This window comes from Notolepis coatsorum, assembly GCF_963971535.1.
Source record: "Notolepis coatsorum genome assembly, chromosome: 15".
NCBI classification, from domain to species: Eukaryota; Metazoa; Chordata; class Actinopteri; order Aulopiformes; family Paralepididae; genus Notolepis; species Notolepis coatsorum.
This window is the reverse complement of record NC_140179.1, coordinates 51,718,495-51,862,673: the sequence shown is the minus strand read 5'-3', so window position 1 is coordinate 51,862,673 and position 144,179 is coordinate 51,718,495. Positions and strand designations below refer to the sequence as shown.

General features: G+C 42.3%; 3 protein-coding genes, 1 long non-coding RNA gene and 1 pseudogene across 8 annotated transcripts in view; 2 read left to right on the top strand and 3 right to left on the bottom strand.

Moving 5' to 3' along the window:
• The window catches only part of LOC311242050 (thyroxine 5-deiodinase-like), a 5,380-nt pseudogene extending 1,088 nt beyond the window's left edge, over positions 1-4,292 (top strand). The window contains exons 2-3 of the transcript in view: positions 2,651-3,404; positions 4,280-4,292. The product of the transcript in view is annotated as a thyroxine 5-deiodinase-like (transcript). The remainder of the gene's footprint in view (positions 1-2,650; positions 3,405-4,279) is intronic.
• Positions 4,293-28,622: 24,330 nt separating this feature from the next.
• LOC311241844 (uncharacterized protein) lies at positions 28,623-60,426 on the bottom strand. The gene is made up of 3 exons (XM_084330777.1): positions 60,188-60,426; positions 36,172-36,357; positions 28,623-30,168 (listed from the first exon to the last, which is right to left on the bottom strand). Exons 1-3 carry the CDS (start codon positions 60,375-60,377, stop codon positions 29,066-29,068), a joined length of 1,479 nt encoding a protein of 492 aa, XP_084186903.1. The 5' UTR covers positions 60,378-60,426; the 3' UTR covers positions 28,623-29,065.
• A 761-nt stretch (positions 60,427-61,187) lies between these two features.
• On the top strand, positions 61,188-132,553 carry cep55l (centrosomal protein 55 like). 4 transcript variants are annotated; one of them, XM_084330665.1, is made up of 12 exons: positions 61,188-61,284; positions 68,495-68,697; positions 71,593-71,700; positions 75,672-75,806; positions 87,452-87,505; positions 97,759-97,891; positions 111,938-112,065; positions 113,150-113,418; positions 121,185-121,263; positions 122,379-122,486; positions 127,219-127,305; positions 132,427-132,553. In XM_084330665.1, the coding sequence occupies exons 2-12, from the start codon at positions 68,500-68,502 to the stop codon at positions 132,451-132,453; spliced, it is 1,326 nt and encodes a 441-aa protein (XP_084186791.1). In that variant the 5' UTR covers positions 61,188-61,284; positions 68,495-68,499; the 3' UTR covers positions 132,454-132,553. The 4 variants fall into 4 exon arrangements, with proteins under 4 accessions (XP_084186791.1, XP_084186792.1, XP_084186789.1 ...); XM_084330666.1 differs by lacking the exon at positions 127,219-127,305; XM_084330663.1 differs by lacking the exon at positions 132,427-132,553 and having other exon boundaries at positions 127,219-131,042.
• Positions 92,562-93,477, bottom strand: LOC311241762. The gene is made up of 4 exons (XR_014620572.1): positions 93,336-93,477; positions 93,102-93,220; positions 92,770-92,982; positions 92,562-92,664 (listed from the first exon to the last, which is right to left on the bottom strand). It is a non-coding gene; the product is annotated as an uncharacterized lncRNA (long non-coding RNA).
• A 5,767-nt stretch (positions 132,554-138,320) lies between the features above and the next one.
• Positions 138,321-144,179, bottom strand: part of rbp4 (retinol binding protein 4, plasma) — an 8,551-nt gene continuing 2,692 nt past the window's right edge. The window contains exons 3-6 of the mRNA XM_084330060.1: positions 143,240-143,376; positions 142,113-142,219; positions 139,654-139,866; positions 138,321-138,933 (exon numbers count right to left, since the gene is read on the bottom strand). Of these exons, the coding sequence (XP_084186186.1) occupies positions 138,914-138,933; positions 139,654-139,866; positions 142,113-142,219; positions 143,240-143,376 (477 nt within the window). The 3' untranslated portion in view covers positions 138,321-138,913. The remainder of the gene's footprint in view (positions 138,934-139,653; positions 139,867-142,112; positions 142,220-143,239; positions 143,377-144,179) is intronic.

Genomic DNA, 144,179 nt, shown 5'->3' with positions numbered 1-144,179 from the left:
AGGTCTGTTATGTTAAGCTAAGAAATCTGCTAAGAAGCATATTATTTATAATTATTTTATTTCATTGGGTTTTTAGCCCTAGTTGCACTTTTGTTGCACTTTGTGTTTATTTCATGTTTTTAACAGTGCATGAAAGATTGTGTATTACTGCAAAAAATAATAAGAATTTAATAAATCATAGTGGTTAAAAAATTTGGGTCGCGACTTAATGACTAAGGAAAATGTTGGGTCCCGAGGCTAGACCAGTTGAGAACCACTGGACTAAACAACACATAGACTGAAGCCTGCATTTCTCAAACAAGATGCCCAAGGTGAGTGTCCACAACGGCTAGCTAGCTGTCCGCGCGGGGAAATTGTGAAGGTGTGGGTGATGCCTGTGCACCGCCGGCCAACGGGAGAGGGTCTATGAATTGTTGAATAGATACACAAATGTTCTAGAATGTTCTATTATGACATCATACTGTGACATCACAAATGCTGTGACATCACAAATGTTCTAGAATGTTCTGCCATGCATTCCTTATGACCAACATTTCTTGTTTAAAGTCGAACTTTCCAAAAAGTTATAGCAACTCGAGTTGGACCAAGCCGGGCGTTTTTTTCTTTTTTAATCCACTTTTTCTCCCATTTCTTTGTTATTTTTCTGGAACTGGTGCTGGATGTTATACGGCCAGTTTATTTACATGGTCCTGAGTGAGGTCAACAAGTTTGTCGATAGATGTGTGTGTCTTCTCCAGTGCTGTGTTTTTGACATTCGTCTCCTCCAGTGCACCATCTACCATCTTTTCCCTTTTTTGTGATTTTACCTGTCCGGGTAACCCACTGGTCCCAGGAAATTATGTTTCCCTTGGTTGATGGATCAATAGTTGTAGGGAAGGTTTTGCCTTGGCATTGAATGCACCTTCTGTACATGCATTCCATATCACTTGAGCTGCAGACAATGGACTCAACTATTTCAGTTGTGGATGGTGTGGCAACAATCCGAAGCTGGTGAAGCTTCTTGATTTTGAATTGGAAATTCTCGTGGATTTTGCAGGCACAGGTTTCTCTTTGGGAAACGTTTGGTCTCACGGTCCAAAAGGGCTTCAGTCTGCAGAACTGAGCCCTTGAGAGTTTGTAGCGAGGATGCTGAGTGAACATTTTTACATGTAGTCTCTCCATAGTGTCAGTCAGTGCCCTCTTCCTGAACACTTGTCCTTTCTTGCGGACTTCCCCTGTTTTGCCATTGATGACAGTTGAGTTGTCATCCTGGTGCAAGAAACGACTCACAACATGTCCCATCAATCGTCTCTGGCTGTTGTTGGGCAGGGTCTTGGGCTCTCTCCGGTGGGTGGCTCTCTTCTCAATGGTGCCTATCAAAGGTGCTGGTCCTTTTTTGTTTTTTCTTGTAGCCTTCTAAGCTGCTTCGTTAGGTTAGAGTATTTTCGGGACTGGATTTCCAGTTGATCTTTTGTCGCCCTCAGTTTTGACCTCAGTGAGGTTATAGTTGCCTTCCTTTTTCTTCCTGCTTTGGGGGTGGAGGTCTGCTCTGGTGTTGGGCAGTTCAAAGGTGGCTCGGGAGGGCTTGGTACTACCTGGACATCCTGCATCCTCCTTTTTCTTCTTGCTTGGGGGGTGGACGTCTGCTCTGGTGTTGGGCAGTGTGATGGCAGTTCTGGAGGGCTTGGTGGTACCGGTAGGCCTCCATCTTGCTCCGGTACCTGTGCGGCATCTGGCTCATTGATGGAGGGAGGGGTCAAATCCAAGATGGCATTCAGTGTTTTCTTTTTAGCATAATGCCTGTTCGAATTTTAATGACAAAGTTATGTGATGTGTTACCAAATTCTCATTGCCGAAAGAGAAGTTCTCATTACCGAAACACCCATTAATTAAAATGTTGCGGTATATGAGAGGAGTTAGCATTTTTAGCTAACAATGGAGAAGCCATGATGACATCGGCAAAAAAAATTCATGGCACATGTTAGGAATGTATTAACCTTTGTATTGATCAAATATTGATGATAAAAACTTTTCAAACAAGTAATACTTCCTGTTTCAGCAATGAGAATCAATTTTGTCGTGTACAAGGGCTGAAGCGGGAAGTTAGAACTTTTAAGTGTTAACCATTGAGGTGACTTCACTTACCTTGTAGCCATCTTCTAGCTTGTCTTCTTTGTGATGCATCATGAGACAATACAACTTTATTTAAAAAATACTGTAGTCTTAACAGGAAGGTGAAAACTGTTGCGGAGAATGAGAACTGCATCCATGGACATTATGTTTTCCACAAAAAAAATCATTAATTTGTAAATTTAATTGTATAATTCATCAGAATTTCCTTGATGACACAAATAAATAAACAATATTAATAAAGTTTTAGAGAAACATTTTGAGTTTATTAAATATAAAATTAAGTCAATGGTCCATAGAAATCAATGTGGACGCATTGCGCTAATGAGAATTTAATCACAAAATTTACTAAAATATTAAAATTATTAATTGTTATGAGTAAACAACTCATTGTACAAGAAAGAGCAAATTTTTATCTGTAATATTATGGTTTTGTTTACTTGAATAAATGCTAACCTTTATTTAGAAAAGATCACGGCCATGGTAAATCATTGATTTCATGAGAATGACCCACTGACTACAATTGTCTCATCATCACCAGGCCAGTCTCATCCCTCACCAGGCTGGGAGCGAGATGCGCGGTGTCCAAATGGTGCGGGCTCTGCTGCTGCTGCCGCGCTTCTTCTGGACGGCACTCATGCTGTGGCTCATGGATTTCCTGTGGATTAGGAAAAAGGGCTGCTAAAAATGGGCAAGCAGGAGGACAGTCCTGACGATCCGCCGCTGTGCGTGTCCGACGCCAACAAAATGTTTACCCTGGAGTCTCTCCGGTCCGTGTGGTATGGTCAAACAATAGACTTTTTCAAATCCGCGCACCTCGGGTACACGGCACCCAACACCGAGGTGATCCTCCTCCAGGCGCAGAGGAGGGTTTGGATTCTAGACTATATGAAAGGGAGAAGACCACTCATCCTGAACTTTGGTAGTTACTCCTGACCGCCGTTCATTGCGAGCTTAGCTGCATTTCACGGCGTCGCCAGCCAGTACGCGGACATCGCAGACTCTTTACTTGTATATATTGAAGAGGCGCATCCGACGGACGGGTGGGTGACCTCGGACGCTCCTCATCAGATCCGCAAACACCGCTGTTTGGAGGACAGACTGAAAGCCGCTCAGCTGTGGCTCTCAGAAGTGCCTGGGAGCAACGTTGTGGTGGATAATATGGACAACGACGCGTTGGAGGCGTATGGAGCCTATTCAGAGAGGCTTTACATTTTGAGGGACAAGAGGGTGGTGTATCAAGGGGGCAGGGGTCCAGAGTTCTACCGAATCTCCGAGCTTCGAGACTGGCTCGAGCAATTAAACAGGAGCGAAGGGAAAAAGATAAAAGAAAAAAAAGAAAGGAAAACAAAGATGATTCAATGTTAAAAACGATTGAGTTGGACTGTTATATGTTGTTCTTGTCATATATTTTACTCTAGTGTTCTTGTGAAGTTCTGTTTTTAAAGGGTAAGACCAGGAAACCGATACTGATGTTCTGACACGTGAGTAGGATACTGTTGGCACGAGGTTGTCCTCAATGATCAATTGCCAAACCTTGTAAACGGTGGTATGTTTCATTGAACAAATGTTTTTTGTTTAATAAATGTGAGGTACACAACGATTGAATCACGTCTCTGCGATGGAACACAATGTGAAAGTTCTTCTTGTCTCTTGTTCTTCTTTAGTTGCAGTTATTTGCTTGCACTTCCACCATAAGCAATTCCACACTGCTAACCTGATCGATTGATTTAAATTCATTCATTCGTTCATTATTTATCAGTTGGTAATTTTCTTTTTGATTTTTTGATTTTGTTATATTTTGCTTCCTAAACATGTCTTCTATGAAACTAGTGACAATAAAACGTCAATAACACATATTTAGTTGTTTATTCTTTTCTTCATTTTGCCTTATTGCATCCATAAATGTGCACATATTTAATGGAGAAGTGCCTCATTTGCATATATAAACATAAAATTCAGAAAACTTGCAATATATTTTTTCTTAGTTTATATAACAAACTGGGAAAGTTTCATAGTGATATCTATTCAAATATCTTTGCCTCATTTGCATATTTAAACATACAATTTCAGAAAACTTGTAATACAAAAAAGTCTTGTCTTAATATAAGTAATCAACGGGGGAAGTTTCATTGTGATATCTTAAATCTTTTACCCTATTCACCTGTAGTGTCTCGCCGTAAGGAAAGTTGGCTGACCAAAAAAGACAAAATATCACAAATTCACAACTGCAGTAGCCTACTGTGCACAAGTGTGACAAAATCCCCAATGCAATATAGGCTTATGGAATCGAAATTGGTTTGCATGATCAATATATAATTGATTGAAACCTTTTAATTCTCAAATGGGACATTGAGGTTTTACCCTCATTTTCAATGCCTTCGAGATTACAAGTTCAAACAGTTAAGAATACATATAAAAGGGAAAAAAGATTAGCATGAATAGGACAAACACAGGTGAAAATAAAAAAATAAGCAAAGAAAGAGACATTTAAACGCTTACATATGAGGTGGGGAGGTTTGTGATCATGTTTTTAAATTGTCCATGTGACAGTGGAGTATTGATTTTTAGTGTGAGTTGAAGATCATTCCAGGACTTGCTCGTGCATCAAAACAAAAGACTCTTGGGTGTAAGCCATGTTTGAGCTGCAGGTTAAATAAGGTCCACAATTCCAATCTAGCATCATTGTGATATGGTGGTCATTTTCTATATGCATGATGTACAAGCAGAGCAACTCAGCCAGTGGCGTCGTTTCAGTAAAAGGCAAGTTATGGCGAGGAGGGAGGGGGGTGGGGGGGTGTGGGGGGGTGAAGGGGTGGTTTCCCTCCCTTGGTGGATTTTATTTGTCAAATCAGTTGTGCAATAGTCACTTTTGACATTTTATATGACATTTAGGTATGACACAGGACTACACAAGCATTTTTTGTATAGAAATGTGTCAACAGACTAAAGCAGGGAACCACAATATTTTGCATACGAATTATGCAGAATGTAATATCATAACTGTCTATTACTTTTCTTGCAATTGAGCCAATTTTCCTTAGGTACGGTTTTGAGGTGTGTGTTCAACAGAATGTATCAAAAACACATTCACAAAAAGTATGGGTTGGCCTCTGCATGCTACAGAAACTGCAAAGCAACTTAGAAATTAGATTAATGATTTCGGTAATGATAATAAGTATGCTAAGTGTTGCCAGACACAACTCGAGGCTTAAGAGCAAGCCTGTTGGTTATTCAAAGCAAACCACTTGGTGTGTCTGATTAGCCACAAACACCAAAGCAGTCAATTACATTTGTGTTATTTTACTTTCATCACAAAATTTAGGTAACACAACAAATTACATAATTATGAAAACCTCTAATTTACTGTCTAATTTACTTTGATTTCTCCAGCGCCTTCAACACCATCCAGCCGTCACTGCTAGCGGAGAAGCTCTCCGCGATGCAGCTGGAGCACGGCTTGGTGGCCTGGATCAAGGACTACCTCACTGAGAGGCCGCAGTACGTCAGACTAAAGGACAGTCAGTCTGACGTACTGGTGAGCAACACCGGCGCCCCCCAAGGAACTGTGCCGTCACCCTTCCTCTTCACCCTCTACACCTCAGACTTCTGCCGCAACTCAAGCGGGTGCCACCTGCAGAAGTTCTCAGACGACTCCTCCATCGTAAGCTACATCACCGACGATGATGAGGAGGAGTACAGAGCCCTAGTGGAGAGCTTCGTGGGGTGGAGCGACAGCAACCACCTCCAACTCAACACCAGTAAGACCAAGGAGCTGGTGGTGGACTTCCGGAGGGGCAAGAAGAGGCCCCCCCCCCCCCCGACTCCCATCACCATCCGAGGGGTGGATGTGGAGGTGGTGGACTCATATAAGTTCCTTGGGGTACACCTGAACAATAAACTGGACTGGTCGGATAACACAGAGGCCCTCTACAGGAAGGAACAGAGCAGGCTGTTCTTCCTGAGGAGACTCAGGTCCTTCAATGTGTGCAACAGACTGCTGACATATTTAACCTGTCCTTAGAACAGGCTGTCATCCCCACCTGCCTGAAGAAGTCCACTATTATCCCTGTACCCAAAAAATCCAAGCCTGCTTGCCTCAACGACTACCGCCCTGTAGCTCTCACCTCCATAGCCATGAAGTGCTTTGAGAAGCTAGTAAAGGGCTACATCTGCTCCTCCCTCCCCATCAACATGGACCCCCTGCAATTTGCATACCGCCCCAACAGGTCCACGGAGGACGCCATATCCCATGTGCTGCACACAGCAGCATCACACCTGGACAAGAGGCAGGGGAACTATGTGAGAATGCTATTCATCGACTACAGCTCGGCATTCAATACCATAGTCCCCTCCATACTCATAGCCAAGCTCAGGGACCTGGGCTTGGGCTATGACCTCTGCCAGTGGGTCTTGGACTTCCTGACTGGCAGACCCCAGGTGGTGAGAGCAGGCAACTGCACCTCCTCATCCATCACCCTCAACATAGGGGCCCCCCAGGGCTGTGTTCTGAGTCCCCTCCTCTACTCCCTGTACACACACGACTGTGTGGCTCAGCGGAGTAGCAATACAATCGTCAAATTTGCTGACGACACAGTGGTGGTGGGCCTGATCTCTGCCAACGACGAGAGGGCCTACCTGGAAGAGGTCAAGGTCCTGGCGGGATGGTGCCAGGAAAACAGCCTCTCCCTGAACGTCAGCAAAACAAAGGAGATGATCGTGGACTTCAGGAGGTCGGGGGTCAAGGACTACAGCCCCCTCAGCATCGACGGGGCACCGGTTGAGAGAGTCAACAGCTTCAAGTACCTCGGAGCCCACATATCCGAGGACTTGAAATGGACCATACACATTAACAGTGTGGTGAAGAAGGCACGACAACGCCTCTACTTCCTCAGGCGCCTAAGGAAGTTCCAAGTCAGCCAGAAGATCCTTAAGAACTTCTACTCATGTACAATAGAGAGCATCTTGACCGGCAACATCACCTCCTGGTTTGGGAATAGCACTGCAAAAGACCAAAGCAGACTACAAAGAGTGACACGTTCAGCCGAACGCACAATTGGAGGGGGGCTCCCCACTCTCCAGAACATTTACAACAAGCGTTGCAAGGGGAAGGCTAAGAGAATTATTAAGGACTCGAGCCACCCGAACAACTGCCTCTTTGAACTGCTGCCGTCAGGCAAGCGACACAGGAGTCTCAAGGCGAGCACAGAAAGACTCAGAAGTAGCTTCTATCCCCAGGCCATCAGGCTGCTAAACGAACAATGAATGAACACTACACAACAACAACCACCAAACACACATAGCACACACATCCACACGCACACACTCACTTTAAACAAACACACTGTAGCACCCACTACACACACTTTATAGCACACACCCACTTTAAACAAACACACTGTAGCACCCACTCCCCACACTTTATATTTATGGATGAAGGATTGCACTACAACTCGTACACCTTACTGTAAATTGTACCTAAAATTGTACCTCATCCCATTTCTGCTTTGCACTAGATAGTACTGTACATTAGTACACTGCATAGTATTGTGTATTGTATATTATATGGTAACTCAGAACATTGTACATATGTCTATACCGAACAACTGTGACCTCATTCTTCTTCTAAATTCATGCTATATTATGTTATTATGTTATTTGATACTATCTTGTCTAGCACAGTCTCTGGAGCGTAACAGTAAGAAGCATTTTGTATGAAAGTATTCTGTACTTCTGTATGACAACTATTAAAGAACTTGAACTTGCAGTCTTTTTACCAGTCTGTTGTGGCCAGCATCCTCTTCTATGCTGTGGCATGCTGGGGAGGCTACATCAACTCACGGGACACCAACAAGCTCAACAAGCTGGTGAGGAAGGCTAGCGCCGTGGTGGGAGTCAAGCTACCTAGACTTGAGGTGATGGCAGAGTGGGGGATGATAAGGAAGCTGGCTGCCATCATGGAGAACCCCTACCACCCCCTCTACGACGAGCTAGTCAAGATGAGAAGCTCGTTCAGCCACAGACTCATTCCCCCCCGACACTCAACTAACCGCCTCGGACAGTCCTTCATACCAGCGGCCATCAGGCTCCCACAACAGTGGGCAGCGACTAGCAGCCTCCACAACAGGGGGCAGCGACTGCTACCAGACATTGACCTGGGACTTATAGGAACCCAAGGAGGACAACCTACACTACCTTAGGCATACTGCACTTTATGTGGATACTGTGATACTGTGATACTGTGAATAATGTATATTTCAGTGGATACTGTGCAGGGGCGTCATTTTGGTATGGCAAGGTATGGCACTCGCCATACCTTGGCAAAAAAAAAAAAAAAAAGTAGATTTTCTTTTTTATTATTACAATTTTTTATGTTGATTTAGAATTTTAATGTCAGCATTATGAACGAGGCTTCGAATTATTCGGTACAGCCCTAGCATGTTTTGATATTGTCAATTATCTCACTTTTACTAGGTGACTTTTACTGTGACTAACTGAAATATGCCCAAAAAAAAAGGGAAAATGGACATAGACGTTTTTTAATCAGAGGGCAGCAGAGACAAGTGATACAGGGACACAGGTAAGGTCTTACAATGGCTTAGTGATTATAACAGTGCAGTTCAGCATTCAGTAACCCATACTTTTTGTGAATGTGTTTTTGATACTATATTCTGTTGAACACACACCTCAAAACCGTACCTAAGGAAAATTGGCTCAATTGCAAGAAAAATAATAGACAGTTATGATATTACATTCTGCATAATTTGTATGCAAAATATTGTGGTTGACACATTTCTATATTAAAAATGCTTGTGTAGTCCTGTGTCATACCTAAATGTCATACAAGTGAATTGTATAGAAACAACTCACCAAAAGTGACTATTGCACAACTGATTTGACAAAAAAAAAATCCACCTGGGGGGGGGGGGGGGGGGGGGAAACCCCCCCTTCACCCCCCCTGCCCCCTCCCTCCTCGACATACCTTGGTTTTTACTGAAATGACGCCACTGCGTGTAGTGTATCTTGTAGACCAGGCCCATTGCAAGTTGCTGTACTCTGTCATCTACTCTAAGCCATCCTAGGTTGTCAAAGTGGGCAGGGGTCAGGTGGGTTCTAGGAGTCAGGTCAAGCAGTAGTCTGACTAGTTTGTTTTGAGATGTTTGTCATTTGGTTTTTAGTGCCTTTGAGGTGCTTTGGTACCATGAGGTGCAAGCAGACCCGGCGCCATGGGCGGGCATTAGGGGGCCTGGCCCGCCCACTGAGTCAGCTGTGCCCACCCTGGTAATCAAAGTCGACTATCCAAATCCTTAGTCGGGGACAGCCCTAGTGGGCACTGATGTCAACAACAACACTACTGAAGCTAGCACGGCACTCTGTGAGAATTCGTTTTCTACCCTCAATAACGTCTTTACATAACATCGCCTTAGTATGCTTCATCGACGCAATTTAATTCAGTTGGCATTTGAGAAGGACTTAACAAAAAACTTCAGGAATGAGTGGAGAGGTGCAGTGTTTTAAGAAGATTTCACTCTGTCCCCAAACGCCGCTTGCCGCTCTACTAATGATGGTGAGTAGCCTGTTGATGAATTCTTTTTGCTTTTTTTATGCACCTTATTTTTGTCAGTTCAGTTCAGTTTATCAGTGAATTCAGAAGTGTTGAATAAATGGAGACTTTTCAAAGATATAGAATAGAATAGAAATGTATTATCCTGAGGGAAAATGTGACACTGCAAATCGCTCAACATTAAACATTTAGACAGAACAAGTCACGAATAAGAATAACAAAAAAAATAGCCTAAGAATAGAATAAAATGAAATAGAATAAAAATAGAATAAAAGATACAGTAAATAAATACAGTAAAAATATACTGAAGTCTACAGTAGGTGTAATATTGCACAGTGCTGTTTAAAAAGTAAGAGTCCAGGAAGATGGTAACTGTCACTCTGTGCTCAGTGATGCACAGTGATGCATTGTATAGTCTGATGGCTGTCGGAATGAAGGACTTCCTGTGCCGTTCAGTGCTGCATTTAGGTAGTGTGAGCCTATAACAGCCAAGTCTGTGTATAGTGGGTGGGAGGGGTTTTCCCTGATGGCCTGGAGCTTAGCAAGGTTCCTCCTCTCCGCCACCCTCGCTAGAGTCCAGCTCCACCCCAACCACGCTACTGGCCTTCCTGACTATCTTATCCAGCCTGTTTGTGTCCCCTGCTCTCAGTCCGCTGCCCCAGCAGGTCTGTTATATATATCCGTTCAGTCTGTTTTTGTATAAGTGAATGTTCTTAAGATAGAGAAATTAGATTTTTCAATTGCCTCTCTGCTGTTTAGTTCAGCACCGTGGGCAGCGCAAAGCAAGCCACAGTGCCGTTGTCCAAGCTGAAACGTATAAAAGGGAACCTGTGTTGAAAAACCATTGTGCCCCCCCCCCGAGAACATTTTATGCCCCCCCACTAATTTGTTTCTGCAGCCTGGTCTGGGTGCAAGCATAGTCGTAGTACCCTTGATTTGCTTGATTTGCATGACAGAAATGTTTTCATTTGAACCAATCATTTGATCCAATTCTTTAGCCAGTTTACACAATTGTTTTAATCCAGAATTCCTTTCCTTATGCAATAACATGATTTTTTCCTCCAATGCTTTAAATGTGGGCTTAGACTGCCTTTTGCCAAGTTCATTCTCCGTTTCAGTTTGATTGCCAGCTGCATCCATTTCAAAGTGTATTTCCTGATTCCCCACGTTACTCATCTTTAAATATCAAGCAATCGGCGGAGGCTTTATTTAGAATTACTAGTAGGATTTTGCCTGTATCCCGTTGCGTGAAGCCACTCCTTCCGCAACTTTATTTCATTCATGAATCAGTCTCACCGTAACTTCTTTGATGTTTCAATCCGCGTTGCGCTGTGGGCTGTTGTACCGTGGATGGAATCGGCAGAAATGGCAATGAATGGGGCGCTGTCCATTGACTCCTTCTGTGTCCATCAGTCTTCAAAACAATTTTGTTTGGAAGCTAGTTTTTCAACTTGTATAAGGGAAACCGAACAACAAAAAGATGCCAGTGAGGGAATATGGTACGAAGCTCTTTCCAACGTGTGGTGCTTGTTGATAGTAAATCAGGTCTTCTCGTTGAGTGCATTTAAAAGTTTTATTTTCGCTTGCAGAGTGGAAAAAGCAAAGCATAACATAAACTCTGTGTTTAAACTGTAACCTAAACAAATGACTAGTGAACAAAAATAAACCTGAAAAATAACTCAAAACAACTGAAAACAAACAAAACACGCACGGTTGAAAAACTGTGTGGCTTCCCTGTGACGGTTCCCCAATTCCCTCCTGCTGCGCACCTGTGACACACGTACAAATAGGCTGTGCCCGAGAACATCTGAGCCCCGCCTCCTATGCCCACTGCCCAGCTAATTAGTCAATAATCTCAAAATCCCTTCACAACAACACAGCACCTTCATACAATAAAGTAACCACGGAAAGATCATCAAATTGGCTACAACAGTCACCCACTGTAACAGAGAAGCTGTTGGCCTTGCTGAGTTTGTTATTTGATCCAAAGAGAATGGACTCTGTTTTACCCAGGCCAGGTGTAATGATAGTTTGTTATCAGCGAGCCAGGTGCAGATTCTGCCAAGTTCAGAGCTGAGGGCTTTTTCAACCTGCAACTTGTCCCTGTCAGAGACCAGCAGGGCTGAGTCGTCCGCGAACAGGAACAAGTTGCAGTCACAAGCTGATGACATGTCATTTGCATAAATTAGGAACAGTAACAGTCCTAGTATGCTTCCTTGTGGAACACCACCGCTCACTGGGAGGGGGGGTAGTGTACCGTTTACCTCCACCGTCTGTTCTCTCCCCTCCAGGTAGGATTGCATCCAGCTCACTGACTATCGAAACAAATTGCTTTTAGCTTGTCAATCAGAATGGAGTGACTGACGGTGTCGAAAGCCTTTTGTATTTGCCTGCGTCCACCTCTTGTTTGATGTGGTCGTTCAAATAGAGAAGGCATGCGTCAGTGGAATGGGATGTTCTGAAGCCAGATTGGAATTCGTAGATTAGCTTTTATTCCGCAAGGTACTTTTTGACCTGTTCATAGACTATTTTTTCCATGACTTTCGAGATGGAGGTAAGAATAGAAACAGGGCGGTAGTTGCCTGGGTCTAATTTGCTGCCTTTTTTGTGCAGGGGGGTCACTCTCGCAGTTTTGAAGTATTTGGGGATGTATCCCTGTTTTATGGAGAGGTTTACTATGTGGATGATGACTGGGGTGATGGCGGCTGCTGAGTCTCTGAGGAATTTGGAGGGGATATTGTCATGGCCAGTGGTACACTGTCCTGACTAACAGTACAACGTTCAAACGAAAGCGTCTGGATGTCATTTAGCCAAATCAGCCTGACTGTGAGTGAGAGTCTTTCATCTTTTACATATCTAGCTTTGGCATGGATTGATTGTTTAACTTTAGATCACTAGCATGGCTAACAAATGCAAATATATTGTAGTCTGTTGTTCTGACCAGGATTACGTTCCTTTTTGCCTCCTTGATGTGCGCGCAAACAGAGTCTGACATGGACAAAAAACCTATTCATACAGTCAGAAAATATGCTGTGATTATTCATGGCCACTAGAGAGAGAAACCTGTTGATTTTGGTGACAATATCACCAACTCTTGTTTCTGTCATCTACCCAATAAAATGTTGCTGTGAAAATAACAGCTGTGGGGAGATTGTTAGGCCTTGGCGGAGGTCTGCACTCTACGGAGTACATTATTCTAGTTAAAATTAGATATAGATTTTTTTTTAACTGAACAAACATGTTCCACAGATTAAGGGAAGTCGTATGAAATTGGTGAAAATAGAATAGAAGTACTTTATTGATCCAGAGGGAAAATCAGCACTACAGATCGCTCACAATAAACTAAATCAAAAATCACAAATAAGAATAAAAATACAGTATGGGACTGAGGGATATACATTATAAATATGTATACAATCTAAAATATACAGACCAAAATATACAGTAAATGTACAGTAATAAATGTAGAAAAAAAAATTAAAGTAAGTGTGAGAGTAAAAAGTCCAGGAAGATTATCAGAGTTTGAAAAGACACACCGAATGCCCCACCCCTCCGTGGGGCATGGAAGTGACGTCATGACCAGGGGCGGATTTAGGATTGTAGGAGATCCGGGGCTTAGCCCAGATGGGCCCCCCTTCCTTTTTTTTCTTTTTTTTGGGCAGGCAATGGGTGGTTTGGAGGGGGTCCGGCACAACCCCCTCCACGACAGATTTTTTTTGAATTTAATGAACCTGTACGTGCAATTTCCTGCAATATAGAGCCTTCAATCTTGACCAATAAAGCTGCTCTTTTCACTATAAAACTCAGTTAACCATAACATAGTTATGGTTAGATTTATATATTGGGGGGGGATATATCATATTTTTCATATAATCAAAAAGTGGTGGAGCAAGATCATACCTTTGCTCCCCCAAGTTCAATAGTGGGAGAGCAGAGATGCTCCGAATGCTCTTATGGCCAGGCGTCTATGATTCACTGATACAAAGTAAAATAGTGCAGTGCAATAAAATAGTTAGTCAAATAGAATAAAATAATGCAATAGTGCATTGCAATAAAATAGTTATCATCGTATTTTTTCGGGAGGCCGGTAAGGAGTGCATTACAGTAGTCGAGTTGGCTTGAGATAAAGGCATGGATCTGGTTTTCAGCGTCCTTTTGATTTATAAATGGCCGTACTTTAGCTATGTTTCTAAGGTGGAAGAATTAAGTTTTTGTCAACTTGTTGATTGTGATTTAAAGCTTAGGTCTGAGTCTACCATAACACCAAGACTTAACTCACTCAAATACAGTTAGCAGCTGGATAGACCACAGATGGAAATTAGCTTCTGCTAAATCTGGTGCAAACATATTTTCATGTAACAATGATGAATTGTAAAAAAAAAAAAAAAAAAAAAAAAAAAAAAAAAAATTATAAATAGATTCGGGGGGCTTTTCAGAATACATCCGGGGCTTGAGCCCAGGTAGCCACCCCCTAGCTCCGCCCCTGGTCATGACACGCTGTAATTCAAACTTCAGGAAATGAAAGTGCACAACGTTACTGCTCGACAAAAGCTTTTGACGGCTCGCCCTTTGTTTTTTTGTCAAAATATTCTTAGAAGTGTTCCCGTCCAGAAGTCTTTCCCTGTGAGTATATAATGTACGAGTAACGTTATATTGAATCGATGAATTACTTCTAGCTAACGCTAACAACGTTAACATTACAATGCGGTTTGGACAGGTGTCACAATAACACCATCACATTCAAACATCATCAGCATAACAACGTTACCGTATCTAGTTGGTGTTAGCTAAAGTAAGTTACATTTAGACATTGCTAGCGGACGGTAAACCTTTACCCACTTATCGCTAGGGATGGGTACCGAATTCGGTACTTTTGAGGTACCGAACCGAAACACGTCGGTACTACCGAGTATCGAATCAAGTGAGATACAAAAAAATAAAAATAAAAATAAAAAAAAAAAGGAAAAAATTACTTTTTTTTTCTCTTCATGTCAACACAATATATGCTTACCTAGGATTTGACTTGATTCAACAACAAAGCAGTCGGAGCAATGGCAATCAGTTAGTCACCACCAACCAAATTAAGGTCACTTTTATAATGCGATAAGTAGGGATGGGTACCTTTCACATTTGAACCGATACCGGTACCGGTACCTGTGAATCGATACCGGTACCCAACGGTACCTTTTTTCGGTACTTTAGTCTCAAGAAATTTAATTTACCTACCTCAGTCGTGAAAAAAAAAATCCAAACTTCAAATAACTACAATTTCGACAGTTTTCGGCTTGCCATTGCTCCGACTGCTTTGTTGTTGAATCAAGTCAAATCCTAGGTAAGCATATATTGTGTGTGTGAACGTTGACATGAAAAGAAAAAAGTAAAAAAATAAAATAATACTTTTTTTTTATTTTTTTTTAACTTAAATTTTTATTGAACACTTATAGACATACAACACAACTTATACAATAACATCAATAACACAAAAGTACAATGATGTGGGCCCCTTGAACTCGGCTGCGCTCATCTTCCCAGACCCCCGCAAGAGGAACCGCCCACCCTCCCCCCCTAGAAACCGGGCTCCCCCGCATCCCAGGTCCGTCCCACACGGGGTCCAGCACTCAGCGACACGGGCATCTTGAATCTGATTGGGCCCGACCCAGTAGAGGGGCAATACTCCCCCACCACCGAGCCAAGCCCGCTACCTCCCATGCCACCAAGCCCCCCACCCCACGCACAACCAACCCACAACCCACGGGATCCCACTCTCCCGGGTCAAACCGCATAAACGCTGACCCCCCACCCCGACCCCCCCCCCCCCCTCCTGAGTTGAGCCCATTGGCGCCCCCCATATCTTAGGCCGCTGCGCCCGTAGCCGGGCCCCCATCGACACGGGTCCCTTGCATCAATTGGGCCAGGCCCAGTAGAGGTAAGGATAGGGGACTCCCCCCCACGAGCCAAGCCCGCTATTCCCCATGCCCCCGAGAGCCCCACCCCACGCCCATCGGCCACCCAACACACAGGACCCCGCCGGGCAAAGCCCAGCCTCTCTGATCCCCCTGTGAGTGACCCCTCCCTCCCGCCCTCCTCCCAGAGAGATAGAACACCCACATATCCTGGTCCACCATGCACGGAGCCGAGCCCCCAGAGCCCCCACCCACCCCCGCCCGACCGCCAGGCCCCTGGCCCACTAGAGCCCCAAGCCCAGGTCCGCAGAAGGTCTAAGCACCACGCCTCAATGGCCCCCCGACCCCCCGCGATGCCAAGCCCGGTGCCCCCCCGGCCTCGGCACCTGACCGCCCAGGCACGACGGCCGAGGACCCCAGGAAACACACTGTACCTCCCATGTCACAGACATCACCGCACACGTTTATGAAAATAAAACTAACAATACAATAAGCGCACTCTTTCCCCGGTTGGCGGTTTGGAGGGGGATCAGCCCTCCTACTGGAGAAGCCCCCCCCCCAGAGACGAAGATACCCCCGCAGGAGGCTCTCCAAGCCTCTCTTCATGTCCAACATTTTGAATTTTTGTCCTTCATATTTGTCCATGTGCACATTTAAAACATATATACTTTACATAAATCGCTCCCAAGGTGTACGGGGGATCCATAAGTCTCCCCCTCTCCCCTGCTGGTAGGTGCAGAGTATTGGCTCTCTTATTGAGAGGGCTCTGCCTAGTGGCGAGGGGTGCCTGATGTCTTGGTCCCCCTTCATCTCACTATAATTGTCCAACATTCGTGTTGTCTATTGTGCTAGAACTCCTGGTCAAAGTTCTCTGTCTGCTTTTCCTCCTGTTCCGAGACCCCCACCTTCCAGTCCTCCTGTGATTCGAGTCCCATGTTCCATTGACTCTCCTTCATCCCAGTCCAATGTGTGTAAACCTCTGTGTGATTATAGTTCTCCATTCTCTGTGTGTAGCATGTTTACTCCTCCAATTATTCTATGTGTTGTATATTTACCCTCCTAATTATTTCCATCTGCAGTGATTATAGTGCGCATTCGTGTATGTGTTCCATTGGGCATTATTGTCTATAGTTGGGGTGGTTAATCCGTTCTTTATGTACTCCTCTCGTTTGCCTCCCCGTGTCTCACCTCGTCTCTTCCTTCACGTCTCCTTATCATTTCCTTCACCTCGAATCTCAAAAAGTTAATAGTAACCGCTCTCGGGGGGGCCTGCCAGCGGGCTGCTTCGGCGCAGGCGCCCCGTGGGCTCTCTGAATCTCCATCACCACATACAGGGCCATAGACTCCCTTTCCACTCCGTCCTCCAATCCCCATAACCGGGTATTATTTCTCTGCGGTCTCCCTTCCATGTCCGACAGCTTTTCCTTCATTTTTTCTTGTTGTAGAATTGCAATTGTCAGTACTTCGTGAATCTTCGTTTCCCATTCCTCCGCCTCTGCCGTTCTCCCTTCCAACACCGCCACGCTCTCACCCTGTTCCACCATCTTTTCATTGACCGCTTCGAGTCCCGCATCCATTTCTCCCCCGATATCCTCCTGCTCCGTCTTCAATTCCTCCCCCAGCCTCCCGACATCGGTCCTTATCGTGTCCGTAATTGTCTGCATATCCGCCAATATTGCGTCCGTCATTGTTTTCATATATGCCAATATCTCGGCCTGCATGCAGACCGCCCATCCTGGCACTTCCCTGTCGAGCGCGGCCGGCCCACCTCCTCCTTCCACCTGGTCCCTCTCTCCCTCGCGACGGGGATTTTGTATCTTCAAATTCTCCCTTCTCAGAGATCCCTCATTTTCTCTCTTCTTCTCATTCCTTGTTTCCTCCTTGTTCCTTGATTGCATCTCCATTTTTTATTTCTTTTCGGGTCTTTATTCATCAGTTTTTTTACTTATTTGACCAGGAGCTCCAGCACACGCGTGCTACCCGTTTCCTCTCGTACTGGAAGTCCTACTTTTTCTTTTTCATGTCAACGTTCACACGCACAATATATGCTTACCTAGGATTTGACTTGATTCAACAACAAAGCAGTTGGAGCAATGGCAAGCCGAAAACTGTCGAAATTGTAGTTATTTGAAGTTTGGATTTTTCTTTTCACGACTGAGGTAGGTAAATTAAATTTCTTGAGACTAAAGTACCGAAAAAAGGTACCGTTGGGTACCGGTATCGATTCACAGGTACCGGTTCAAATGTGAAAGGTACCCATCCCTACTTATAGCATTATAAAAGTGACCTTAATTTGGTTGGTGGTGACTAACTGAGCCTATAGATAAAAACGTTAATTTAAAGCAACACTCCCAATATTATTGGAATATCATTACAGTCTTCAGAGTCAGTGGCTCGTTATTTGTGATGCCCATAGGGGTTGCTCCGTGCTCCGTGGTCACTCTTAACACATTCCCTGCCACGCAATTTGAGCATCTTATACCACTCTCTGCCAGCACTGTAAGCCTATGGAGATGTTCACCTTCTTTGCAGGGCTATAACTTTTTAAATTGTATTGCTAAATTGACATTACTATGGCCCATTCAACATCGATTATCTATCGTTCAGGATGTAGGAACGTTTTACTTTTTCATTCATAGATTCATACGAAAATACCGTCTAGAATATAAACATGTTTTTATCGTTTTCTGCAGTAATTCCTAGAACGTGAGATATAGGCATAAACGCATATATAGATTATCAAATGCCGTTTGTTGGCGATACACGCTATATTAAAAATTTCAACTGTACATGATCCTAAACATTATGACTGATCATGCGCGGATGAACGGGGGGGGGGGGTCGTTTATAATTCCGTGATCGTCAGTAAATGCTTTATAGTAATTATAAACGACCCCCCCCCCCCGTTCATCCGCGCATGATCAGTCATAATGTTTAGGATCATGTACAGTTGAAATTTTTAATATAGCGTGTATCGCCAACAAACGGCATTTGATAATCTATATATGCGTTTATGCCTATATCATTACTATGGCCCATTCAACATCGATTATCTATCGTTCAGGATGTAGGAACGTTTAACTTTTTCATTCATAGATTCATACGAAAATACCGTCTAGAATATAAACATGTTTTTATCGTTTTCTGTAGTAATTCCTAGAACGTGAGATATAGGCATAAACGCATATATAGTAGTATGGGTGATATATTGATCAGAGCAGTTTGCATGGATAATAATAAACAAACACGCTGAAAATGACGTCAGCGTCCTCTTACCGTTCGACGATGAGACTGGAGGAAAAAGATCCAACTTATTTGACGGCGATCTCCTAAATCCATTTCCGGTTTGTATAATCATAATAAACGGCCAAATCGTATCGATTATTGCGTTATGGCAGCGATCGCTACACACGGACGTGTGTATACAGTCCCGCAACAATATGCGAGTGCCGAACACATTTCCCAGACGCACCGAGATCGACTCGTCCATTTCCGGTTTGGCAACTCGCCGATCATCCACCAGGCGGCAGTATTGAAGCGTTGCAAAGTTGTGCATGTTCCCACTGCATCAGACCAGACTCCGTGAGGGAATTATGAATAACATGGCGAAAAAATGAAATATGATCTCAATAACGTCGTACGCCGTGGATTGGCAGAATTCGCATGAACTTGAAAACATTGTAAGCAGTTTCCGGCGTGGGATGTGTTAAAGGTGACATGTACTGCTATTCCTAGCACTATTTGGGCAACTTTACACAATTCCTGTTAGTCTATTGAAGACATCTGTAAGGTTTTTTTTCCAAAAAAATGCATTGTTTTATATTTCTAATCAAGTACTCAAAACCATCATTTTCCAGCTTCAAGATTTCAGGCTGTTATGGCCTGGCTCCGCCCATAAGCACTTTGAGTGACAGTCAGCCCACACAGCGACTGGTAGACAGAGAGAGATAGAGAGAGAGAGAGGGGGTGGGAGAGAGAGAGAGAGAGAGAGAGAGAGAGAGAGAGGGGGGGGTGGGGAGAGAGAGAGAGAGAGCTTCTTCCAGAGCGAAACCCGACACCTCTGCACACACTCCGGAGCTTGCAGCTTTTGGGCCTCCCTTCCTCCCCTCTCCCGTGTGCCGCGCAGCACCCTTTGGATTGGACTGAATGAAAACGCATGGGGAAAAGAAAATCCGGAATCCACATTTTACTTGTATATGTGGCATGTAATCCGAGCCGAGTGCAGTCTTTGTGGTCCCTCAGAACAGCGTGGAATGTCTTTCGAGCACCCAGCGTTGGATCAATAAAAGCGATCGATATTTGGAATGGTGATCAGGAATTTGAATCTTTTTGGAGAACATCTGATCTGAGGTAAGGAATCTATTTTACCAGAACGTGTGCCCTATGTGTGTGTGGCTGTGCGTGTGTGTGCTGATCAAGAAATGAGATAATCGATTTTTCAGCCCGCTTCTATAGCGTGCATAAGTACACATATACTATTGATAATCTAGCGTTTATTTGAAAACTATTCATAAATAGGCCGAAAAATTACAACGTTTTTGTGTATTCCAGAATATTCCAGTAAAGGGCGTTTATCACAGAATCTTTATATTTTCCTGAAACTTTCAAAAAACGAGTGTTTTTCAAAATGGTATAAAACGGAAATGAACCGATTAAAAAACAATCCGTTTTTGACAATGTTGACTGCAAACAAGTCATTGATAAGCGACGGCCAGATTATACACATAGCCATAATTTAAGATGTAGTTTATGCATTCTCAAATATGAGAGCTCCATCATTGAAGTGGACGCTGGCATGCAACGAGGTTCTGGGGCACCCGACCTCCGGCACGGAAAGTGTTAACAGTGAATTGTATAATTTGAAATGCCCTTTTAACTCATTCAGCGCCAGAGGGCGCTGTGTACTGTGTAGTTGAAAGGCCAGCGTTCTAAAGTATAGGAATACGTGGCGGTGTTTTCAGGGCTATAACTATATTGTATATTATATCTATGGATACAATACTATTGCCCATTAAGGCCTCTGCATGCTACAGAAACTTAAGAGCAACTGCAACACAACATCGGCGCGATTTCAGCGCGGTTGTTTTAGAGGGTCTTGTAGACTGTGTTGCTTGGACGTTGCGTACATGTCCCTCAAATCTAACCTAAACAACCGTTGCGTTGATATTGCATAGCAGTGATTGGTTGGTTAGCGAATGGGGGCGGGGCTGTCATAGAATAATATTAGTCCCGCAGAGAATATCATCCTCCATTGTTGTTTCCAGCGTTGACGCTAAATAATTAGCGTCACATAGCTCGCCTTTTTCTGAAAACCCAAGCACATATTGTTACATAGCATACGCCTTCAGTTGATCATGACAAATCCTCTCTTACCTTGACGATTAAAAAGCCTCCATAATTTAGTAAATAAAGCTGTAGCCAGCCAGCTAGCATTGGGTCTATTCAAAATGCTATCCACATTAGCTACATAGCTAACCAAGTAAATACAATGGTATCCGTCCTGAGGTAACGTTAAATACAACGTTTGCTAGTCGAAATGACTGGACACACACAGGGACAAGTTAAACATCAATCAATTAATTTATTCCAATAGGTAGTTTGAGCTGCATGTGAGCCGAGGTCCTTTCCATTGGAAACTAATGATGTTAACGGTAACGTTAGCTCGAAAAGCACAGAAAGTTAAGCTGCTAGCAACAGACACTATAACACTTCCGGTCGGGGGTTTTCAAAATAAAAGAGCGACGTCTAAAATCACCGGAAATACGTTTATTTTGTACATATATCTAACGTTAACACGAACCTAAACTAACTTTAGTTAAACTAACTTTGCACGTCGATGTTGCAGAAGCATAAAGGCAGAGTGTCTAAAACACCGTTGCTTTGTCGATGTTGTGTTGCAGTTGCTTTGAAGTTTCTGTAGCATGCAGAGGCCTTTAGACATCGAGTATCTATCGTTCAATATGTGAAAAAGAAAGAATTTTTTCATCAATACATTCCCGTTTTATACCGTGGTGAATATAAGTATGGTTTTAGGGTAATTCATGGGAGGCTGGTAATAGCCCCCAACGTGTATTATTCTAAATGCATTGGCATCAAATGCATAGGATAGGTATTATGTTCCATCATGAATGCATGAAAGTCAGCTTGGCTGGTCGTTCATACTAACACAATTGGCAGTGTTAGGGGTGGAAAAGCTGATGGGTGGGTCCTGGGCGTTGTGGACAGCGACCCCTACAGTTCGGTCGGGGCGCCTGCACAGACCAACAGTAGGGGGGAGTGCGCAACAACCAGGAAGGGGGTTGGGAATTGGCATAACGACTAACAGTGGGATGGGAGAAAAATCGGAAAAAGGAGGGGGGGGAAAAGATAATAAAAAAAACATATATTTTTATTTAATAACTTTTTTTATGCTTTGATCGTCACCAACGGAATACGTTATGGACTAGCGTTACACACATACGCTCGGATCGCAATGAAGGCATGCTTTGATCAACGCAAGATTGAAATCATATAGCCCTTACCTTGACTAGGATGTGTCCCAAAAAGAATATTCCAATTATCTGATCGCAAGTCCCAGTATTGGTGTCGATCGTGTCGCCAACATAATCCGCCATACATCATCCATCTGGAGCATTTGACGCTCCTCAAGCCGATCGGGACAACCGCTCCCCTTGGCCGACATGGAAAAGTCCGCCCGGACCAATATAATCGACGCACAGCCCAAGACACAGAGTTTCAAAGGGTGCTCGATACCGCCGCCTGGTAGGATGCGGCCGGTATTGCACTTTTGGGATCTCAGACTCATTCCCTATGATAACACCAGGCTCCCTGGTTGGATAATGAATGGAAATATCGAGCGTCGGCGAGTTAACCCGAGATATCTCGGGTCTGGCCCCGAATGAGTTAAAATGAAAAATAGTGCTTGGAAAAGTACTTGAAAGTCCTTGAATTTAATTTTGCAATGTCCGTGGGAACCCTGGTACCCATTTCCACCTGGGAGCTTCCCAGTGCCACCAGTCTGACACGTTTGGCTGCCGAGCAGCTCCACTAGAGCAGTTGGTGCAGGGAACAAACGTAACTTTTTGACTTACCAGCCATTTGGCTGGTAGATTTTTAAAAGTACCAGCCGGGCAGATTTTTTACTAGCCAAAAATTATAAATAGCTTTTTAGTATATCGCCATGTGTTATTATTACATATAATACTCTCATATGCTATTTTCAATTAATATCATAAACAACATAAGGAATATTAGCATAATTTTGAGTGGACTGAAGGAATGAGTCAGTGTTAATAGTTTTAAATGCAAATAATTTATTGAAACATAGAAGTGGGGTCGGGACACACATTTTATTTCTATTTTTTTAACTGTTTTAACCATGTAGTGTAGCACTTTGGGATCCCAGTGAACAAAAAGTGCATTACAAATCCAATCTATTATTATTATTATTATTATTATTATTATGTGTGGCTGCCGCCCTGGCGGACATCTGTGCTCTACTGAGTGCACCTTTCTAGTCTAGAGAGAGAGCGCTGATTCCCCGTAGCTGAACAGGGTTGCATTTTGTCAACACAAGTTGGAACCCTGGAGGAAGCGATATAAGGAAACGAATTGCTCCGCTAATCGCTCATGTTGACCCCGCCCCCAAGTCGCTCTCCGCTCGCTCACCTTGAATCGAGCGCTCCCCGCGTCACATCGCTCGGCAGATATATTTTTTTTTGGAGCATGGTGTAAATTAGCTCAAACTACAACAGTCTACACCCCCTGGGCCCCTTAACAATTGTTTGTATTGAGCCGCATTGTAATTGTACCCATTCTGCAATGTTAAATAACGTTGTTTATCCATTCACTAGCTCTATTAAGCGATGATAGCTAGCCTAGCCACAATGCTATGGTCGCTGCCATTAACGTTAGCATGTAAGCTAACGACAACAACAATGGCGTCAAAACAGGATGTGAGTGACAAAGCCTGAACAAGATATCACAGGTTCACCCTTCTCATTGGTTGAAAATGGCCTTCATGTTTGTACATCGCCATCTGTTGCTTTGGCATTGTACTACATGTATATTACATCAGTGTTAAACCACTGTGAGCGGCCTGGAGGGTGTGGATTGGAGCGGAGGAGAAGCGGTAGATGCAGTGTATTTTGTTAGCCGCCAGGTGGCGGGCAGACCTTAAATTCTAATCGCCAAAGAATAAATCTACAAGCCAGTGGCGCTGGGCGTGTAACTATTTTGTACCCTGAGTTGGTGGTTTGCTTATTTGCTTGAAAGGACTCCTGCTGCCATTGGGCAAAGGTAGAGCATTATTTCTGTCTGTGTCTCTCTCTATATATATATATTCCATATGATCTCCGTTCATATAATTTATCTGGAACTCGGACATAAAATACAGAAATTACACGTACAGTAGATATCAATCATTGGAAAAAAATGTCTCAAGTACTCGTTAAGGAATGGAACGTGTAATCTATTTAGAGAAAATGTTGATTTCTTAACATCCCTAGATGGATAGTAAATAGACTGCCAGCTTGTTCAATTAGGGGTTCAGTGTCTTGCTCAAGGACACTTCTGTCGGGAAGCGCTGGAATTGAACCTGGGAACCTTCAGATTACCAGATGACCCCTCTACCTCCTGATCCACTGCTGCCCCCAAAATCCCTAAATGCGACTATGAAGTCGTCCAGTCTAACAGCTGATGATGTGTGTTTGTCGGTTCCAGAGGATCCTGTCTCTGGAGACGCTCAGAGAAAAGAACAACCAGCAACTGCTGGTGAAGGAACATGAGCTGGAGACCCTGAGAAAACAGCTGTCTGCCAAGGCAGGAGAGGTATACACTAGGGGTGCGGGGAAAATCTATACGTAGTAGTATCGCAATACTTTGCGTGGCGATACTGTATCGATACAGGGACGCCAAGTATCGATATTTAATTATTCATAAAAAAAATAAGGAAGTTGCATTGTTAATTTCATGTAATAGTACAGTAGTCCACACACACATGTGCATTCAGTTAAGTTGGAATATGACTGTAATACAAACAGTTCAGTTTGTCAGGTACATGCAACACAGATTACAGTGTTTACATCTGTCTGCTTGAGAAAATACCATGTTCTGCAATAAAAATTATTGAAGTGAGATGAACAGACTGAACTTTATTTTATGTTGACAGTTTTACTTTGCAGTAAAAAATAAATAAAAAATGGTTGACAAAAATTAATATCGCAATATATCAAGTATCGCGATAGTATCGTATCATGAGGTCTCTGGCGATTCCCACCCCTAGTACACACACACACACACACACACACAGTCAGCTAAGAGAGGAGAGGTACACACACACACACACACAGTCAGCTAAGAGAGGAGAGGTACACACACACACAGGGCACGAAATTAACATTTTGACAGATGGGAAAATTCTACCCGCCAAGCATATTTCTTACCGGCCAAAAAAAATACGCATTTTTGTGTCACATATAGGGATGCCCCGATCGATCGGCCACCGATCGTTATCGGCCGATAATCAGTATAAATATGCGACCGGCGAATTCCGATAATGAGTCATATTCGCCGATCGTGGAAACCGATAAAGCGGAGATCTCACTCGCTGTCTGTCTCAGACACACAGGACCTGCAAACTGCCGCTGCTCCCTAGCCCCGCCCGCACCCGTGTACAGTTTGTAAACACAGAGGACTGAGAGGCGGCTCCTCTGCTCGAGTCTATAGTGCATTCGACCTGAGCTAACGTTAGCTACCTAGCTATCGTTACTGTTTAAACAAAATTACCCAGTCAACTATTCACTTTTAGTAGGCATTGTCTAACGGTATTTAGCCGGCTAGCTACTGATAGCTCCTGATATCAACAAATGCTCCAGCAAGCAAGTCTAGTAGTCCATGTTGATACCTCCGTTAGCTTGCGTTAGCTGACGCTAGTTCACTGTTCAAAACGAAATGTCCCATTGAACTAAAAAGTTCTGTCTTAACGTCATCTATCCGGCTAGCAGTAGCTACAGATAGCTCCTGATATCAATGTCTTAGTTATAACATTGATTCAATGCGTATTCGAGCTGAGGGCTTGCTGAATGTGATATGACCAAAGCACAGTAACGTTACCAATAGGGTCCAGCTGCAGCACAGGAGAATCCTTTTTGGAGCTGGAGGCTACTAGAGTACACACAGACAGTGGAGCTGTTTGCAGATAGCGAGCATTTTGACTTGTTGCGTGGTGGCGATGTCTCGCAGATAATACAAGTACAAGTCTAATTATATAATATATATATTTTATAAAAAATATATATATAAAATAATTTTTAATTTCTTTTTAATCAAAAACGATCGGTATCGACCGATATGGCTCACGACGATCTGTGATCGGTATCGGTGGCAAAAAACGTGATCGGGGCATCCCTAGTCACATATATAAAAAAATGTCAGTACATTTCAAGTAGATAAGCTATTACGTTGAAGAATAGACACTTAAAGAGGCCAGAGTTAAATTTGTACTCTCTCTCTCTCTCTCTGAAGTGACTTCTCGCTATCTGCAAACAGCTCCACTGTCTGTGTGTATACTTAGTAGCCTCCAGATGCAGCCAGGATTCTCCGGCGCTGCAGCTGGACCCTATTGGTATACTGTGCTTTGGTCAAATCACATTCAGCATGCCCTCAGCTCGAATACGCATCGAATCAATGTTATAAGACATTGATATCAGGAGCTATCTGTAGCTACTGCTAGCCGGCTAGATGCTAACTGCCGGAGCCATCGATATTATGACTGGAGCTGCGCTTGGGGGCGGAAATGAGACCCGCACAGGATTTAAAAAAAAAAGAGTATCGATATGAACTACACGCCAGGTGACGGGCAGACCTCTCAGTGTCACTCGCCAAACCGAAAATCCGGGTGGCGGGCTCCAATTTCGTGCCCTGCACACACACACACAGTCTGCTAGAGGAGGAGAGAGGTATATACACACAGTCTGCTAGAGGAGGAGAGAGGTATATACACACAGTCTGCTAGAGGAGGAGAGAGGTATATACATGTCCATTGATGCGCAGAACACAGAGTCTGACGTATACAGCAAACAGGTCTATAGGGCTGTACACTACCGTTTTCCCCTCAAAATAATCAGAATGGATCTACCACTATTAACACTTTGAGTGCCAACGACGAGATTCCTCGTTTGTTCATGCCGACCGTTGAGTGCCAACGACGAGAGATCTCAGAACAGCGTGGAATCGGTGTTTCGACCACCCAGCGTTGGATCAATAAACGCGATCGATGTTTGGAATGGCGATCAGGAATTGGAATAATCTTTTTGGAGAACATCTGATCTGAGGTAAGGAATCTATCTTACCAGTCTTAGGATAATCAGTAGGGATGCCCCGATCACGTTTTTTGCCACCGATACCGATCACCGATCGTCGTGAGCCATATCGGCCGATACCGATCCGATATCGATCGTTTTTGATTAAAAAGAAATTAAAAATTATTTTATATAATTTTTTTTTTTATTTTTTTTTTATAAAATATATATATTATATAATTAGACTTGTAGTTGTATTATCTGCGAGACATCGCCACCACGCAACAAGTCAAAATGCTCGCTATCTGCAAACAGCTCCACTGTCTGTGTGTACTCTAGTAGCCCTAGCTCCAAAAAGGATTCTCCGGCGCTGCAGCGGGACCCTATTGGTAACGTTATACTTTGGTCATTTCACATTCAGCAAGCCCTCAGCTCGAATACGCATTCAATCAATGTTATAAGACATTGATATCAGGAGCTATCTGTAGCTACTGCTAGCCGGCTAGATGACGTTAAGACAACTATTTAGTTCAATCGGACATTTCGTTTTGAACCGTGAACTAAAGGCGCTCCCATAGTCCAGCAGACTGTACACAGAGCAGACCCCGCGGAGGTCCGCGCGGACTCTTTGAGCCTTCATAGTCGAGCGGACCTCCGCGGACCAATTTCCTACATGTCACGCGGCAGTTTACACAATTGTCCCCACGCTGTTCAACTTCAGTCATGTCGTCGTCATCCGATGTCAAAATAAAGAGTATGTTATCTCCGTTTCCAATATTTCGATAATAAAACGGGCAGTTTTACGCACTTGAATAACAGGTATATAGGCAGCGAGATGCAATGTACCGTATAGGCTTGAGGTGGACAGCGCGTGGTGCTGAAAAGACACGCATTGCATGAAATAAAAGCACCAGTTTTATTTCAAAATATTGGAAACGGAGATAACATTCTATGTTATCTCCGTTTCCAATATTTCGAAATAAAACTGGCAATTTTACACACTTCATTTAGAAAAGCCATTCAAACATCTCTCTTGGCACAGAGCGAGTGTTCAGAGTAAAATGCAGATCGGCGTCACATTAAATGCAGTTCGATGTCAACCAAAACGCCGAGCAGCGTTTTGTGTGACACCAAGTCAGCGGCGCGGATGTCCGCGCGTCAGAAAATAGGAGCTTCCCACCTGTGGGTCTGCTGTCCGCTGAGATCAAAGCTCAAGAGTCCGCGCGGACCTCCGCGGGGTCTGCTCTGTGTACAGTCTGCTGGACTATGGGAGCGCCTTAACGTCAGCTAACGCAAGCTAACGGAGATATCAACATGGGCTACTGGACTTCCTGGGGCATTTGTTGATATCCGGAGCTATCAGTAGCTAGCCGGCTAAATACCGTTAGACAATGCCTACTAAAAGTGAATAGTTGACTGGGTAATTTTGTTTAAACAGTAACGATAGCTAGGTAGCTAACGTTAGCTCAGGTCGAATGCACTATCTAGACTCAGCAGAGGAGGTCCGCCTCCGTGTTTACAAACTCTACACGGGTACGGGCGGGGCTAGGGAGGAGGAGCAGTGCGACTGAGACAAGCGAGTGAGATATCCACTTGATCAGTTTCCGCGATCGGCGAATATGACTAATTATCGGAATTCCCCGATCGCATATTTATACTCATTATCGGCCGATAACGATCGGTGGCCGATCGATCGGGGCATCCCTAATAATCAGAGCTTTTTTCACAGAGATATCAACGTGTGCCCTATGTGTGTGTGTGTGCATGTGCTGATCAGGAAATGGATACTTGATTTTTCAGCCCGCTTCTATAGCGTGCATAAGTACACATATACTATCGATAATCTAGCGCTTATTTGAAAACGATTCATAAATAGGCCGAAAAATTACAACGTTTTTTGTGTATTCCATAATATTCCAGTAAAGGGCGTTTATCACAGAATCTTTATATTTTCCTGAAATTTTCAAAAAAATAGTGTTTTTCAAAATGGTATAAAACGGAAATGAACCGATTAAAAAACAATCCGTTTCGACAATGTTGACTGCAAACAAGTCATTGATAAGCGACGGCCATATTATACACATAGCCATAATTTAAGATGTAGTTTATGCGTTCGCAAATATGAGAGCTCTATCATTGAAGTGGGTGTTGGCACGCAGCGTGGTTCTGGGGCACCCGACCTCCGGCACTCAAAGTGTTAATGGATCTACCACTATTAATGGATCTACCGGTATTAACGGATCTACCGGTATTATGTCCCCTGTGTGTTTTCTTTTCATGTGATTCCTCAGGTGGCCTTCTCGTGGGTAACTCTTGTCACAGACCGTGCAGCCGTAGACTCGCTTCCGCGTGTGAACGATCATGTGACGATTGAAGGCGCTGCGGTCGCTGAAGCTGCAGCCGCACTCGTAGCAGAGGTGGGGTTTCTCCCCCGTGTGCGTCCTGAGGTGGAGCTTCAGCGCTCCGCCCTTGATAAAGGTCTTCCCGCAGACGGAGCAGCCGTGCGGCCTCTCCCCTGTGTGGATCATCGTGTGGATCTTCAGGGAGCAATTCTGGGAGAACCTCTTGCCGCACACGTCGCAGCCGTAGGGTCTCTCCCGCGTGTGAACCCTCGCGTGGCCCACCAGACTGCTGCTGCGAACGAACGCCTTCCCGCAGACGGTGCAGACGTACGGTCTCTCTCCCGAGTGCACTCTCATGTGCTCTTTGAGGCTGTTGTTCGTGTTGAACATCCTGCCGCAGTGGCTGCAACAGAGGAGTTTCCCTGTGTGGATTCTCAGGTGAATGGTCAGGTGGCTTCTGGAGGAGAATCCTTTGCCGCAGAAAGTGCAAACGTAGGGTTTCTCCTTCGTGTGGATTCTCATGTGATCGGTCAGGTTGTCTTTGCGGTGGAATCCTTTGCTGCAGTGAGTGCAAACGTAAGGTTTCTCCTTCGTGTGGATCCTCAGGTGATGGGCCAGGTAGCCTCTGCGGGCGAATCCTTTGCCGCAGTGAGTGCAAACGTAGGGTTTCTCCTCCGTGTGGATTCTCAGGTGATTGGTCAGGCTGTCTTGTCCTTGTTCCCTCCACTCGTCATCGCTGCCACCGCCTTCTCTCTCCTCACCGTTGTTCTCTTCACCGTCGGCCATGGAACAGTCTGAAGAGAGGGGCTGGAGGTCACGGCTGCAGAGTTCTTCTCCGGTCTGAAGGGAGTCTGGACCCTGCTCCTCGTGGCTCGGACTGGGGCTCCAACACAGCCCAGGGACAACACGGTTGTCCTCATCGCAAACAGAGACATTGTCCCGTAGAGAGTCTGGATGCAGGGATGAAAAGAGGAACAATAAATCATCTTGAAACTTGACTTGGAAGTTTAATTTTTTTAATTAATATTATTATTATTATATTTAATTATTATACGTTTTTCAATTTAAACATTTCACCGAAAATGTACAGAAAATTTAACATAAACCCACAACACTCGTGCCCCCCCCCCCCCATCCCACCCTCCCCCACTGCCCAGCTCAACTACCCTCCCCACCCAATCCCAGGTCACCCACTGTGGAGGATGAAGACATTGGTCTCCTCCCTATGAGCTATTTCACCCAAACTCCCCCCAGTTGTATTCTCCCCCCCCCCCCTCTCTTGTGTATAAAGGGGATTCCCTTATGAAAATCTGTCTCTTCTTCCAGATTCCAACAGCTAGTTATTTGGTAAGAGCCATTCATCAAGCCATATATCTCTGAGTTATTTATATTTGATACTTTCATTCTGAGTTAATAAATTGTATTAACCGGATCCACCGACTGAGTAAGTTATTACGGCTTTGATCGGCCACATTCATTCACGATTGGCGCCCACAAACTTTTCGTGCCTATGCATTGATCGGCCACATTCATTCACACCACCTCCCCAAAACATGAAGAGAAAACAATATTGAGCAGGAAAGAATTACAAATAAATAATACTGTAGTACAACAAAGCAAAAATAAACAAGTAAAAGAAATTATATATATATAATATATATATATACAGTATAGGCGGAGGGGGGGTAGCTGTAGCTCAGGCCCACATCACTCCTCTGCAAGTATGCGTCTGTGCGTGGCCTGTAGGACTTCCTTAATAGTTGGGGAGACATGCTTCCACTTCAGCAATATTATTACCCAACACCCCCCCCCCCACCTCCAATGTACAGCCCCACCCAACCCCACCCCACCTACCCAACCTCCTCCAATGCACAGTTTCTATGTCAAATACACTCTTTTTCTGGATTTTTTTAGTATCACAAACAGTACTGTATTTGAAAATCTGGTATGTCATAAATGTATAGATGTAGCAGTACTGTCTATCTGTATGTCGTGTGTGTCATATGATGAATTGAAAATGGGGGACCCTGATGGAAACAAGACGAAAGTCTTTCTCAGGTCTGCATCCTCTTAACAATTGTATGTATTGAGCTGTACTGTACTATACCCATTCTGCAATCTGTTAATAAACTTTTCAATCAATCAATCAATCTACCAGTAGCAGACTGTGTGGGCTGACTGTCACTCAAAGTGCTTATGGGCGGAGCCAGGCCATAACAGCCTGAAATCTTGAAGCTGGAAAATTATGGTTTTGAGTACTTGATTAGAAATATAAAACAATGCATTTAAAAAAAAAAAAAAAAACTTACAGATGTCTTCAACAGACTAACAGGAATTGTGTAAAGTTGCCAAAATAGTGCTAGGAATAGCAGTACATAGCCCCTTTAAATCTTTTTTATTTAAATTTTTTTTACATGTTTTGGCCTTAAATAGTTTCAAAATATCAGTCATTTCTGAAAATAAGTTACAAAAGTAAAAAAAAATATGCGTTTTGGAAAATTGCTCTTTATTTGATTATCATAAAAAAGTGTTTTCTATACAGAGATATCGACATCGGTAAATATCGGTATCGGCCAGAACAGCAATATTAATATCGTTTATCGGTATCGGCCACAATTTTCACATCGGTGCATCACTAGTTACGTTAGCTGCTTACTTACGCTAACTAAGCTAAGCAGCTAACCCTGAGAGAGAACAGGAGAGAGGAGAGGGGACTGGGGAAGGAGGAGGGGGGGGCATTATCTTTTTCTGTGTCTGGGGACTGGGGGAGGGGCATTCTGTGTGTGTGTGTGCGTTTGAAAAGACCAGATGAAGTGAGGAGTATTATTATATTGATACTAGTATTTACTGAGGATGGACAGATAATGTTGATATTTAAACATAAAAAATACAATACATAATAAATGTATTCATGATCATCATGGAACATAAAACAATTGTAGGAACAGTTTGGGAGAGGGAGGGGTTTTAGGTTGTGTGTTGTGAGTTCCAAAAATGTTTACTTAGTTTAAAGCTCAATATATAAAAACGTGGCACTTTACAGTGAACAGGAGGTCTATTTGTATTAAAAACAATAAATAGTTTTTCATTTAAATGTCTGGAAGAGCTCAAAAATAAAAACGACAATTGATATTTCCGTTGCCTTTTTTGAGTTGATCTAAATGTGACTGATTGTGTTAAATGGGCATATAATATCGTATCGTTGTCCAAATAATCGATATTGTATCGTATCGTGATGAAACTGGTGATTCCCACCCCTACAGAGCAGTGCATCGCTCTTAACACTTTGAGTTTCTTTACAAAGTACAGTTCTAAATGACCTTATAATTTAACAGAGAAGTGCGTCGCTCACAACTCAACAACAGAGCAGTGCATCGCTCTTAACTTTGAGTTTCTTTACAAAGTTCAGTTTTGAATGACAACAGAGCAGTGCTCTTAAAATTACAGTGCATAGGAGGTAGTGAGATCAAATTTGCATAGAACCGACACATGAATTTGATAGAAAGTGTATAAAAGTATGTAGGGTAAGATTAGTGCAGGTGAAGTACAATTTGTGTCAGGATATCCCTGATGTTTCATTGAAATGCCTGAGCAAAGAGGTTTTAAGGTTTTAAAGGTGACATGCATTATAAATGTCTTTTTTCAGTGTCCAGCATAGAGCTGCCGCGGTTACCATATTACCGCGGTATCGCTGTTACATCACGCCCACCGCAGAGTTAAGCTGAATACCGCATCACTGCTGTTTTTTATAATAATAATAAGAAGAAGAAAGAGGGGGGGGTAACCGCCGGGCGCTACCACCCCTGCCCGCGACACCGAGTGAACGGCGCACGACCAGAGGGGAGACTTCGAATCCCCCCCGCCTCTCCCCGAGGGAGAGGGGAGTTGGGAACCGCGGCGGCGCGCGAGGGGCTGGAGCCACACCGTGCTCAGGTTTTATGGTTCTCGTTAAGTCGGGCTCGCCCGGTCTTCCCCGGCCGCGGCTCACCCATCCTTTCGGGGGGGGATCCGGAGTCGGGACACCGGTCGGGACAGAGCCCTGGGGACTACAGGTATTCACTCTTGGTCGACGGGAAGGGGAGAGAGGCGCGCGCCTCAGCTCCTCAACAGACCCGTCCACCGTCTACCTCGAGTGAGCCGTTGTACCTCACTGCAAGCGTCAATAAACAGTGTTCACTGTTCAGTAGCCTATGTTGTCTTGTGTTTCACTTTCAATAACGAATGCGTGCTTGCCGAATCCCAAACAATATTCATGCTGCAAAGTCATCCTCTAAATATAGACATTTAGACTAGAGGCAGGCTATATGCTATAAAGAATATAGAAAAAAAAAATGCATTCAATTTTTGTATTTTTTTTTTGTGGTTACCGCGGCGGTTTCAATAGCTTCGCAAATTTGTGCTGTAAGGAAAAAATCAATACCGCGGCAGCCCTAGTCCAGCATTGTATTATAGTAATAGGAGTTAGTATCAATGTGTTTGTGTCTCTAAATTCCATATTGCGGATTGCCGTCATTCAGGTCATTCATTTCCTGGTCCATTTTAAATCAGGTCGTTCTGATTTGACACGCATGGTGACGTCACGTGGCGCTGGGGAAGCGGATAGTGATCCGATTGGCTCTGTGGTTGGAGCCAATGCCCGCCCACAATCTACCTGGGCAGCCCTCAACATACAGCAGGCAGACCGCAGGAAAGAAGTGCAGTAACTTGCCTAACGTCCACGATGAGCAAAACACGCAGGACATGTGCTGTTCCTGGCTGTAAAGCGCGTAATACGTCTTTGCACACTTTTCCCCGAGGATGTCGTGCTTCGCCAGCAATGGACCAAGTTCATTTTTGGATTTTTGCAAAGACGAGGGACTTTATGCTTCCGTGATTTCCTGGCTGTTGCTAAAGAAGAAGGGACCTAGCCTGTAAGTCTTTGAGACCGAAAGAAAGCATCGAATCAGTAAGTACATACAGTACGTCGTAATTAGTTAATTAGCAGTAGGACCTCGTTCATTCATCCGTTTGTGTATTACGGTACTCTTCCATGTGTGTGCGCCAAGACAGTCTAACGTTAGTGCAAGCACTGTGTGTGTGTGCGCGCGTGTGTGTGTGTTTGTTAGACGGACTGAGAGAGCAAGCTAGCTTAGCTAACGTTCTTAGCTCTGTGCTTCGTTGTATATATGTAGACCTACTTGTGTGTATTGCGAATGAATGATTATGTTCCTAACTAACGTCGTTAGTACAAGTGCCGTGTGTGTGTGTGTGTTTGTTAGACGGACTGAGAGAGCAAGCTAGCTTAGCTAACGTTCTTAGCTCTGTGCTTCGTTGTATATATGTAGACCTACTTGTGTGTATTGCGAATTAATGATTATGTTCCTAACTAACGTCGTTAGTACAAGTGCCGTGTGCGTGTGTGTGTGTTAGACGGATTGGGAGAGCAATCTTATTCTTCCAGGAATTTGTTTTCCCAAAATCGTATGGCATGGGTACCTGCTTCGGTGTCATCCCTTTGTGGATTGTATTGTATCGAAAACGTATGCTTGAGCCATATTTGTTTGTGTATTAGGTTCACTTTGGCGTTAGTAGAGTAGTATGGCCAGAACTATTTGGTGGGTGGCTGTCACTCAAAGCATTCTGAAAGTATGGGCGGAGCCAAGCCAATAATAAGAAAATTATACTTTTGAGTACTCCATTAGAAATATAATTTTTTTTTTTTTTTTTTTTAAATAAAGCTTACAGATGTCTTCCATAGACTCACAGGAATTGTGTAAAGTTGCCCAAATAGTGCTAGGAATAGCAATGCAGGTCCCCTTTAAGCTGTCTTTTGAAGATGTCTAGCGAGTTGGCTTCCCTGATGTTTTGGGGTAGTTTGTTCCATAGTTTTGGGGCATAGTTGATAAAGGCTGCATTACCAATCCTCTTTTGACTGTTTCTGGGAGCCTCTAGTAGTCCAGCAGCTGATGATCGCAGTGTTCTTGCTGGCCTGTAATTTATTAGAGTGTTGGCGATGTAGCTAGGTCCCTGTCCATTTAGAGCTTTGTATGTAAGGAGAAGGACCTTAAAGGGGACATGTCTTGCTATTCCTTTCACTATTTGGGCAACTTTACACAATTCCTGAGTCTATGGAACACATCTGTAAAGTAAAAAAAAAAAAAAATCATTGTTTTGTATTTCAAATCAAGTACTGTAAGGCAGCATTTTTCCACTTCAAGATTTCAAGACGTTTTGGGCTGGGCTCCGCCCATAAGCGCTTTGAGTGCCCCTTTTCATGATATTTGATGCCTCTGATTGGCCCAATTTAGTTTAAATCTGTATGCATCTACAAATCATATTATACCAGGTAGCCAATTGACGGAAAATCCGTCACGACTCCGAATCAAATTGACGGAACTCCGAATCAAATTGACGGAAATCCATCTCAAGACGGAACGCTTTAATGCCCGCTAAGAGTGAAGAGAAGCCACTAGAGTTCAATATTAAACATCTAGCTAAGAGTGAAAAGAAGACACTACAGTTCAATATTAAACATCTAGCTAAGAGTGAGGAGAAGACACTACAGTTCAATATTAAACATCTAGCTAAGAGTGAGGAGAAGACACTACAGTTCAATATTAAACATATAGCTAGGAGTGAGGAGAAGCCACTACAGTTCACATCTCCCTGGGTGTTCCCATTTCAGGCAGAAGCCCAAAGACACCAAGGATCTGGGTCAAAGTTTCTAATTCTATCAAATATTTATTTGAATGTATTAAAAACTGCCAGACTATTTTGGAAAATCTGAGCGTGCGGGTTCTCGTTCACAATTCAAATGAATAAAAGCGGCAGTGGCCTGTTGGGATGTTAGATCCTATTTGAAAAACTGATTTTATATGTCTGCTCATTTTACCCTTGCTATTATTTTACTCACTTACTTTACGCCCCACTATCCGCTAGGTCAGGTGCATACTATAACCTTCCGATTCACATACCTGCTCTGTGTAACTTGATCTGTGGTTGCAGAATGATATCCAGCAGCTTGCGCTGGCGGTCGACCTCCTGCTTTGACCGTACGGCTTCCTCCTGGAACTGTGCCATCACTCTCTCCACCAGCACCATGATCTCCTCCGCCACCGCCATCAGCTGCTCCGTCACCACCGCCCTCTGCAGTGGCACTTCTGGAAAAAGGAACGTTGTCATTGAAATCATTAGCACATTATACTTTATTCAGGATAGCAGTCCGATTATTGAGTGTTGTTCATTAAATCTGCATTTTTTCATTAAGCCTTTTACATTAAATCACCCATAGAAGCCGTAATAAACCTGTCCCTGTTGTAAAACATTTTGGGCCTCACTAAGAATGACTCATGGAAATGTTCTTTAAATGATTTAGCATCAAATAATAAATAATAATAAATGTTCATAGAAAATCTTGCTGAATGTGCCCCATGTGCTCTGGAGACTCACAGCGATGGAACAGAGCCAGGCATATAGGCATTACACCCCTTCCTGACAGGGAGCGACGCGAGCGAGCGTGATTGCGAAAATGATTAAAATGTATTCGTTTCAATCAGACTATCCTGACCTACCGTGAGCGACAGCGAACTGAGCGGTGATGTCGTTCCCCCCTCAAATATTCGCTCGCCGTGTCTCTAGTTGAGCGATTACTTGGCAGAGTCACGCCCCTAAACACTTTTTATTGGTCAAGAATTGCAGGCTGCTTTGCCCCCGTTAACACACACACAGACACACTCGGACACGCGCCGCCTCATATCAGGACAGTGTCACGCGCGATTTCGTCTCCAGTTCGCTCGCTCGCTGCCTGTCAGGAACCAGTGTTAGGCCTTATGGCACTAGGTAACAAATAGCAACCAAACATATAGGCATTAGGCCTTATGGTACTAGGTAACAAATAGCAACCAAACGTATAGGCATTAGGCCTTATGGCACTAGGTAACAAATAGCAACCAAAACGTATAGGCATTAGGCCTTATGGCACTAGGTAACAAATAGCAACCAAATGTATAGGCATTAGGCCTTATGGCATTAGGTAACAAATAGCAACCAAATGTATAGACATTAGGCCTTATGGCACTAGGTAACAAATAGCAACCAAACATATAGGCATTAGGCCTTATGGCATTAGGTAACAAATAGCAACCAAATGTATAGACATTAGGCCTTATGGCACTAGGTAACAAATAGCAACCAAACGTATAGGCATTAGGCCTTATGGCATTAGGTAAGAAATAGCAACCAAATGTATAGGCATTAGGCCTTATGGCACTAGGTAACAAATAGCAACCAAACGTATAGGCATTAGACCTTATGGCACTAGGTAACAAATAGCAACCAAACGTATAGGCATTAGGCCTTATGGCATTAGGTAACAAATAGCAACCAAATGTATAGGCATTAGGCCTTATGGCACTAGGTAACAATAGCAACCAAACATAGGCATTAGGCCTTATGGCACTAGGTAACAAATAGCAACCAAACGTATAGGCATTAGGCCTTATGGCACTAGGTAACAAATAGCAACCAAACATATAGGCATTAGGCCTTATGGCACTAGGTAACAAATAGCAACCAAACGTAATGTATAGGCATTAGGCTTTATGGCACTAGGTAACAAATAGCAACCAAACGTATAGGCATTAGGCCTTATGGCACTAGGTAACAAATAGCAACCAAAACGTATAGGCATTAGGCCTTATGGCACTAGGTAACAAATAGCAACCAAATGTATAGGCATTAGGCCTTATGGCATTAGGTAACAAATAGCAACCAAATGTATAGACATTAGGCCTTATGGCACTAGGTAACAAATAGCAACCAAACATATAGGCATTAGGCCTTATGGCATTAGGTAACAAATAGCAACCAAATGTATAGACATTAGGCCTTATGGCACTAGGTAACAAATAGCAACCAAACGTATAGGCATTAGGCCTTATGGCATTAGGTAAGAAATAGCAACCAAATGTATAGGCATTAGGCCTTATGGCACTAGGTAACAAATAGCAACCAAACGTATAGGCATTAGACCTTATGGCACTAGGTAACAAATAGCAACCAAACGTATAGGCATTAGGCCTTATGGCATTAGGTAACAAATAGCAACCAAATGTATAGGCATTAGGCCTTATGGCACTAGGTAACAATAGCAACCAAACATAGGCATTAGGCCTTATGGCACTAGGTAACAAATAGCAACCAAACGTATAGGCATTAGGCCTTATGGCACTAGGTAACAAATAGCAACCAAACATATAGGCATTAGGCCTTATGGCACTAGGTAACAAATAGCAACCAAACGTAATGTATAGGCATTAGGCTTTATGGCACTAGGTAACAAATAGCAACCAAACGTATAGGCATTAGGCCTTATGGCACTAGGTAACAAATAGCAACCACATGTATAGGCATTAGGCCTTATGGCACTAGGGCATAAAATAAAATATTGTTTGTTTCCTGTTGGTTGTTAGTTAACCCATTCCCTGCCACCACTTTGATCATCTTATACCATTCTCTGCCAGTACTGTAAGTCTATGGAGATGTTCACCTTCTTTGCAGGGCTATAACTTTTTAAATTGTATTGCTAAATTGACATTACTATGGCTCATTCAACATCGATTATCTATCGTTCAGGATGTAGGAACGTTTTACTTTTTCATTCACACATTCATACGAAAATACCGTCTAGAGCATAAATATGTTTTCATCGTTTTCTGCAGTATTTCCTAGAACGTGAGATATAGACATAAATGCATATATTTAGTGATGCACCGATGTGAAAATTGTGGCCGATACCGATAACCGATATTAATATTGCTGTTCTGGCCGATACCGATATTTACCGATGTCGATATCTCTGTATAGAAAACACTTTTTTATGATAATCAAATAAAGAGCTATTTTCCAAAACGCATAATTTTTTTACTTTTGTAACTTATTTTCAGAAATGACTGATATTTTTAACAATTTAAGGCCAAAACATGTAAAAAGAAAAAAAAAGATTTTAATTTTTTTTTTTAATATCGGCCCTATCTTGATATCGGACCGATACCGATGTGTAAAAAAACTGCCATAGGGGGAGCTCCAGTAGCTCACCACGTACCGCGAGTGCTATTTCAGCGCCGTGAACAACCGTGCTCGTCACGGATCTGGGGCTGAGCGAGTTCGAATCCCGGACTGCAGCCGTGCCTTTCCCAGAGTGTCTTCCCCCCCATCTGAACCCTTTCAGCCTGCTTCTGTCGGTCGAACTTGACCAAGTATAAATGCGATAAACGTATAAAAGAGCCAGGGAAATGGCCAAAGTTAAAAAAAAAAAAAAAAAAAAAAAAAATGCCATATCGGCCGATATTATATCGGCGGCCGATATATCGTGCATCACTACATATATTAGATTATCAAATGCCGTTTGATACCGATCAACGCTATATTAAAAATGTCAACTGTACATGGTCCTAAACGTTATGACTGATCATGCGCGGGTGAACGGAGGTACTTTATAATTTCGTGACCGACGTTAAATGATTTATGTAGTATGGGTGATATATAGATCAGAGCAGTTTGTATCGAAAATGATAAACAAAAACGCTGAAACTCACGGCAGCTTCCTTGTAGCGTTGGGCGATGAGATTGGAGCAAACAGATCCCAGTTATGTGATGTGGATCGAGGCGATCGAGTTCCGGTTTGTATAATACTAATATACGCCCAAATCATGTGGATTATTGAGTTATGGCAACGATCTATATCCACGGTGTGCGTCTTGAGTCCCGGGACGATAAACAAGTGGCCGGACGGAATTAGGGGGCGGACCGAGCTGCAACAGGCATTTCCGGTTTGGCAACTCGCCGATCAGCCACCAGGTGGCAGTATTGAAGCGTTGCAGAGTTGTGCTGAGTCCTACAGCATCAGCCAAGACTCCGTGGGTGAAATATGAATACCATGGCGAAAATATGAAATATGAACTTGAAACACGTCGTACGCCGTTATTGACAGAATTCGCATGAACTTGAAACCCGTCGTTTGACGTTATTGGCGGAAAAAGGGTTAAGGCCATGGGTAGGTAGAGAATTTATTTTATTTTATTCTTTCCCTTTTTTACAATAAAGTTTCATAAAAATCTTAGTCAAACCTTTAGTATTATGGATATTAAACATGCTGGCAGAGTATATGCATTCATGTTGTCGTGAACATTTTAATTAAATAAAGAAATTCCCTATCCATAGTCGCCGTGGGAAAAAATAAAATAAAAAATAAAATAAATTCCCTACCTACCCATAACTGACAACCAACAGGAACCAATTTATTTTGTTAGGCCTTATGGCATTAGGTAACGCATATCATCAACCAAATGTATTAGGCCTTATGGCATTGGTAACACATAGCAACCAGGCATACTAATATCTACAGATATGTAAAAAGGATTATGTACAGGTATGTACAGGGACAGATGTGGATAGATAATAGGTAATGCATAGCAACCAGGCGTATAGGCATTAGGCCTTATGGCATTGGTAATGCATAGCAACCAGGTGTAACGCCACAATCTTTTCAAAATCGGAGATCAGAAGATCCCAGTTGGAAAATGGGAATTACAACCTCATTGCAATCCAGTCCCCAGCTGGGAAATAAACCATACTAGACGATGTAAAATATGTAATGTGTCTAAGGGAGAAGCATGTGACCCCAGAATCAGCTGGTGTTTGTGTGGCTGGTTCGGAGCACCACAAATATGTTTAATAACTGTTATTATTTGGCTACAACACAGGTATTGGTAGTAATCCAGCTTCAGTCGTCTTCTAAAGATCAAAACAATGTTGTTTACACTTTACAGTTATAGTGTATGCAGCGGCCATGTTGAAATGACTTGAGATAACTGCATCTCGGAAAAGCTGCAGGGGTCATTGAGAGACCAACCCTGGGTATTCCCCTACTTGGAATATCCACTTTCGAGGGCCGTTCCATTGCATTTTTCCTAGTAGGAGGTTGGATTTGTCCTAATTCCCACTTCATTTACATTTAGTAATTTAGCTGACGCTTTTATCCAAAGCGACTTACAAGTTCTGTACGACAAGTCATCAGGAAGGGCACAACTCTATCAGCTGAGTAACAATGTTCATCAAAGTGTTGAGTGCTACAGTGTAGGTTAGTTTATTAGGACAAGTGCATGACAGTAAGGTTAGATAGGGTTCGATTTTTTTCTTTTTTCTTTCAGATAATGGTTGAAGAAGTGCGTCCTTACTTAGTCGACGGCAAAAGATTGGACGGCTTTCTGCTGTCCTAACTGGGGTGGGTAGTTCATTCCACCATTGTGGGGCAAGGACTGAGAATAGGCAACTTCTCTTTGATGACCCTGCCAGAGCTCGGATAGGAGTAGGTCTAGGGCTGTCTTAAATACTTCGAAGCTTCGTTCGATGGGCATGGGATTCGAATATGAAAATAAAATTCGATTATTAAAAAAGAAAAAAAAATATATGATTTTTTTTTGGCAAAATCAACTCTGCCTCTCTTTGTTAACTACAACAAGCAATGCTGTTTGTTATTTAAGATGAGGTCGGACTCTGCACTGACAGATTTGTGTTCATTGTGCTGCTTTTATAAAGCCTCAAATGACGGCTTACAATATTTCATGAAAGCAAAGTGTTTCGTTTGTCTAAGATTTAAAAAGGTTTAAACTTTACAGCACTGACAACGTTGGACAAAGTGCTGTACAAGTCCCACAGGCACAGCATTAAAAAAAAGAATAAATAAATAAATAAAATAAATGTAATATATATTTTACTTCGAATTAAAATCGAATCTCGGCCCCGAAGCTTAGAATTCCAAAAAAAAATCTAAGGTCAGCCCTAAGTAGGTCTGAGGCGGCCAGAAGATGCAGAGCATAGGGGTCTTGGGCCAACATGGGCCAACATGGGCACTCTGTCCACCCTGATAAAACCTCAAAAACCTGGGGGTCTTTTTTTACTCTGAGCTAAAACTAGACAGACAAGTGCGAGCAGTGGCTCAGTCCTGCTTCCTCCAGCTGCGCACCATCGCAAAAATAAAAACATTCCTCTCCCCCAGCGACCTTCAAAGGGTCATCCTCACTCATATTTTCAAGACTGGATTACTGCAACGCCCTCTACTCTGGTGTCGCTAGGGCTGACCTTCGAAGCTTTTTTTGGCAATCGAAGCTTCGGGCCGAGCTTCGATTTTAATTCGAAGCAAAATATATATATATATATATATTAATTATAGTTTTTTTTTTATCTTATGTTGTGGGACTTGTACAGCACTTTGGTAAACTGTGTTGTTTTTAAATGTGCTCTATAAATAAAGTGGATTGGATTAATTAATTAAGGCTGTACAGTGCGACATATATGTTGCACGTGCGACACTGATGTCAGTCTGTGCGATGAAAGGATTGACTTCAATAGCACTGGTGCGATGGCCCGCGATGGCCCGCTATCCACTTGGTACTTGTAGTCTTGTGCGATTAAATACAATGTCCCTTCTGCGTAAGACTCCATATATCAAACACCAAATCCCATAATCCCTAGCGAACAATATCCCCGCGAGTTGCGAGCAGTGACTCATATCCGCTCGGCTCAGCTCACAACACAGCAGGTGAGCAGGACTCGTCTCAGCAGCGTTTGGAACGCGGACATTGAAACAGAGCTAGTGGATAGTGTTGTCGCGACCCAAAACAAATCCCTGCTGTTTTATTCGGCAACGGGTCAAATGCATATAACATGCTTTGCAATCCTCGCGTCATAAAGTCCGAAATGAACGTTAGCATGAGCTAACAACAAGCTGTTCATAGCCATATAGAGAGAACAGCAGACGGGCAGAGTGAGGAGGACGGGGCAGACATTCTCCCTTCTCTGTGTGTGTGTGTGCGTTTGGAAAGATCACATGAAGTCAGACGAGTATATTATATTGATAGTAAATGTACTGAGGGTGGACAGATAATGTTGATATTTAAACATAAAAAATACAACACAAAATAAATGTATTCATGATCATGCAACATAAAACGGTTGCGTGTTGTGAGTTCCAAAACATTTAACTTAAAGTTTAAAGCTCAATATATCAAAACGTGGCACTTTACAGTGAACAGGAGGTCTATGTGTATTAAAAACAATAGATTGTTTTTCCTTTAAAAGTCTGGAAGAGGTCAAAAATAAAAATGTCAAATGATATTTCCGTTGCCTTTTTTGAGTTGATCTAAATGTTACTGATTGTGTTAAATGGGCTTATGTTATGATATCGTATCATATCGTGGCATATATCAGCAAATATCGTATTGTTGTCCAAAGAATCTATATCGTATCGTATCGTGATGAAACTGGTGATTCCCACCCCTAGTAGAGTCCATACACCCAACACCAAATCCATAATTCCTTACACGTAACGTGTCTGGCTGTGTGACGTCAACTTGTCAGCATAAAATGACAGCCAAACATGGCACTGCAACTAAATAACACAAATACAATAGGCACATTTGTGACTGTTACAAATATAACACATTTTATACTTGTGCTACAAGATTTTGGCCTGTGCTACAAAACGATCAACCTCTGTAGCACCAGTGCTATGTGCAAAAAAAGTTAACGTACAGCCTAAGTAGCCCCTTTCGTGACTGTGATGCAGCCAACAAGGTTTCACTCGGCTGCGCTGCCTGGGTGCAGTGGGGCTGCTCTCACAGCCAACGACATGACATTACATAATTATGTTGCAACCTTCGTCTATCAAGCAAACAATTATATTATATTTAATTTATAATTATATCAGACAATGCACCTACAAAAGCAGATGATTACAATTAAATTAGCCAACTTGGTAACACATTAGTCATAGCAGCATAGGCATAGCCTTATTAATGCTTTGTGTGGCGTCGCCGTCGTGTACAACGATACTTACGTTTTTTAGGTGATTTGACAAAGTTGTTGTAGAGTTGTGATATGCCATTTTCTTCTGGCATATCTGGCACTCGGCTTTTTGGGCATTGTCTTTGCATATTTTAAAGTGTAACCACACGTCTGATGACTTCTTCGTCGACATGTCTGCTGCACATGTCCTTGTTGTTTTCAACACAGATAATCTCCACGTGCTTGTTGTAGAGAGGTGGAGTCGAGGTGCCGCTTACTTTCGTTTCATTGGAATGGAGGCGCAAGATTTGAGGTAAAAAATAATATATATATATATATATATATATATATATATATATTTTTTTTTTACTTCGATTTTTTTTTATGTTCGAAGCTTGTGCCATCGAACGAAGCTTCGAAGTATTTAACACAGCCCTAGGTGCAGACAAATATATTTCCGCCTCCAACTCGTCCAGAACGCAGCCGCCAGGCTCGTGACGGGCACCAAGATGAGGGACCACATCTCCCTAGTCCTTGTATCCCTACACTGGCTCCCGGTAAAACAACAAATACATTTCAAAATCCTCGTGTTCACATACAAAGCCATAAACGGTCTCGCCCCAGCCTACATAAAATAACTCCTGGTCCAATCAACCAACTCCAGCTCCCTCCGTTCTAAGTACAACCAAATCTGCCTAAAAATCCCCCACACAAGACTGGTGAGAAAGGGAAACCGGGCTTTCGCAGTCACAGCACCGACCCTCTGGAACAAGCTCCCACTCAACCTGAAATCTGCAAGCACTCTACGGACCTTTAAAGCCATGCTCAAAACCCACCTTTTCGCCATAAACAATCCATGAGCTCGTTTTTTGTATTGTTGTATGCGTGGTGTATTATGTCTGTTTTCTATCTGCTTGGTTGGACTGCCTGTATTTTTTCAGTTTTTTCGTATGGTTCCTGTCTTTTTTGTTTATCTTTTCTCTCCCGGGACACGCCCTGGGCCGATGTAACTATTGGTTGAGGGGCGCAATATAAATAAATGTATCATATCATATCATATTGTAGGGCTGGGCAATATGGCAAAAAATTATATCACGATAAGGATATGATAATGTTATATCACTCGATATCGATAATCATCGATATTGTTCTAAGTATTAAAAAGATTTTTTTTTAACAGATGTATGTCTATTTTGCAGCAATTCTTTGTCGTTGCCGCCATCTTTAGTGTTACAGGCCCTCACACTCCAGTTCTCAGGCTGCAGCTGGTTTGAAAGCGAAAGTAAACAGGCTTCTCTGCTGGCTGTGGCTCCACGGGAGTTGAATAGTTCTGGCTCTGCTAGTTTCTTTTCTATCTTTTGGTGCTTTTTTGATGGACAAACCACCACACATGTGCACCATGACTGGAGACTAGGTCTGCTAGCACACATAGCCTGCTACTGTGTACAGACGGTTTCAAACTATTTTAAATTAGAAAGCAAACAAAATAAATGGACAAGAGAAAAATAAATCTCAATTTGGTCAGTATTGTCATTTGGACAAGCAAAGCCATTACTTTAAGTTGCAGGCAAGAAAGACACGTCTGTCCACTGTCTCTGGTTTTAAAACTGCCCTGTTGCAGGTCACACACAAAAATAATATATATGTTTTTATTGATATTTCTTTTAATTATCGATCGATATAGATTAAAATTGTCGTTTTATCACCCAGCCCTACTACATTGTTTACAGTTCATCATTAAATCATATGGACAGGACAACTGATATCATCGACAATAACATAATTTAGATATGACTTTTTATTATGCATCAATTCAACTGAATAAGGGGGTGACCAGACCAGACCAGACCAGGGGGCAACTCGCTTTAAGGTTAGTAAAGAGCTTCATCCGAGAAGTGGGAGTCTGTATCCAGCTCTGGGAAGAAAAGCAGGAGACTCTTGTGAAATTAAGAGTGAGACGGAAAATTGCTTATACCAGTAAAGGTAGAGGAGGCCTATTTGATTGAGCAACAGATTAGCCAAGTTTTGGGTCTTAGAAACGTATTGACATTTTAAACCCTGAATGTCATTCAGCTGATGTTTATTAAAAGGGATTTGTTATATTTCAGGTGCATACTGATGACGTATTTGACCTTTTTCTGATGATTTACAAACAAGGGTAAACTAGGCTAATGATTTGGCTAGTTTACAATATTGAAATTGACATTCCTGATATTTAAGGAGTTGAAACCTATTGCACAAGTCAACATAACGTGCGTTTTCACGTTTGATTTTCCCGCCTATTGATTGTACCGCCTGCCTTCCCTCTTTCTATATTTCAACCTCTGATGTACTTGAATAGAGGCATTGCACTGAATGTTTATGTAGGTCTCTTTCTTCCAGGATGGCTGCCTGTAACATAACAACCATTATTTTGTGCAAGAGACAACGGTTGCCATGTGCAAAACATAGGTTGCTATGTGTTTATTTATGAGACATTATTATATATACCGTAAATCCTCTAATAGTGACGTGTATTCAATTAAAAACCGACTCTATTAATGAGCGGGTGCGCTGTTGAAATAAGCAATTATAAGCCGACCTCCTAATACAAGCCGGGTTACTAATAAACGCGTGAGCGAACCTCCCCTTACTTCCGTATATGGAACACGGGTCGCGCGCAGCACGTAACACAACAACAACAGAGCAAGCATGGCTACCGGTACTAAACAGAGACGAAAGTTTGACGTTAAGTTTAAAGAGGACGTTTTGAGGTATGCGGCGGAGCATTCGGGAGTAGGGCTGCACGATTTTGGGAAATAATCTAATTGCGATTATTCTGACAGATATTGCGATTGCGATTTGCGATGCGATTATAACATATTTAAAAATTTTTTTACAAGAAGCATGTTGCTGCTTTCTGTAGTCGGGTCCCAACTGCAAAATTACTGTATTACCCTGTATTATACACTTTTACTATCATGTAGACTATTCTGCTTTGTGTTTACATGTGATGTATTGTATACATGCACATTTATTATGTTCTTGTGTGATGTATCGCACATTTTATTGCTGTGTGATGTATTGCAAATGTTATTGCTGTCATCTTGGCCAGGTCTACCTTGCAAAGGAGATCTTGTATCTCAATGGGACTTCCTGGTTAAAAAAAAAAAAAAAAAAAAAAAAAAAAAAAAATTAATTGCAGGCTTGGCGATTTGATAATTGCATCATTCCAAATCGCGATTTCGATTAAAAAACGATTAATCGTGCAGCCCTATTCGGGAGAGAAAGCCACAAAGCACTTTAACATTGATTCCAGACAAATCCGATATTGGAAAAAACAAAGGAATGAGCTGAAAGCAGCGGACGGTAAAAGAGCACGCATAACTGGAAGAGGGAGGGGAAAAAAGTGAGCGAGGAGATGGAGACACTACTTTCCGAGTGGATTTATGCATTGCGCGACAAACACAACCGTCTGTCGCGCAAAATGATACAAAGAAAAGCAATGGAAATCTACCCAACAGTGAGTGATGGAGGCAAGGCATTGACACAAAATGTTGATTTATTCATTATGATCGGTTTGAAAATTAGAAATATAGGCCTCTCTCTTATACATGCCTCCTTTCAATAAAAGCCTGGTACCCGCTACAGTTGAAACAAATACAAGCCCGGGTCACTATTGGAGGAATTACGGTATTAAAAAAAAGAAATGAGTGTCTTATTACTGGATCTTGTAAACAGGTCACATTATTACAGTAATATCATGCTTTTTGAGTGTTTTACCTGCTCTACCACTGCACAGAAATTAGGCATTTTCTTTCGTGGTTACCACTGGTTACAGGCAGCCATGCTGGAAGAAAATAACTAGCCTACACAAATATCCCGTGCAAGGTCTCTATTAAAGATATTTAACTGGAATTATGACTGGTCAGAAATTGTAAATATCTGAAACTGGAATTACAACTGGTCATAAATCAGTTGTAGATATCTGAGAAAGTTGTACAGATATCTTGAATTGGAGCTTTGACTAGTAAAAATATAATTTACAGATATCTTGAATTGGGGGCGGCTAAGTGGCACAGTGGGCAAGGCGCTCGCCACTAACGCAGGAGATGCTGGGTTCGAGCCCAGCTCTCGGCGTTGCTTCCGGCTTGGCTGGTCGTTCATACTAATACAATTGGCAGTATTAGGGGGTGGGAAAGCCGGTGGGTGGGGATCGGACGTTGTGGACAACGACTCCTACAGGTCGGTTGGTGCGCCTGTAGCAGAATCAGGAAGCAACGGGGGCAGCGTGAGCCTCCCACGCGTTACTCCTCGCCGCTGAGAGATCGCGCTGTACAGGTGAAAAGATGCGACAGCTGCCTCCTTGTGTACCGGAGGGGACACGTGATGCAAGGCTTGGTCCACATTGCAGCCGACCAGTGGGAGGCATGGTCTAACAACGTTCGAGACATGGGAGGGTAGAATTGGATAATACAAAATTGGGATGGGAGAAAAAAATAGAAAAAAAGTAGATTAAAAAAATTTATATCTTGAATTTGAGCTTTTGGCAAAGATTTTGGTAAAATGACGCTGCAGATATCAGTCATAATTTATAAATATCCAGTCTAGCTAATAAATGTTCAAACGGCTTCCTCTATCTAACCTCTTTGGCTCCATCTAGCCTATATCCTTTCTATATACCTACTTATACACCTGCATAAGCGAACACCACCAGGGCCCTGGCGGAGCTACAGGGGCATCTCAACATCCACCAGATCAAGCACCCGGACGCAGCCATGATCGTAGCCGGCGATTTCAACCAGGCGAAGCTGAAGAAAGTGATGCCATCCTTTTTTCAGCACATCGCCTGCTCCACCAGGGGAGGACACACGCTGGATCATTGCTACACCCCGTTTAGAGCCGGGCTACAAGCACATCGGACCATGACTCCATCTTGCTTTTTCCTGCCTACAGGCAGAGATCACGTGACGCCGTCGTGTCACGTGAGGTAAAGAGATGGTCCGACCAATCAGAGGCCACGCTTCAGGACGCTCTAGAGGACGTGGACTGGGGAATGTTCCAAGGAAGCGCCAGTGACGTCAGCGAGTTCGCAGATACTGTTGTTAGCTTCATAGCAACCTTAGCTGATAGTATCGTCCCCACAAAAAAAGCGAGGGTGTTCCCGAACCAGAAACCGTGGGTGGACAGTACTATCAGAGCAGCTCTGAAAACTCGCACCACTGCTTACAACCTGGGCAGAGAGACAGGAAACATGGAAGAGTACAAGGCAACAGTCTATACTCTGCGCAAGGCTGTAAAACTTGCTAAGAGGACGTATGCTGACAAAATGGAAACACAAATGGCACAGAATGACACAAGAGGCTTATGGCGGGGACTGCGGACGATAACTGACTACAAAGTCAGCGCCCCTCAATGGGGAGCGACGACGCCTCTCTCGCGGATCAACTCAACTCCTTCTACGCTCGGTTTGGGGCAAACAGTGGCGACGCTAGCTCACCGGCTAGTGACGTCAATGGCGCCAGGCGGTCAGGGTGGGGGGTCAGACCTCCAACACCATCACCCTGAGCATCGGGTCCCCCCAGGGCTGTGTTCTGAGCCCCCTGCTGTACTCACTATATACACACATGACTGTGTGGTCAAGTTCAGCTCCAACTCCATAGTGAAGTTTGCGGACGACACAGTGGTGGTGGGGCTGATCTCGGACAACGACGAGAAGGCCTACCGGGAGGAGTTTTTATTTATTATTATTATTTTTTATTATCTTTTTCCCCCTCCTTCTTTTTCCGATTTTTTCTCCCATCCCACCCTTCCTGGTTGTTGCGCACTTTCCCCTACTGTTGGTCCGAGAGGCCGGAGACTGTCACATGCTTTCCTCCGACGCATGTGCAGCCTGCCGGCAGCCAGCCTGGCCGCGCAGATTCTCACTGGGAGAGTGTAACGTGTGGGAGGCCGCACTACCTCTCTCCAGATCCTACCCTCGCTGAGCAGGCGCCCCGACCGAATTGTAGGGGTCGCTGTCCACAACGCCCAGGACCCACCCGCCAGCTTTCCCACCCTCTAATACTGCCAATTGTATTAGTGTGAACGGCCAGCCAAGCTGGTGACAACGCTGGGAGCTGGATTTGAACACGCAAATCCAGCATCTCCGGCGTTGGTGACGAACGCAATCTCCGCTACGCCACCTGACCGCCCTACCGGGAGGAGGTTGAGGTACTGGAACGCTGGTTCCAGGACAACAGCCTGCTTCTGAACATTGGTAAAACCAAGGAGCTGATCGTGGATTTTAGGAGAAGACAGCAGGGGACACACACCACTGAGGATAAACAGGGCTACCGTGGACAGGGTGAGCAGCTTCAAGTACCTGGGGGTCCACATCTCAGAGGATCTGACATGGACAACACACACTCAGTAGTAAAAAAAGGCGAAACAGCGCCTCTACCACCTGAGACAGTTAAGGACGTTCAGAGTATCTGGGAAGATACTCCAGTCCTTCTACTCCGGAGCTGTAGAGAGCAGCTTGACTGGAAACATCACTGCCTGGTATGGAAACAGCACGGCACAGGACAAGAAGGCCCTACAAAGAGTGGTACGCTCAGCCGAGCGTACCACGGGTATTGCACTACCACCCCTGCAGGTCCTATATAACAAGGTGCAAATCCAGAGCCTGCAGAATAATGAAAGACCCTCACCACCCCAACAACAGCCTGTTCAAGCTGCTGCGGTCAGGCAAACGCCTGCGAACACCAGCAAATAGGACAGAGAGACTTCGGCTCAGCTTCTTCCCCCAGGCCATCAGAGCACTGAACACTGAACTCTCCACACACAAGCACACATGAGCACACACACAACACACACACTGTACACGCTCACACACTAGGAGCCACTTTAACATGAGCACACACACACTCATGCTGCACACGGCACGCTCACACTTATGGTCACTTTACAAAAGGAAAGGTGACCGGTCACTTTAAGAATAGTATAGTATAACTTGAGATTGTATAATATAGCATTGTATAGCAGTGTACATAAAGACCCAGTGCCTCATCCGTAGCTAACAGTGTATTGCACTATCACAGGACCTAGCATGTCTTACCATGCTCTGTAAAAACTCATGTACATATACCGATATGCCCTACTTTGATTACTTGTATTATTGCACAATGTCGTTCTATTGGATTCTTATTATATTATTATTATTGTATTATGCACAATCGTTGCGGGCAAGACCCCCCACATTTCATTGTATACTTGTATGCCGTGACAAATAAAACTATTGACTTGACTTGATAGCCTAACCCATATAACTCTGTATGATAGCATATACAATAATGCTGTGTATAACCGTATATATATACATTTATCTACATCCGTCTGTACATACCTGCATATAATCCTTTTTACATATCTGTAGATCTACAGATATGTAAAAAGGATTATATGCAGGTATGTACAGACAGATGTAGATAAATGAATAAATACGGTAGGTAAGGGAGGCGTGTATGCCTTCTACAACGCTGTTCCAGTTCCGCGTTGCCGCTTTGCGCTCTGATTGGCCGAGCGCGCGCATGCGCATGAGCCGCGACAAGCCCCTCCGACGTGCTGCGATAAGGCTTTCGCCAGCCGGGAGAGTAGGCGCCGCGAGCGGCATCGCTGCGCTCATCAACGCCCCTCCGTGCTCCGGCTTTCAACAGCGGGGAGAGTATTATGGGGCTTATGCCGCGAAGCAGTAACACAACAGTGAACACATAGTTAAGTACGACTGACAGATGCATTGCAACTATGTGTTCACTGTTGTGTTACTGCTTCTCGGCATAAGCCCCATAATAAGACCGTCTCTGGCTTCGTCCAGCGGACACCATGGCGAGCTCAGCGATGCCGCTCGCGGCAGCATACTCTCCCCGCTGTTGAAAGCCTTATCGCAGCACGGAGGGTCGTGGATCCGCAACGCAGCCGACAAACCAATTACATAATCCAACATATGTGTAAAGAAACAACATATTCCAGTTAACGGTATATTTTTTTAATGATTGCTTACGGTATAAATTAGGTTAACTGGAGCTTAGTATTGCTGCCTGGCTGAGGGCCGCGTCGCGGCTCATGCGCATGCTCGGCCAATCAGAGCGCAAAACGGCAACGCGGAACTGGAACAGTGTTGTAGAAGGCATACACGTGTAAGGGAGAGTAGGTAAGGGATATGTATAGTATCTATACTATATAGGGATGCCCCGATCGATCGGCCAGCGATCGGTATCGGCCGATATTCAGTATAAATATGAGATCGGTGATCGGTGATAATGCTTTATTTTCACCGATCGTCAAAACCGATCGAAAAACATGATCCAATTCTTAGCGGAGATCTCACTGCTGACTTCTCTCTCAGACACACAGAGCTGCTTGCAGCGTACGGCTCCTCCTCCTCCCCAGCCCCTCCCACACTTGTTTAAACAAGAGGCTATGCCTCGCAGTCTGCTATAGTCTGGTGCATGCGACGTGAGCTAACGTTGGCTACCTACCGAGCTAACGTTACTGTTTAAACTAAATTACCCAGTGACTACATGAGGCATTGTCTAACGTTATCTAGCTGGCTAGCTACTGATAGCTGCTGATATCAACAAATGCTCCAGCAATAGTCGAGTGCATTATAAGTTACCTCCGTTGACTCGGTAGCTCACATTAGCTCACGTTAGCTCTAAACTAAATAGTTCACTGAGGCGTTGTCTTAACGTTATCTAGCCGGCTAGCAGTAACTACAGATAGCTCCTGATATCAATGTCTTATAACATTGATTCGATGCGTATTCAAGGGCACGCTGAATGTGATTTATACCAATAGGGTCCAGCTGCAGTGCCGGAGAATCCTGGCCGTAGCTGGAGGCTACTTGAGTACACAGACAGTGGAGCTGTTTGCAGATAGCGAGCATTTTGACTTGTTGCGTGGTGGCGTGGTCTCGCATATAATACAACTACAAGTACAAGTCTAATTATATAATATATATATTTTATAAAAAAAAAATTAAAAAGAAATTTAATCAAAAACGATCTGATCGGTATCGGCCGATATGGCTCAAGACGATCGGTGATCGGTATCGGTGGCAAAAAACGTGATCGTGGCATCCCTAATACTATATACATATCCCTTACTAGTCATACCACTGGCCAGTATGACTTACTAGCATAGTGTCTTTATACATGCATCACTGTACATAATACTACAACTCTGTACTTACTGTACATCTAATTAGCACTATTACTCATTTATATATTTTAGATCCAGTTTAATCACATGTACATTGTATATTACCATTATCTGTTAATCAGTGCAGTGGTATTTCATAGAATTGACCATGCCTTGGTAGGATTCAGTGGAGGAGGCATATGAAATGGAGAAAATGAGGAGTGCAGATCATGTAACCCAGGTTTCAGATTCATAACTATTTAGTCATAGGGACATAAATAGTTAATGCCATTGAATAAGAACATAAATAGTTAATGCTATTATGTAAGAACATTTGTGATGTCACAGTATGATGTCATAATAGCACATTCTAGAACATAGAACATTCTAGAACGTTTGTGGTGATGTCGTAATAGACCTTTCTGGAACGTAAAACATTCTAGAACCACAGTATGATGACCTCATGATAGAAAGTTATGGAACCTTCGTGATGTCACCGTATGATGTCATAACCGACATTCTAGAACATTTGGGTCTCTCTATAAGCGGGCGTTTCCTCAGAACGGCAGTTTTTGCATCTTGAAACACTACTGAACAGACTGAATAGACTAAACAACATAGACTGAAACCTGCATTTCTCAACCAAGGTGCCTTGCCTACCGTTTTGCTGTGGAAAGGCCAGGTTTTTCCAGCACCCCGTTCCACCCTGGGCCTGGGAGCAGTTCCAGACCACCCATCACCACGTATGCCCACGCGGGACGAGGCGGTGTGCCGGACCGATACCAGATGGCGAGCCAACCCCTGAACCTCTGATATAGCTCAAGGCTAATGCCAGCCTGATGCGAATACCCCTGTTGCTCAACTCCTGTTACACCAACAGTCCAGTAGGTTTGAACTGATTGAACTTGAATCATAAGAACTTCCAAGGATTGAACTGACCTATATCCTTTTCTGATACACGAACTGATTGAACAAGAATACAAGGACTTCGACCCTGTTCACCTTTTGTTATTTTGATATTGTATTTTGTATTTGATTTGATTTAATTTGATATGGGTTCTGATATTCTCCTATAAGAAGGGAGAATTAAAGGGTAAATACACCCAGTAAGATACTTGAATCCCATTGATTATACATATTGATTATAGTTGTAGTCCTGTAAAGAAAGATGGTTTAAAGGGTAAATTCACCTAATAAGGTATTTGCATTCCTATAACCTGGAATATTTCTATTGGTACTTTGTTTGTGTTACACCTTCAAAGGAAGAGTTTAAAGGAGCATTTCACCTAATAAGGTATTTGCATTCCCTGCACACTTAAAGGTTTAAATTAATATGTTTAAACATTTACCTATTGAAATGATAAACTGATAGTGTTTACTAATGACAAATATCCAACCTTGAACCTAGCTTTTAGCTAGAGATAACCTCAGAGACGTCAGAACCAACCCTAATGTGTCGATGGAATCAACCTAGGACTTGATATTGAACTAACCCTCCCGAAAGGAGAGGTTACTGAAAGAACCAAAAAGGGATACTTCAAACCACTACTTGTACTTTACGTCTGTATGTATTATTACTATCTAGCTAGCGCGCTTTTAATTAAAACACCAGTCATTTTTATAACTCTGTCTCTGGTCTACTATTCTTTTAATTGTGCATATTACTCCTCTCCTCATTCGAACCTAGAACTGTGCCCATGGCGAACAGCTGTTACTATTAGTGACACAAGTGCTACACAGACTTAGTAGCAGAAACTGAACAGTGAGGATGGAAAGACAGGGTTTGTCAGGTGGAAGTAGGATGCAGAGGATTTATAGCATGATCAACTTTATTATTAGTGGGAGAGTTGGGGATTCTGAGATGTCAGAAGAAGCATTGAAAGGCAGTCAGTGGATTTGGTTGAGGAGAAATAATGTCAGCTGGGGGCCAAAGTAAACTAAGGCTAAGACTAAGAGTATTCCTTTTCTTCTCTATTGTTGCCATTTCATGTGTGACATTGGTATCAGGAATTGTTTTATTTTGTGGGCGGCTGGGTGGCGCATCGGACATTGCGCTCGTCACCAACGCAAGAGACACCGGTATCGAATCCGGCTGTCAGCGTTGCCTCCGGCTTGGGCCGGCCGTCATACTGACTCAATTGGCAGAGTCAGCTGGAGGGGAGTCGATGGGTGGTAGTCTGTCGTTGTAAACAGCGACTCCTACAGTTCGGTCAGGGCGCCTGCACAGCAAAGACAGGAGATGGTGGGGGCAGTGTGAGCCTTCCACACGTTACACCTCTGCAATGAGAGTCCGCGCTGGCAGGTGAAAAGAAGTGACTGGCTACCTCCACATGTATCGGAGAGGACATGTGATGGGCTTCTGTCCTGCCTAGGACCGGCCAGTGGGGGGCACATGCGAGCAACGATCAGGGGAGGGGAGGGAGAATTGGCACAAGAGGAAATTGGGATGGGAGAAAAATCACAGAAAAAGGAGGAGAAAATGTAGGTAAAAAAAAAAAATCTTTGGCAAGTAGTGCCAAACTATCATTACACATGGGCAAAACAGAGTCCATTCTCTTCGGTTCAAATAACAAACTCAGCAAGACCGACGGCTTCTCAGTTACAGTGGGTGACAATATTGTCACAAGGAAAGATGAAATTACCTACCTGGGCTCCATCCTAGAGGCTAATCTTTCCTGTGACAAAATGGCATCCAATGTAATAAAAAAAAGTCAACCAACGAACTCGATTCTTGTACCGGATCTCATCTCGTAAACAAGAACACCCTGAAGACTCTGGCAGGAGCACTCATTCAAGGGTACTACGACTATGCTTGCACCTCATGTTTGCAACTTGTTCCTGTTTGCGGACGACTCAGCCCTGCTGGTCTCTGACAAGAACAAGTTACAGGTTGAAAAAACCCTCAGCTCAGAACTAGGCAAAATCTGCATATGGCTCGCTGATAACAAACTATCATTACACATGGGCAAAACAGAGTCCATTCTCTTCGGTTCAAATAACAAACTCAGCAAGACCGACGGCTTCTCAGTTACAGTGGGTGACAATATTGTCACAAGGAAAGAAGATATTACCTACCTGGGTTCCATCCTAGAGGCAAATCTTTCCTGTGACAAAATGGCATCCAATGTAATAAAAAAAGTCAACCAACGAACTCGATTCTTGTACCGGATCTCCTCACTGGTAAACAAGAATACCCTGAAGACTCTAGCAGGAGCACTCATTCAAGGGTACTACGACTATGCTTGCACCTCATGGTACCAAAGCACCTCAAAGGCGCTAAAAACAAAATTACAAACATCTCAAAACAAACTGGTCAGACTACTGCTTGACCTTACTCCTAGAACCCACCTCACCCCTGCCCACTTTGACAACCTAGGATGGCTTAGAGTAGACGACAGAGTACAGCAACTTGCAATGGGCCTGGTCTACAAGATACACTACACGACCAAGGTACCCATGTACATGACAAAATACTTCCCAAAGGTCAGTGAATACCACGATCACAACACCAGAGGGAGCTCCACAAATCATGTTAAACCCAGATTCGGCTCAAACAAGGGACTAAACACGTTTCGCAATTATGCCACATCAATGTGGAACGCCCTACCCAAAGCTGCAAAGGAATGTTGTGAATGAATGAATGAATGAATGAATGAATGAATGAATGAATGAATGAAAACTTTATTTAACAGATTGCAGAATGGGTACAATACAGTACGGCTCAATACATACAATTGTTAAGGGGATGCAGACCTGAGAAAGACGTTTGTCTTGTTTCCATCAGGGTCCCCCATTTTCAATTCATATAGACATATATGACATACATGACATACAGATAGTCAGTACTGCTACATCTATACATTTATGACATACCAGATTTGCAAATACAGTACTGTTTGTGATACAGAAGGAGTCAAGAAAAGGGAGTATATACATTTGACGTAGAAACTGTACATTGGAGGTTGGGTGGGGGGGGTTGGGTACATTGGGATATTGACAACCATACTGGGTAATTTACATTGGAGGTGGTTGGGGGGGGGGGGGGGGCGGGGGGCACACTGTATAAACAAGTAACACTGTACATTGAGGGGGGGGGGGGAGGAGACACTGTACAAACAAACACAATTGTACATTGAACTATTGACAAAACCATACTAGGTAAATGACTGTACATTGGAGGGGGTTGGAATGATTGGGTTAGGATATTTACAGGGGCCAGTGTTGAATTGCAGTCTCCCGTAGGTGTCCCTTGAGAGAGGTTTTGAAAGTGGGTAGTGATCCACATTCCTTTACAGCTTTGGGTAGGGCGTTCCACATTGATGTGGCATAATTGCGAAACGTGTTTAGTCCCTTATTTGAGCCGAATCTGGGTTTGACATGATTTGTGGAGCTCCCTCTGGTGTTGTGATCGTGGTATTCACTGACCTTTGGGAAGTATTTTGACATGTACATGGGTACCTTGGTCGTGTAGTGTATCTTGTAGACCAGGCCCATTGCAAGTTGTTGTACTCTGTCGTCTACTCTAAGCCATCCTAGGTTGTCGAAGTGGGCAGGGGTGAGGTGGGTTCTAGGAGTAAGGTCAAGCAGTAGTCTGACCAGTTTGTTTTGAGATGTTTGTAATTTTGTTTTTAGCGCCTTTGAGGTGCTTTGGTACCATGAGGTGCAAGCATAGTCGTAGTACCCCTGAATGAGTGCTCCTGCCAGAGTCTTCAGGGTGTTCTTGTTTACCAGAGAGGAGATCCGGTACAAGAATCGAGTTCGTTGGTTGACTTTTTTTATTACATTGGATGCCATTTTGTCACAGGAGAGATTAGCCTCTAGGATGGACCCCAGGTAGGTAATTTCATCTTTCCTTGTGACAATATTGTCACCCACTGTAACTGAGAAGCCGTCGGTCTTGCTGAGTTTGTTATTTGAACCGAAGAGAATGGACTCTGTTTTGCCCATGTGTAATGATAGTTTGTTATCAGCGAGCCATATGCAGATTCTGCCTAGTTCCGAGCTGAGGGTTTTTTCAACCTGTAACTTGTTCTTGTCAGAGACCAGCAGGGCTGAGTCGTCCGCAAACAGGAACAAGTTGCAGTCACAAGCTGACGACATGTCATTTGCATAAATTAGGAACAGTAGCGGTCCTAGTATGCTTCCTTGTGGAACACCACAGCTCACTGTGAGGGGGGGGGATAGGGTACCGTTTACCTCCACCATCTGTTCCCTCCCCTCAAGGTAGGATTGCATCCAGCTCACTGATAGACTATCAAAACCAATTGCTTTTAGCTTGTCAATCAGAATGGAGTGATTGACCGTGTCAAAGGCCTTTTGTAGGTCCAGCATGACCATGCCGCAGTATTTGCCTGCGTCCACCTCTTGTTTGATGTGGTCATTCAAATAGAGAAGGCATGTGTCAGTGGAGTGGGATGTTCTGAAGCCAGATTGGAATTCGTAGATTAGATTTTTTTCCGCTAGGTACTTTTCGACCTGTTCGTAGACTATTTTTTCCATGACTTTCGAGATGGAGGTGAGAATAGAAACAGGGCGGTAGTTGCCTGGGTCTAATTTGCTGCCCTTTTTGTGCAGAGGGGTCACCCTCGCAATTTTGAAGTCCTTGGGGACGTGTCCCTGTTTTATGGAGAGGTTTATTATGTGTGTGATGATTGGTGTGATGGCGGCTGCTGAGTCTCTGAGGAATTTGGAGGGGATGTTGTCATGGCCAGTGGCCTTGTTAGGTTGGAGGGCGCTCAGTTTATTGAGTACCTCATCTGTTGTTACCATTTCCAGCTTGAAGTCGTCCTTGCGGACCCCTAGGTTTTTGTAGAAAGCTACTATGTGTTCTACCCCATAAAGCCCTGAGTGGGAGGGTAGTTTGTTTACCAGTGTTGTGGCTATGTTTGTGAAGAAAATGTTTAAGTAATTGGCTACATCCAGCTTGTCTGTGATGAGCGTGTTGTCAGTTTTTATGTTTATGTTTGAGAATCTGGTTTTAAGTTTTTTACTGCATCCTAGTTGATTATTGAGTAATTTCCAAAGTTCACGTGGTTTGTTTTTGTTTTCCTCAGTTTTGTCATTGATGAAATTCTTTTTTGCAGTTTTGATCATGGAGTTTACGTCGTTTCTTAGTCTGTTTCTTTCTAGTTTGAGTTCACTACCCATTTTCAAAACCACTCTCAAAAAACACCCACGGGAGACTGCAATTCAAAACTGGCCCCTGTAAATGTACAGTAAATGACCAAGTATGGTTGTCAATATTCCAATGTACAGTTTTGCTTGTACAGTTGTACAGTGTTGCCCCCACCCACCGAACCACCTCCAATGTACAGCCCCCCCCCCCCCCCCCACCTACCCAACCTCCCCAATGTACAGTTTTTACTTCAAATGTATATAGATATAGATGTAGCAGTACTGTATATCTGTATGTCATCATGTATGTCATATATATGTCCTGATGAATTGAAAATGGGGGACCCTGATGTAAACAAGACGAAAGTCTTTCTCTGGTCTGCATCCCCTTAACAAGTGTGTATTGAGCTGTACTGTATTGTACCCATTCTGCAATCCGCTAATAAAGTTTTCAATCAATCAACTGTACTTGTGCTGTATGGTGACAATACATTTTAATCTAATGTAATGTCGAGCAAAAGATGAGCTACGTTGCTGCTAACATAAACTGTAATTGTAGGTAATGTATGGCCCTGGCTGGGTTGTCTTTGATTGATTGAAAAGTGTATTAACAGATTGCAGAATGGGTACAGTATAGCCCCTTTCGTGACTTTCGGTTTGCAAACCGAAAGTCACGAAAGGGGCTAGGTACAGTACAGTACAGCTCAATACATACAATTGTTAAGGGGATGCAGACCAGAGAAAGACTTTCGTCTTGTTTACATCAGGGTTCCCCATTTTCAATTCATCATAATGGCATCACACTCCCGATTCACAGGCTGTAATATCTACAAAAGAAGTGTAATAAAACTAAAATACATGTAAATGACTCACCTGTTCCGCCAGACTGCAGCATGTTCAGTGGTCTCCGTTCGACAGCAGTCTGCAGTTTGTGTTCCTTGGGGGAAACGTCCCTGTTGAATCCTAACGTGGTTCTTTCTGCAGAAATTAAAATGAGCTCTACAGCCGCGGATAGTCGCTCTGTGACAAGTGTCCTCAATAACGTGAGCCGAGTTTTAAACATGATCAGTTCATGTATATATCACACCGACGCCGTATTGACATGAATGATTGTTGACTGTAGTTTAGCCACACGGTTCCTTTGCTTGAACTCGTCCAGCCTCTTTGCTGTCGAATCAACGAGAGCCAAGTCAAAGATGGTCTCTGGTCACGTGCTGATCTGTGGGTCTGTGTGTCGAAGGAGCCGCTCTCGCCGCCTGCTGGTCTGGAGTAAAACACTAACCGTTTAGATTACCAACTAAATAAAAGCACCAACATGGATACAGAAAATGTTGTGCATTCAGTAGTAATTCAAAAACTTTTTTTGTATTATTCTTTTAACAGGACAATACAGTATCAGTAAAAAATTTATAAAAAGAAATCTACACATAAAAGATAAAAGAAACACAAACATGCCAGGAGTCAAGATAAAACGAAAATAGATTATATGAAAACATTAAATTGGGAGCATAGTTCCACAGTCTTCATAGCTTTTTAGTTTGTTGTTGAAGTTATTGTATTAATGTATAGCTCAATTTCTTCCTTGAAAACCTGAAAATCTGGTTTTAATTTACATAAATTAGGTATAAAGATAAAAAAAACTGTACTGATTACAGTTGATTGATTGAGTGATTGAAAACTTTATTAACAGATTGCAGAATGGGTACAATACAATACGGCTCAATACACACAATTGGGGGATGCAAGCGAGCCACGAAGACACAAGCCTCAAACCCATAGATGTTGGGCTTGCGGCTATTGCACCCATTGCACCATCCCTACGCGTCAGTGCGGGGCACGGAAGTGACGTCATGACGCGCTGTAATTCAAACTTCAGGAAACGAAGTTCGACGAAAGCTTTTGACGGCTCGCCTTTTGTTTTTCCTAAAAATATTCTTACAAGAAGTGTTCCCGTCCAGAAGTCTTTCCCCGTGAGTATATAATGTACGAGTAACGTTATATTGAATCGATGAATTACTTCTAGCTAACGCTAACGACGTTAACATTACAATGCGGTTTGGACAGGTGTCACAATAACGCCATTGACAAGTTTTCAAACGTCATCAGCACAACAACGTTACCGTATCTAGTTGGTGCACTGTTAGCTAAAGTAAGTTACATTTAGACATTGCTAGCGGACGGTAAACATTTACCCACTTATCGCATTATAAAAGTGACCTTAATTTGGTTGGTGGTGACTAACTGAGCCTATTGATAAAACGTTAATTTAAAGCAACACTCTCAATATTATTGGAAATATCATTACCGTCTTCAGAGTCAGTGGCTCGTTATTTGTGACGTCCCTAGGGGTTGCTCCGTGGTCACTCTTAATATGATAGGAAACACTATTTTGTACTGTTTAGTTGTGTTTCGTGGATTACTGATCTAGTCTCATATAATTATATTATATAAGAGTCGGCTGATAAAATAAGTCGAACAGGTGTTCTGCAAAATCCTAGGCGTGGCTTCCTACGAACAGGACGTTTCAAAGTAAACACTAGCCCCTTTCGTGACTGCGTCGAAAGGGGCTAAGTAAACACTGTCTACTCTGATGAGAGAATGAATAGCAGAGTGGGATGTATCAGACTGTGAATGATGAATGAAAACTTTATTTAACAGATTGCAGAATGGGTACAAATTAAATACAGTACGGCTCAATACACACAATTGTTAACGGGATGCAGACCAGAGAAAGACGTTTGTCTTATTTACATCAGGGTCCCCCATTTTCAATTCATATTGACATTTATGACATACACAACATACATGACATTTATGGCATAGGACATACAGGTATTTAGTACTGATACATTTGTGAGTTGTGACATAAACGGTATTCAAATATACAGTACTGTTACCCATAGATCCTGACAGAGTATATACATATGATGGGGAGGGGACTGTACATTAGGAGGGGGTGGGTGGGCGGTAGAGAAATATACATACGGTGGGGAGGAGACTGTACATTTGGGGGGGGCGGGTGGGAGAGAAATATACATACGGCGGGGAGAGAATATATACATGCGGTGGGGAGGAGACTGTCTATTAGGAGGGGGTGGGGGTTTTGGACAATTACGGTGGCCAGTTTCGAATTGCAGCCTCCCATAGGTGCTCTTTAAGAGCGGTTTTGAATGTGGGTAGGGATTCCCATCCTTTACAGCTTTGGGTAGGGCGTTCCACATTGATGTGGCATAGGGATGCACGATATTGATTTTGACACCGATACCGATAACTTTATGCTCCTCAAGCCGATAACCGATATCGATAACCGATATTTATTGTATTAAATTTTTTTTTAATGTATATATATTTTTTTCTTTTTTTTCCCAACATGAAACAAAACATATCACAATACAATAATAATAATACATAAAAAGACTTCCCAGGACAATAACTTAACACCAACTTAAATGTATATTCCTGTAGTTTTGACCTAACCAGACAACAGAAACAAAAGCCAAGACAACAGTTTTGACTGATAAAGTGACCATATTTATTTTTCCAAATGAAAATTCACAATCCGTCAACAACTTATAATACATCCAACCTAAGACGCTCAAAGCTTTTTTTTCTTCTTTTTTCAAAGCTGTCCGCCTTGAAAGAAAGGCTTTGAGTGGACACATAGCCTAGCAGGTCGCCTGCGGCATCACCACCGCTGCGATGGTGTTAGAAGCCTACGACGACGGCGCGAGCACGCTTGTACCTATTGACGAGTCGTTTGCTAAATTAAAGAAGTTTGACAGAAATGACCCAAGGGCTCAAGCCGCTAGCTTTTAAGCAGTCCTTGGTGGTGCAAATTAACCTGGCTACTACGGAGCAATAAGTGACTGCGTATTCAACTAAGGGTTGCATCAGCCATGAAAGGGGCTAGCTTTGCTTAGCTCCCCGCGTCGTCGCAGGCTTTTAAGTTAACACAATAACACACCATCGCAGCGGTGGTGATGCCGCAGGTGACCTGCTAGGTTGGATGTATCACAAGCCGCTGCACTTTTCCCTCCTCGTGAAACTTCTGCATTGCATTTATTACAAATAGCAAGCAAACTTTTCCCCTCTGAAACAATCCCCACTAGCGTCGCCATCTTTGTTTACAATTTACATCCGCGCTGCTTTCAAGAAACGTACGTGGCTACGTCACAGCCAAGAAAGGGAGCGCTGGATTTGTGTAAAACGCCCTGTTCCTAAACCACACGCTACCAGTCGTACCACAGTACTGGCAAAACGGGAGGAGCCGACAGTCAAAACAAACGCACTTCATCCAAATTCACCCACACCGCATTTTTTTTTACCAAAAAATATATTATATTATTGGAGCTATTAATAACTTTATCGGGATGACGTCATAATTGCTGATATCGGCCCGATAATTATCGTGCATCTCTAATTGCGAAACGTGTTTAGTCCCTTGTTTGAGCCGAATCTGGGTTTAACATGATTTGTTGAGCTTCCTCTGGTGTTGTGGTCGTGGTATTCACTGACCTTTGGGAAGTATTTTGACACGTACATGGGTACCTTAGTCGTATAGTCTTGTAGACCAGGCCCATTGCCAGTTGCTGTACTCTGTCGTCTACTCTAAGCCATCCTAGGTTGTCAAAGTGGGCAGGGGTGAGGTGGGTTCTAGGGGACGGTCAAGTAGTAGTCTGACCAGTTTGTTTTGTGATGTTTGTAATTTTGTTTTTAGCGCCTTTGAGGTGCTTTGGTACCATGAGGTGCAAGTATAGTCATAGTACCCTTGAATGAGTGCTCCTGCCAGAGTCTTCAGGGTGATCTTGTTTACCAGAGAGGAGATCCGGTACAAGAATCTAGTTCGTTGGTTGACTTTCTTTTATTACATTGGATGCCATTTTGTCGCAGGAAAGATTTGCCTCTAGGATGGAACCCAGGTAGGTAATTTCTAGGGCTGTCTTAAATACTTCAAAGCTTCGAAGCTTCGTTCGATGGCACAAGCTTCGAACATAAAAAAAAAATCGAAGTTTAAAAAAAATATTTTTTAATATTTTTATTTTATTTTTTGCCTCCAAAATCTTGCGCCTCCATTCCAATGAAACCAAAGTAAGCGGCGCCTTCCCGCCTCCATTCCAATGAAACGAAAGTAAGCGGCGCCTCGACTCCACCTCTCTACAACAAGCATGTGGAGATTATCTGTGTTGAAAATGAAAACAACAAGGACATGTGCAGCAGACATGTCGACGAAGAAGCGAAGCAATGCCGTTTGTTATTTAAGACTATGTTGGACAGATTTGTGTTCATTGTGCTGCTTTTTTAAAGTGTCCCGACCCATATAAAAATATTTCTTAATAAAACGTGCTTAATTAAGTCTAATTCTGCCTTTGTCTCTATCAACTACATATACATATTTATATAATTGTTTGCTTGATAGACGAAGGTTGCAACATAATTATGTAATGTCATGTCATGGCAGGGCAGCCGAGTGAAACCTTGTTGGCTGTGTCAGTCACGAAAGGGGCTACTTAATTAATTAATCCAATCCACTTTATTTATAGAGCACATTTAAAAACAACAACGTTTACCAAAGTGCTGTACAAGTCCCACAACATAAGATTAAAAAAAAATATATATATTAAATGTTTTTTTATTATTTTTTTCTTTTTTTTTCTCGAAGCTTCGAATTAAAATCGAAGCTTGGCCCGAAGCTTCGATTGCCAAAAAAAGCTTAGAAGGTCAGCCCTAATTTCAACTTTCCTTGTGACCATATTTGTTGTATACTCATCTAGTTATTTAGTACAACATATAATAATGAGAAGACACGAGACAAGGGTAAATTCCAGTTGACAGCTCTTTAGTGGAAAACTCAACACAGGTGATTACAATGATGGCCGTACTTATTAGCAGGGGGCGTGACGGTATCTAATAAGGGGCAAACTTAGAATGTCAATACACAACATATCCCTCCCCCTTAACTTTGAAGGTTCCCCTAAAAAGTAAGTACTTAAACATTAACAAAAAAACACTAATTGTCACTGTGGTTTGGTATTCCTCATTCTATAATTAACTTAACAAATCGTTTTTAAACTTAAACTTTCATTGGCTAGTAACCTTTGCCTGAACTAGGGAAAGAGGGTAGACTACCTCAATTCCCAGACTGAACCCTGGGGATTATTCTGCCCCAATTGTAAGGGTTAGTCTATCAGGAGGGCGTCTGACTCTACTGGGGTAACGACCTGTAGGCAAGTCAGTTTCATTGTCTTTTGGGGAGGACTGTAGGAGTCCGGGTCTGGGAGAAGTGATGGCTGGGATAGATCAATAAAAATAAAAATAAAAAATAAATATATATATATATATTTTTTTACTTTGTTAATACCCTAGTTACAGTACATCAACCAAATTAAACTGTATCAAGTCAACTGAAAATGTGAATAGCATGAAAAAAATAAAAATAAAAAAATTCTCCTGCGAAATAAGCTGTGACCTGTTTTGACCTGGTCGTTCATACTAATACAATTGGCAGTATTAGGGGGTGGGAAGCTGATGGGTGGGGATCGGACGTTGTGGACAGCGACTCCTACAGGTCGGTTGGTGCGCCTGCGCAGCAAAATCAGGTAGCGACGGGGGCGGTGTGCCCTCCAAACGCAGACCCCCGACGCTGAGAGATCGCGCTGTGCAGGTGAAAAGATGCGACTGCTGCTTCCTCGAGTACCGGAGGGGACACGTGATGTAAGGCTTAGTCCACATTGCAGCCGGCTTGTGGGAGGCATGGCCTAACAATGTTCGAGACAGGGGAGGGTAGAATTGGACAATACGAAATTGGGATGGGAGAAAAATAGAAAATGGGAGAAAAAAGTAGATAAAAAAAGAGAACCTGGTTTTAAGTTTTTAACTGCAGCCTAGTTGATTATTGAGTAATTTCCAAAGTTCACGTGGTTTGTTTTTGTTTTCCTCAGTTTTGTCATTGATGAATTTTTTTTTGCGGTTTTGATCATGGTGTTTACATCATTTCTTAGTCTGTTTCTTTGAATTTTTTGCAACCACGTGGGCTTGGAGTTCACTGTTTGAGCTTTTGGAAAGCTTTGTCTGACTTTTATGAAGTTCAGAGCATTTTTTGTCTCTGGTTTTCATAGCGGCCAGTATTTCAAGTTCAAGTTCTTTAGTTCAAGTTCTTTAATAGTTGTCATACAGAAGTACAGAATACTTTCATACAAAATGCTTCTTACTGTTACGCTCCAGAGACTGTGCTAGACAAGATAGTGTGCATCCATGGCTCAGCGCGATTTTTAACCCTGGTGGTTCTTCGTTCTTAGGGGTGCCATGTTGTTGAGTATTGTTGTGAATTTGGTTTTGAATCCAAGCCATGTTTCTTCAACCGGTGTACCACTGAGTTCATCTGACCAGTCCATGCTCTCCAGTTCTTGGTTAAAGGCCTCTCTAGTAGGTTTTGAGGTCTCTAGATGTGACAGCCGGCATTCTGTTTTAGCTTTTTGCGGGTACAGAAAATCATATAATGATCACTTAGATACTAGATAACCAACTGAGCTGTTACTCTGACACTTTTGTGTCTTCTGAAAACTGCATATTGTCATAAGTGTCATATTGTGAAAAAACTACACCATTAATTACCAAATCACAACAACTAATTAAGCATTACATCACGCGCAGTAGTGGTTTGTGAAAAATAAACCATGCTTAGGGGTGGTCGTTAGACCCCCCTAGGCATCCTAGGCATGGTTTATTGTTCACAAATCACGACTGCAAGTGGTGTAATGCTTTTATACAACTGCCACATTCATCCAACCTTATTGCTATACAATAAACACACATTAATCGAAGATTTATTGAAAAAAACATCTGCCACAAAAAGTAGTTCCCACAACAACAAAAAAGAGATTGCCTCCATGTGGAAGCAGCTCGGAAGTGCATCCAACCAACTAACACATCCAACTGTCTTTCAACTAAGACATCCAACCATGAACTAACACATCCAACTGTCTTTCAACTAAGACATCCAACCAACTAACACATCCAACTGTCTTTCAACTAAGACATCCAACCAACTAACACATCCAACTGTCTTGCAACTAAGACATCCAACCAACTAACACATCCAACTGTCTAGTTTCAACTAAGATATCCAACCAACTAACACATCCAACTTTTCTTTCGTTTTTAATTATGAAGTTAGCGGTTGTTATTGGAATGATTGATTGATTGATTGAACATTTTATTACCAGATGCAGAATGGGTACAATACAGTACGGCTCAATACACACAATTGTTAAGGGGATGCAGACCTACTTTCTATAGAACTTCATTCTTAGATGCTTCTATAGAAAGTAGGTAAAACAAATTAAAAAGTTTTCTTTGCCCTATAGAAAAAAAAATGTTTTCTTCGCCCTATTTTTTTATTTCTTTTTTTAAACCTACTTTAGAGGGCCTAAACTTCACCAGTTGGAAACCAGGCGTACAGTAATACAATTATCAATCAATCAATCAATCAATTCAATAGGCCATGCTCACTTAAAACAGCGCAGCACTCAGCTGCTTCTATGTCAGTCTGACTCTCCCCCGCCGTTGCAGACAGGTGTGTGTGTGTGTGACTGACTGACTGACTGACTGACTGACTGAGCTCTGCAGTCGGGGGCAAGGAAGATTTTTTTTTTTTTTAATTGCAAATAATCATTCAATCAATCCGCAATTTTCCTTTTGTTCCACAATGACTCATGACCCATAGATTACACAATCCAACATTGTGTAAGAGACTAAGACATTCGCCGTGACAGAATCGGTTATTATTTAGTCGTTATGACGCTATCAACATATCCATTTGTAAAGATTATTGTCCGCCATCTTGTTTTTTTTTTTTTAAACTCTGACGCGGAGTGATAGTGATTCGGTTGTGGGCGGGTCCTGGGACCAAGAGCGTGGAATTGTGACAGATACATACGTGTAAATTGACTTTCAGCCAATCGGAATCGAGATATTTGCATGCCGTTGTATAACACGTAACAGTACACAGTAATTTGACAGTAAGTCAGAGGGACCACGGAGCGACCCATATGGACCATACGAACACTACAGGCACGCCAAATGGATGGCGGTGGCATAATTGGAATAGTGTCCATCTAAGTGATCTCCAAAGCCACTGTAGAGCTGACTTCTTTAATGTTCTGTTTTCTGTCCCTCCTACAGTCACCATGACATCAAAAGGTGCCAAGGAAACCATAGTCTCCAAGCTGGGGTTCAAATCCAGCAGCTCCTCTAAGGCCGAGGCAGAGCTCAGGAAGGAGAACGCAGAGCTCAGGAAGGAGAACGCCCACCTCCGTAGGAAAATGGACGAACTGGCCAAACGACATGTCAGGCCTCCCGACTCTGACAGCAGCAAACTGCTGGAGGTAAACTATGACGGGGGAGCAGGGCTTGGCTTCTGTGTTGAGGGACACACATTAGGGGGAGGAGGTACGGGAGGTATTATTACTAGATATTCCCCCATCTGCAAAGATATTTATTGTTGGACATGACTTAGTCCTGAGTTCCATAACTGTCTTTCTATTCTATACTGTAGGTGGGGATATGACGTTGGAGAGAGTGAAATCTATGATTATTAGTCACTCTTACTCTTTTTTCGTTGTACCATTGTGACAATGACAATAAAGATCATTCATTATATAGTTAAGCATTACATCACGTGCAGGAGTGGTTTGTGAACAATAAACCATGCCTAGGGGTGGTCGTTAGACCCCCCTAGGCATCCTAGGCATGGTTTATTGTTCACAAATCACGACTGCAAGTGGTGTAATGCTTTTATACAACTGCCACATTCATCCAACCTTATTGCTATACAATAAACACACATTAATCGAAGATTTATTGAAAAAAACCATCCGCCAGAAAAAGTAGTTCCCACAACTACAAAAAAGACAAGGTGTGTGTGTGTGTGTGTGTGTGTGTGTGTGTGTGTGTGTGTGTGTGTGTGGGTGTGTGGGTGTGTGGGTGGGTGGGTGGGTGGGTGGGTGGGTGGGTGTGCGCGCGTCGGACAGTGTGAGAGTGAACGCTGCAGTCAGTGGGAAGGAAGTAGAAATTTAAAATAAAATTGCCAATAATCAATCAATCAATCCGCGATTTTTCTTTTGTTCTAAAATGACTCATGACCCATCAATTACATCATCCAACATTGTTTAAAGGACTAAGACATTCGCCTTGACAGAATCGCTTCATATTTAGTCGTTATGATGCTATCAACATATCCATTTATTAAAGATTATTGTCCGCCATCTTGTTTTCTCCCGGAGTGAGCCGGCGGAGTGATATGTGATTCGGTTGTGGGCGGGTCCTGGGCCCAGGACCGTGGATTGTTCCCAATAAATACGTGTAAATGGACTGTTTCAGCCAATCAGAATCGAGAAATTTGCATGCCGTTGTATAAGGAGGTGTAGTGGTTACGTCATTGTTGTTTCCGGCCGGTCCACCTCGCTTGAAATTGCAATGTATTTCCAATGGACACATTTCTAAATCGTCTAGTTTAAAACAAATAAAGCATGAACATTGGCATGGTGTACCTTTCTGTGTGTATTCATCCACAATCTATAGCTCAACATGAAACAATTCGCAATTAATTGTAAAATAATTACGTATAATTTGATTTCAACCAAAAATGCGTTTTTTTTTTATTATCTACCTTTTCTGTATTTTTCTCTCATCCCAATTCATGAACATTGGCATGGTGTACCTTTCTGTGTGTATTCATCCACAATCTATAGCTCAACATGAAACAATTCGCAATTAATTGTAAAATAATTACGTATAATTTGATTTCAACCAAAAATGCGTTTTTTTTTTATTATCTACCTTTTCTGTATTTTTCTCTCATCCCAATTTAGTCGTTATGCCAATTCCCCCCTCCCCTTCCTGGTCGTTGCGCCCATTTGCCCCCCACATGCCGGTCTAGGGAGCCCTGAAGTCTATCACATGCTTCCTCCGACACATGTGGAGGCAGCCAGCCGCTTCTTTTCACCTGACCGTGAGGACTCTCACTGGGGAGGTGTAACGTGTGGGAGGATCAGACTACCCTCCCCAGTTCCCTCCCTCGCTGTGCAGGCGCCCTGACCGACCTGTAGGAGTCGCTGTTTACAACGACCAGGACCCACCCCACCGGCTTTCCACCCGCTGACACTGCCAATTGTGTCAGTATGGACAACTTACCAAGCCGGAGGTACTGCTGGCAGTTGGATTCGATCCAACTGTCTCTGCGGTGGTAGACAGATGCTTAGTCCGCTGCGCTACCCGGCCGCCCCTCAACCAAAAATGCTTAAACAATAATGTTGGTGATAGAAGGGAACTCATTTTGTGCAAAAATGGAAAGCTTGCCAATGTTCATGAGGCAGAATTATTACAATAGCCGACGATAATACATTTTCCCAATGATAAATCCCTATACGGGTGGACCGCGCGGGAAATTAAAGTGACGTCAGACTACACCTCCCTATATTCTTTCATTGGACTAACTTGTAATGAATGAAATGGTGAAATGAAATGCTTCCCCATCTTTCTGTGGATCTCCTGAAATTGTCGGAAATTTGTTTTAAGCTATAAATATTGGATCCGATTTTTTTCTCTATAAAAACAGCATTTAACAGTGAATTGTATAATTTGAAATTGCCTTTTAAAATGAAAAATAGTACTTGGAAAAGTACTTGAAAGTCCTTGAATTTTATTTTGCAATGTCCGTGGGAACCCTGGTACCCATTCCCACCTGGGAGCTTCCCAGTGCCACCAGTCTGACACTTTTGGCTGCCGAGCAGCTCCACTAGAGCAGTTGGGGGTTTGCTTATTTGCTTGAAAGGCTGCTGCCATTGGGCAAAGGTAGAGCATTATTTCTGTCTGTGTCTCTCTCTCTATATATATATATATTCCATATGATCTCTGTTCATATAATTTATCTGGAACTCAGACATAAAATACAGAAATTACAGTAGATATCAATCATTGGAAAATAATTTCTCAAGTACTCGTTAAGGAATGGAAGTTTGGAACGTGTAATCTATTTAGAGAAAATGTTGATTTCTTAACATCCCTAGATGGATAGTAAATGGACTGCCAGCTTGTTCAATTAGGGGTTCAGTGTCTTGCTCAAGGACACTTCTGTCGGGAAGCGCTGGAATTGAACCGGGAACCTTCAGATTACCAGATGACCCCTCTACCTCCTGAGCCACTGCTGCCCCCAAAATCCCTAAATGCGACTATGAAGTCGTCCAGTCTAACAGCTGATGATTTGTGTTTGTCGGTTCCAGAGGATCCTGTCTCTGGAGACGCTCAGAGAAAAGAACAACCAGCAACTGCTGGTGAAGGAACATGAGCTGGAGACCCTGAGAAAACAGCTGTCTGCCAAAGGAGGAGAGGTACACACACGCACACGCACACACACAGTCAGCTAAGAGAGGAGAGGTATACACACACACACAAGGCTAGATCCACAAAGAATGGATTGCACGGAGCAAGTTGCACACTTACTTACAATTAATTATTTGCTTAACCTTTATTTACCCAGGGTAGGTTCGCTGAGCACAGATGCTCTTTTTTAGCTACGCCCTGCTTCACATTCACACATTTCCATTCATACCTGGGAGCTGCCCAGTACAACCACAGTCGACACCATTGGCCACTGAGCAACCGTGCAGATTGATTGATTGAATCAACATTTTATTAACAGATTGCAGAATGGGTACAATACAGTACGGCTCAATACACACAATTGTTAAGGGGATGCAGACCAGAGAAAGACTTTCATCTTGTTTACATCAGGGTCCCCCATTTTCAATTCATAATGAATTGTAAGTAAGTGTGCAACTTGCTCCGTGCAATCCATTCTTTGTGGATCTAGCCCACAGTCTGCTAAAGTAGGAAAGGTACACACACACAGTCTGCTAGAGGAGGAGAGAGGTGTATATACACACACAGTCTGATAGGGGAGGAGAGAGGTATATACACACAGTCTGATAGGGGAGGAGAGAGGTATATACTAGGGATGCACGATAATTATCGGGCCGATATCAGCAATTATGACGTCATCCCGATAAACCCGATAAAATTATTGATAGCTCCGATAATATATATATATATTTCTTTTGTAAACTAATTATTATTTTTATTTTTTTATTTTTTTATTTTCATGTCAACGTTCACACGCACAATATATGCTTACTTACGTTATGTTTGACTTGATTCAACAACAAAGCAGTCGGGGCAATGGCAAGCTGAAAACGGTCGAAAATGTGGTTATTTGAACTTTGGATTTATTTTTTCATAACTGAGGTAGGTAGATTACATTTTTAGAGACTAAAGTACCGAAAAAAGGTACCGTTGGGTACCGGTATCGATTCACAGGTACCGGTACCGTATCAGTTCAAATGTGAACGGCACCCATCCCTACTGACGAAGCACAATACCTGTTGGTTTTTAGTTCACTCATTGTTCAGGGAAACACATTGTTAATGACATTGACGGATTGTGAATTTTGTGATTGACTGAAATTATATTTATTTGGAAAAATAAATATAGTCACTTTATTTGAAGAGTCAAATCTGTTCTCTTGGCTTTGTTTTGTTCATAGTAGTAACGCTCATGTCATGATAAATCGGGTTAGGTCAACACTACAGGAATATACATAATAAAAAAAAATTATAATACAATAAATATATATATATCGGGTATCGGTATCGACCTTGAAATCAATATCGTGCACCCGACACACAGTCTGATAGGGGAGGAGAGAGGTATATACACACAGTCTGCTAGAGGAGGAGAGGGGTATATACACACAGTCTGATAGAGGAGGAGAGGTGTATATACACAGTTTGATAGAGGAGAGGTATATACACACAGTCTGATAGAGGAGGAGAGGTGTATACACAGTTTGATAGAAGAGAGGTATATACACACAGTCTGCTAGAGGAGGAGAGAGGTATATACACACAGTCTGCTAGAGGAGGAGAGAGGTATATACACAGTTTGATAGAAGAGAGGTATATACAGTCCGCTAGAGGAGGAGAGAGGTATATACACACAGTCTGCTAGAGGAGGAGAGAGGTATATACACAGTTTGATAGAAGAGAGGTATATACACACAGTCTGATAGAAGAGAGGTATATACACACAGTCTGATAGGGGAGGAGAGGTGTATACACACTAGGGTGTAACGGTACACAAAATCCACGGTTCGGTACGTACCTCGGTTTTGAAGTCACGGTTCGGTATTATTTTCGGTACAGGGGGGGGGGGGGGGGGGGGGATACAAAAAAAATTGCTTTTCATTTATCTTTATTTAACTGTATTAAACAATATAAAACGAATTGGCCATAATTTACTGAGCAAACTAATGCTTTCATGACTGTGATGCTTGAATAAAGGGGCAGCCAGGGCTTGCATCACAGTCACGAAAGAGGCTAGTTTATACAGAGCTGGTGGTATGACTTGCTGGCTGAAATACGGACGAGAGGGAACTAGGTAGCGGGGCTATATTAGTTTTAACATGTGCTTAAACCCAGTGTTCTCGACAACGGAGTATGGTCGCAGATCTGCTGCTATAAAAACAACCTATGGCGTTTGTTATTGCTTTGGCCCGGTCTGAATTAATAGCGAGATGCTGCTTGAATGCCACAGGGAGCTGGGTGTGCACTAGGATCTGTTTCTTCCTTGTACCAGTGATATTCACATTCGGGTGATGCCGTTTCAAATGCGTGATAAAGTTCGCAATAAAGTTGAACAATGACATGGCTCTGGCTTGTCAGTTAGTATTGACTCGCCATACTAAGGCTAATATGCTATTGAATTACAGCTCTCGTTCAGTGTAGCTGCGCGCTGCGTATGGATGAACAAACAACATCCGGTTAGTTGTGCACGTTATATTAGGGCCGGGGGGATTTAAGTTCTGCAAAAAAAGGTTCCATACCGCTGCAAATAAAATTTATTTATAAGGCCCGACAACACACGTTAATGTCCCCATGGGCTGTACAAGTCTTCTTTAAACAAGTCAAGAAGAAAACATAACAATAAGTCAAGAACAGAACAAGAACACCATAAGGTCCAACAAATTTAAAATAAATGAAAGAATGCAAGCACTCCCAGACATACCCCACGCGAAGGTAAGGAAAAACTCACTAAAACCTAACAATAGGGAAAAATGCTCCACAGGCAGTGTGGAGGAGAGAAACCTTAGAAGGGCCATTCAAGGGGGGATCTCCCTTCTTAGATGTCAGTGATAGTAGTGTTGCAGACTAACAGTTGGTAAGCATGCACTCAAGTGTGTAGTGAAACACAGATGAGTGCATGCAATAGCAACTGGACATTTTGAAAGATTAAAGATAGAGCTGATAGCGATAGCAACTGAACATTTTGAAAGATTGAAGATAGAGCTGATAGCGAATCTATTTGAGGCACTCGTTCGGTGCACAGCGCGTACTGTACCGGAGGACCACATTGAGGCGGTACAGTACGTATCCGCGTACCGTTACACCCCTAACACACACAGTCTGATAGGAGAGGTGTATACACACAGTCTGATAAGGGGAGGAGAGGTATATATACACACAGTCTGATAGGAGAGGTGTATACACACAGTCTGATAGGGGAGGAGAGGTGTATACACACAGTCTGATAGGGGAGGAGAGGTGTATACACACAGTCTGATAGGGGAGGAGAGAGGTATATACACACAGTCTGATAGGGGAGGAGAGGTGTATACACACACAGTCTGATAGGGAGGAGAGAGGTATATACACACAGTCTGATAGGAGAGGTGTATACACACAGTCTGATAGGGGAGGAGAGGTGTATACACACAGTCTGATAGGGGAGGAGAGGTGTATACACACAGTCTGATAGGGGAGGAGAGGTGTATACACACACAGTCTGATAGGGGAGGAGAGGTGTATACACACAGTCTGATAGGGGAGGAGAGGTGTATACACACACAGTCTGATAGGGGAGGAGAGAGGTATATACACACAGTCTGATAGGAGAGGTGTATACACACACAGTCTGATAGGGGAGGAGAGGTGTATACACACAGTCTGATAGGGGAGGAGAGGTGTATACACACACAGTCTGATAGGGGAGGAGGGGTGTATACACACACAGTCTGATAGGGGAGGAGAGAGGTATATACACACAGTCTGATAGGAGAGGTGTATACACACACAGTCTGATAGGGGAGGAGAGGTACACACGACTAGGGGATGTATAAGATATATGATTAGAGCTCTGTAATATGAATACCTTTTAACACAAACCCCTAATGAATCCCATCATTACACTCCTAAATAAAACACAAAACGGACATTGTAACTGACATGTGGTGGTGGTTGTGTTCCAGGCGGTGGTGTCGCTGCAGGTCCAGCTGGAGCAGCGGAGGAGGGAGGTGGAGCAGAGAGACAGGCTGTACCAGGCCCTCTCTGAGGAGACGCAGAACCTCAAGAACCAGCTGGCCGCCGTGCCGTCCCGCTGCCAGGTCCTGGAGACACAAATCAAATCCAATCAAATGTATTTGTAAGGCCAGACGACACACGTTAACCCTTTCACTGCCACACTACAGAAGGTTAACCCTTTTGTGGTGTGGCAGTGAAAGGGTTAACCTGTGCATTGTCGCAGTGAAAGGGTTAACCGTTTGGTAATGCGGCAGTGAAAGGGTTAAATGTCCCCATGGGCCGGACACGTCCTCTTTAAACGAGTCGAGAAGAAGCATCGCGATGGATCAAGAACGGAACAAAAAACACCATGAAATCCAAATTAAAATGTAAAATAAATAAATGCAACACTCCGAGACATACCCCATGCGAAGGTAAGGAAAAACTCACTAAAAACCTAGCAATAGGAAAAAAGCACCACAGGCAATGTGGAGGGGAGAAACCTTAGAAGGGCCGTTCAAGGGGGGATCTCCCTTCTTGGATGTCGGTGATAGTAGTGTTGTTGCTATGAAACGGGTGAAACGGTTGGTAAGTATGTACATATATGTGTAATGAAACACATATGTACATGCAATAGCAACTGGGGTACATAAGAACATTTTGAAAGATTGAAAATAGAATAGAGCTGATGACGGATCCATTTGACTGAGATATGGGGGCGACGTAGAGAGCATCGTATCCTCTTGGCCATCCCCACGGGACGTCCACCACTTTGGTCATCACCACGGGACGTCCACTACTTTGGTCATCACCACGAGACATCCACTCACAGTGAGACGGGGACAGGCGTTGGGACAGTTTGCGTGTTTGTGATTGGCGGACATGGCAATAGATACATGTAGTAAGCATATATGTGAATAGAATCAGTATGAGAGAATTGTGAAATTAAGTAATAGATAGAACTAAGAACTACTGCAAGCGTATGTATACAGGATGAGATACTAGACGATGGCTCAGGGCCATATGCCCCGGGGGGGCAGGAGAAACCACTCGGAATAGGTCGAGGCAGAGCAGGTAAGGTTCGACGTTGCAGGTCAGACGGAAGGCGTTATGAAGCTGTTCCATGGGACCGGTGGTGCTCATGTCCAGTATGAGGTAGAAGGTCACTGGAATGGCTATATCGATATATTCACTCATAGCGCTTTCACACCGGCAGGGCTCTGCTTCTAGCGCCCGGTTCCATACTGGAGCCTTTGAACCTTGGTGCTCTCTGGCGAACCAGCCCGCGTTTACACCTATTTAAGCAGAACCAACGTTCCACCGTCCCCGTCATCAACGGGGGGGGGGGGGGGGGGGGGCGTTACTCAGGTGTAGGTAAACATAATGCGTGGAGAAAGGCTTAGCGAGCCTCAGCGCGCACACACACACACACACTGTATACGTTTGAAATGAATCGTTCCAGCAAAGTAGGCTTCTATTATTCAAATTACTTGTTTTAATGGGTATCATATTAGCATGACATCTGATTTATTAATGCCAATACTGGACTACAAGCGCAATTGGCTCTTGACAAGTGTGGATTAGTTGGTCAAAGTTAACGTCGGACTGTTAGCTCAACTGGTTAGTGCCGCTGTCTCTGGATCCTATCGTCCCAGGTTCAAATCTCTTGGTTACAATATATATATTTTTTGTAACGTTAATTAATTTATCCACTCTGGTTGGATGGTGTATTGTACTTGTGCTGTATAATGACAATACATTTGAATTGGATCTCATCTTGAGATCGCTACCTGTTGAGTGGATCAGCATGGTGCAATGTCTACCTCTGAAGCTGTTTTATATAGGGCACATTTCTCCACTGTCGTGTTCATATGGTTGTGATCCACTCAACAGGTAGCGATTTCAAAATGAGATTTGATTAAAATGTATTGTCATTATACAGCACAATACACCATCCAACCAGAGTGGATAAATTAATTAACGTTAAATAAATAAATAAAGTTGTGTAACCAAGATATTTGAACCTGGGACCATAGGATCCAGAGACAGCGGCACTAACCAGTTGAGCTAACGGTCCGACGTTAACTGACCGATTAATTCATGGTTTACAATTGTCAAGAGCCAATTGCGCTTGTCGTCCAGTATTGGCATTAATAAATGAGATGTCATGCTAATATGTCATGTGCTACAGTAGGACTTACTACTATGATACCCATTAAAACAAGTAATTCGAATAATAGAAGCCTACTTCGCTGGAACGATTCATTTCAAACGTATACAGCGGGTGTGTGCTTGTAAGTTTTTGTGTTTGCGCTCGCACGCTGACTCGCTAAGCCTTTCCCTACGCATATTCATTTCTGGAGCATTTCTTTATCCACTCTGGTTGGATGGTGTATTGTACTTCTGCTATATCATAACAATACATTTGAATCTAATCTCGTTTTGAGATCAGTCGCAAATCGCTTCCTGTTGAATGGATCGATTTGAGTGCAATGCCGACTCCACTTTCCCTTGTTTACGCTCGTCGTCACAGCCTAGAATATGACACACCCACTGATGCAGGGTTCCCACGGTACCTGGAAAACATTTTTTCATTTTCCAGGTATGGAAACTGAGCAAAAGTGACCAATTACATGGAAATAGAAACAGTTGTCCTGGAAAATTGTATTGGATGATGTGTAATAAAATTTAACTATTGAGCACAGAATTAACATGAGTTTATAAAAACCCTTTACATGTGAACAGCTTTTACTGTAGATAGAAATGGATGATCCCATGTTGTAGAGCATGCTCTTGGCATCCTATATGGTATATTGGATGTTGGAATTTGATGCAGGCAACTTGGTGAGCCAAGGGAGCCTTGGCATCTACAGTGACACTTGAGTGAAACTTCTTATGCAAGTTTATCCTCAAATGTAAGTAGCTGTGTTTTAACTGTGTGGTAAACCTGGGTTTATCAACGTTAGTTAGTAAGCAGTGCAATCTTGCTAACTAGCTAGCCAACGTTCACTCTCATAACGAGCCAGTTAGCCAGTGCCAGGTACAGTAGCTAGCCAACGTTAGCTCTCATAACGAGCCAGTTAGCCAGCGCCAGGTACAGTAGCTAGCCAACGTTGGCTCTCATAACGAGCCAGTTAGCCAGCGCCAGGTACAGTAGCTACCAACGTTAGCTCTCATAACGAGCCAGTTAGCCAGTGCCAGGTACAGTAGCTAGCCAACGTTAGCTCTCATAACAAGGCAGTTAGCCAGCGCCAGGTACAGTAGCTACCAACGTTAGCTCTCATAACGAGCCAGTTAGCCAGCGCCAGGTACAGTAGCTAGCCAACGTTAGCTCTCATAACGAGCCAGTTAGCCAGCGCCAGGTACAGTAGCTAGCGAACGTTGGCTCTCATTACGAGCCAGTTAGCCAGCGCCAGGTACAGTAGCTACCAACGTTGGCTCTCATAACGAGGCAGTTAGCCAGCGCCAGGTAGAGTAGCTAGCCAACGTTAGCTCTCATAATGAGCCAGTTAGCCAGCGCCAGGTACAGTAGCTAGCCAACGTTAGCTCTCATAACGAGCCAGTTAGCCAGCGCCAGGTACAGTAGCTAGCCAATGTTAGCTCTCATAACGAGCCAGTTAGCCAGCGCCAGGTACAGTAGTTAGCCAACGTTAGCTCTCATAACGAGCCAGTTAGCCAGCGCCAGGTACAGTAGCTAGCCAACGTTAGCTCTCATAACGAGCCAGTTAGCCAGCGCCAGGTACAGTAGCTAGCCAACGTTAGCTCTCATAACGAGCCAGTTAGCCAGCGCCAGGTACAGTAGCTACCAACGTTAGCTCTCATAACGATAGCCAGTTAGCCAGCGCCGGGTACAGTAGCTAGCCAACGTTAGCTCTCATAACGAGCCAGTTAGCCAGCGCCAGGTACAGTAGCTACCAACGTTAGCTCTCATAACGATAGCCAGTTAGCCAGCGCCAGGTACAGTAGTTGGGAGCATGTCTATGTTCCCCGGGTTCTATGTTCCCCGCTTTGATTGATTGAAAATGTTAGACCACCAGCCCTGATTCCAAACTCTAACCTTAACCAGTTCGAAACAGGGCCTAAGCTTAACCGTTCTAAACAAGGTGGACATTAATAATTAATAAAATAATAAAAATTTATAAAATTTTCAATCTATTAATCAATCAAAGCGGGGAACATAGAACCCGGGGAACATAGAACCCGGGGAACATAGGACCCGGGGAACATAGGGATGATCCCCAGTAGCTAGCCAACGTTAGCTCTCATAACGAGCCAGTTAGCCAGGAAGAGAAGAGGCCGCGAAGATGGAAGAGGAGGATGACCGAGGAAAAGGGAGAACAGTGGAGAGGAGTTGAGAAGAGTAGGAAGAGAAGACAGGAGCGGACACGAGACGGGAGGTGTGGAGAGAAGAGGACAGGATGAGATAGGAGAGGAGTGGAAGAGAGAACATATATCAATCCCAGTGCTCGTGTTCCAGTTCAATAAATTGTTGTTCATCTACAGCTTGTTGCATTATTTCATGCATTGATATTATCAATAAGACATAATCTCTAAGCATTTACAATGTAGGCTTGACTGGCACATCTTTTAAATCAAGTAAGTAGTCAGGTGTCCTAGGGGGTTGTGTGTGTGAGGGGAGCGGGGCGCGGATGGGGGCGGAAAACTTCAGGGGCCTATAGATCATCACTTAATATGGTACCTGGAAAATCAGGAGGTAGTATGGAAAGAAATGTCAAGGCAAGCGTGGGAACCCTGTGATGATGTCACGGTTCGCGAGGAAGAACCAAAAATGTTTCCGGTGCCAGCTGAGCACCGATTTGTCACGTTCTGAACCAATTAATCCCGGTGTGAACGGGCGGCCGGTGCGAGATTACGTTTCGGGAACCGGCTCTAGCGCGGAGCCCGGCCGGTGTGAAAGGCCTATCGGAGAGACGGGGACAGGGGTTAAAACATTCTTAGATAACAGACATCCTAACTAAACTAGACAGATTAAGCTAAGGGTCAGTCCCCGACCAGGTGTGATCAGGGTAGGTTGAAGGAGAAAAGATGGGTCTTAAGCGAGGATTTAAAGGCTTCGACACAGATAGGTAGCTGGGTGGGTGGGTAGTCTACCTGCTATTAGTCTCTGGAGACACAGAGACCCAGATAGGTAGCTGGGTGGGTGAGTAGTCTACCTGCTATTAGTCTCTGGAGACGCAGACACAAAATACCTAATGTAGGTGGCTCTGTGGGTGAGTAGTCTAGAGTCAGAGACCCTGTCTTCAGAACCTAACAAAGGACAGGCAGCCATTTTCCTATAATCAATTAATCAGTATAATAGTGATATGGGTGATAGGGTGCAGATCTTCTTTTGGCCACCCGATGGCAGTGTCTTATTTCTAAAGTACATTATTGCCAATGACATAATCCGTCGCTCAGTAGGATGGGCTCAACCAGTTACAGTTGGATGGATGCACCTCCATCTAAAGTAATTTACAAGTAAGCTAGCAATGCCTGTCATCGCCACCATTCCTCCCAGGTGTCAGGCTCCTCATTCAATTCCTTCATTTTGAGGACCATGTCTAAATATCATACTTGTGTGTTGGATCTCCAATACAATGAGATTGGCAGTGAACAAAACGAAGAGATGATGCATTTCTCCACCGTCTCTTAACACGATCCACTCTGGTTTAGAATTTGATTTTGGCCTTTTAGCTTATAGCCGCACGTTTTAAAAGTTGACTAGTTCATGATACCTGACCGGGTCAAGTTTATCTCTCTGAGCGGCTCATGAGGCCTTAGCCAGGAGATCCTCTCCCACCCTGGTCATTAGGTCCTTGTTAGGGGCTTGTCTGGTCATGGGATCAGGGTCAGGGTGACAGAATTGTGAATGGACGCAGAGGATCAGCTGGAAGGTTATTGACGGAGTGGAGCTCAATGCTGTCTGATGATTCACTTCCAAGAGAATCAAGAATCAGAATCAAGAGGTTTATTTGTCACATACATACCAGGGCATACAGTGAAATGCGGGTGGTCATGCCTGCATCGATTGTGCAATAATACAATAATAAAATAGACATAGAAAAAAAAAAAACGGGTAAGACACAAGATGTGCATGATAAAAATAGACATGCTAAGTTTCTGAGAAACTGGTTCCTATGTACACTACTATACACAATATACAATTTTAACTGTCATTATACTCAATGTATCTAATTGTATCTATATATTCCATAATAAACGGAATATTCTAGAATACACAAACGTTCAAATTTTTCGGCCTATTTATGAATCGCTTTCAAATAAACGCTAGATTATCGATAGTATATGTGTACGTCTGCACGCTAGAGACGCAAGCTGAAAATCGATTCTCTTATTTCCTCATCAGCGATCGCGCACAGACAGACCGATCACACATAGGGCAAAAGCTTATATCTCCGTGAAAACAGGTCTGATTATCCTAAGACTGGTAAAATAGATTCCTTACCGGAGATCAGATGTTATCCAAGAAGGGTATTCCAATTCCTGATTGCCATTCCAAAAATCAATCATTTTATTGATCCACAGCTACATACTGTAAACACATTATTACACGCTGTTCTGAGGGACCAGAATGACTGGGATCATCTCCGGTTACATGCGTGAGAAGTAAAATGTGGATTCCGGATTTTTTTTCTCATCATTTTCATTGAGTCCATTCCAAAAGGGTGCATTACCATCTGGGAGACTATAGGGGGCGCTTTTTTCCACATCTGAGCTCCTGATGGGGCTGGTTTCCCATCGGTAGACTCGGTTGATGAAATATGAATTCAGATCGCTAATAAAAATTTTAAAAACGCTAATTGTCGTACTGGGCATTCAGGGGGTGGCATGAACTAACGATATAACACGTCCGTGGCACTCAATCTTTCCATTATTTAAAGTGACATTTTGTTTAAAGTGGTTGTGGTGTGTGTGTGTGTGTGTGTGTGTGTGCTCATGTGTACTTGTGAGTGGAGAGTTCAGTGTTCTGATGGCCTGGGGGAAGAAGCTGAGCCGGAGTCTCTCTGTTCTCGTAGCGTGTGTATGTAGGCGCTTGCCTGACCGCAGCAGCTTGAACAGGCTGTTGTTGGGGTGGTGGGGGTCTTTCATTATTCTGCAGGCTCTGGATTTGCACCTCCTGTTATATAAGTCCTGCAGGGGTGGTAGTGCAATACCTGTAGACCCGAAGTACGCTCTGCTGAGCGCACCACTCTCTGGAGTGCCTTCCTGTCCTGTGCTGTTTCCAAACCAGGCAGTGGTGTTTCCAGTCAGAATGCTCTCTACAGCCCCGGAATAGAAGGAGTGGAGTATCTTCACAGATACTCTGAACTTCCTTAACTGTCTCAGGTGATGGAGGCGCTGTTTCGCCTTTTTCACCACAGAATCTGTAATGTGGACTCCCAGGTACTTGAAACTGCTCACCCTGTCCACGATAGCCCCGTTTATCCACAGTGGCGTGTGTGTCCCCTGCTGTATTCTCCTAAAATCAGCTCTTTGGTTTTACCAATGTTCACAAGTAGACTTGTTATTCATCAACCTCTTCCCGATAGCCTTCTCGTCATTGTTTTTTTTGTGTTTTTTTTATCTTTTTTTCCCCCTCCTTTTTCCGATTTTTCTCCCATCCCACTGTTAGTCGTTATGCCAATTCCCAACCCCCTTCCTGGTTGTTGCGCACCCCCCCCCCCTACTGTTGGTCCGGGAGGCCGGAGACTATCGCATGCTTTCCTCCGACACATGTGCAGCCAGCCGGCAGCCAGCCTGGCAGCGCAGACTCTCACTGGGAGAGTGTAACGTGTGGAAGGTCACACTACCTCCCTCCAGATCCTTCCCTCGCTGTGCAGGCGCCCCGACCGAACTGTAGGAGTCGCTGTTTACAACGACCAGGACCCACCCAGCCAAGCTGGTAGCAACGCAGAGAGCTGGGCTCGAACCCAGGGTCTCCTGCGTTGGTGGCGAGTGCCTTGCCCACTACACCACCTAGCCACCCTCGTCATTGTTAGAGATCAGCCCCACCACCACGTGTCGTCCGCAAACTTCACTATGGAGTTGGAGCTGAACCTGGCCATACAGTCATGTGTGTACAGTGAATACAGCAGGGGGCTCAGAACGCTGGGGGAACCCGATACTCGGGGTGATTTTGCTGGAGGTATGACCCCCCACCCTGACCGCCTGGCGCCTGTCACTTAGAAAGGCCAGGATCCAGGTGCTCATGGTGGAGCTCAGACCCAGATCGATCAGCTTGTCAACCAGTCTGGTGGGGACTATGGTGTTGAAAGCTGAACTATAGTCAATGAACAGCAATCTCACATAGCCCCCCTTCTGTCTGTCAAGGTGAGATAGGGTGTTGTGTAGTACTTGGGAGACCACGTCATCAGTGGACCTGTTTGTCCTATATGCGAACTGCAGTGGGTCCATGTTACTAGGGAGAAAGCCACAGATGTGGTCCTTGACCAGCCTCTCAAAGCATTTCATGACCACAGAGGTGCGTGCCACCGGTCTGTAGTAATTTAGGCCTGTATGTATATTCCATAGTAAAGTACAGTTGACAGCTGCGTTAACGTTACAATGCGTTGTGTTCACTCATAGTTAAAGACAGCCGAGGTTGAGTAGTTTCTTCTGATATCACTTTCAAACTCCAAGTGATTCGTTGCAATGTACGCGGAAATGCTGCGTTGTGTTGCAATGTACTACATGCTTTTGTCTGAGCGGGGCGAAAGGAAAGGCGCATTACCGTACTGGCGTGCGGTGACGAATGCGGAAGCATTCTTGCACTCTTCCGCTGGCAATAAGCTACACGCACCAGGGATAGATTGAGTAAGGTTGTAAACACAAGAGAAGTAGGAACCAAAATTAGTAACCATACACACATTCAAATATTGTTTGAATATTTAGCATGTAGAGTTGCCCCATCTTTATCAGATGAAAAGTTTATTTTAATGTATTACTTTATTTATTCAATTTTATTTATTTTTATTTATTATGCTCGACTATGCCCCCCACTGGTCGGTTGTAGGGAGGATAGAAGCTATGCATCACGTGTCTCCTCCGGTACACAAGGAGGCAGCCTGTGGCATCTTTTCATCTGCCAGCGCGGACTCTCAGTGGCGAGGTGTAACGCATGGGAGGCTCACACTACCCCCGCTACTTCCTGTCTCTGCTGTGCAGGCGTCCCCCAACCGACCTGTAGGAGTCGCTGTCCACAATGTCCAAATCCCCACCCATCGACTTCCACCCTCTAACTCTGCCAATTGAGTTAGTATGACGGCTGGCCCAAGCCGGAGGCAATGCTGACACCCGGATTCGAGACCGGAGTCTCTTGCATTGGTGACGAGCGCAATATCCGCTGCGCCACCCAGCCGCCTTTGTAATGTAATGTAAAAAAATAAAACATACTTTTTAGTACTAATTACATTTAAAATGCAGACCTACAAAGTACAAATCTTGCAGGTCCAACAATTTCAATTAGTACAGTGGTTCTCAAACTGTGGTATGCGTACCACTGGTGGTACTTGGTGGTACTGCTGGTGGTACTCGAAAAAATTTAATAAAAAAATATATATATAAATAAATTATTATTATTATTATACATTTTTTTTGCAGTCAGGCCACTGACCTTAGAAGCAGGCCAGGCCAGTGTTTCTAGTTGCGGTGGCGCGATAGTTAGATAACCTAAGTGGGGAACAACCAGGAGATCACTGTGACAGAGAGTAATGCAGTCTAAACAGTCATAAATCTTTATTTTTAGATTTTTTTGTAATGTCAGATAAAAAATGAAATACTCCCACTTTTCTGAAAATAGTTGTTGTTAAATCTGACATTACAAAAAATTAAAATCTGTCTTGCTGCTAATCATTGACACATGCCTAGCCTGTAATAATCCCCCATAGAAAAATTTACTTTGCATTTGATATATTGAAAATATTTTAGTTTTTGTGTTATTTTAACAATAATTTGTGATGCCATCACACAAACTGGCATTTAACACTTTGATTGCCCAACCCGAGTTTCCTCGGGTTTACCCCCCGCGGGTTGAATGCCCATAACGAGAATATTCGTTTTTTTTTTAATTATTATTATTAGCGATCTGAATTCATATTTCATCAACCGAGTCTACCGTTGGTAAATCAGCCACCCCAGGCGCTCAGATGTGAAAAAAGCGCCCCCTATCGTCTCCCAGATGGTAATTCACCCTTTTGGATTGGACTCAATGAAAATGAATGAGAAAAAAAAACCCGGACTCCACATTTTACTTCTCACTCATGTAACCGGGGTCGATCAGCTTCATGCTGGACCCTCAGAGCAGCGGGGATTATGTGTTTTACAGTATACGCGTGGGATCAATAAAAGGATCGATTTTCGGAATGGTGATCAGGAATTGGAATAATAATTGGATGGATACCATCTGATCTCAGGTAAGGAATCTATTTTACCAGTCTTAGGATAATCAGACCCGTTTTCACGGAGATATAAGCTTTTCCCCTATAATGTGATATGGCTGTTTGACTCTAAGAGCGATCAGGAACTGAGAGAATCGATTTCAGCGCGCGGCACCATCGTGCACACGTACACATATACTATCGATAATCTAGCGTTTATTTGAAAACGATTCATAAATAGGCCGAAAAATGACAACGTTCTAGAATATTCCAGTAAAGGGCGATTATCATGGCATCTCTTCTTTTTTCCGTGAAAACTAGGGCTTTTCAAAATGCTATCAAACGGAAATGAACCGATAAAAAAACAATCCGCTTCGACAATGTTGACTGGAAATGGGTCATTGATAATGCGACGGGCAGATTAGACACATAGCCATAATTGAATGCTAACATTGAAGTGGATGTGGGCATTCAAGCACTAAATGAGCGCCCCCTGCTCGGCACTGAAAGTGTTAAAGGGTTACAATTAGAAAATGTATTGAATGTGTTTTTTTTTATTATTATTATTTTTTCAATAATTTGTGATGCCCATCACAAACACTGGAATTTAAAGGCTAAAAATTAAGAAATTCCTGCACCAGAATGCAGGAAATTAAGTCTTTGTAACAAAATTATTCCTGGTGGGGGACCCCCACTTAGAAAGTGGCCTGACTGGGGCTATATTTCACACTATATTTCCCCAATGGACAACAACTGTGTGTGTGTGTGACTGTGTGTGACTGTGTGTCAATTGCTTGCTGAGGGAGAGAATTAAGTACATTTGCTGAAATACAGTTGTTCTTAATTTTCTCACTTGCTATGTGAGAATTTTAGTTATTATGTGCAATGCCCCTTGCATTGTATGCGTTGTGTGGAAGAGTTTGCTAGTTCTAGTGCTACCCCCTTGTACATTGTGGCTGTGTCTGACAAAAGTTAACAATAAATAATGGTATTAGGAATACATTTGCCTCCTGCGTGAACTGTGCATAGCTGAATAGACTGTATTTTAACGTCAGCCATATGGTGGTACTTGGAGAGCCAGCTACGTTCTCGGGTGGTACTTGGTGTAAAAAGTTTGAGAACCACTGAATTAGTATATTTGTTTCTCTGGCCGAACTAACGCTAACGTTATTAACTTATTAATCCTGCGGTACTTAAAGTACATTTCAAAGTAGAAACTTTTTGACTTTTACTCAAGTGTGTTTTTAGCCAGATACTCTGACTTTTACTTGAGTACGATTTTGAGACGGTACCCATACTTTCACTTAAGTAATTTCTGGGTACCTTTTCCACCCCTGGGCCCATGTGAAACCATGTTGTGTTTGTCTCAACAGAATGCCCAGGTTCCTCCTGCAAGCCTAGCGGCGGCGCAGGACCAGCTGAGAGACGTGAGTGACCTAAGCCTTTAACCCTTTCACTGCCACACGACAGAAGGTTAACCCTTTACTATCACACAACCGACGGTCGGGGCGCCTCAATGGCCCCCCGACCCCAAGCCCGGTGGCCCGGCGACCAGACCGCCCAGGCCATGGCGGCCGAGGGCCCCAGGAAACCCCACCCCACCCATACCGATCCCACAACACGCAAGATCCCCCTCTCCCGGGTCGAACCGTCGGAACGATGGCCCCCTCCCCCCGACATTCCCCCCCACTGAACTCAGCCTGCCCACCTCTGTACCTCCCATGTCACCGATATCACTATATACATGTATGCTAACATGACTTAAAAAATTAAACTGACAACACGATAAGAAAAAATTAAATTAAATGAAAATAAAATAAGCTATATGGTTAGCACTTTTTGCCCCCATTGGCATTTTGGAGGGGAATCGGCTCTCCTATTGGAGAAGGCCCCCCCCCCCCTAGTGACGGAGATACCCCCAATGGAGATTCTCCAAGCCTCTCATGTCCAACATTTTGAATTCTTGTCCTTCACAAATGTCCATGTGCACATTTAAAGCAACTGCTATTCTAATATAACTCGGATTCTAACATAACTCAAAGAAAAAAGACAACATTTGGCGCTCACATGGTGTTAGAGGATCTTAGTCGTATCCCTCTGTTCCCCGTTGGAAGGGTGAGGAGTAATCGCTCTCCTAGTGGCGAAATGCGCACTATATAAGTCCAACATTCGTTCTGTGGACGGCCTCAGAGCTCCCGGTCAATGTTCTGAATTTGGCTTTCTTATGCACATGTTCATTTGTATTGTGTGTCACATGTAATCCTGTAGTTCCTTCATACCAGTCCATCGTGTATTATTCCCCAATATGTTTCCTAATCAGTGTGTCCCTTTTTTTTTTAAATACATTTCAAATCGTTTGTCTATAACGTGTGTATTGTAAATCATAGTGTTAATTATTCTAAATTCTGGTGTTATAGTTTTATACTACTTGGGGTAACTGTTCAATTATCTTTCCTCTGTTGTATCTATTCTCATCCCCAGGTCCCCCGTGTGTATGTTTGTATTGGGTGCTCTTCCACGTTGATTTTGTCTTGTATCTTTCCTTGGATCACTGTTTCCCTTCATGCCCCTTTCTCGTGTCCCTTTGTCGTTCTTCATAGTTGATCTGCTTTGAATACGTTCAGGTCCCCTCTTTTCCTCCTCGTCCTCATCTCTCGGTTCTGCGTCAGCGTAGGCACCTTCCATCCTCTCAGCGTCGTGTCCCTTCGCCGCCTCCTGCACGTTGTCGGGACCTGGTTCCTTTCTTTTTCTGAGTTTTCTTTATTTCTACATAGCTCCGATGCTTCATTGCCACCTCTGTTGGATTTTTCAGTGTTACATTGTATGCTCCACATTGCTCCTAATCCAATCTGCGTGGTGGCCTGGTTGCGTCTATACTTCCCACAAGCAAGTTGTCCTTCCGCGTTGCTCTGATTGGCCACTGACATGTGTGTGCGCCAATCGTGGGACGGCAAGTTCTGCGCCTAGTTCCGGGTCTAACAGCCTGCAAAATACCTAACGCCTAGTTTATCACTGGTTAAGCTTAGGCGACTCTTTCGAAGTTGGTTATGGTTAGAGTTTGGAATCGCAATTGCGGCCCGTAGTTTGAGAACCGCTGCTTTTAAAGGAACACGCCAACATTATGTTAAATGCATTTACCATCTTCTCCAGAGTCAGACAAGAAGATGGATACCAATTTCCTCTGTGTGCATTCAGTAGAAAGCTATCCGGCTGTAAACTAGCCTAGCTTAGCACAAATGTATGGAAATGGATACAGACCAGCTAGCCTAGCTTTTGGCCAAAAACACCTCTCCTGGCGCTTAAGCTACTCTAGTGGTATGTAGCCGCTTCCATTCATTTGTGCTAAGCTAAGTTAGCTTGTAGACGGATAGCTTTATACTGGACGGGACATTGGTATCTATCTTCTTGTCACTCACTGGAAAACTTTTAAGATTTGTCAGTTGTCCTCTTGATTGAATGTAGTGTTCTTTATCACGATTTTTCAAACATTTTTCAAACATTCATATGACATTCCTTAACAACGATCAATACCGTGTATACCCTACATGTCACAAGTGTAGGGTATACAAAGTTAAATCATGTAAATCAGGTTTATGTATGTGTAAATAAAACCATGAAATTACATTGGAATACTTTACCATGTTCCATAAGTAATATTATATTACCACATTAAGAGGTTATGGGAGGGTTTGTCAACTCCATCAGCTTACAACTCTTGATGGAGTTGACACAGGGCTTTCGTTTTCATGTGAAATATGTATTGTACACTGCAGCCATGTTGTTTTTCCTTAGTTGCTAGCTGCCTCAATAACATCACTAAAATGCCTAAATTCAATCCAAAAGTCTTGACTAAGATCATCATTATTGGGAAGACGGTGTCGCCACACACAACTTTATTTAACAGATTGCAGAATGGGTACAATACAGTACAGCTCAATTACACACAATTGTTAACACTTTCCGTGCCGGCCGTGTTTTCCTATTTACCCCCTTGAATGCCGCCACCCACTTCAATGATATAGCACTCGCATTTGTGAACGCATAATCCATGTCTTAAATTATGGCTATGTGTCTAATCTGGCCGTCGCTTATCAATGACTTGTTTGCAGTCAACATTGTCGAAACTGATTGTTTTTTAATCGGTTCATTTCCGTTTTATACCATTTCGAAAATTGCTAGTTTTTTTTAAGTTTCAGGAAAATATAAATATTCTATGGAATATTCTGGAATACACAAAAAACTGTAATTTTTCGGCCTATTTATGAATAGTTTTCAAATAAACACTAGATTATCGATAGTATATGTGTACTTATGCACGCTAGAGAAACGAGCTGAAAAATTGATTCTCTCATTTCCTGATCAGCACACACGCACGCACACACACACACATAGGGCAAACGTTGATATCTCTGTGAAAAAAATTCTGATTATCCTAAGACTGGTAAAATAGATTCCTTACCTCAGATTAGATGTTCTCCAAAAAGATTATTCCAATTCCTGATCGCCATTCCAAATATCGATCGCGTTTATTGTTCCAACGCTGCATACTGGAAATATGTATTCCACGCTGTTCTGATGGTCCACAATGAATCCGATCCTCTCGGGTGGCTTGCGCGAGAAGTAAAATGAGGAAGCTGGATTCCCCCCCATGTGTTTTCATGCAATCCATTACAAAGGTAATGCAGTACCACAGGGAGACGATAGGGGGCGGTATTTTCCCAATGGAGCTCAGAGTTTGCAGCACTAACGTGAGACTAGATTGATGAAATATGAATTCAAATCGCTAATAAAAAAACAAACGACATATCGCGTCGTTGGCAATGAACGGTCGGCATGAACAAACGACATATAGCGTTGTTGGCATTGAAAGTGTTAAGGGGATGCAGACCAGAGAAAGACGTTTGTCTTGTTTACTTCAGGGTCCCCCATTTTCAATTCATGGTGACATTTATGACATACACAACATACATGAGTCTGACATCATGACATTTATGGCATAGGGACATACATGACATAAATACAGGTATATAGTACTGTTACATTTGTGACATATACGATATGTAAATATACAGTACTGTTACCCATAGATCCTGACAGAGAATATATACATATGATGGGGAGGAGACTGTACATTAGGAGGGGGTGTGTGGGTGGGAGAAAAAATATACATACGGTGGGGAGAGAATATACATATGGTGGGGAGGAGACTGTCTATTAGGAGGGGGTGGGGGGGTTGGACATTTACGGTGGCCAGTTTAGAATTGCAGCCTCCTGTAGGTGCTCTTTAACACATCCACCGCCTGAAACGCTGTTCAGCGTTATTGCCCGCCATGCGTTGACCGCCAGACCTCGCTGTACAGCGTTATTGAGATCATATTTAATTTTTTCGCCATGGCATTCATAATTCAGCCACCCAGCCTCTGGTGATCCAGTGGGACCCTGCACAATATTGCAACGCCTCAATACCGCCGCCTGGTGGATGATCGGGCGAGTTACATTCAAGTCAAACCGGAAGTGGAAATCGGTGCATCTGGGAAATCCGTCCGGCAGTCACATCTCGTTACCGTACTCCAGACAAACACTGGCGTGCATATGGATCGCTGCCATAACTCAATAATCGATATGATTTCGGCGTTTATTGCGCCATACAAACCGGAAATGGATCTAGGAGTTCGACGTCAAATAAGTGGGATATCTTTCCTCCAGTCTCGTCGGCGAACGGTAAGAGGACACTAACGTTATTTTCAGCCGATTGTCCATTTCTTTATTTACAAACCATCTGTGCCCAGGTATGGACTTCAGGGTCATGTTGAGGGATATTCATTTTTTTTTTTTTTACATATTATGAAAGTACAGATTCATACCTTCAAAATAAGCCATCACTTGAACATTTTGGTGGGATACTTTGCAAGCTACTTCCTATGATTCATGGTGATTATCACAAAACGTATTCAGAGATAATAGCCTTCAAGAGACGAGCAGGCTATTCAGTGACAATAGTGAAACAACTACAACACTACCCAGAAGTCATTGTAATCCATGGCCCCCCTCTCTCTAGGGCAATTAACACCTGGCAGCTTTCCAGTCTGAGGCTCTTTGTTATTAAAATGAGTCTGGTGACTGGTAGTGGTAGTGAAAGGGACCCTGATAATAAACAAGAAACTTAATCAAGTTTCAAGATTTTATTAGCATTTAAAATAACACGAGATAAAAATAGACATGCTAAAGTCAATGTTCAATGTTCTGATGGCCTCTCCAGAAGCATTTAGATGTAAATACATGTAGTGTGGTAGTGAAAGACACAACAACTAGGTTAACCTTCTGTAGTCTGGTAGTGAAAGGTTAACCTTCTGTAGTGTGGTAGTGAAAGGGTTAACCTTCTGTAGTGTGGTAGTGAAAGGTTAACCTTCTGTAGTGTGGTAGTGAAAGGTTAACCTTCTGTAGTGTGGTAGTGAAAGGGTTAACCTTCTGTAGTGTAGTTGACTTGCCGTGGAATCGCCTCACAGCAAACACCGAATATGCTGCACTTGCGTGGAGCCAAGAAGTACATGGGCCCTGGTTGAAGGGGGTCTGATGGGTAGTGCACCTGCAATAAATGAATAAGGATTTTAGAAAGAAAAAAAAGGGAGCAATGCAGTAGTTATAACAATTATAACATGATGTTGTGAAAGAGGGCTTGGTATGTAGTCACCTTTTGAGCGTAGTCGAAACTGTAATGCATTGTCAAGGGCTTGCTTGCCGGTGGCACATGACCACCCAGAGAAAGACCATCACCGATCTCCTTGGCGGCTTTAAGCATGCCCTTGTAGGCAGCCCGCTCTGAGGTTACATGCGCCAGATGTTGTTCCTGCTGCTTCAGCTTTGCAGACTTCTCAGCCTCTGGCAGATTGGCACTTTTGAAAATCTGAAAAAAAAAAGTTAAGTAAATGATGATTAATATTAATAATAATAAACTGTATTTGTATAACACTTTTCATACAGAAGTTGCAGTTCAAAGTTCATAACACTGTGATGTTCACTAACCAGATAATTGTTCTTCTGACACACCCAGCAAAGATCAGACATTGGTTTGATTGCTCTGATATGACTCAGTAATTGCCTCCAGAGGGACTTAAATGTGGACAGGCCCACTGCTCGCTGGTCTGAAAGATTAATAAGAACACATGTTAGCACAATGTCATTCATTTTCAAGCTTTGTTTTTATTTGACAAAGACCTATTTGACCTATTTCTTTGACAAAGATTTGCTTACACCTACCAACTGGCATTGCCTTGGTATATAAACGCCACACAGATGCCTTCGTGACGCAAGATGGTAACAGCTGACCGGTAAAGTTCTTTTGGTGTGCCTGGCGTCCAGGGAGGTGAACAGCATGATCTTCTGCATAATTCAACACAAATTGAACTACTTTTTCGATATCTTCATATTTTATGCAATGCTTGTTGTTGTGTGGTGATCGCTTTTTTGTGCGAAGACACATGCCATTTTCTGACATGTGTTTGCTTATTGCAATCAAGCGATCCTTACCTATTCTTGGGAGAGAAGAGGGGGGGGGGGAGACAGAGAGAGAGATAGTTAGATCATCATCATCACAAGTACCGGTACCTGTCTGTACCACACCCAGTCTACATGATTGTGGAGACAGAGACAGAGAAGTTAGATCATCATCATCATCAATCATCATCATCACAAGTACCGGTACCTGTCTGTACCACACCCAGTCTACATGATTGTGGAGACAGAGAGAGATAGTTAGATCATCATCATCAATCATCATCATCATCACAAGTACCGGTACCTGTCTGTACCACACCCAGTCTACATGATTGTGGAGACAGAGAGAGATAGTTAGATCATCATCATCAATCATCATCATCATCACAAGTACCGGTACCTGTCAAGTACCGGTACTTTATACTATACTATGCTACTATACTCTACTATAATGTACTATAATTAGTTTTAATAAAATGGGGGACCCTGATAATAAACAAGACTAATCAAGTTTCAAGATTTTATTATCATTTAAAAAAAAATAGGCATGATGTACTATTAGTTTTAAATAGACAATAATAATAACTTACCCGTGGATGAAGAGGAAAGCTTCACGGCAGATTTGTATCGCCCCGAAGAAATAGTTTGTGTAAGCACGTTGTCTTTTTTTGGAAAACGATTTATTTCCGATAGTCCATTCTGACTTTCGACCAAAAGCCTGGAGCTGCGCCATAATAATCAAGTCTTTATGATCCTCTTCGAGAGCCGCTATCTCAAAACGCCTTGTGTAAACTTCATCACGGTCCAATTTTGTGATACATGACCGCCGATTAAGAATGTCATTTTCTTTATCAACCTGGACGCATTTACAAGTAAATCGCAAAAGTCTTTCCATTTGGCGTTCGTGGTTCTCGTCAGATTCAACTTCCACAACGCACATTACGTGTTCTACCTTGTCTCCAAATCCGTTAGGTGTGTTGTCACCATCATCAGATTCTGGCTCTGCCTCGTCTTCAAATCCGTTAGTTTTGTCACCATCACCACCATCACCATCATTTTCTGGCTCTGCCTCGTCTTCAATAGTGTTGTCACCATCATCATCATCTGCCTCTAACTCGTCACAACTGTCTTCTTCTTCTGAACCAGAATCTGAGTTTCTTTTTGGATTTTTCTTCTGCGGAAAGAAATCCGTGATGAATGTTCCTAAAGCGCGTTCGTCTTCAACACAGTGTGCTCCGAAGTGAGCAAACCGGTTTAATGCCTCGGCAAGTGCCCTCGCTGTGGGTTGCTGACTGGGTTCCATGGTGACTGGCAAACATGCACTGCCCTGCTCTCTGTTTAATACTCACCGATCAATGGCATCAACTTAATGACGTCACCGCCTGACCAATAAGCATTTAGATGTAAATACATGTAGTGTGGTAGTGAAAGACACAACAACTAGGTTAACCTTCTGTAGTGTGGTAGTGAAAGGTTAACCTTCTGTAGTGTGGTAGTGACGGATAAAAAAACGGATAAATAGTTTTTTTCACCATATTTCTAATATTTATTTTGGCTAAATACCAATTATAAATATCTCGACGAATTACCTCTGAATATGAATCAAAAAAAAATATTAAAGATTCGCTCACTAGTTCTACCAGAAACGGAGTTGAGGCGAAGCATTACTAAGCTTCTGTAGTGTGGCAGTGAAAGGGTTAACGCGCCCTCATCGCGCCGCAGCGTAGTTTACATCAGGGCCCCCACAATAATGAAAAAGCCGATGAAAAAGCCATTTTTTATCACTCCGTTTCCGTATTAAATTAATTTACTTTTAGCCATTAGGTTGGAAAAAATGCACCCTACCGAAATTCGTTCGCTCATAAAATTCGAACTGTGTTTTAATGGTTTTTAATTAAGTTAAAACACACGTTTTATAAAGGCCGTAAAGGCCTCTTTTTTTTAATCTTTTTTTTAGACACTGCGTTACGTTGCTTATAAATCATCTGAACTTATAACATTAAGATAGTGTATTAATAGTGTGTTATTCTAAAGCTAATGACGTCTGTGTGTTAACACCTATTAAGTACAGTACTTAACCCCTGTGGACAGGCCCCACAGCCCGCGCGTGTAGTTTTTTCTCCTCACTTGGAAGAAAATTTGTGGAACTATTATAACAATAATTACCTCATTTACAAGTTGTATTTAAGTTTGCAACTAAGGGCAAATAAGGGAACACATCAATGACAATTCAAATATGTAAAAAAAATCAAGATATCGATTTTTAGGATTTTCTAAACAGCAAGACATTTTCTTCATTTCAGAGCACCTCCCCCTTTGCGGATCAAATCGGGTTTGGTCACGGCGAGTCACTGATCAATAAATCAACCCATACTACATAAAGCAGTTAGTGACGATCAAGACATTTGAATTTTTTAATATAGCGTGTCTAGGGAAGACACGCCAATCGATAATCTATATATGCGTTTAGGCCTATAAATCACGTTCTAGAAATTACTGCAGAAAACGTTAAAAACATACTTATATTCTAGAAGGTATTTTTGTATGAATGTATGAATGAAAAAATATAACGTTCCCACATCCTGAACGATAGATAATCGATGTTGAATGGGCCATAGTAATGTCAATATAGCAATCAAATGTAAAAAGTTATAGCCCTGCAAAGAAGGTGAGCCACTCCATATGGTTATAGTGCTGGCAGAGAGGGGCATGATGTGGTTTTGATGTGGGTAGGGAATGGGATTCACATCTTTTTACGGCTCTGGGTAGGGCATTCCACATTGTTGTGGCATAATTGCGAAATGTGTTTAGTCCCTTGTTTGTGCCGAATCTGGGTTGCACACTGTGACCTCGGTGATATCAACAACATTGTTTATATTAATATCAACACAAGTGGAACTTACCAGACCATGTGTTGTACTGCTGCATTCTTAACACTTTGAGAGCCAGTCCATGTTTTCCTTTTTACCCCCTTGAATGCCCAAATCCACTCCAATGTTAACTTAATATCGCCTAATCTATGTTTTAAATTATGGCTATGTGTCTAATCTGCCCGTCGCTTATCAAAGACTCATTTTCCAGTCAACATTGTCATGGTAGATTGTTTTTTTATCGCTTCATTTCCGTTTGATAGCATTTTGAAAATCACTCGTTTTCGCGGAAAAAACAACCCATTATGATAATCGCCTTTTACTGGAATATTCTAGAACGTTGTCATTTGTCTGCCTATTTATGAATCGTTTTCAAATAAACGCTAGATGATCGATAGTATATGTGTGCGCACGCATGCTCGTGCCTCGTGCTGATAATCGCTGCTCTTATTTCCTATCACATATAGGGGAAACGCTTATATATCCGTGAAAACGAGTCTGATTATCCTAAGACTGATAACATAGATTCCTTACCTGAGGTTGGATGGTATCCAAATGGATTATTCCAATTCCTGATCACCATTCGAAAAAATCGATAATTGTATTGATCCACCGTGTGTACAGTAGAACACATAATCCCCGCTGCTCTTCAGGCTCCGGAGTGATGCCGGCCGATGCCGGCTGCGTGAGTGAGACGTAAAATGTGGAGTCAGAAATCCATTCTCCCATTCACTTTCATTGAGTCCAATCCAAAAGGGTGATTTACCATCTGGGAGACGATAGGGGGTGCTTTTTTCACATCTGAGAGCCTGGGGTGACTGGATATCCAACGGTAGGCTCGCTTGATGCAATATGATTTCAGATCGCTAATAAAAAAAAAATATATATATATATATATATATATATATTCTCAGGCGTGGGCATTCAACCCGCGGGGTGTAAACCCGAGAAATCTTGGGCGTGGCATCCAAAGTGTTAATACACCAGAAGTGGTAACGGGGGTCCTCTGGGATATAGCTGACCATACTTTTGCCTGATTTAACCAGCATTAGGAAAAAGTGTTGACAGAAACTGAGGACACAACTTTTGACAGTAGATTCATTTTCATTTGATTCATATATTTTCAAATTTGTAAGAGTTTTTAAACGTTTTTGGGCAGGTTGATATGGTGACCTCTTGCAGAGGACGGGTGCAACACCATGATTACTTTTCTCACTACAGAGCATACATTTTTAAGTATGTATCGGTAAAACTTGTCCCGTGTTTGCTTCCATTTCTGTGGACATGAATAAAGCATGGGTGTGTGTGTCCACCAGGTGCTGGAGAAGAACAGGCAGTGGCTGGTGTACGACCACCAGAGGGAGGCCCACGTGCAGTGGCTCGTGAGCCGGTCACAGGAGCTGGAGCAGCAGCTCAGCCAGGCTCTCCAGCCGCAAGCCAGCGCAGATGGTACTGGATATAATTATGGATGTTCGATGTTGGCTTTTTTACCGATATCCGATATACCGATATTGTCCAACTCTTAATTTCCGATACCGATATCAACCGATATATGCGGCGTTTCCCCCCCAAAAAACACAACATTATGCATACTTTTCACAATAAATAAAATAAGAATTTATTCTTACTTGCTTGCCTCGGTAAATAAATAAATAAATATATATTGAAAACAGATACCGATAATTTCCGATATTACATTTTAATGCCAATATCGGTAGGCCGATAATATCGCACATCCCTAATAATAATAATTATTACTATTACTATGATGTGATCATCAGAGTTCATTAACCGCTGGAAGTCATTGGATACAGTTTAAATACCATTTATTGTGGATATAACCCCAAGGCACGCACGACCCACGCATTATGGCCCTTGACCCTGATGAATATTAAATTGGATTCTGCACATCAACAAAGTGTATTTTTATAGATTTCTTACCCAGGGACAGTGCACATTAATCAACATCTTTCCACATCAATGTAAATGTGCCATAATTAGCTAATGAGCTAAGTTTTAAAGTTCAAGTTTCTTTATTAGTTGTCATACAGAAATACAGAATACTTTGAAATGAAATGGTTCTTTGTTTTGCTCCTGAGAGTGTGCTAGAATGCTAGATAAAATAACAAGATAGTATAAAATAAGTATAATATAAGTATAAAATAGAAAGTAAAGTACGTAAACAATTGTTTTCATCTGTAGTCCCTGCCTGCCATGCATGTCTTTATGGTGTGGGAGGAAACCAGAGTACCTGGAGGAAACCACGTGAACACGGGAGAACATGCAAACTAGAAAGGCCCCCTGCTGGGGTTCGAACCCAGGACCTTCTTGCTGTAAAATAAAATCTAACCCTGAATAACCTTACTGTCATGCACTTGTCCTAATATACTAACCAACACTATAGCACTCAACACTTTGATGAACATTGTTACTCAGCTGATAGAGTTGTACCCTTCCTGCTGACTTGTTGTACAAAACTTGTAAGTTGCTTTGGATAAAAGCGTCCGTTAAATGACAAAATGTAAATGTGTGAGGCAGCAGCGCTCATAACACACAGGTCCAGCTACCGTACTTTTCGGACTATAAGCCGCGGCTTTTTCCCCCATTTTTCGACCCTGCGGCTTATATAACGGTGCGGCTTATATGTGGACAAAACCCGAAAATCGAAATATTGCTTTTTTTACTGCAGTGAAATGTTATTTATCTGTTCCCTTATTTGCTAAACTTAATACAAATGAGTTAATTCTTGTTATTTGTCCGACAGTATTGTGTCCCAATGGGAGTCATTCTCTGTAGAGGTGGGAGTCATTCTCTGTAGAGGTGGGAACTTAAAGCTCAATATAAGAACGGCCATGCACCACCACCCACAGAATCGAGAAAGAGCAATCAATCTGTCAATCCTTTCCGTGTCCGGGCCGGGTGAGGTTTCCCGTGTTGAGTCAAATTAAGCCGCAGTCTCCACTCCTTACATATGGTAATTAAACATTAAAACACATGCGGCTTATAGTCCAGTGCGGCTTATATATGTACACATCATTCAATTTAGCTGCTGCGGCTTATAGTCAGGTGCGGCTTATAGTGCGAAAAGTACGGTATACTAGGGAACCTAGTCGTGTTTGTAGGTAATCTGTAACTGACTACATCTTGAGAGGAACTGTGTGTCTGATTGATTGAACATTTTATTAACAGATTGCATAATGGGTACAATACAGTATGGCTCAATACCCACAATTGTTAACACATCCACCGCCATCCACGCTGTAACACGTTATTGCCCGCCATGCTTTGACCGCCAGACCACACTGTACAGCGATATTGAGATCAATATTTCATTTTTTCGCCATGGCATTCATAATTCATATATACACCTCCGGTGCTGCAGCTGGACCCTACGGCTCAATACAACGACGGCTCAATACCGCCGCCTGGTGGATGGTCGGGCGAGTTACACTCGAACAACAGGAAGTGGGAGGTGTGCGTCGATTAAATTCATCCGGCTGTCGGATATTGTCGCAAGGCTCTCGACAGACACTATGTACATAATGGATCGCTTTATAAACGTAATAATCGATATGATTTTGGCGTTTATTGCGACATACAAACCGGAAATGGACCTAGGCGATCGACGTCCTATACTTGGGATATTTCACCGCCAGTCTCTTTGACGCACCGTAAGAGGACGCTAACGCTATTTTCAGCCCAATTGTTTATTCATTTTACTGCAAACCGATCTGATCAATATATCACCCATACTACATAAAGCATTTACTGACGATCACGGAATTATAAACGACCCCCCCCCCCCCCCCCTTTCCTCCGCGCATGATGACGCATAACGTATAGGATCATATACAGTTGAATTTTTTTTATATAGCGTGTATCGGGATAAACGGGAATCTATAATCTATATATGCGTTTAGGCCTATAACTCACGTTCTAGGAATTACTGCAGAAAACAATAAAAAACATACTTATATTCGAGAAGGTATTTTTGTATGAATGTTTGAATGAAAAAGTATAACGTTCCTACATCCTGAACGATAGATAATCGATGTTGAATGGGCCATAGTAATGTCAATTTAGCAATAAAATTTAAAAAGTTATAGCCCTGCAAAGAAGGTGAACATCTCCATAGGCTTACAGTGGTGGCAGACTGGCTATATTGATGGATATAAGTTATGGCATGGAATGTGTTAAGGGGATGCAGACCAGAAAAATACTTTCATCTTGTTTATCAGGGTCCCCCATTTTCAATTCATCATAACATTTATGACATTTATACAGTACTGTTACATCCAGACATTTATGACATACTTAAGCATTACATCACACGCAGGAGTGGTTTGTGACCAATAAACCATGCCTAGGGGTGGTTGTTAGGCCCGAGGCGCAGCCGAGGGTCGTTAGACCCCCCTAGGCATGGTTTATTGGTCACAAATCACGACTGCACGTGGTGTAAAGCTTTTATACAACTGCCAGATTCATCCAACCTTATTTCTATACAATAAACACACATTAATCGAAGATTTATTGAAAAAACCATCCGCCAGAAAAAGTAGTTCCCACAACTCCATGTGGAAGCAGCTTGAAGTGCATCCAACCAAACTAACACATCCAACTGTGTATTATTGGAATGATTGAGAGAAGTTGCCTCATGTGGAAGCAGCTTGAAGTGCATCCAACCAACTAACACATCCAACTGTGTATTATTGGAATGATTGATTGAAAATTTTATTACCAGATGCAGAATGGGTACAATACAGTACGGCTCAATACACACAATTGTTAAGGGAATGCATAGGAAAAAAACGTTTTCTTCGCCCTATTTTTTTATTTATTTCTTTTAGCCTAAACGTAACCAGTTGGAAACCAGGGGTACAGTAATAAAATTAGCAATCAACCAATCAATCAATTCAATAGACCATGCTCACTTAAAACAGCGCTGCTTCTCTCTCAGTCTGACTCCCCCGCTGTTGCAGACAGGAGTGTGTGTGTGTGTGTGTGCGTGTGTGTGTGTGTGTGTGTGTGTCACAGTGTGTGTGTGCGTGTGTGTGTGTATGTGTGTGTGTGTGTGTGTGTGTGTGTGTGTGTGTGTATGTGTGTGTGTGTGTTTGTGGGTACGCCAGCGTCGGACAGTGAGAGAGAACGCTGCAGTCAGTAGCAAGAAGGAAGTAGAAATTTAAATCAATCAATTAATCTATCAATCAAACCGCGATTTTTCTTTTGTTCTAGATTGCCTCAAGACCCATCAATTACATCATCCAACATTGTTTAAAGGGCTAACACATTCCCCTTGACAGAATCGCTTCATATTTAGTCGTTTAGTCGCCATTAACATATCCATTTGTAAATATTATTGGCCACCTTCTTGTGATCCGGCGGAGTGATGTGATGTGGGTCGGTTGTGGGCGGGTCCTGGGCCAGCAGCGTGGATTGTTGCCAATAAAGACGTGTAAAATGACTGTTTCAGCCAATCAGAATCGAGAAATTTGCATGCCGTTGTATAAAAGAAGATATACACCAGTGGCGGCTGCTGACCAAATTTTTTGGTGAAGCAAAAATTATATTTTTAAAACATCCCCCACTGTGTTTGTCAGTGGTCAGTGGACACAGAAGAAAACATATTAACATTAGGTGACGGCGCACCTGACCAGACACGGATGCAAAAAATTACATATTCGGTGACGGCGCACCTGACCAGACAGATGAAAACATAATAGGTGACTCGTGACGGCACACCTAACCAGACACGGATCAAAACATATTAGGTTTATGTTTATATTTATTAAAGGATCCCCATTAGAGACACATGAAAGAGCCTCTAGTCTTCCTGGGGTCCTGGACAAAACAAATACAATACAAATGTACAACAAAAAATATGAATAAAAATATAAACAAAACACAAATTAAAAATTAATACAAATATACAAATTCACATTATAAAATCTAACATTCCAGTCAAACAAAAAAAAGATAAAATACACAGATAACAGTTACATACTTGACAAAACACGAATAAAAAATTTATACAAATATACAAATTCACATTATAAAATCTAACATTCCAGTCAAACAAACAAAAAGATAATACACAGATAACACATACTTGACATGTTTGCAAGATATCTCTTAATATTTGTTTTGAAAGTAATTTTATTATGTATTGTGGATGAGATGTTTTTCGGCAGAGCATTCCAGAGTGCTATTGACCTATATATGCCAGTGAGTTTGAGAAACTTTTATTTTTGTGCTGATTTTGTTCTGATGTTACCAGAAGCGGCCCCTCTAGTGTTGTAACCATGTTCAGAAGTAATTTCTAACTGCTGAGCCAAGTTAGATGGCTTACCAGTGCTAATAATGTTCCGCAGTACGAGGTGGGACCAAGTCATTGTTTTGCAAGTCTCAAGTCAGTCGCAAGTCTTGGTACTCAAGTCCTGAGTCAAGTCCCAAGTCAAGACAGGCAAGTCCCAAGTCGAGTCCCAAGTCAAGACTGACAAGTCCCAAGTCGAGTCCCAAGTCCTAACCTTTAAGTTTCGAGTCCTAAACAAGTCATAATACGCGTTTCACCAAAAAGTTTCATTATCAACTTGTTGGCAAAACATAATCTAATTTCTATAAATGTAATAATATTCAGAATCAGTCTTACAACTAAATACAATTGGGCAAGAGCTGCTTGAAAACCAGTTCAGGAGTATATTGAGAAAGAAAAGAATAAGGATCACCATATCCATTTTAAAGGTAGGATAACAATAACCAACATATTGTCTTCCCACTTGGACCAATCATTTATTTAACGTCTGCCTGCCCTGTATATACAGTCTAATGAGTCTATGGCACATGGTCCATAATAGCAGACCTCGGTTCAACTAACTAGTCTACCTTAACCCTTTATCAATTTTGGGGTATAAAAAATCTGTACTGAAATGACAAGGCATCTCTGCATTTCATATATTAGGTAGTTTATTAGGTATTAGAATTAGGTAGGGCCTAATTCGTGTGCGAGTTCTCTCTCTCTCTTGGATAAAATAACAAACTCAGCATATTGTCACAAGGAAAGATGAAATTACCTACCTGGGTTCCATCCTGTGACAAAATGGCAACCAATGTAATAAAAAAAAGTCAACCAACGAACTCGATTCTTATACCGGATCTCCTCACTGGTAAACAAGAATACCTTGAAGACTAACAGGAGCACTCATTCAAGGGTACTACGACTATGCTTGTACCTCATGGTACCAAAGCACCTCAAAGGCACTAAAAACAAGATTACAAACATCACAAAACAAACTGGTCAGACTACTGCTTGACCTTACCCCTGCCCATTTTGACAACCTAGGATGGCTTAGAGTAGACAACAGAGTACATCAACTTGCAATGGGCCTGGTCTACAAGATACACTACCACCATGTACATGTCGAAATACTTCCCAAAGGTCAGTGAATTCCAGGACCACAACACCAGAGGGAGTTCCACAAATCATGTTCAACCCAGATTCGGCTCAAACAAGGGACTAAACACGTTTCGCAATTATGCCACAACAATGTGGAACGCCCTACCCACAGCCGTAAAATAGTCTGGGATGGTGGCCCATAGCACACAGTGGGGGTAGGGCTTCATATTAAGGTTAAAGGAAGGCCGGGACAGAGGCCTGGGAGTGGAGTAGCTGTCGGTCCCTGACCAGGCCTGTCCTAGGTGGGCAGACAATCAGTGTGATACCTCAGGGAGACTCGGAGTTTGGTCACTGGTGTATTTATGTTTACACATCATTGTCTGTCTCTAATGGTAAGACTACCTCCTTTTTGTATGTGTCTCACACATCTGTGTGTGTGTGTGTGTGTGTGATGGTGGCCCGTAGCACACAGTGGGGGTGTGTGTTTAGCCCCCTGGCTGTCTCCATGTGGTTGTTATTTTAGTTCTTATGAAGGAATTCTCAAACTCACAGTCCATTCTGTTTAAACCATCAGGATTCACAACACCTAGAATCCATTGCACACATAACAAACGGATGTAATGCATACAAACACCTGTACATCGCTCGTCATGACCGTATTGTGGACATTGTGTCTGATGTGGTACGGAACATATCACCATCTAGTGCAGCAATGTACAAACATGCCAGAGTGAAACCAGAGTGGTTTGGCCTTACCAACGATGTTTTTGCTAACATACCAAATACACGGACATTGTTTTTGTTGACACCAGCCACGGAGAGGTGCTGGTCATAGAAGTAGGCTGTACCTTTGATCTGTACATGGACCAGGCCTTCCGGGACAAGTATATCAAATACCCAACCACTGCTCAGTGTGATGGCTGACCTTGGGTATAGGTGTAGATATAGTCAGGGTTCGTACGGGTGCTGGAAATCCTTGAAAATGCTTGTATTTCAATGTGCTGTTTTCAAGGTTTTAAATGTGCTTGAATTGTGTATAAAGTGCTGGAAAGTTATTGAAATTGTAATTGCACTTTATACTTTAATAATAAATCGCTATCTGACTGAATAGTTTGGTTTTTAGACAAAGAAATAAAATAAGTCGGAGCGACTCGCGAGCCTATTTTGCGTTCGCCTTTCATGCAAAATGAAATGTGGCTCGGCCCCACCCCGTAGTGTTTTTACCTGTGCCATCTGAGAACAGCGCGCGTGTGTGTGTGGCCAAAATGCCGGGAGGCTGCCGTTTTAATGAGCTCTGGCTCGGAGATATCAAATATAATTCAGAGGAGAACATCCTCGAGTAGCCGTGTGCAAAATATGCAGAAAGGACTTGAAGATTTTTACCATGGGGATTGGGGGAGTCTGCACGTTCGAGCCACGTTGAAAGGTGAGCCACTGAGCCATGGGTGTTATTAACGTGTCTCGGCCTGGCTCGCCAGGTAACTAAGTTCGAGACTACAAGTGCTCCACACCTGTCTCCGTAAATGTTTGTTATAAAAATACCACTTCAATAATCGAAATAGTCAAGTAACAGGCAAAATACACTAATGGAATTACAAACTCGTGTTTACCGGACTCTGTTTTTCACCGCAGTGTTGTAGCATGTAACGTTAGGCAAATCAACGTTAGCTAATTTCCTTTCATGTATTTCAAAACACGAAAACTTGTTGTGTATTGAAATGGTATTTTATTTTTATAACGGAACATTTACGGAGACTGGTGTGGAACTGGTGTGGAGCTGTTGTAGTCTGGAACGCAGTAACGTACTGTCTACCTGTATGTCGTGTATGTCATAAATGTTATGATGAATTGAAAATGGCGGACCCTGATGTAAACAAGACGAAAGTATTTCTCTGGTCTGCATCCCCTTAACAATTGTGTGTATTGAGCCATAGTGTATTGTACCCATTCTGCAATCTGTTAATAACGTTTTCAATCAAACGTGACGAGCCAGGCCAATTTTAGCATGTTTATTTATGGAATATGCAATCTAACAGCTAACGTGACCTTTACAGTTAATTACATGGATAATAATGTTAAGGTAGTTGGTTCATTCCAGGCCATCATTAGGCTCAGTCTAAAATTCATAGGCAGTAGCCTATAAATGAAAATGAAATATACATTTATAATATCATAATGATCCATTTAGATTAGATGTCAACATTAAACAATAAATACTCTTAAAGTTAAGTGCAACCAGTGAGATTAAATTAATAAAACACTTTGTTTTATTTATAACATGCTGCTCCTTTTTATTTAGGGAAGAAGCATCAAATTCTGATGAAAGCACGTCTAAATCCAGGTCCTGCATTAGTGGATTATTTCCAGCAGACAAGCAATGCATCAAGCAGCACAGCTACATCCACATCAACAACCAGCAGTGTAGTGAGAGCCAGAGCAGCCAGTGGAGGAGCTTGCAGTGGAGTTGCCCCTCTACCATCCCCAGGCTCATCCAAGAACCAGTCAACCAGCAACACCACAGGCACCATTAAATCATTTGTTACCTCTAATCCAACACTTCAAGCTGAAATATGCTGGGCAACAAAAGCTGTAACCAGCCACTATTCCTACCATTCATGTAATGACATGGGGGCCATGTTTCAAACAATGTTTCCTGACAGTGAGATAGCAAAGCAATTTACTTGTGGGGAGAATAAAGTGGCATACCTCACCACATTTGGGATAGCTCCTCATTTCTCTTCCCTGAAAACTTTATTAACAGATTGCAGAATGGGTACAATACAGTACGGCTCAATACACACAATTATTAAGGGGATGCAGACCAGAGCAATACTTTCGTCTTGTTTACATCAGGGTCCCCCATGTTCAATTCATCATGACATTTATGACATACACGACATACTGCATAACACATCGGCTCAGCCAGGTTATATATGATGCCAAGTCTACATAATTTTGGTTGTTTAGCACAATAACATCTGATTTAATGTGATGGAAGAAGTGAAATAATCATTTTGAGTAAATATTTAATTTACCACAATGGTAAGATGCTGGAAAATCTTGAAAATGCACCTTGTGTGTTTAGCCCCCTGGCTGTCTCCATGTGGTTGTTATTTTAGTTCTTATGAAGGAATTCTCAGCCCCCCTGTCTTCCCCCGATGGCTGGGGTTAGGGTGGGGGGAAGGATGGAGGATCAGGGGAAAACGAGGGTAAAGGCGGGGGAAGGGTGGAGGAGGGGAGGAGGGAGAAGACAGGCCTTTGAGTTGAATGTTCTGTATGCGATGAATGAATGAATGAGAACTTTATTTACCAGATTGCAGAATGGGTACAATACACAGGGTGTCCTTAAAAAGTCTTAAAAAGTCTTAAATTGGTTTATCAATAATTAAGGCCTTAGTTTGTCTTAAAATGTCTTAAATCCATTTTCAGAGGTCTTAAAAATGCCATAGAAAGGAAAGATAAAATGCCATGTCATGTTTTATTATGAAATCTGGGGAAGTACGGTTAACGGGAGATAAAGTCGGGAGTTTTTATTGACCGCGTTGTAGCATCACGCAGACCGGAATGGGGCGGAACCAACACGGGTCCTTATGTTGGCCGGGAACAATTTCAGTGGAGTCTAGCTAACGTTAGCAAGGCGAAGCGGAAGCGATAACGTTACGTTTAGTTTAGCATTTGCACTCGTTAATATGGGAAAGTGCCAATTTAACGAGAACTGGCTCGACAATCCACTGTTTGCGCCATGGTTGGTCCCAGTCAAAGTCAAAGACCATTACGAGGCTCGCTGCAACAACAAAAAAAGAGCAGTCGAGTCGCACATGCTGAGCAGCGCTAAGCGTACCTCTGCAAAAACGGCGCCTGCAAACTACTATTTCGAATTTCTTTTCGGCCCCGCCATCTCAGGTAGGACTATAACATCTGCACCAACAGAAGTCTGGATAACATGCGACTCCACGCCAACACTTGAAGCTGAGGTCTTAACTTGAAAATAATCTATTCACGGATGTAAACAAGGACACGTTTGTGTTTATGTTCGATGAGAGTCACCCACTATGTATTTTTTCCTCCCACCCACCCCCTCCTAATGTACAGTATCCTCCCATCATATGTATGTTAGGATCTATGGGTAACAGTACTGTATATTTGCATATCTTATATGTCACAAATGTAACAGTACTATATACCTGTATGTCCCTATGCCATAAATGTCATGTATGTTGAGTGTCATAAATGTCACTATGAATTGAAAATGGGGGACCCTGATGTAAACAAGACAAACGTCTTTCTCTGGTCTGCATCCCCTTAACAATTGTGTGTATTGAGCCGTACTGTATTGTACCCATTCTGCAATCTGTTAAACAAAGTTTTCATTCATTCAACCAAACCACAAAAACAAAACGACTGGATGAATAAATGAAAAACTTTATTAACAGATAACAGATCAATACACACAATTGTTAAGGGGATGCAGACCAGAGAGACTTTCGTCTTGTTTACATCAGGGTCCCCCATTTTCAATTCATAGTAACTGTACTGTTACATTTGTGACATATGCAAATATACAGTACTGTTACCCAGAGATCCTAACAGAAAATATATACATATGATGGGGAGGAGACTGTACATTAGGGGGGGGGGGGGGGGGGGGCGTTGGACATTTACGGTGCCCAGTTTCTAATTGCAGCCTCCCGTAGGTGCTCTTTAAGAGCGGTTTTGAATGTGGGCAGGGGTAAAGTGGGTTTTAGGAGTGAGGTTAAGCAGTAGTCTGACCAGTTTGTTTTGTGATGTTTGTAATCTTGTTTTTAGGGCCTTTGAGGTGCTTTGGTACCATGAGGTGCAAGCATAGTCGTAGTACCCTTGAATGAGTGCTCCTGTTAGAGTCTTCAGGGTATTCTTGTTTACCAGAGAGGAGATCCGGCACAAGAATCTAGTTTGTTGGTTGACTTTTTTGATACCCTGGGGAGGGTGGTAATAGTTATGTGTTCTGACGGGTATCAGTCCTATGGTGATAATCATGTGTTCTTACAGGTATCAGTCCTATGGTAGTATGTGTTCTGACGGAAATGTGGCTGTTGCACTTGCTGCTTGGCGCCTGGTATATTTTGTATAGCTATATTTGCTATTTATGTTTGGTCACCCCTTTGTTGAAATTCATCCAATCCAGTTACTCCTTTAAGTTCAAGATTTTTAAGTTTCCAAGTTATTTTTTAATAAACATCTTTGGACCAACGTGTCCCTAAACTTAAACTAATTGGTGTCGTTGCATGATTTTTGCCATTTTGTTATTGTGAAATTGGTATTAAATTTAATTCTGAGTGGCATTAAAAAGTCTTAAATCTGACTGGGCTAAACCTGCAGATACCCTGAATACAGTACGGCTCAATACACACAATTGTTAAGGGGATGCAGACCAGAGAAAGACGTTTGTCTTGTTTACATCAGGGTCCCCCATTTTCAATTCATAGTGACATTTATGACATACACAACATGTATGACATGACATTTATGGCATAGGGACATACATGACATACAGGTATATATAGTACTGTTACATTTGTGACATATACAATATGCAAATATACAGTACTGTTACCCATAGATCCTAACAGAGAATATATACATATGATGGAGAGGAGACTGTACATTAGGAGGCGGTGGGACGTTATTATCAATATAACGTTAGTTACCAGTACCAACTTTAACTTACATGGCTGTGCGGCTAGCTAGCTATAGCTAATGTTAATGTAACGTTAATAACACAAGATGCATTTCACTATGAATTGAAAATGGGGGACCCTGATGTAAACAAGACAAACGTCTTTCTCTGGTCTGCATCCCCTTAACAATTGTGTGTATTGAGCCGTACTGTATTGTACCTGTACTCTATTGTATCTGTTAAATAAAGTTTTCATTAATTCATTCATGCCTTTTGAAAAGTGACATGGTCGGTGTAGTTTTTGTAAGGAGTTATGATGCTGTTTAAATGTAGCCACGGAGTAAAATACAGCCAAATAATTGATAATCAACACAGACCCACACAGCTACTATATATATATATTTTAAATCCACTCACCATTGATGTCCCAGTCCCTTGATCACTTGTAAATAAAATCCAAACAATAGGCCACTCCGAGCAAGTCGAGGAAGCTAGAACAAGTTCTGGAGTTGGGACGTCCTCTTGCAATAATAATCCTTTTCTCTTAAAGTCATAATTGCATGCTTGAGCAGCGCTGGTCTTCTCCGTAAGTCTGGTCTCCTCCGTAAACTGGATGCTTGCAGACTGCAGAGGGGAATCCCTCGCGTCACGCCCTTGCATAATGCCCATATATGGACCAAGTTGCCAACTAAGATATATCTCGAAATGTCTGCAACAGCAATTGCCAAAGCAGTGAGAAAGCAGTAGCACTCACTCACCAAAGCTGTGTGCTCACATGAAGAGGAAGGCAGCACAGCGGTTCTTCCTCTGGGCGAACGTTTCGATGACTTTGGGGTAAAAAATTGCGAAAGACAGGACAGGAGCTTACTAAGCTACTAGCTTGCTAAGCTAGTAGCTAGCTACAACCGGAGCCAGACGGCTCTGTCTACAACTAGCGTTCGGACATGCCACGGTCAACTACACTATAAAAAAATATATAAAAACACGGATGCACATTGCACAAATAGCTAACAGTTGAACAATAAAGATCAAAAGATGAATTAATTATTATATTAGGCTAATCTCTTTTTCTTTTCTCAAATGTCATCAGCAGTGTGTTGTTACAGCCAGAGAAACTTGATAACATCATCAGTCTCGCAGCTCTTCTCTGATTGACTGTCAAAACGTTGAGGGCTGTCAATCATTCAACCACCGTTCGTGAGTGGCGTGCGCAAAACTGCACGGGCCAGGCTTAGATGACGGTCTTGAAGCTCAAATAGCTATTTTGATTGGATTATTATAATCCTGGTTGACGCCCAGTGAAGCTGAATCTCATGAATGATTGACAGATGGACAGTGAAATGTGAAATGTCTGTCACTTGGAAATTTTTTTCACAGAGGAACACATTTCTAATAAAAATAAATATATATATATATTTTATGTGTGTGTTTTTTTTTTTTTTTTTTTGTCTATTACTAGTGAAGCACTGCCTCACTAGTAGTCATGCAATAACCCCCACTGCTGGGTTCGAACCCCAGCAGGGGGCCTTTCTAGTTTGCATGTTCTCCCGTGTTCACGTGGGTTTCGGTTTCCTCCAGGTACTCTGGTTTCCTCCCACACCATAAAGACATGCATGGCAGGCAGGGACTACAGATGAAAACACTTGTTTACATACTTGACTTTCTATTTTATACTTATATTATACTTATTTTATATAGCACACTCTCAGGAGCAAAACCGAAAGTATTCTGTATTTATGTATGACAACTAATAAAGAAACTTGAAAACTTAGCTCATTAGCTAATTCTGGCACATTTACATTGATGTGGAAAGATGTTGATTAATGTGCACTGTCCCTGGGTAAAAAATCTATAAAAATACACTTTATGTTGATGTGCAGAATACCATTTAATATTCATCAGGGTCAAGGGCCATAATGCGTGGGTCGTGCATGCCTTGGGGTTATATCCACAATAAATGGTATTTATACTGTATCCAATGACTTCCAGCGGTTAATGAACACACATACTAGGGGTGTAACGATGCATCGATGAATCTAAATGCATCGATTCTAATGTGACTATTCAATTGCATCGATTTGAAAATGTTAGATTATAGATTATAGATAGATTATAATCGAAATTCATTTTAATTTTTTTTTAATTTAGTGACCTATAGTCCATTGATGCTGAGTGAATCAGTTCCCCCAGCCACATTTGTGTATTCAACATTTTTTGGGGAATTAACTGATGGAAAATGTATCGAATCTAATCGAATCATGGTCAAATGAAGAGATTTCATGATGCATTGAATCATTGCCTGAAGAATCGTAATTTAATTTAATCAGTGAGGTCACATCGTTACACCCCTAACACATACAGTACTGTTTATTTACAGACAGAGTTTCTAAAAGAGTATATTATACATTTAAGGGGGAGGAAACTACATGTGTCTGTGTGTCGTCTGCAGAGGAGCAGAGTTCTAGCCGGCGCCAGGAGCACTACGACGGGCTGCTGCTGGAGGCCAAGAGAGACCTGGAGACCCAGAGCCAGCAGACTGTGCAGGCCCAGCAGGAACTCCAGGCCCAGATAGAAGTGGTAAACACCGGACACACTGTTGACCCGAGCAGTCCTGTTTTGATGTTTCGTGCGAAGAGTAAAAGCCTACCAGTTTTGTATTCAATGTCTCTTTAAACCAAGAGAAGGAAAGTATAATTTAAGAGGGTTATGTATTCTTAAAACATGTAAAAAGGTAAGAAATAATGTAAAAGCTAGATGCGTTTACATTTTTAAATTTTTCCTTTCAAGGAAGGGCCAGACTTGTGCATCTGCTACAAATGGTTCCAGAATAGTGTCCAATTTACTTTCAGTATGCAAACGACAGGCGTTTTATGCAAAATTTGCAGGACTGTTAAGAAGAGGATAAGACATAGATTGAAAAGTATCTGCCCGATTTGTACAAGTGAAGAAAAATGTCAGATTGCTCAACAAGACCCTAAAGTCACATATGAAGTGTTGCAATTTTAAAAGTGCTATAGATTAAAAAAAAGGTATTTTTGTATTTTAAAACAATATTCTAACAGAGCTTTTAGAAAGGTGCAGAATAAAGGTATTGCTTTCCCCCTCCAAAAAATTTATGAATTTATCGACTTTAAAATATTTTGGCGGTCCAAAATGAACGTTGTTTACATGTTGCGTGCATGTAACCCCTCCCTACTTCCCATTTCCCCACGTGGAATGCACCCGATTGGACAAAATTACATGCTGGTGTGCTAGTGTGAGTGACATCTAGTGGCTGATGGGGCGACAGTGGGCGTCTGGCAATCCAGAGGTTCCCGTTTCGATTCCCGGGCAGTGTGTCGATGTGTCCTTGAACAAGACACTTAACCCCTAATTGCTCCTGATGAGCAGGCTGGCACCTTGCATGGTTGCCTCCGCCGTCGGTGTGTGAGTGAATGGGTAAAATGTGAGTAACAAATTGTAAAGTGCTTTGGATAAAAGCGCTATATAAAAAAGCAGCCGTTTACCATTTAACATGTGTTCATCATGTTTTGTTCATGAGGATTTGTTCATGTGTTATGGTCGGATGAATTACACATTTTGTCGCAAAAACACGGGCTGTCCCAAAACATGTCAACCGTGGAGGTTTTATTTGGTCCTTTATCTGGTTTGTTGTCTGCAGTCAGTCAGAGCTGTGGGGGAGCTTCAGTCTCAGAAGGAGCAAGTCTCTACGGACCTGGAGGAGGTCCAGATGAGGTACGAGGTGAAGAGCAGGGAGCTGTCGTCCTTCCAGAGGAGGTATGAGGAGAAGAGCAGGGAGCTGTCGTCCTTCCAGGGGAGGGATGAGGACAGGAGCAGGGAGCTGTCCTCCTTCCAGGGGAGGTATGAGGAGAAGACCAGGGAGCTGGAGGAGACCAAGGAGCTACTGCACACTGAGCGACACTGCAACAGGTAGGGTCTACTTTTATTAAAGGACAACAGGTAGGCTTTACTTTTTATTAAAGGACAACAGGTAGGGTCTACTTTCATTAAAGGTAGGGTCTATCGGAGAGTCAGCATTGCCTTGGCTTGGGCTGATCGCTATACTAACTCGTTTGGCTGAGTTAGGGGGAGGGAAGCCGTGGGTGGGTCCTGGGCGTTGTGGACAGCGACCCCTACAGTTCGGTCGGGGGGCCTGCACAGCGAGGGTAGGATCTGGAGAAAGGTAGTGTGACCTTCCACACGTTACACTCTCCCTTTGAGAATCTGCGCTGCCAGGCTGGCTGCCGGCTGGCTGCACATGTGTCGGAGGAAAACATGTGACAGTCTCCGGCCTCCCGGACCAACAGTAGGGGGGGGGGGGTGCAACAACCAGGAAGGGGGTTGGGAATTGGCATAACGACTAACAGTGGGATGGGAGAAAAATCGGAAAAAAGGAGAGGGGAAAAGAAAAAAAAAAAGTAGGGTCTACTTTTATTAAAGGACCATGCAACAGGTGGTCTACTTTTATTAAAGGACCATACAACGGGTAGGGTCTACTTTTATTAAAGGACCATACAACAGGTAGGGTCTACTTTTATTAACACTTTAATCGCCGATGACGTGTTTAGACGTCATTCCTCGCCATGCTCATTCTGCCGAAGACGCCGTAACTCGTCTTTGATGTCAATATTTCAAAAATCTGTGATCGAAATCATATTTGTCCTCCGGGGTCCTGAGATATACTGCTGATCTCCACTCAACTCTCTAGCGGTTCAAGAACGCCATCTGGTGGCCGATCGGCAGATCGCCAACAGGAAGTGACTTGTCAAACAGGAAGTGCTCATCCATATATCGTCCGGGCACTCGCGATCATTAGCAGGACTCTATCTCAACACACTGGATAATCAATCGCTCGCCCTAACTCAATAAACAACGTTATTTGGACGTATATAGTATTATACAACCTGGAAATGGTTCATCGGGATCAACATCCCATAATCGAAAACTGTCTACTCCAAGCTGATCGTCCAACGGCGCGAGGAAGATACGGTGAGTTTCAACGTTATTTTCTAACGTCTTCTATACTAACTGATCTGATGATCATATGACCCACACTAGATGAATGGTATAACGTTGCCCACGGAATTATAAACGCCCCCTCGCCCATCCGGTCAATATCAGATGATACGTAGTAACTTCTAGAAGTACCTCCAGTTGAAATGTTTCATCTGGCACCGATCGCTACCAAACTGTATTTGATCATCAATATAATGCATTTGGAGCTATAAATCAAGTTCTGGAGAAAGCTGCAGAAAATGATAAAAACATACTTATACTTTAGACCATATTTTAGTATGAATATGTGAATGAAAAAGTATATCGTTGCTACACCCTGAACAATGGATATAGGACATTGAATGGGCCATAATAATGTCAATTTAGCAATAGAATTTAAAAAGTTATAGCCCTGCAAAGAAGGGGAACTTCTCCATAGACAAATAGAGCTGGCTAGGGATGGTAAATTATGAATTTAACCATGGCGATCAAAGTGTTAAAGGACCATACAACGGGTAGGGTCTACTTTTATTAAAGGACCATGCAACAGGTAGGGTCTACTTTTATTAAAGGACCATACAACAGGTAGGGTCTCCTTTTATTAAAGGACCATACAACAGGTAGGGTCTCCTTTTATTAAAGGACCATACAACAGGTAGGGTCTACTTTTATTAACACTTTAATCGCCGATGACGTGTTTAGACGTCATTCCTCGCCATGCTCATTCTGCCGAAGACGCCGTAACTCGTCTTTGATGTCAATATTTCAAAAATCTGTGATCAAAATCATATTTGTCCTCCGGGGTCCTGAGATATACTGCTGATCTCCACTCAACTCTCTAGCGGTTCAAGAGCGCCATCTGGTGGCCGATCGGCAGATCGCCAACAGGAAGTGACTCGTCAAACAGGAAGTGCTCATCCATATATCGTCCGGGCACTCGCGATCATTAGCAGGACTCTATCTCAACACACTGGATAATCAATCGCTCGCCCTAACTCAATAAACAACGTTATTTGGACATATATAGTATTATACAACCTGGAAATGGTTCATCAGGATCAACATCCCATAATCGAAAACTGTCTACTCCAAGCTGATCGTCCAACGGCGCGAGGAAGATACGGTGAGTTTCAACGTTATTTTCTAACGTCTTCTATACTAACTGATCTGATGATCATATGACCCACACTAGATGAATGGTATAACGTTGCCCACGGAATTATAAGCGCCCCCTCGCCCATCCGGTCAATATCAGATGATACGTAGTAACTTCTAGAAGTACCTCCAGTTGAAATTTTTCATCTGGCACCGATCGCTACCAAACTGTATTTGATCATCAATATAATGCATTTGGAGCTATAAATCAAGTTCTGGAGAAAGCTGCAGAAAACGATAAAAACATACTTATACTTTAGACCATATTTTAGTATGAATATGTGAATGAAAAAGTATATCGTTGCTACACCCTGAACAATGGATATAGGACATTGAATGGGCCATAATAATGTCAATTTAGCAATAGAATTTAAAAAGTTGTAGCCCTGCAAAGAAGGGGAACTTCTCCATAGACAAATAGAGCTGGCTAGGGATGGTAAATTATGAATTTAACCATGGCGATCAAAGTGTTAAAGGACCATACAACGGGTAGGGTCTACTTTTATTAAAGGACCATGCAACAGGTAGGGTCTACTTTTATTAAAGGACCATACAACAGGTAGGGTCTCCTTTTATTAAAGGACCATACAACAGGTAGGGTCTCCTTTTATTAAAGGACCATACAACAGGTAGGGTCTACTTTTATTAAAGGACCATACAACAGGTAGGGTCTACTTTTATTAACACTTTAATCGCCGATGACGTGTTTAGACGTCATTCCTCGCCATGCTCATTCTGCCGAAGACGCCGTAACTCGTCTTTGATGTCAATATTTCAAAAATCTGTGATCGAAATCATATTTGTCCTCCGGGGTCCTGAGATATACTGCTGATCTCCACTCAACTCTCTAGCGGTTCAAGAGCGCCATCTGGTGGCCGATCGGCAGATCGCCAACAGGAAGTGACTCGTCAAACAGGAAGTGCTCATCCATATATCGTCCGGGCACTCGCGATCATTAGCAGGACTCTATCTCAACACACTGGATAATCAATCGCTCGCCCTAACTCAATAAACAACGTTATTTGGACGTATATAGTATTATACAACCTGGAAATGGTTCATCAGGATCAACATCCCATAATCGAAAACTGTCTACTCCAAGCTGATCGTCCAACGGCGCGAGGAAGATACGGTGAGTTTCAACGTTATTTTCTAACGTCTTCTATACTAACTGATCTGATGATCATATGACCCACACTAGATGAATGGTATAACGTTGCCCACGGAATTATAAACGCCCCCTCGCCCATCCGGTCAATATCAGATGATACGTAGTAACTTCTAGAAGTACCTCCAGTTGAAACTTTTCATCTGGCACCGATCGCTACCAAACTGTATTTGATCATCAATATAATGCATTTGGAGAGAAAGCTGCAGAAAATGATAAAAACATACTTATACTTTAGACCATATTTTAGTATGAATATGTGAATGAAAAAGTATATCGTTGCTACACCCTGAACAATGGATATAGGACATTGAATGGGCCATAATAATGTCAATTTAGCAATAGAATTTAAAAGGTTATAGCCCTGCAAAGAAGGGAAACTTCTCCATAGACAAATAGAGCTGGCTAGGGATGGTAAATTATGAATTTAACTAGGCCTGCCACGATAACACATTTTGCTGGGCGATTAATTGCCCCCGAAAATATCGCGATAAGCGATGTTATTGCGACCGGTTAGATTTTTTTTTTTGAGAAATTTATTTCCCAAAAGTTCTCAATTTTCTTTTAAAAATTCACTAATATAATGATAATAGCATAATAATGCAAGGACACCGTTTCAAAGTGCAATAAACTTTTATTTAACATTGGAAGACATTTTAAATATCCTAAATAAAAAAATGCTCAGTTTGATTGTTTATTATAAAACAAACTGAAACTGGAAACAAGCCCTCTGTCTGGCTTTTTGTGTCATCCTTTTAACATGTACATGTATTATTAATGTACCTTGCGCCGCGGTACCATGTACAAAATGTTAATAAACTGTGAGGAAAAAACTGGAAACGTAATAAATAAAAAGGCAGTGAAACAATAATCAAATAAACACCAAAAATCTCTATTGGAATGGAGACTTCAGCACAAGATAAACTAGGGATGGGCAAAAATAATCCAGATCGATTGATCACATGATGTACTCGAGTACTCGTGGAGGAAAACGCTGTACAAAATAAACGTATTTTCCGGTGTTTTAGACTTTTATTTTGAAGCCCACCGCTCCGTCTTTTCCGGTGTTTTAGACTTTTATTTTGAAGCCCACCGACCGAAGCGGAAGTATTGTTGTTATTATCCTAGCAGCCAACTTGTCTCGTCCGGTTCTGTGTTTTTGAGCTAATGATAAAACAAATGTTGAGATAGATTGTTGGTGAACAACTAACTTTAGGTTAGTTTTGACGTTAGCTACTAACGTTAGATGCAGCTACTACAGGCAATCAACGATGAGGAGGAAGCGTCAAAGCCGTATATAATAGAATAGCCGTGGTGCGTAGGCACGAGAGCGCAACTGTGTTATAATAAATTAATTTATGTTTAACTTGTCCCCGTGTCCAGTCCTTTGACCACCCGTTCATTGTAAACAATGATGCATGTAATTGTATTAACGTTATTCTGTGTTGTAGCTATGCTATACGTTGTATTTAGTTTGTTAGCTATTTAGCTAATGTTGTTAGCATTGAGTGAGCATCAACGAACGCTAGATCTTTAATCTTTATTTAGCAGTCCAGTTTCTCCGGGCAGTAGCGAGTAACTACTTGGGTCTAAAAATAGCTAACGTTACACTACAAATAACGCTACTTGGTTAAAAGGAGCAACACTATTGAGAAATGTAGTTAAGCTATGTGGCGTTGCCCCACGGAGCTCCTGTGCTGTGCTCTGTAGTAAGGCCAGCGGCCCCCCACACGGAGAGTGACTGACGAGGGGTACTGGTTCCGCCTCATTAAATAGCAAATAGCAATTAATCGGGCCCGTCAAAATTATTGCATTCATTTTAATTATCGCGCTGATTAATCGATTTATTGCTTATCGTGGCAGGCCTAAATTTAACCATGGCGATCAAAGTGTTAAAGGACCATACAACGGGTAGGGTCTACTTTTATTAAAGGACCATGCAACAGGTAGGGTCTACTTTTATTAGAGGACCATACAACAGGTAGGGTCTCCTTTTATTAAAGGACCATACAACAGGTAGGGTCTCCTTTTATTAAAGGACCATACAACAGGTAGGGTCTACTTTTATTAAAGGACCATACAACAGGTAGGGTCTCCTTTTATTAAAGGACCATACAACAGGTAGGGTCTCCTTTTATTAAAGGACCATACAACAGGTAGGGTCTCCTTTTATTAAAGGACCATACAACAGGTGGGGTCTACTTTTATTAAAGGACCATACAACAGGTAGGGTCTACTTTTATTAAAGGACCATACAACAGGTAGGGTCTACTTTTATTAACACTTTGATTACCACTGGTGAACATGGTAAAACCCCATTAAATGCCAGCACCCACTTCAATGATAGCGTTGTGAGCGCATAATCTCTGTCTTAAATTATGGCTATGTGTCTAATCTGCCCGTCGCTTATCAATGACTTGTTTGCAGTCAACATTGTCGAAGCGGATTGTTTTTTAATCGGTTAATTTCTGTTTTATAGCATTTTGAAAAGCCCTCGTTTTTCAGGAAAATATATAGATTCCGTGATTTACTGGAATATTCTGGCATACACAAAAACGTTGTCATTTTTCTGCCTATTTATGAATCGTTTTCAAATAAACGCTAGATTATCGATAGTATTATGTGTACTTATGCACGCTATAGAAGCGGGCTGAAATATCGATTCTCTCATTTCCTGATCAGCGGCTTACACACGCACATATGGGACACGTTGATATATCTGTGAAAAAAGCTCTGATTATCCCAAGACTGGTATAATAGATTCCTTACCTCAGATCAGATGTTATCCAAAAAGATTATTCCAATTCCTGATCGCCATTCCAAATATCGATTACGTTTATTGATCCAACGATGGGTGCTCGAAACACATATTCCACGCTGTTCTGAGGGTCGGCAATGAATGTGGATTCCGGATTTTCTTTTCCCCATCTATTTCCATTCAGTCCAATCCAATGGGTGCATTACCATCCGGGAGACGATAGGGGGCGGTATTTTCCCTGTTTGAGCTTAGAGAGTCCCAGTGGTAACGTGAGGCTAGATTGATGAAAAATGAATGGAAATCGCTAATAAAAAAAAAATTCAATTAATAACGAGATTTCTCGTCCTTGGCACTGAACGGTTGGCATGAAATAACGAGAATTCTCGTCGTTGGCACTCAAAGTGTTAAAGGACAAGAGCTAGGGTCTACTTTCATTAAAGGAATATACAACAGGTAGGGTCTACTTTCATTAAAGGAATATACAACAGGTAGGGCCTACTTTCATTAACACTTTCACTGCCACTCACGAGATAGCTCGGGTTTCCGATAGTTATGTTGAAAGCCACTCACGAGATTTCTCTGAATTTTTTTATTTTTATTTTTTTAGCGATCTGAAATCATATTGCATCATGCGAGCCTACCCTAGTATACCAGAGCGCCGCCGGCGATCAGATGTGGAAAAAAGCGCCCCCTATCGTCTCCCAGATGACATAAGGGATTTTGGAATGGACTCAATGAAAATGGATGGGGAAAAAAATCCTGTACTCCACATTTTCCAGTCCACTGATGCAGCCGGGGTTATCACAGTTCATTCTAGAGCCTCTGAGACCCGCGGAATCATGTACTGCACTGTACACACGTTGGATCCATACACTTTTTTCGAATGGTGATCAGGAATTGGAATATACCAGTTCGATACCATCTGATGTCAGGTAAGGAATCTGTTATCAGTGTTAGGATAATCAGACAAATTTTGATGAAGATATAAGCTGTTTTGTGAAATGGGCTCTTTCGGTTTCACTGTAAAAGTCCAAGAGGAAATGAACACGGCGATTATCCGTGCACGGCTCGAATGTGCTTGCGTGCACGTATAATATTGATCATCTAGCGTTTATTTGAAAACGATTCATAAATAGGCCGACAAATATCAACGTTCTGGAATATTCCAGTAAAAGACGATTATCATAGAATGGTCTAGAATGAACTGTTTTTTTACCTCAAAACGGGTGCTTTTCAAAATGCTCTCAAACGGAAATGAAGCGATAAAAAAACAATCTGCCTTGACAGCACTGACTGGAAAAGGATTCTTTGATAAGCGACGGGCAGATTAGACACATAGCCATAATTTAAAACATAGATTAGGCGATATTAAGCGTAACATTGGCGCCGATGGTGGCATTGAAGCGCTAACTCTGGCGCCACCTCGTGGCACTCAAAGTGTTAAAGGACAAGAGCTAGCTACGTTCATTAAAGTATCCAGCCAATGTCTGAGTGAGACGGAAGGAAAAACGGCTGCTGTTGGGATTTCTGTTATCAAGCTGAAGGCGGCAGTACAGTGAGCTATAAAATATCCCCCTACACACATACACTAACAACAACAACATCCCCTTATCCTCCCAGACAGAGGGACGTGTCGTCAGACAGAGTGGACGTCAGGCTGGAGGAGGAGAGGAAGAGGTCTGCTGAGCTGCAACAGCAGGTGATGTTCTACTGGAGAGTAACTACATAGTATAACTTTAATCACTAGAGCAACAGGTAATGTTCTACTGGAGAGTAAATACATATAATAAGATAACTAGGGCTGTCAGTTTATCGCGTTAATTAGATTAATTAATTACACAGCAAATTATCGCGTTATGAAAATGAACTCAAAATAAAAAAAATATATATATATCTTTAATGCAAATATTTTTTAATCTCATTCATTCCATAAGAACATAGAATACACATTTACATACTTTCTTTTAATATGGTCCATTTGCATGTTCTTTGTATCTGATTCTAGGGACATCTATGGATCTCAGGGAATGTATTCCCAATTTCCCAGTGTCAGAAATACTGTGTCTGTTACTATGCTTGAGTCAATTGTAATGAACCAAATGGGAATATCAATAAAAAATGTGTTATCTTTGGCTGTGAATAACACCATGCTAAAATTGACCAGTCCTGAAAAATCTAATCAAATGAATAAAAGGAAGATGATTAAACAGAAGGTTTTGTAGACACAGTACTAAATTCTGCCATCCGGACACATGCCATTTGAAATATGATTATAGAATATCAGGCCTAAAATGGTTATGCGATTAAAATGCGATTAATTAATTACAAATCCTGTAATTAATTAGATTAAAAAATTTGTGATGTTCTACTGGAGAGTAACTATTATAACTTGAATCACTAGAGCAACAGGTGATGTTCTACTGGAGAGTAACTATTATAACTTTAATCACTAGAGCAACAGGTGATGTTCTACTGGAGTAACTATTATAACTTTAATCACTAGAGCAACAGGTAATGTTCTACTGGAGAGTAACTATTATAACTTTAATCACTAGAGCAACAGGTAATGTTCTACTGGAGAGTAACTATTATAACTTTAATCACTAGAGCAACAGGTGATGTTCTACTGGAGAGTAACTATTATAGCTTTAATCACTAGAGCAACAGGTGATGTTCTACTGGAGAGTAACTATTATAACTTTAATCACTAGAGCAACAGGTAATGTTCTACTGGAGAGTAACTATTATAACTTTAATCACTAGAGCAACATGTAATGTTCTACTGTCTCTCCATCTCCCCCCCCTGGGATCCAGCTCTCCGCTAAGGACTGTGAGGACGAGACGATCACGCAGCACCAGTTGCGTAAGGTTCTGAAACAACTACGCAAGGCCCGCGACCAAATCAGCAGGCTGGAGGCGGCAGTAAGTCTACTGTTGGTGCAAAAAAACAAATCTATACTTGTTGTTGAAATATTATTATTATAAATATTATTCATGAATGTACTTGTTTCACCAGTAAAATTATTTACCTTAACCCTTTAATCGCCAAGGACGAGTTAACACGTCATTCTCCGCCATGCGTAATCTGCCAATGACGCCGTAACACGTCATTGAGATCAATATTTCAAAAATCTGTGATGGCAATCATATTTCACCCGCGGAGACTTGAGATCTCCTGTTGATCTCCTCTCAACTCTCCAACGGTTCAAGAGCGCCATCTGGTGGCGGATCACCCAAACAGCAAACCGGAAACAGAAAGTGGTGCTCATCCAAATTCGGTCCGGCCACTCGCTATAGCTCCATCTCGACACACTGGATAATCAATCGCTCGCCCTAACTCAATAAACAACGTTATTTGGACGTATATAGTATTATACAACCTGGAAATGGTTCATCTAGATCAACATCCCATAATAGCAAACTTTCTACTCCAAGCTGATCGCCCAACGGCCCGAGGAGACTGGGGTAAGTTTCAGCGTTTATTATTACCGTGTTCGATACAAACTGCTCTGATGATCATATCACCCACTACATGAATCATCTAACGTTGGCCACGGAATTATAAACTACCCCCCCCCCCCCCATCCGGTCAACATCAGATGATGAGTAGTAACTTCTAGAACATGGGTGTCAAACTCATGGCCCGCGGGCCAAATGTCATTTGATGTGGCCCCCAAGAGCTCTGGTAAAAAAAATATATTTTTTTTTTAAACATTAATCTTGGGTTAAAAAATAGCGGCGTTAAAAGAATTGTGGGTTAATGCGTTAATAAAGCTTTAACTTTGACAGTAGTCATTACACATTCTTACACATGCATGTATGTTGAACATCTGAGGTATTGATGAAGTAACAAAGGGAAAAAGCCAAAAGCACTTACTCCTCAGACATTCTTTGACAATTTTACAGCCCAAAATACAAAAAAGATCCAGGCGGAATAGGTAACAAAGGGTTGAAGAAATATTGTCTGAACTGTCAGATGCACACTGGCTGTGTGACATAACCGAGCATCTCGCTCAATTGAATAAGAAGCTGTAGGGACGCAAACAAGTCCCACCCAAAACTTGACCAATATAGTTGTGAACTGAGACAACCCTTATTTAGTTATTTTTGAGTACAGTTACAGTTGTGTGTTCATGCAGACACATAATAGCAATTTCATTACAAATTGAAAATGGGGGGGCCTGATGTAAACAAGTCGAAAGTCTTTCTCTGGTCTGCATCCCCTTAACAATTGTGTGTATTGAGCTGTACTGTACTGTACCCATTCTGCAATCTGTTAATTAAAGTTAATTAAACTATCTTCCATTAGTTGGATGTATGGCCTCTGCAAGGTTGTGTGCAGCCATTTGTTTTTGTAACATCTGCTACATCTGTCCCACGTGTTCTTTGCAGCTCACAGTTGTTAGTTCTGCCCCTCTTGACTGTGACAAAAAGGTTTTGAACAAAGTTAATGTCATAGCTTGTATTTGATGATATTCTTCTTTGTTATTTACTTGAATGGTTTGATCATTGATTGATGGAGTAATATGGGGTTCTGATAAACTAAAATTATTTGTTAAAGGGGAACTATCTTATAAATGGCCTTTTTGAGTGTTTAGCATTGTTTCCTAGCTATGTGAACTTATATTAATATGATCTATGTCTCAAAATTCTCATATTGGCGCATTCTTCCAATTCTCCTCTCACAATATTCACCCTCACTGAACTGAGTCATTTGAAAATGTGATGATTTGTGATGTCAGAAAGACACCGCTGCATGTTAATGTTGAGATACAAGATGAGCTGCACACAGTGGCTGGACCTGGACCTGGAGCCCAGGCTCAAAACAGCTCGAGATCTTGAGGTAGAAAAATGCTGTTTTTGAGGACTTGAATAGAAATACAAAACAATGAATAAAAAAAATATATATATTACAGAGGTGTTCCATAGACTCACAGGAATTGTGTAAAAGTGCCCAAATAGTGAAAGAAATAGTAAAATAGTTCCCCTTTAACATTACATCAGCTAACATATATTTTTACATCTATGCAAATGCATATGCAATATGTATAACTTGAATAAGTAATAAATACAGAAACAACATGTTTAACAATATGTAAATGAGTAGCTACATTTATTTTACATTACATTAACATTTATACGGTCTTTGGCCCTTTGAGGGCAACTATAATGCTGATGTGGCCCTCTGTGAAAATGAGTTTGACACCCCTGTTCTAGAACCACGTACATTTGAAATTTTTTATCTGGCGCCGATCGCTATCAAACTGTATTTGATCATCAATATAATGCATTTATGGCTATAAATCACGTTCTGCAGAATGCTGCAGAAAACGATAAAAACATATTTATACTTTAGACCATATTTTAGTATGAATATGTGAATGAAAAAGTAGAACGTTGCTACATCCTAAACGATAGATACTTGACGTTGAATGGGCCATAGTAATGTCAATTTAGCAATACAATTTAAAAAGTTATAGCCCTGCAAAGAAGGGGAACATCTCCATAGACTTTCAACAGTGGCAGATAGGGGTATATGATCAGAATAATCCCTGGCAGATAAAGGGTTAACTTATTGGCCACATGTACGTGCACATTAGAGGTGCTATAGATAACTATTTTATTTAGAGTAATACCCTGCGTTCTGTGTGATAAAGAAGCTAAATACCCTGCGTTCTGTGTGATAAAGAAGCTAAACACCCTGCATTCTGTGTGATGAAGAAGCGAAACACCCTGCGTTCTGTGATGAAAAAGCTAAAACACCCTGCGTTCTGTGATAAAGAAGCTAAACACCCTGCGTTCTGTGTGTGAAGAAGCTAAACACCCTGCGGTCTGTGTGTGAAGCTAAACACCCTGTGTTTTGTGTGATAAAGAAGCTAAACACCCTGCGTTCTGTGTGATGAAGAAGCTAAACACCCTGCGTTCTGTGTGATGAAGAAGCTAAACACCCTGCGTTCTGTGTGTGAAGAAGCTAAACACCCTGCGTTCTGGGTATAAAGAAGCTAAATACCCTGCGTTCTGTGTGATAAAGAAGCTAAACACCCTGCATTCTGTGTGATGAAGAAGCGAAACACCCTGCGTTCTGTGATGAAAAAGCTAAACACCCTGCGTTCTGTGATAAAGAAGCTAAATACCCTGCGTTCTGTGTGTGAAGAAGCTAAACACCCTGCGTTCTGTGTGTGAAGCTAAACACCCTGTGTTTTGTGTGATAAAGAAGCTAAACACCCTGCGTTCTGTGTGATGAAGAAGCTAAACACCCTGCGTTCTGTGTGTGAAGAAGCTAAACACCCTGCGTTCTGTGTGATGAAGAAGCTAAACACCCTGCGTTCTGTGTGATGAAGAAGCTAAACACCCTGCGTTCTGTGTGATGAAGAAGCTAAACACCCTGCATTATGTGTGATGAAGAAGCTAAACACCCTGCGTTCTGTGTGATGAAGAAGCTAAACACCCTGCGTTCTGTGTGATGAAGAAGCTAAACACCCTGCGTTCTGTGTGATGAAGAAGCTAAACACCCTGCGTTCTGTGTGATGAAGAAGCTAAACACCCTGCGTTCTGTGTGATGAAGAAGCTAAACACCCTGCGTTCTGTGTGATGAAGAAGCTAAACACCCTGCGTTCTGTGTGATGAAGAAGCTAAACACCCTGCGTTCTGTGTGTGAAGAAGCTAAACACCCTGCGTTCTGGGTATAAAGAAGCTAAATACCCTGCGTTCTGTGTGATAAAGAAGCTAAACACCCTGCATTCTGTGTGATGAAGAAGCGAAACACCCTGCGTTCTGTGATGAAAAAGCTAAACACCCTGCGTTCTGTGATAAAGAAGCTAAACACCCTGCGTTCTGTGTGTGAAGAAGCTAAACACCCTGCTTTCTGTGTGTGAAGCTAAACACCCTGCGTTCTGTGTGATGAAGAAGCTAAACACCCTGCGTTCTGTGTGTGAAGAAGCTAAACACCCTGCGTTCTGTGTCATGAAGAAGCTAAACACCCTGCGTTCTGTGTGATGAAGAAGCTAAACACCCTGCATTATGTGTGATGAAGAAGCTAAACACCCTGCGTTCTGTGTGATGAAGAAGCTAAACACCCTGCGTTCTGTGTGATGAAGAAGCTAAACACCCTGCGTTCTGTGTGATGAAGAAGCTAAACACCCTGCGTTCTGTGTGATGAAGAAGCTAAACACCCTGCTTTCTGTGTGATGAAGAAGCTAAACACCCTGCGTTCTGTGTGATGAAGAAGCTAAACACCGGGGCACCCGAGTGGCGCACCATGTTACTGCGCTGCAGACCTACGCGGTCGACCCGGGTTCGTCTCCCGATCCTGGACGGATTTGCCGCATGTCCTCCCCCCATATCTTCTCCCGTTCTTCCTCTCCTCTGCTCTCTGTTGGTCATGTCTGACCACAATAAAGATGTAAAAATGCTAAAATTAATCCAAAAAAAAAGAAGCGAAATACCCTGCGTTCTGTGTGAAGCGAAATACCCTGCGTTCTGTGTGTGTAGCTTAATACACTGCGTTCTGTGTGTGAAGCTAAATACCCTGCGTTCTGTGTGTGAAGCTAAATACCCTGCGTTCTGTGTGTGTGAAGCTAAATACCCTGCGTTCTGTGTGAAGAAGCTAAAGTCTGTGTGAAGAAGCTAAAGTCTCTCTTCTTCCCTCTGCCAGAAGCAGCAACCGAGCAGTCGCTTCTCCGAGCCCAGCTCCTACAACAGGCTGGAGTTTGACCCCCTCAGCCCCTCATCCTCCTTTAAAGTGGGTAACCTCCTGGATGAGAGCTTCCTGGAATGTCCACAGTGTCACGCCTCGTACTCCACCAGCGAGCACCGAGAGCTGCTCAACCACATGGATTACTGCTTGGCCTGAGCCAGGAGCCTGTACACTTGTGTGTAGGAAAGGATAAAAATCCCACCTTCTTGGTGTCATTATTATACTGTAGATGTGAAATGGCGTGAAATACGGATCGTTGCCATGGTAAACTGTAACATTTGTAAACGGTAGGAAATGAACCAAATATATTGGCGCTTAATCTAGCTAGCAGTTCAATATTCGACCATGCCACCATGCTAGCTAAGATGAAGTATTTTAACCCTTTCACTGCCACACGACAGAAGGTTAACCCTTTACTATCACACAACCGACGTCGTGTGGCAGTGAAAGGGTTAACCTTCTGTGTATTTTCAGATTCAGAGTTTTATTTGCCACATGGAAACAATACAATCAGAGTTTTTCATACAAAATCATAAATACCATACCATGGACAAGGAGCAGGAAGAAGAATAAATCTTATAGTTACCTGTGCCCCTTATTCCTAAACTAAACAAGTATTACTTGATGGTCGGCGTACAACCTAATTTACACAAAATAATAATTTATACCATATACAAAGAAACAAACAATCCACAGTTTAAATAAGAAAAAATGTAATGATAATAATAATAATAATTATAAAGAATAAAAGAAAAGATCTCACTATTCAGATCATCATCATTTGACTTTCATACTGACTAAATATTTTATTTTATAATTCTTTTTGAATTGACAAACACTATTACATCCCTTAAGCTCGCTATGGAGAGAATTCCACAACTTTACACCAATAACTGAAGGACACATCTGTTTAAGTGTGGTACATGCAAACTGATGTTTAAAATTGAATTTCCTCCTACTAAACTCACTTTCTAAATGAAAAAGATTTACCGGTAGTAGTTTTTCTGGCAGTGTATTATTTCTTGCCCTAAACATAATTAACATTGTTTGAAACTTAACCATGTCTTCAAGTTTAATTATTCTAGATTTAATAAATAATGTTTGTGTTCTCGATAATTCACTTTGTGTGATTCTTACAGTCCTCTTCTGTAGTATATATAATGGTTTTATATTGGTCCCAGTGAAAGGGTTAACCGTTTTGGTAGCGCGGCAGTGAAAGGGTTAACAGGCTTTGACATTAGTGCGTTTGTCTTTGAACGGCATATCAATCAAGATCAAACCCAAGGAAACTATAAAAGAAGGAAGTGTCACCGTGTAGCGCGTGAACGCACATTGGTGCCAAGTGTGGAAGCCTTCGGTTCGGCCGACATTGAGTTGAATGGGATCAGCCCGTCTCCTCGTTTATGACATTTAAACAAGCTATTACCTCGGTCGTCAGAATCATCTGCAATTTGTTGCATCGTTGTTAACGAGCTAACGCTTGATATATTGGTTGATGTATATTTCCTCAGATAGCTGGTATATTTTAATGCAGGGTTCAATAGAACTGGCACCAAAAGTCTCACACCAAGGAGAGCATAGAATGCTGGTATTCTGACGAGATGACCCTTCCTTCTTTTACAGTTTCCTTGATCAAACCCAGGATGTTCTGGTTGTTTTTAATGAAATAAAGATTTGTATATATCGGCAAACATCCATAACCATATTTCACACCATTCCATGTTCAATATGACACCAGCACCAGACCACACTAGTCTAAACAGATGTGAATTTGAGGAGAATACCTCCCTCCTCCTCCTCTCCGTTTACCATCTGTTGTATCTCCAGAAGCCAGTCTCTCCATGGTCCTCCGTGGACTCGCATCAAAAGCAACTTGGACAAACGCCTACACAATAGGATGAATATACGAAAAGGCGCACTCCGGTTACTCTGGAAATGGATCAGAGGAGAAGCGGAGAGAGGAAGAGGAAGGTAGAATTCACCTCAGCAGTTTAGACTACCGGTAGTAACCTTTCATTCATGCGGTGATGGAACCCTAGCAGGGATCTGAAAAGGGAACTCCTATTCTATCTTCTATGATGATTATTGTATACAGGCCCATAATACAGATGAGTCACGCTATCTGTAGCAATGCACTGTTAAAAGAAAAAGGGAAAGTCCAATTTTTTGTTTTGATCATATAACCTTTTGGTCCTGACTCTGTTTTGATCATAAAACGATTTGGCCCCAGAGTCTGTTTTGATCATTACTGTTTTTCCACAGTTCTCCTTATAAGTGGAAGACTCAAAGGACTATTTAAAAAATCCAGAACTTTAGACTATTTAAAGAGACAGGACTTTATTTTAATACAGTCCGGCCAATACCACTCCTTTGCTGTATACTGTAGATCTGATCCTATATTTATCAAGACCGTCCAAAGTCTGATTTAGGGTTGATTTTAAAATACACCGACTTAAGACTCCTCAGCTGTCTTCTACTGGGAAAAGCTGGATGGATAAATGCCAAATGTATTTTTGAAAAGGCCACTCCTTGACCCGTTGAGGTTGATTAAGACCGATTTGTGTGTTCTGGTTGTTTTTCCATGATGTGTTCTGGTTGTTTTTTTAATTGTTTTAATGAAATAAATTTGTATATAATATCGGCAAACGTCCATATCCATATTTCACACCATTCCATGTTCAATATGACACCAGCACCAGACCACACTAGTTTAAACAGATGTGAATTTGAGGAGAATTACCTCCCTGAGGAGGTAAGGCCACTCCTTGACCCGTTGAGGTTGATTAAGACCGATTTGGTAGCGTACCTCCGACTTGTCCTCCGATTGACACAAATACTTGCTAAACGGGGGAGGAAATCAAGGGGGCTTCAGGATGAAAAGCAGAATATAAAATGAAAATACAGCTTATTGTGTACAGTGTAGCAATAGATTCATAATTCTCACAATGTGAAATTTGTATATTGTGAAATTTCTCAATGAATGCCCCCCTTGAGTAGCGTGAGTACTAGAGTAAAGTTCTATAGTGCTTCCATTTTAGCAGCTCATACAAATATATTCGCTCTACATAAAGAATTGAAAAAGGACCACATGACAAATTGAGATTCATAGTAGAGACTGGCATTTTTTATTAAAAGGACATTTGACCAATTTATTTTTGCCTGAATCCCATCGTTCTGTTATGAGGAGGATGTGATAATCGGGACATAAGACGTGTCCTCTGTCTCGAGAGCTCTGCCGCATCACCCCCCCCACCATGCTTTTTACAGTATCTTATTTTATTGTTTACAAACGTATACGGTGATCTTTACCCTTTTTTTTTATCTACTTTTTTTCTCCCATTTCTATTTTTCTCCCATCCCAATTTCGTATCGTCCAATTCTACCCTCCCCTGTCTCGAACGCCGTTAGGCCATGCCTCCCACAAGCCGGCTGCAATGTGGACGAAGCCTTACATCACGTGTCCCCTCCGGTACTCGAGGAAGCAGCCGTCGCATCTTTTCACCTGCACAGCGCGATCTCTCAGCGCCGGGGGTCTGCGTGGGAGGGACACGCCGCCATAGATATATATATAGAATGGATATGCACGCCGCCCCCGTCGCTTCCTGATTCTGCTGCGCAGGCGCACCAACCGACCTGTAGCTGATTGATTGAATTGATTGAAAATTGATTGATTGATTGAAAACTTTATTAACAGATTGCAGAATGGGTACAATACAGTACAGCTCAATACACACAATTGTTAAGGGGATGCAGACCAGAGAAAGACTTTCGTCTTGTTTACATCAGGGTCCCCCATTTTCAATTCATCAGGACATATATGACATACATGACATACAGATAGTCAGTACTGCTACATCTATACATTTATGACATACCAGATTTGCAAATACAGTACTGTTTGTGATACAGAAGGAGTCAAGAAAAGGGAGTATATACATTTGACGTAGAAACTGTACATTGGAGGAGGTTGGGTGGGGGGGGTTGGGTACATTGGGATATTGACAACCATACTGGGTAATTTACATTGGAGGTGGTTGGGGGGGGGGGGCACACTGTATAAACAAGCAAAACTGTACATTGAGGGGGGGGGGAGACACTGTACAAACAAACAAAATTGTACATTGGACTATTGACAACCATACTAGGTAAATGACTGTACATTGGAGGGGGTTGGGTTAGGATATTTACAGGGGCCAGTGTTGAATTGCAGTCTCCCGTAGGTGTCCCTTGAGAGAGGTTTTGAAAGTGGGTAGTGATCCACATTCCTTTACAGCTTTGGGTAGGGCGTTCCACATTGATGTGGCATAATTGCGAAACGTGTTTAGTCCCTTATTTGAGCTGATAGCAATGCGGAGAGCTGGGCTCGAACCCAGCGTCTCCTGCATTGGTGGCGAGCGCCTTGCCCACTACACCATCTAGCCGCCCTATTTGTTTTGTTTTCTGAAGCTATTGAGTGTGTGTGTGCTGTTTTACATCGTCAGTCACGTTTCTTTTGTGTTTGATATGGATTCATGTCGGATTTCTAGGCTGTTTAAAGAAAATAGTTACTATTTTTAATGAAACAAAGCGGGGCTCGCAACTCACTTGATGCTCCAAGGTGTTTTAATTGACAAAATAATAGCAGTAGATACAACGTTTGGATTGATTGAAAACTTTTTTAACAGATCGCAGAATGGGTACAATACAGTACAGCTCAATACACACAATTGTTAAGGGGATGCAGACCAGAGAAAGACTTACCGTACCGTTTACCTCCACCATCTGTTCTCTCCCCTCAAGGTAGGATTGCATCCAGCTCACTGATAGACTGGAGTGATTGACAGTGTCAAAGGCCTTTTGTAGGTCCAGCATGACCATGCCGCAGTATTTATACTTGAAAAAGACCGGAAGGGTCGGTCGAAACGTATCTACTGCTATTATTTTGTCAATTAAAACACCTTGGAAGGCTTGGAGCATCAAGTGAGTTGCGAGCCCCTCTTTGTTTTATGTATTACTGTTTTTACAGTTTGGCTCAGCACCAAGAAACGGAGGATGTGTGTTATTTATTTTTTCGTACTATTTTTTATGGACATGATTAAAGCTCTTATCTTTTAGTGAACCAAAAACATTTTGTGTTTTGATGATTTTGTATTTATGGATTTGTGACAGCCTATTATTTTTTTCTAGGGGAGACATTATTGGTGTTGTGAGTAGTCGTTTCCAAGACGACCTAGTATCCAGGCTTTGGACGATGATGACAACAACATTATAATAAATAAATCCCAGTGTTTATTTTGCATTGGCTTGATTCTCACGTCATGTTTTCTTGTGTCATAGCACGTTACATCGATCCATCATAAAATAGACAAAAGGTATCACTGTCCCTTGGTTTGTTTTCATTATAACTAGGGATGCTCGATATTGGCTTTTATACCGATATTCCGATATTGTCCAACTCTTCATTTCCGATACCGATATCAACCGATACCGATATATGCAGGGTTTCCCCCCCCCAAAAAACAGAATAATTTCAGGTAACTAATAATTTCACTGGATATATATATAACAAATATTGTTTTTTTTTTTTTTTTTTAAACCGATACAGATATTTTCCGATATCACATTTTACTGCCGATATCGGCCGATAATATCGGTCGGCCGATAATATCGGACATCCCTAATTATAACCCAGCTAACGTAATTGTGTGTTTGCAGAAACGACAGCTTTCCTTAAGGACTGATGTATATCAAGTCATTTACAAAAGTCCACCCTCTGAACATTTCTTTCCAGTCAAAACAGATACAAATCTGGCAGAAACGGGGACACATCGACGGTCCTGTCCAGCAAACGGATATTCCTCATTAATAAAACTAACATAGATGGACATAAGGACATGTGGTCAGTGTTTTGAGGCAATTTAAGCCAGAATAGCGATTGGCAAATGGGATAGTAGCAATTTCAGGTGTACAATCTCACAATGTGAGCTTAAATGTTCAGTACATTCTAAATGATAATAACAATGACTGCATGTCATCGAAAACCTATGGATTTATCAAATTTCAAGATTGAATTCATTCCAAAATTCCTTATCCTGAAAGGGAACAACAACCAAATAAATCATTGGTTATAATTGCTGCCAGAATTGTCCCATCTACATGGCCTTTGCATCCTGGCCCGTTGCATCACAAAGTGTGGCAGTGTTCTCCATCGGTGTCTTGATCTGTGAATAAGGGTGTGACTTCTGTCTCCACCTCTCTTGACTTTGCGAGCCCGTATGGCCGTGGAAAGCTGGAATGCGATTGCACAGAGTTAAATCCTTTGTATTAAAGTATTTGAGGCAGGAGCTTAGTGACAGCGCCCTGGGAAGGGAGAAGAGGTTAAGGTGCCGTGGCAATGTGACTAGATTGACTTAGCAGGAAAGACGCTGACGGCTAACAGCTGATCATTTCAGATGCAGGACAGACGCTGCAGCTGGCCAGTTCAGATGCAGGACAGACACTGCAGCTGGCCAGTTCAGATGCAGGACAGACGCTGCAGCTGGCCAGTTCAGATGCAGGACAGACACTGCAGCTGGCCAGTTCAGATGCAGGACAGACACTGCAGCTGGCCAGTTCAGATGCAGGACAGACGCTGCAGCTGGCCAGTTCAGATGCAGGACAGACACTGCAGCTGGCCAGTTCAGGTGCATGATATACTTTACAGCTGGCCAGTTCAGATGCATGACAGACTACAGCTGGTCAGTTCAGATGCAGGACAGACACTGCAGCTGGTCAGTTCAGGTGCATGATAGACTTTACAGCTGGCCAGTTCAGGTGCAGGACAGACTACAGCTGGTCAGTTCAGATGCAGGACAGACTACAGCTGGCCAGTTCAGGTGCAGGACAGACTACAGCTGGTCAGTTCAGGTGCAGGATAGACTTTACAGCTGGCCAGTTCAGATGCAGGATAGACTACAGCTGGTCAGTGCAGGTGCAGGATAGACTACAGCTGGTCAGTTCAGGTGCAGGACAGACTACAGCTGGTCAGTTCAGGTGCAGGATAGACTACAGCTGGTCAGTTCAGGTGCAGGATAGACTACAGCTGGTCAGTTCAGATGCAGGATAGACTCTACAGCTGGTCAGTTCAGGTGCAGGATAGACTACAGCTGGTCAGTTCAGGTGCAGGATAGAGGCTACAGCTGGTCAGTTCAGGTGCAGGACAGACTACAGCTGGTCAGTTCAGATGCAGGATAGACTACAGCTGGTCAGTTCAGGTGCAGGATAGAGGCTACAGCTGGTCAGTTCAGGTGCAGGATAGACTCTACAGCTGGTCAGTTCAGGCGCAGGATTGACTACAGCTGGTCAGTTCAGGTGCAGGATAGACTACAGCTGGTCAGTTCAGGTGCACGATAGACTACAGCTGGTCAGTTCAGGTGCAGGATAGAGGCTACAGCTGGTCAGTTCAGATGGTTGGCAGTTCAGTAGGTTTTCTCAGAGCAGTATATTTGAAGTAATGTATATCAGATCATGCCATTTAAAAAAGGTTTGTGATGAATTGTCAACAAATATAGAAACGTTTACCTGTTGTTTGCTCTTTTTCACATGACTTGGGACGTTTTTCTTTCCGTCAGATTATTTTTTGTTTTTTTGAATGTATTTTGTTCTCCAAAGCTGTTGGTTATACACCGTACAAAAGATTTGCATTAAAGATTGAAATTGCTCTGCTTTAGAAAACATGCTATTGTCCATTATATGCCAAAGAGGAGACTGCTTGTGTGCACAGAGCCGCTACATTCAGTGTCTGTTCAGACCTTGTAATTACATGACTTTGAGAAAGTCTCATGTTTTGTAGATGCTTTTATAGAAGAAGGGTGATGAAAGGTATGGTGTTTATGTTGTTTTACAGTTTGATAGTTTCTTAAAGGGGAATGCCTCCAATTTTAAGAACCATGACACTCCCCCGACTAAAAGTAGTTTCAAACGGAAACGGCTGGATGTCATTTAGCCAAATCAGCATGGCTGTGTCAGTGTGAGTCCTTCACCTTTTACATATCTAGCTTTGGTATGGATTGATTGTTTAGATCGCTAGCATGGCTAACAAATGCAAATATATTGTAGTCTGCCCTGTTCTGACCAGGATTACGTTCCCTTTGCCCCCTTGATGCGCACGCACACGGAGTCTGACGTGGACAGCGAACAGGTCTATAAGGACCTACTGTATTGTGATAATGGCCTTTTCCTGTGTGTTGCACTGTATTTACAGAATGGGGGGGTTGTCCCAACACTGAGAACATTTTAAATATGTTTGTCTTTTCTGCAGTTCAGCTGTGACAAGAACCCTCCCTCTTGACACAAGCCATTCAGAATTTCAGCCACAATCACTAGTTAATAACATGCATGTATGTGCGACGCACATTGTGCGTGTGAAGATATCTTGATACAACGGACCTGTACAAGACGATGGCTCACATGCTGGATCTTGAGTCATATTTGATATGCATGTAAATTCACACTATAATAATTTACTATATTGTAACGTTCCCCCCGGTCCTGCTTCACAACTCCCATCTGTCCATGGACATTCCCCACTCCTGAACTATGTCTTACAACCACCAGGTGGCCTAGTTCAGTTGGTTCTTCTTTGTTGTCTTGTTTTTATTAATTTCCTTTCTGTCATCACCAATCTGTTGTTTGTTCATCTGCTGACTGTGCTGTGCCCCATTGTCTAGTCTAGTTGTGTCTCCCTTGTGTCTGTATCTATGTGCTGTTTAGTCTCGTCATGTTTCAGTATATTACCCCAGTTATGTTTTCTGTTTGTTCCACCCAGCTGTGTCTAGTTTACAAATCACCCTCATGTCTCTAATTAGTCTGTGTATATAAGTGTTGTCTGCCCAGCCTTCCTTGCTGGGTCATTACTCCTGTTACCCTTGATCTGTTCACCCTGTGTGCTGTCTACCTTGTGTACCTCCCTTAGGGCTGTCTTAAATACTTCGAAGCTTCGTTCGATGGCACAAGCTTCGAACATTTAAAAAAAAATCGAAGTTTAAAAAAAAAAATTCAAACGCATTTTTTTCAAATTTTTTGTTTTTTGTTTTTATTTTTACTTCAGTGTGTGTGTGTGTGCATGGGGCCATTGGGTGGGGCCGGGGGACAAATACACTGGAGGAAAGGAACCCAGCTCAGCACTGCCCAAATTATATCATCACTATTGCCTGTTTGAAGGATATCATCCTCAAACACACATACACCACCTACACGCCTATTCTCAGTCCCAATTGCCCCACAATGGTGGAATGAACTACCCACCCCAGTTAGGACAGCCGAATCCCGTCCAATCTTTCGCCGTCGACTAAAGACGCACTTCTTCAACCATTATCTGAAATAAAATAAAAAAAATCTAACCCTAACTAACCTTACTGTCATGCACTTGTCCTAATAAAGTAACCTACACTGTAACACGCAACACTTTGATGAATATTGTTACTCAGCTGATAAGAGTTGTATCCTTCCTGATGACCTGTCGTACAGAACTTGTAAGTCGCTTTGGATAAAAGCGTCAGCTAAATGACTAAATGTAAATGTGAATGTAAATGCCTTGTAGAATTCCACACATAAGAAAGAAAGATACTGGGATGAATAAACAAAATAGGAAATAAAATGTAGAAATGCATGCAATACATAAATAAATATGAATCTCCATATATGAAATAGAACATTTAGATAAGGTGCTACTGGGATGTTTTGGTGAGTTCTTTGTTTTTTTGTGGAAGTAGCCCTTCTTAAAAATGCATGAACATTCACTGATAATTGGTCTGTAGTGGAGTCTACAAGGTCTACATTGCCGGACCATGTAGAATCCGGACCTTGTAGACTGACATAATTCTGTGCATATTTTAGTCTACATAGGCCATATTTCAAATAATCAAAATCTTACTTCATTCACCTTAAACATTCTTGATTTGGGGGATTGGTAGTTCCCATGAAATCTGAAGTTGTTCAAACGACAACAGCGATCCACCTTGAATAAAATCACACAGCCGTGTTGGCTGCGTCACAGTCACGAAAGGGGCTACTTAATTCATTAATCCAATCCACATTATTTATAGAGCACATTTAAAAACAACAAAGTTTACCAAGTGCTGTACAAGTCCCACAACATAAGATAAAAAAATATATATATATAAAAAAAAAAGATTTATAAATTTATTTTTAATTCGAAGCTTCAAATTAAAATCGAAGCTCGGCCCCGAAGCTTCGATTGCCAAAAAAAATTCGAAGGTCAGCCCTAACCTTCCTTGAAGCTTCCTGTATTTCCCTGTGAGTCCATTCATGTATTGCTTGCCCACGTTTTCCAGCATAGCTGAGGTTTGTTTTCGTGTTTGAAGTTAGCTTTTGTTTATTGCCAAGCCTTGTAACGTTCCTTGTTTGCTATTGTACGTTCAAGTAAAGCTTGTTATTTACAACGTCGACTCGTGCCTCGTCTCTCTCACCCTCCACTGCCTCTCCTCGTGTCTAATTCTGCATTTGGGTTCTACACACCTCCACCACCGTCATGACATCTAAACGTTCCCATTGTAACAATATAGCTATATGTATTACATTATAAATATTATAGCTTAGTATGTAGCAACTAGGGATGCTCGATATTGGCTTTTTTACCGATACCGATATTGTCCAACTCTTATTGTCCAACTAGCGATATCAACCGATACCGATATATGCAGGCCCCCCCCCCCCAAATGGAATAATTTCAGGTAATTAACATTACATATCTCTTGTTGTGGAATTAACACAACATTATGCATACTTTTGACAATAAATAAAATCAGAATTTGTTCTTACTTGCTTGCCTGGGTAAATAAAGGTTATAGAAATGTAAAAAAAATCAAATATTGAAAACCGATACCGATATTTTCCGATATCACATTTTAATGCCGATATCGGTCGATAATATCGGTAGGCTGATAATATCGGACATCCCTAGTAGCAACTTATTATAGTGTGTGGAGACCTCTCTTGGCAGAGCCTGAGATCAGAGATCAGGTGAGATAAAATGTCCTTTTGTTGTCATAAAAGTAGTCATAAAAATAAACAAGCACAGACACCATATATGAATATTTTATTTCAAAAAGTGGTTCAAGAAGATGATCCAATGGTAAACATTCAGAACAAGTGCTGGTTATGGCACGACTTCCACTGAAGAAGAGGAAGACAACTGCACCCTTCCGCTCCATTCAGAAAATATCATGACCGACTCTTTTGCCGAGCCTCGATTATGATTATTAAAAAATTTCACACAGAGCTGATGCAGTCGTCTACTTTTCTCTCAAGAACATAATACCATCCAATCACGGAAGAAAAAGAAAAAAGAAATGTCCCTTTTAGCATATCCAGTTATACATAACCTTGGCTGAGTAATGGTGTCCATCTTGAGCTATGAGACACCCCGGGTTGTACAGGCTTAGACCAGTTATTTGGCTGCTACGGTAAACATGGTCGTCACACTCCAGAGTGTCGACAGGGGATCAGCTTGCCCTACCCCGATCGTTTACTTAATCATTATTAGTGGCGTTATTGCTGAAACTGATCCTGGATCAGTGGCTGTGGATAACTTCCTCCCCCATCTCCTGTATTTACAGTGTTAATGTGAAAGGCTACGCCCCCTCCTCAATTCCGCTGAATGGCTGTTTCCAGATCAGTTGTCCCGACAGAAGCCTGCAACGAAAGCAAGATAAATATATATGTTATTCTCACAAAGAAATGTAAATGCTTTCAAGAGTGTAGCTACCAGATTATTTTAAGTTAAAGGTGCTATAGATAACATTCAGCCACTAGATGTCGCACTGGAGCGTGTCATTTATCCAATCAGGTGCATTCCACGTGGGGAAGTAGGGAGGGGACCCGCCAATTTTCTTTTTATGACAAATTCATTAATCAATCATTCTTTGGGGGGGGGGGGGGGGGCAATACTTTTATTACACACCTTTCTAAAATATCATTTTTTTCTAAATGATTACTCTACGTATCTATAGCACCTTTAACACACATTTCAACATTCTTCAGAATAATCCCTTTGTGGCTTTGTACTTGTTCCTAATTGATCCCTTCTCCTCTTTTTTCATGAATGTGTTTTAAATGTGACGGTATTTAACTTTTTACTTGATTTCTTTCTTTCATCAGTCGGATGAAAGAAACACAAGGCCGTTTTCAGATGTTCTTAACTGATCAGTTAATGATTGGGGCCTAAACCATTGCAATGGTCTAATCAATCAATCTCTCAAGTCATTCAGTCACTATTTCTCTGACGTACATCCTCGCTCACTCATACACTCATCTTCTGAGTCGCTCACCAGTATGTTCGACGGGCCTGCTACTTAACACCCAGTCTGCAGGTAATGACTAATAGTTTCCCTAAAAACTAAAAATGCCGCTCACCAGTATGCTCGACCCGTCTGTACCCTCCCAGGAAGCAGATGTCTGTCTTCTTCTGCGTAACGATAGCCTGGTCCTGTGGCCTGAGGCCTGTGGGGTGGCGGGAGAAGATGAAGGAGTAGCCGTCCAGGCAGGTGCCGTCGGAGTCTTCCGCCCGGCAGGAGTAGTGGACGGCGTAGTTCTCGTAGTCGGTGTCGATGACCCAGTGGGCATCGTCTGGAGGGGGGTTGAGGTGAGTGGGGAGAAGGATGAGTGGGTTTTATTGAGAAAAACAGACGCACTACATGCATACATACAGTATATACATATATATGTATATACCGCCTGACACTGATTGTTATTTTGTATATTGTATTGTAACATTGTTTATTGTATAGTATATTATGTTCTGTATAGTATTTTGTTTCTTGTATAGTATTTTATGTTTCTTGTATAGTATTTTATGTTTCTGTATAGTATTTTATGTTTCTCTTTTACCTGTGATTTTATATTCCACTACTGCCCTCCACGTCGGTGTTGACCATTTCCAGTCTGCAGGTAATGACTAATAGTTTGCTCCCGGTCTGCTACTTACTTCCAGTCTGCAGGTAATAATGACTAATAGTTTGCTCCAGGTCTGCTACTTACTTCCAGTCTGCAGGTAATGACTAATAGTTTGCTCCAGGTCTGTTACTTACTTCCAGTCTGCAGGTAATAATGACTAATAGTTTGCTCCAGGTCTGCTACTTACTTCCAGTCTGCAGGTAATAATGACTAATAGTTTGCTCCAGGTCTGCTACTTACTTCCAGTCTGCAGGTAATAATGACTAATAGTTTGCTCCAGGTCTGCTACTTACTTCCAGTCTGCAGGTAATGACTAATAGTTTGCTCCAGGTCTGCTACTTACTTCCAGTCTGCAGGTAATAATGACTAATAGTTTGCTCCAGGTCTGCTACTTACTTCCAGTCTGCAGGTAATGACTAATAGTTTGCTCCAGGTCTGCTACTTACTTCCAGTCTGCAGGTAATAATAACTAATAGTTTTTCTCCCGGCCTGCTAATTACTTCCAGTCTGCAGGTAATAATAACTAATAGTTTGCTCCAGGTCTGCTACTTACTTCCAGTCTGCAGGTAATAATGACTAATAGTTTGCTCCAGGTCTGCTACTTACTTCCAGTCTGCAGGTAATAATGACTAATAGTTTGCTCCAGGTCTGCTACTTACTTCCAGTCTGCAGGTAATAATGACTAATAGTTTGCTCCAGGTCTGCTACTTACTTCCAGTCTGCAGGTAATACTGACTAATAGTTTGCTCCAGGTCTGCTACTTACTTCCAGTCTGCAGGTAATAATGACTAATAGTTTGCTCCGGGTCTGCTACTTACTTCCAGTCTGCAGGTAATAACTAATAGTTTGCTCCGGGTCTGCTACTTACTTCCAGTCTGCAGGTAATAATAACTAATAGTTTGCTCCAGGTCTGCTACTTACTTCCAGTCTGCAGGTAATAATGACTAATAGTTTGCTCCAGGTCTGCTACTTACTTCCAGTCTGCAGGTAATAATAACTAATAGTTTGCTCCAGGTCTGCTACTTACTTCCAGTCTGCAGGTAATAATGACTAATAGTTTGCTCCAGGTCTGCTACTTACTTCCAGTCTGCAGGTAATAATGACTAATAGTTTGCTCCAGGTCTGCTACTTACTTCCAGTCTGCAGGTAATAATAACTAATAGTTTGCTCCCGGCCTGCTACTTACTTCCAGTCTGCAGGTAATAATGACTAATAGTTTGCTCCAGGTCTGCTACTTACTTCCAGTCTGCAGGTAATAATGACTAATAGTTTGCTCCGGGTCTGCTACTTACTTCCAGTCTGCAGGTAATAACTAATAGTTTGCTCCGGGTCTGCTACTTACTTCCAGTCTGCAGGTAATAACTAATAGTTTGCTCCAGGTCTGCTACTTACTTCCAGTCTGCAGGTAATAATGACTAATAGTTTGCTCCGGGTCTGCTACTTACTTCCAGTCTGCAGGTAATAACTAATAGTTTGCTCCAGGTCTGCTACTTACTTCCAGTCTGCAGGTAATAATGACTCATAGTTTGCTCCAGGTCTGCTACTTACTTCCAGTCTGCAGGTAATAATGACTCATAGTTTGCTCCAGGTCTGCTACTTACTTCCAGTCTGCAGGTAATAATAACTAATAGTTTGCTCCAGGTCTGCTACTTACTTCCAGTCTGCAGGTAATAATGACTCATAGTTTGCTCCAGGTCTGCTACTTACTTCCAGTCTGAAGGTAATAATGACTAATAGTTTGCTCCAGGTCTGCTACTTACTTCCAGTCTGAAGGTAATAATGACTAATAGTTTGCTCCAGGTCTGCTACTTACTTCCAGTCTGCAGGTACTAATGACTAATAGTTTGCTCCGGGTCTGCTACTTACTTCCAGTCTGCAGGTACTAATGACTAATAGTTTGCTCCGGGTCTGCTACTTACTTCCAGTCTGCAGGTTGGCGGCAGCGCCCCAGTACTTCATCCTGAACTTGGCAGGGTCAGTGGTGTCCTCGAAGGTGGCGAACATGCGAGCACACGTCTCCCAGTTGCTGTGAATCAGGCAGAGAGACGAAGGAGGCTTTAATACTCTCTGTGGTGGACAGCCTCTAACGTTAAAGCATCAAGCAGGGTTTGCACAAGGTCCTTGAAGTGCTTAAAGTACTTGATTAAAAAAAAGGCCTGGAATTCCTTGAAAACAGATTTTTTTTAACAAGGTGCTTAAAAAGTCCTTGAAATTCAAATCAACCATTCACATTGAAAGTTTGTTCATCCATGCTAAAATTGTTATAATATATATTATTTATTTATTTAAAGTGTCCGAAATTGGTTTTAAGCCAGAAATATTGGATCTAATTTTTTTTTTCTATAGTGAATTGTATCCTTTTAAATGCCCTTTTAAAATGAAAAATAGTGCTTAGGAAAGTACTTGAAAGTCCTTGAATTTCATTTTGCAATGTCTGTGGGAACCCTGGTTAAAGCATCAAGTCATCTAGTATACTGGACAAATCCGTCAATACAACACACGTCTTAAGTTTGCATTCGGATACATTTGTGTTTGATATTGGCTTTTTTACCGATACTGATATACCGATATTGTCCAACTCTTAATTTCCCATACCGATATCAACCGATATATGCAGGCCCCCCCCCCCCCCCAAAAACGGAATAATTTCAGGTAATTTTTTTTAACCGATAGGCCTACCGATAATTTCCAATATCACATTTGAATGCCAATATAGGCCGATAATATCGGCCATCCCTAGTCTCAATGCAACAGTGCAGATAAACCTCTGGGACACATATTTTAGGGTTTGAAAACAGGATTTTTCCAATCCTGATTTTGTCCATCTGTATATAGTTTGGGGTACAATCTCACAAATGCACAATAGAATTCTAAGAAGTGCGCATTCTAATGACGATATATAACAATGGCTACAGTACACAGTGGTCAACCAAAAGCTGTGGAATTCTAGAATTTTAAGAACCCCCCCCCCCCCCAAAAGGTGCCTTTATGTAACATTTAAAATACTGTATGGAACATTAAAGGCTCGGAGTGTTGCAGGACTCACTTGAAGAGGATGACTCTGCCCTCAGCAGTGGCGGTCATGGTGCCGTCGGGCTGGATGGTGAACTCAGCCACCACGTTGTCGCGCAGGAAGATACCAGAGGGGTCCTTCTTAGCCACAGCGTACCAGGTGCCGGCATACTGAGAGAGAGAGAGAGAGACATTTATATATAGATACCCCACAGCACCAGGAGCACATAGGTTCTTTATTATCTGCGGCCCCAGTCAACTTGACTAACTCACAGTTAAAGGTGCTATAGATAACATTCAGCCACTAGAACACCATGCCTTTTTTATAAAAACAAATGTTTTACCTTTATTTAAAATCGTACGTTTCTGAGGTTTCCCTCATTTACAGAAACAACGATCATATAAATACAAAACACAGTGACACAATAAAGCAGCAATATTCACAGGAAATGAAACATATATATATATATATGTTATTCTCACAAAGAAATGTAAATGCTTTCAAGAGTGTAGCTACCAGATAACTTAAGTTAAAGGTGCTATAGATAACATTCAGCCACTAGATGTCGCACTAGAGCACCAGCATGTCATTTATCCAATCAGGTGCATTCCACATGGGGAATTGGGAAGTAGAGAGGTGATACATGCACGCAACATATAAATAACAACATACATTAATTTTTAAATGATAAATTCATTAATCAATAATTTTTTTATTCTGCACCTTTCTAAAAAGATCTGAACGTTTTTATTTTTTTTTATTTTTTAAAGATGACTTGTTATTACGCATCTTTAATCAAGTTTGTTCACAAATTGTTTCTCAATTCCTAGGTACTTAATCATTATTATTGTGCCCCCTGAGGTGAAGTGTTGTCATTATAACTGAAATACATCCACATTTGTAAAATCACTACCCGCAGTACTGTATGTAACATTTAAAATACTGTATGTAACATTTAAAATACTGTATGGAA

Coding starts and splice junctions, on each gene's coding strand:
- LOC311241844 (XM_084330777.1), bottom strand. CDS start 60,377: ATGTTTAAAACTCGGCTCACGTTATTGAGGACACTTGTCACAGAGCGA. Junction 36,358..60,187: donor GCTGCAGTCTGGCGGAACAG/GTGAGTCATTTA, acceptor TCCTTTTTCCAG/AAGTGCCACTGCAGAGGGCG. Junction 30,169..36,171: donor GATCAAGTTACACAGAGCAG/GTATGTGAATCG, acceptor CCCTGCATCCAG/ACTCTCTACGGGACAATGTC.
- cep55l (XM_084330663.1), top strand. CDS start 68,500: ATGACATCAAAAGGTGCCAAGGAAACCATAGTCTCCAAGCTGGGGTTC. Junction 113,419..121,184: donor ACTGAGCGACACTGCAACAG/GTAGGGTCTACT, acceptor TTATCCTCCCAG/ACAGAGGGACGTGTCGTCAG. Junction 122,487..127,218: donor TCAGCAGGCTGGAGGCGGCA/GTAAGTCTACTG, acceptor TCCCTCTGCCAG/AAGCAGCAACCGAGCAGTCG.